We start from the raw sequence: 137,854 nt of genomic DNA, 5'->3' as shown, positions 1-137,854 counted from the left end.
CCATTATTCATTGCTACCTCCAGGTTTTTGACTTATTTCATGGACGTTTCTTGCTCTACAAATAAAGTGTGCTATAATGTCGCACCTAATGCTAAAGTGAAGGTGTTTTCGCTTAGGGTTTTGCAAAAGTGGAGACTGTAATTGGACAGACAACAGTGGGAAATACACATTTTGAACCAAATAACAAATACAGAATGGGGAAATGTCTTTTCAGATAGTTTCATATTCTCAAGAAAAGATTAACAATCACCTGCCAACATTGTAGTCTCTTGTAGACTAAAACAATTCAACCGAATGAAACGAAATAAAACTGCAATGAATCCCGCAATCAGTGATCAGTGTTTTCGGAGTAATTATCTTCAACAAGCATTTCCCGTAGATACCAAAGAATAGGACAGAAATAGATGTCTGATTCAGGTCAACCTCAAAAACAAAGTTGCCAAATAACATTTAACTATGATTATCTGTGGGGAATGTTAGCAAATGAAAAGCTAAATATGAAGAAAATATATTATATACATTAATAATCAAGAAAGAGAGTCAGTGAAAGTGAATATAAGCCTGAAACTTGATTTAGGTAGAAGTGTGTAAGAAAGAGTGACATCTAATGGTGAGACTGCAGAATGCAACAAACGGAAAACTCCTCCGTTCACCCCTTCAGGGAACTATGCATCCTAGAAAGGATGCAAACACGATCCCACTCTCTCTGCCATTTCCTCCTCGTCCTTTGTTAGTTAATGCAAGTGTAGCCATTTTTCTTTGTTTTGCGTGAGTTAGCTTTGGCTTCAAAATGGCTAGGTTTGTCTATTCGGGCTGCTGGAGAAACGTGGCTCAGTAAATTAAAGCCCTTATATATAGGGTGAAAGGCGGGGTCACAATTCATCATAGGGCCACATCTGGAGACAAACAACCGCCCACTCTCACACCTACAGTCAACTTAGAGTATCCGAATCCCCATATTTAGGACTTTGGGAGGAAACTGGGTCTCAGAACCACTACACCAACCGTGTGACCCCTGCTTTTCATGCTTAACCATTAAATGAAGTCAGCTCTCGTACTGTTAATGGATCCTTGTAAGAGAACATGAATGGAGACAAGGCCGACGACCACAACACGTTGTATTCTGTCCGTCCAATAGTGGACACAATGAGCAGAAAAAAGCGAAGGAGATAGCGGATGACATGGGTGTCGAGTTACACCCAGGCTGCTGTGGAGGCTGTGCATCAAGTGTGTGTATGTGTGTCTCCATTTGTCTCTGAGTGTGCTCCACCTCTGACTATGGGTGAGCCACTGCTGGCAGAGGAGGAGGAGGAGGTGGTGGAGGTGGTGAGGGATCCTTCTGATGTGAGTGTGTGTGCTCGACTGAAAATACGTCCTGCACGCACATGAGAGGACGAGCGAGAGGCGGCTTTGGCGTTGCCTTGAACGTCGGCCACACTCTCCTGCAGCAAGGTCGCACGAAGCGCCGATCGATAGAGATTGAATAAGGGAAGCGGATCGAGGTGAACAACATCAACCACAACAACAACAACAACAAATAACGCTGAGGCTGCAGCCGACGTGGACCAGACCAAACACTTTCACTGCGTTTCACTTTCCTCTTTTAGCAACAGTCGAACTCAACAGCCCAGTCGTGTGACTAAGTTAGCAATGCCAGGATAGTGAAACTGTCAGGGACGCCGTAATTTGTTCAGTAAAATAATCCAGATTTGCCCTGGCGTATCGATTATCGCGGCGATAGGTCACCAAATCAATATTTTGTCCTCCTTCTACCGCAAACCGGACGCTAACTTCTAAACCACTGTGACCTGCCAACATTCGCTTGGTACAAACGCACATGAACGTGCGTTAAATTCAGTTTCAATGTGTGAAACACTTCAACGGAAGCCGTGGCTGTGAAACAATAAATCAAAGCCTCTGCCACAGGTAGCAGCCACTTCTCCGCAGGACACCTCGAGGCAATGAGAGCTTTGTCTTTGCACACCGTGACACACAGTATCCAGCAGTGGAGAGTATGTATGTATGTATGAATGAATGAATGAATGAATGAATGGCATCCATGGAAACTCCCGCACACTTTCAATGGGGGAAAATGAAAAATAAAACGCGCGTGATCATGTCAGTTAACGTACGGCCGTTTAACCTTCGAGCAACACGTGAAGGCAGCACCTGCGTGTGTGTGTGCCATTTCATTCATTCACCCATTCATTCATACATTCACTGTTTATACGAGTAGTCATATGTGTCCCAAAGAAGGAATCACAGAGGGATTATTTCATTTAAAGATAACCTTGGTTGAGGTTTGCAGTCCCTTTGTAGTGTTATTCATTCATGTGTTCATACATTCATTCATACGATAAAAAAAAAAAAGTGTGTGTGTGTGTGTGTGGGCTAGTTCATGCTCTCTCCCTGCTCACATCTCTATAATAGGCCGGTAATGATATCGTTTACAGGAGGGGCAGCTGTTCCTCCTGTGACAGCGCTTCTGTTTCACTGTTACACACACACACACACACACACACACACTGAGACTGCAGAGCATCTCCACGTTCTCTGAAATGTTAATTGGGGGGAGAATCCTTGGCTATTGTCTCAAGTGCATTACATCATTCCAGCCTCTCAGTCTGCCTCCCGCCCCCCTTTAACTCTCTCCTCTATAACAGCCGGTCCTTCTCTCCATCCTCCATCCTCCTCCATCATCCATCCTCCAGCTCACAATGTCATACATGTTAAAACCACCACGGACGCATGGATGCATCCAACACAGGAGCTTCCTCCTCCTCCTCCTCCTTCCCCAGCATCACCAGAGTTGAGGATGTGAGGAGAGAAAATCACCTTGAGCCTGCAGGAGCAGGGCAATGTAGGTCACTGCAACAGCGTGTGCATGTATATGTATATATCATTATTTATATATATATATACTCACAATGTATTCCTGTGCTATGAGAGCACCAGGCAACCGCAGTGTCTCCGCAAACTGTGAACGCAACACAATCCCTAGTCTTCTTCTTCTTCTTCTGCCGCTGCTGCTGCTGCTGTTTCTGCTTCTTCAGGGGAACAAACAGGCAGCGACGCCGAGGATCCAGTGGTGAAGGTGCGGCTGCTCCAAGCCGCTGCTGCCGCTGCTTCTGCCGCTGCCACCGCTGCTGCTGCTGCTGCTGATGATGATGATAAAGATGGCATCACCAAAAATGAAAAACAAACTCGCGAACAAAAGAGCGCGGATGGTCTCCACCATCGGACGCGGAGGTGACTGTCAGTGACATCTGATTTCCGGGGGGCAACGCACACTGACACACATGGAGAGACGAGGGAGACGCGCGCGCCGGGCGAGCGACGGAGAGAGGGAGCGCACACACACACACACACTCGCACTCGCTCTCACTCTAACGCACTTACGAACACACACACACACACGCACACATGCACTCACTCACACACCGGTGAGGAAATGACGGCACGTTACACATTCAGCTGTGAGAAGAAGCGGAGCTGGAAAAGACCATTATCTCACTGAGGAGGGGGGAGCGTGAGTCTTAAAGTTACAGCTGTGCAGTTATTTATACTACTACTGCTGATAATACTACTGACACTACTACTACTATTAATACTGCTGCTACTAGTACTGATACTACTATTACTACTATTATCATTATTATTATTATTATTATTATTATTATTATTATTAATACTGCTAGTACTACTACTATTAATACTGCTGCTACTACTACTACTACTACTACTGATACTACTTCTTCTACCATTACTACTACTACTGATACTACTTCTTCTACTATTACTACTACTACTACTACTACTACTACTACTACTGATAGTACTACTATTAATACTGCTACTACTACTACTGCTACTACTATTACTACTACTACTACTACTATTACTACTACTACTACTACTATTACTACAACTACTACTGATAGTACTACTATTAATACTGCTACTACTACTACTGATACTACTACTACTATAACTACTGCTACTACTACTACTGATATTACTACTACTATTACTACTACTACTACTACTGATACTACTACTTCTACTATTACTACTGATACTACTACTACCACCACCACCACTACTACTACTGATACTACTACTACTACTGCTGACACTAATGATACTACTACTACTATACTACTACTGATGCTACTACTACTACTACTTGTACTTTAATTTGTATTTATTTGTACAGTTAACCTAACTATTTACATTTTCAATTGTTTTAATTTACTTTATTCTTTTCTTAATCCTAATCCTATATGTGAACTTGTTTTTTTTAATTTAGTGACATTTTCTCTATGCTCTTTAAAACATTTAAGCCTGTTCATTATAATTATTATTGTTATTTAAATAATCTTTACACATTTTGAACATATTTGTTATGTTATTTATAGTAATATAATAATATATATATCAAGTAGAGTAACTTACAAACTTTTGATACCAAATAATAAGTAAATAATAATTAGTAGTAGTTACAAGTGACGGCACACGTGTGTCACTGTCCGTGGTGCTGAATCCCGCTCCGTGTATTGTGTTGTATGACACGCAGCTCGGCCCTCGCTGCGACCCACAGTCTGGTGTCGTCACTTCGATAATTACATCAGCTCTTTCACCTTCTGTGGGGAAACAATGGACAAACAGCGGAAGATCTATGGACCTGCATCTCCATCCAGAGAAATTAAACGAGTTTCCCTCGGATTCTGGGAAAACATCCATCTGGACTGATTTATCCTGTGGCTGCCAGACTGTCACCGAACCACTGTATTTAATTAACAGACATGATGCACTAGTTTGGTGTTTTCTGCCTCATTCGTCTCTTCCGTAATAGAAACTGAAGCTGCACCTGGGAAAATAAAACACTTTCTGATGCATGGCTCTTCTCTCTTTTTCTTTCCCTGTTGCAGCCTCAGCTCACTTCTCTCCGCTCTTTATCTCTTATCTGATAAATAACACAGAGAGAAAAGTGGTGAAGTAGAAGTTTTCTTAGTGAAGTAAATGCTCCTCTACTCCTCTAAACTAATGTGATTAGCGAAGATGAATGTATTTTTTTTTTTTTGGGGGTCATTTTGATATTACCCAGGGTTTACACACAAGAATAAAACAATAAAGTGGTGTTGTTCGCTCCAACACCCTCAAGCTACGTGGCAACATCAGCATGAACTTCCTTACAAAGGAAAAAAAACAAATAGAAAAACATCAGTCTAAGGGGAAATTATTATTTTTTAGTGCCATCTTCAGGCGGGGAGGGTGAACAAATAAAACTTAATCTGACCTCCAGGTCATAATAGTGATACAGAGAAAGTACAATACCCAAAACATTTTATAAAAAAATTATTTAAATGTGAGGAAAAACTGGTTCTGTGATGATATGGGCGCAAAAAAAAAACAACTAAGATTAATCCAAAGCAAAAATTAACAGACACTGGAATTACAATGGCTCTCTGACCACTTTATTAGGTTCCACAATTAAATCAAGTTAGAAATAAAAATGAATGAATCTAAACAAGAATATACACAAAAAAAAAATGAATCCATCACATATGTCCCTATGTAACACATAAAACGAAGTAAAACACCCCCATACACACAGTAATACAAGCAAAAATGAATTAATCTACAGTGTAATAAATAGATTTAAATAATCATTTAATGAAATTGATTAAATTCTGATTTCCAAAAACAGGTTCAACGATTATATGAGAGCAATAAAAAAAAAAACAAAGATACTGGAAATAAAATGCCTCTGTTTGACACTCACTGACCAACTTATTAGGTACACCGGTTCCACTGCTTGATCACAGAGGCCTTTGTGCAGACCTAATGATGATGGCGCTGAATAAGGCTGTGAAAGATCACTGAGGCGAGATGGAGCAAAACCAGTCAAGGCTTTAAAAGCAGAATTTAAGAATTGTAAAAAAAAAAAAAAAATAGATTGGGAGTCAGTGCAGAGACGCCAGGAGCCGTTCTGCTCTCGCTTGTGAGTTCCGGTCAGCAGACGATGGTGCAGACGACATCAGTCTCCATCAGCAGGTCGCTCAAAGACCGGTGTGATTTTTCTCTTCACCTCTTCTCAGTTTTCTCGATCCATTTTTGTGTCAGTCTGCACTTAAACGCAGCGGCTCCATGTGTTCCCTGTTGCAAACTCGTAGATCTTCATTTATTTCTGCTGTTCTCCCCTCTAAAGGTGCTTCTACCTGTGCTGATGTTGCTAAGAGACCGCTGAGGTTTTCACTGGATCCTCCCACATCGTCTGAAACACCTGCAGTGGCAAACATCTGCTTTGTTTCTTCATGTTGTGGAAACATGCTGCAAATGTCAGTGTTGGGGAGGGATTTCAGCACCTGGAACATTTATTTTCACTGTAATATTATCAATTTTGCCACTAAAAACTACCTCTCTCGTTTCCCCTGGTGATAAGAAAGACATTTTTAAGAATATAGAAAATTCATTTATAAAAGAACATCCATACATACACTGAATAAATCCATATAAAGTTGAAATAATTCCAAACACAAAAACTAATAGACAAAAAAATGACTCATAGACAAAAAATTATATTCCTTAAAAAAATCCCTATACACACAAATGAATACATTTTTTATATATATATATGTAAAAAAGTCTATATAAATGAAAATGATTGAAACAGACAAACAAAAATTAATATACATAAAAATGTGAATGAATCCCTCACAAAAAAAAACACAATATAATATATAATATTAATTATATAAAAAATATGGACATTTTTATACAAAAAAACTCAAGAATTTCAAGAATTTCCAGCCCAGTGTGAAACTTTAAACAGGTCGCAAGACTTTGGGTTTTTTTTTCCACCTAAATCAAAGTTTCGGTACAAGTTGCGGTTTTTAAACAATCACAATTCCTCCCCAGCACTTTGTGAGAAATTAACGGAGCTGAAAATAAATATGAAAAACAACCATGAATACGTCATAATAAAACCCAAACAGTCACTATTTGGACAGCGTTGCCTCACTTCCTCCACCTCGCTCTGTCCTTGAAGCAGATGAACACCGAAGCGGCCGCTGAACCAGTCGAGAGCCCAAACCCCCTGTTGCATCTGGTCTTGATTGGCCGAGAGAAGGGTCCCAGTTGCCAGGCAACCATCCAGCGGTGTAGCTGACACACAGCTGCTAATGAAGCTGGGGTGTTGGGGGAAATACAGAGGGAGAAAGCTACAGGACAGGGGCTGTCCGACCCTTTTTTCTCATGCTTTGCACGTACCGAGGTCCTGTTCCACTCTCTTCATACGCACACACACACTCGTTTACTTCCTCAGTGTGAGAAACATCCTCCCATGGGGGCCAGAGTGAGTCTGAGACATCCCCCCCCACCATCCCTCTCATCGCCCAGTGACTGATATTTACACAGTGGAAGGAGGGAACAGCACGACATTCAGAGTGTTTTTTAAAAAAAAAAAGATTCAGAGGTGTAAAGACACAGATGGCCATCCATCACACAAACGTGACGGCAGCAGAGCGGAGTGTCGATCGCTGGCTGTCTACAGAGTCTGCAGAATCCGTGTCGTGCAAAGGTCTTCATGTTTCCAGACGAATGATTGCCTCGGAAACTGTGTTGCTTAAAAATCCTCTTCAGACCGCAATTGTAAGCAATAAATGAACGCATTGTTACAGAAATAAAAAAAAAATCAAATCACCTGTGGAGCATGAAGAATGTTTTTTGGGAAAAACTACTGCCAGGATGATGAAGAGCTGATCCGAGAACCGGCATTATTCATTTAAACGAGTGTTAAAAGTTAGCGCCACCGAAAAGGACCCGATCCGTGTCTGTCGCACGTTCCTGTGCTCTGGAGGCGGAGCTTCAGAGGTAGGGTCTGAAGAAAAGGGGCTTGGACTTTTCAAACTGTTTTTTTCCAGGATCTCCAACCCCCTCGTTTCTGTAGCGTCTGTTTGGTGCTGGTGCCCGTTTCACCGACATGGACGATACAGAAGCTTAGTCCCACGGGCAGAAGACTTCTGAGAAGCGTCTCCTTATCTGGAGCTTTCCGGTGTCATCATCGTCTTCTTACTGCTGTAGATAAGAGCGCTGACTTACCACACACTGTGTCCAGTAATCTTCACATTTAGGAGCAGGACACTGTGACTGTGAGTGCATTTAAGGAGAAGCAGTTCCAGATTTAATTACAAATGGACAAAATCTACCATTGGATTACCCCGGGGGAGGGCAAGATTCAAATTTGAACTTCAAAAACCCATTTACAATGCGTAATATGACCATTTACAGTTTGGTAAAGACTTTCGCGGCGTCCTTCCCCGTCTTAGTTTTCATTTTTCTGAAGCGAAACCCTTCTAGTGTCTTCCGAGGACAGACGACTGTCCGCGTGAGCCCTCGTCGCCGAGGGTAACCCTGTCGCGTCATGTCTGACAGGTGCTCTTCTCGCTTGGGAAAAAAACACGGCTGTTGGGTCTCTCGATGGATAAGAACCTCCCGTCAAGGTCTCTCAGCTTCCCTCTCCGGACAACAACTGATTGACGTGGTCCCATTAAGGTTTTATGAGGCCAATGTCAAAGGGGGTCTCTTGTACCTTCAGCCGTCACCTGGGTCTGGTGCATCATGGGACAGTTGTGTTGTGAGGAAGAACACAACACAACAGAGACGGCGTGATGAAAAAAGGACTGGAAATATGGATTTTTATGGATTTAAAGAACGCAAGTGCACCACTCAACAACATATATCTCATTAGTCGTCTCGTTTTTGGACGTTTTAGTGCACACGTGTTACATATTGTCTCTTTAAACTGCCAATGATTGCTCATGTCGAAGATAAATCCACAAGTGTCCTTGTCCCGCTGCTTTTCTGAACAATGCACGATTTCCCTCTGAATTGCTTTGTGCTCTCCGTCCTCAAAGGCAATGCGTCTCGGTCCTACTGAGAGGCCAGATATGAATTATAAATAATTCAGGCAGTGGCAAGGGCAGGATACACACGGGGGTCCTGGGAGACCAGCGCTGGACTGGTTATTCTGGCCAGTGCGGCTGAAGGAGCTTCGATGTCTCCCTCTGAGACCTTTCAAAGGTTTCAACACTGAAATAATGATTCTGTGGACACTTCTGAGTGGAAGGTGTTCCTGAAACGGAGGCTGTAATTGGCTGGTGTTGAAGAAGTGGAAGGAGAAGAGGTTTCGTTCTAATTTTTAGTGTTTTATCTTGATGTATTTGTTATTATACTTCCTTTTAACCCGGGTTTTATATAAATGTGTGTATTTACTGACATTGACCGTGTTGTTGCCAGACATGAATAATGTTGATTTGGTTGACATCCAAATCAAGGACTTTTCAAGGACTTTCCTAGACCAAGATTGGAGGGCGACTTGTATGTCCACTCTTTAGGTTTACAAAACCTTTGACATATTTTTTTTTCAAATTCACAAACCTTCAAGGATTTCAAGGACCGGTGGGAACCCTGATTCATATTCAAGACATCAAAAACATGTTTGTGAGGCCAGTATTACCTTGACCTTTGGCTGCCCAAATCGAACCAATTCCAATATCCTTCCATCCATCTTCTGCAATTGGATTTCTAAGTATATCCCATCAAAATCTGATCTTTCTGACCAACTGTTCACATTATATATCGCAAGTGATCAGTCATCAATCTGTGCCCGTTTCTGTTCCCAAATGGTTATGGTTAGCTTTACTTTGTCGCTGTATTGTTGTTATTTGCGTCGTATTGGAGTGACCGAGGCGTTCAGATTGAAACGGATTAGTAAAAAAATGCCTTATCTTCTCCATGAGGGTGGCGGGGGGGTCGCTGGTGCCAATCCCAGCTGACATAGGGTGAAGGCAGAGTACACAACCATCCAATCCTCTCTCTCACCCACGGTCCATTTAGAGCATCCAATTTGCCTCATCTGCAAATTTGAATGTTTTTGGACTGTGGGAAGAAACCGGAGAAAACCCACACACATGGGGAGAAGCTTTACGGGCGGTGGAATGGGAACTGGGCTTGTAACTAGAGGGTCGCCGGTTCAAGCCCCCACCAGGTCGAAAAGGGCCACACTAGGGGTCTCCAACAAGTAGCTCCCAGTCCCTTTCCAAGTAGCTCGCCAAAGGTTAAATTAAAGGTTTTACTGAGTCAAATTCAGAGGTTTCCCGCTGAGCAGAGTGTCAGATGGACGTTTAAATGGCTCTTCAGCGGACACCTCTCTCAACCCTGTGGCCCCAAACCATCCCAATCTTGCCCCTCTTGACCTACAACCGACCTTTAACGGTGGATCCTCCCTTTCGGCGGCGTAAGTTTAATCAACGGTGGCGGGAAGTCTGGCGCTTTGGTTTGTGTGAGGTGAAAATCTGATCGACTCACATTTTATTTGTGTGTTTCATAATATTATTAAAGTGGTCGCGTGCATCGTCTTCATTGTTTCAAAGCTCGGCGCAAAGAGGAACAGATTACAAACATTACGGTCCAGTGACCCGTTGATGTTAAAGTCATTAGTACAGTGGCCCTCAAGCACAGATTGGGGGGAAACACAGCAACAAAACACAAAAAAGTAATCATCTTGCGACCAGAAGGTTGTTTTTCCCCGTTGAAAATATGCAGAAATAACACAAGGTGGGAGCCACAGTCGCTCTTTGACGAGTGTAAAACTGCTTTTTAATGCTTGCCACAGTTGTAGACTCTATCGTTCCATAACCCTCAAATCACAGGTATGTGTCGGCGTTATTCAATCAAATATGACCTCGGCGAACGAATTCAAGTCATTTAGAGGAATAAACACATTCTGAGTCACAAGGGCAGCGCTGCAAATCACTCTTCGATGGTCGGAACACACTGCATTTTACTGTTCGCACCGAGCCTTTAGACTGGATGGGGTTTTATCTACCAAATGTAACCTTCGTGAATGAAATCAAGTCATTTTGAGGATTTTAAAACTGGTTAAACTGAGCGGGTGGGCTTTATTTTGAAGGAGAAATTAATTTTGAGTTAGAAAGTAGAAAGTGCACTCACTATTTTGGCATTATTAGCCGAAGTGAGCCTTTATTAGAATTTCTATCGCTTGAAAATGAAATTTGAGGCAGAAAAACTGATCCTGCAGGTGTTCCAACGCAATGAGTGGTCTTTATTTTGACGAAAGAAACAGCTTTTGAGTTAAAATGGGCATTTTATTGGTTGTATTGAGCCTTTATTAGTATTTCTACAGCTCAAAAATATAATTTGAGGCAGAAAAAACCTTTCAGAGTTAGTTTTATACATCCAGCACAGATATTTCAAAGGGTAGAATGAAATGGATGGGCTATATTTAGACTAATATAACCAGAAGAATGAAACAAGTCACTCTGAGGGTAAAAAAAAAATCAAAAGAAAATGAAAAATGCATGATGTATCACTCCACTTTCCACTAAAAAAGAAGGGTAGACAGGATATCCTGTATTTTCCTTTAGCTTTCCTGGTAAAACTAGTCGTTTAAAACATTCAAATCTATCCGTGAGAGCAGGTTGTGCGTTGTTACCGTCTCCAGCGTCTCCTCGAAACCAAACCTCATCAAATCGCCGTCTGGCCCGCGAGCAAGTGTCTCGAGAGCGCTCGGTGTCCTCGCTGCCCGTGCCAACAATCTGACGGACACCCTGGGTTTAGAACACTGCAGTGGACTCTGTGCCATCAGTCACGTCCCAATCTAAACCCAAGTGTCCCAGACACAGTCACATTCCGGAGTTTCTTCCCATCACAGTCACATGGAACCAAAGGTGCCATTTTTTTACACTTAAACAGAAAAAACATGTGACTGTATGGGTCTTGTCCTCGGGCATGGATTTCTATAGTTACAGGCCACACCCCCGGAAAAACAGGTAGTCTAAACAATTTAACCCCACGGTGAAGACGGGACAGGTGGACAGACAGAGTGTCCATCAACAGCCCGACAGAGATGACCCAGTTAGTGACGGGGGAAATACGGTGTTGGTGACAGCTTGTCAGCTTATGACCGAGTCGGTGTGTGTGTGTTTATCAGACGCCCGCACACCCCGTCACACTCTTCATCAACTCTTATTGACTCCTTATTGTCCCTTGGTGTTTTGGTTGCTTCCTGCTCCTTGTATCCATGGTTACCTGTAACGGTGGAGAACTAAAGCACTTTTCCACGGAGACCGGCGGCGCTGGTGAAAGGACACTCTTTTTCCAGGGCCTCGCGCCAGGTGAAGGATTTTGCATCAAATAAACAAAAATATGTGGCCACCATGGCAACAAAATTCCCCCGGCATGCGACCACAGCGCGGGTATGAGCGTGTTTGGTTCGTTAATGTACAATAATTCTGTTTTTTTTTGTCAATACTGGCAACATTTCCAGCCCTGGAAACCTTGAAATATGACCTAAATCTTATTTTTCTGCAGTACAGATTATAAACTTGAATTCCCCAGTAATTCTAATTCTTTAAATTCAGTATTGCCAACAAAAAGATTGCTCATTTCACGCTTCATTTCTGTACCATTACTGCTGATTTTGTTGTAATGTTCAGTATTATAATTACTAGAAAAAAGTCGTAATTAACTCTCTTCAATCCACCAAATGGCTAAATGCTATTTTTTTGAGTTACTACACAAATGGTTAATATAAATTTAAATTCTTGTCATTATTCAACCTGAAAGTAAAAATCCCGTCCTCCTGCGTTGGTGCAGGCGGATGATGTCACGTTGACGGAGTGTGTTTTTGTTGCCGACTGTGATTTAATCTCTGTTATGAGGTGTTTGGGGCTCTTTATGAACACATTTACTAAACAGTCTCCGCCGCGCGTCTCTTGTCCATAGGACAGGATATTCGACCTCTGTCGCCTCCTGATGTGAACGAGATAAGGAGTTACCGGGGGAACGTGGGCGGAGGAAATGCGACCTACACCGAACCACCGCGGGTTGAAGGATCAAATGTTTGTCCTGTGGCGTCTCCAGGATCCGCACAAAAGACACAACCGCTTCACTTCACATGACAACTGTGTGTTTCAGTTTATACTTATACACAATACAATCCCAATCTGTAGATCAGTTTAAAAAAAAAGACTTCAAAAATCCCTGAAAACATCACGGAAATGTCTAAAAACTCAACTAAAAAATCTTGATTAAAAAATAAGACAGTGCCACCAAGTGGTCTGGAAGGTACTGTGCATGTACGGTCAGTGTGGAATCAAACACAAAGGATCCTGAAAATAGTGATTATTTCATTAACCTTGTGGTTTTGGTCCCTATTCGTCTACTTTCTAATACATGGTCTATGATCTGCTCCAGAAAACAATAAATCACACGTCATATTTCCTTTGCGACGCGTGCAGACATCTCACAGGCCTGTTGAAAATGAACCTCCAATTTAGAAACGATTATCAGAGGAGAGAACGCGTCTCCCATAGCAACTGTGCAACAGGGGGGGGGACGTTGGGAATGTTTAATCATTCAAAAGGATTGTATTTTATTGTGGGCGCATATAATTCCATATGAGCAGACCTTCAGGTGTCAGAGAACCCTTCATTTTCTACTGTTTTGTCTTCCACATGAGCAGGGGGTGGAGTCAATTGTAGCTGATAACGTGAAAGGAATCAGGGACAGGTTGGTTCCTCCCTCTCCAGGGGCCACCCGCTTTTTCGTGTAATCTGCATATTGGATTTGGCAGAGATTATTTCTCTGGTCTTGAGATAAAACTAGTTGGGGTACATTTTCGAGGAGTGGTCGGCAAAAAAAAAGCCCGCCAGCATCAGTGTGTGGCCCGGCAGATGATTTAACAAATGATTTGCGTAACTTCACAAAAGAAGAACAAAATGTGTACTTATAGGGAGATCATGCAAACTGGAGAAAGAAAGAACCGGGATTTCAAGCCAATGACCTTCTTGCATCTTATCAGAAAAAGTTTTGTTTCCTTCTTTTACTTCTTTAAGGTTTTTTTATACAGGCCAAAATGAGTATCTGCTGAATGAGCTTTAACACTCAGTTTACTTCTGCTGTCGTGTCATGTCATGCCCTCCAAATTACACCGTGTAGATTTTCTGTGCTTGAAACACCACCTGAACCTACAGAGGGCGCTGCTGTTCAGCTAAAACAAGAATTTAAAAGTCAAATTAATTTTTATGGAAGCATATTACATTTACTTGAAAAAAAAAACTTCACTTTCTCTGATTTAACATCATTTTCCTAAGAAAACAAATTCCAGCTGTGTTTTGTCCTCAATAAACAAGATAAGTCAAACAAGAGAAGCTTCTATTCAATTAAATGCTTTATTTAGGCGAATGCGCAAAAAGGGCCGTGGGTTTGAAGCGTGTGAGAAAATCCACATTGTTGTACATTTGTCTGGCACGCTTAACGCCCGGGATGTGCGTCTTTGAGAGGTTGATAAAGAAAGAAAAAGAGATTTGGAGCAGGAGAGAGAGATTTCCCTTCCAGGAGCCATTGAGTGAGGAGACGATGATGGATTGTTCTCTAAAACTGAGCTCTTTTGTGTCTTTGCTTATGGGCAGTGGGAGTCTGTATCACCTCAGTGCAGAGAGAGATAGTGAAGGAACTCGCCGCTTTTAAATCACTCGTGTTTGTCTGAAGGCTGGAAAAAAAAACGCGACATCGCTTGCAGCACGATGCTAAGTCTCTTTGCAGCCACAACGCGTGTGTGAAAGTGACATGGGAGTTGAACCCGCGTCGCTCAAACAAAGTACAATAATTTAAACACTTAGCGAACTGCCGTCGGAAACTTCAGCGAAGCTACTTAACGACAACACACCCGAGGTACCAGACTGCTGTTATTTATATTTCCACTAGAATTACATGTTATAGAACATAAACCCAGTCGGGCTCTGAGATCTACTGACTTAGGTCAGATAGTGGAGCCCAGAGTTCAAACTAAACATGGTGAAGCAGCTTTCAGCGGTTATCCTGCTGAAATGATTAATGAATTTAAAGCAAATCATTATTTTACGCTGCAACCTTATTTATCCCCTCCTTTTCTATTTTTCTGTATTTTGTTTTTATTGTTATTTCTAAATTGTTTTATTTTTATTTCTAAATTGTTTTTATTGAATTGTTTTTGTTTTTATTTCTAAATTTTTATTTTTATTTCTAAACTGTTTTATTCAATTGTTTTTGTTTTTATTTCAAAAATGTTTTATACAATTGTTTTATTTTTATTTCTAAATTGTTTATATTTCTAAATTGCTTTTATTCAATTGTTTTCATTTTTTTCTAAATTGTTTTTATTCAATTGTTTTTATTTTTATTTCAAAAATGTTTTATACAATTGTTTTATTTTTATTTCTAAACTGATTTTATTAAATTGTTTTTATGTTGAAAGTGTTTTTTGTTTTATTTTTCCAATTCTTACTGTTTCATGTAAAGCACATTGAGCTGCATTTGCATATGAAATGCCCTATATAAATAAAGCTGCCTTGCCTTGACTAGGGGCACCCATTATAAAAACACGGTTGGTGTAGTGGTTACCACTCTTGCCTTGGAAGCTCAACGGTTTCTGATGGAAAAAACAAGAAGTTTGTACTGTACCGTACCAAACCGAACCATTTCACTCGATCGAAACACGCGATCACAGTGAGTCCGCTCAACATCCAGGTTTACTGTAACAGTGTAATCCATTTCTGAAACTTCTTGTGGACGCTTCTAGGCATTTTAATTGGGGTGTTGCAATTAAAAAAAATAAATAAATTACTGGTGTTTGTGCTCACAAAATACTCTTCAGGCTTCAACAAAAGTACATAAAAAAAAAAAAAGGAACTTAACAGATCCTTCAAGCTGTTTTATGCAGAACAGACTTGCCTGACAAGATTCAGAAGTCAAAGGACAACGCTCGACACGACAACTGAGGATTTGCTCGTCAGGCGCCTCAGCACAGCTCCGGCCATCGCAGTAAAGGAAGGTAAGTGTTAAACAGTACACAGTATTTGACCAACACATGTCATTTCATGAATGTTAGAAAATATACATGTTTTTAAATACACGTCAAACACAGGCAGTAACAAACAAAGGACATTCAAAGATTCAAAGTTATTCCATTATTGACCAGTTTGTGACTTTTATTCCATGCTGTTACAAATCGGGTTTATTTTGAGCATTTCATACAGCGAACGTGGGTTTAACTCATTAGAATCTCGCAATTATATAGAATTACACAAGTTTCCACACGCCTATAGAGCACTATTGTATTTGAACTGAGGGAGCGGTTTTGTGATTCCATATGCAGATGGATTCTTTGTGGTTTTAGGAAAGCAAACATTATTAGAGACAACTGTGAAACATCTCCTGCCCCTCTGCTCATCTCAGCGTGTTAAATACTCTGTCGATATGCTACTGCAGAAATGTCACATATTTCCATCTTCTCGTCTTTGGACCTAAGCAGGTAATTGGTAGGTTGTGGTTCCCTCCGACAGTCGGAGTGTTGGTGTGTTTGCAGAAATGCACCGGACACAGGCGAGGACGGCGAAGGGCGGTGATGGGAAGGAGAAGGTGGAAGAGGAGGCGGTGCAGCTGCGGAGGAAGATCGGCCTGCTGCCGGCCATATCCTTCATCGTCGGGACAGTGGTGGGCAGTGGCATCTTCATCTCACCCAAGGGAGTCCTGATGAACAGCGGGAGTGTGGGTCTGTCTCTGCTGGTGTGGGCGCTGAGTGGAATCATCTCGTTGTTCGGTAAAAGAGTTTGGGGCATAAAGAAGAGAAGAAGCATTTGAACCAAACGTAAACAAAGAAACTTTCCATCTTAATTCCCGACGAATCCTGCTCTTGTGTTTCTTCCAATAGGAGCTTTGTGTTTCGCTGAACTGGGAACCACGTTTACAAAGTCAGGAGGCCAGTACACGTATCTGCTGGAGCTACTGGGGCCGGTGCCTGCCTTCCTACGACTCTGGGCAGATTTCATATTCATCAGGTAAGTTTATAAGAAACATTTTGTTGTGGCTGTAGTTAGAATAAAATAGCCAAACACAACTTCACAAACATTGTGGTCTTCCTGCAGACCAGCTGTGATTGCCTACGGGTCCCTGGCGTTTGGCCGCTACATCGTGGAGCCGTTCTTTGCGCCATGTGCTGCTCCTACGGTGCTCATCAAACTCGTCGGTGTCCTCGGAGTGAGTGAGTGGATTTACGTTCTTTTCCTCTTTGCTACCCACAATGCCACTGTACTGTTCTGTGAGCCCACCTAGTTCAATGTACATACAAATGGACGCCGTGTGAGGAAAGATCAGCTAATCCTAAGACATTACAGTGCCACATACAGGCCTGGCATATCAACTACACTAAGTTCTGGTTGTTTTTTTGAGGGGGGGGGGTCACAGAAATTGGCTCCAGCTGCCCAACAACCCTCATGTGGCGAATAAAGAAGTAGACAATGAATGAATGGACACCATTGTGACTGACAGATGGTATTGTTCAATAGAAATCTGGTTGCAGGTGTCTTTGGTTAATGTCCGAGTGCAACTGATTTGGCGCCGGTCAATACGGAGGCGTCAAAATGGGAGTGAACTCTTCATTTAATTACTTTCAGTGCTTCTTTTCGTCTCTGCAGCATTCGTCATAGCAGTCAACAGCTGGAGTGTGACCTTGACCTCTCGCATCCAGGTCTTCTTGACTGCTGTTAAAATGTTTGCTGTGGTCCTCATCATCGTCCCCGGCTTGATTGCCTTGGGGAAAGGTGAGAGGGTGTTTCCTCTGAAGACACAGGTGGCTTTTGAGCTGTTGGCATATTTACTTTCTCACCGTGTCTCGTTCTTTGCAGGAAAGACGGAAAATTTCCAGAATGACCTCGAAGCCGAGTTGTTGACGTTGACTAAGTTGCCACTCGCGTTCTATAATGGTCTCTATGCCTATGGTGGATGGTAAACACTTCAAACACTGAGGCTTTATTCTTCTGGTCTTCACACAGACCATCTTTTCATACATTCACCCGCCAATGTATTCCACCCACAGTCCAAAGACATGGAGATTGGGGATGAGATTAACTGGACACTTTAATGTGATCATAGGTGCGTCTGAGAGTAAATGGTTGTGTGAATGGCCGGACGGGTTTGAAACAACTCTGAACACAAAACATGTCAAACCTTGAAGGAGATCAGCTATAAATAATGAAGTGACTGGCAAGTGTTAATAATCATACATTCAGTCATTCATTTTCTACCGCTTATCCTGCTGATAGTCGCTGGAGGAGCTTGAGCCAATCCACAATCATTTACACTCATATTCTACATGTCTCCAGTTGACCTATCCACATGCATGGCGGTGCAAAGTTTTTTTTCTTAATTTTCCCCTTCAGGTTTTATCTGAACTGCGTCACAGAGGAGGTCATTAACCCAAACAGGCAAGTTCTCAATTTCAGTACGTCCTTTTATGAAAAGCACTTTTTTTAATTTCTCTGTGTGTTCTGTGTCATTCAGAATCATCCCTCTGGCTATCATTTTCTCCATGGTGACAGTGACAGTTCTTTATGTGCTTATTAATGTGGCGTACTACACCGTGATGACACCTGCTCAACTCTTGATGTCTGACGCAGTGGCTGTGGTTAAGTGTTAACACTGAAAAAACACAAAATGAGGTGGCATTAAAAGGCTAAATTGGAGGAAACTGGTATGTGTTGTGCTGATACTAAAGCACTGATCTGATCCGTTTCACCTACAGACGTTTGCTAACCAATCCATCCAGTCGTTTGCGCCCGTGATTCCGGTTCTTGTGGCCCTGTCGTGCCTCGGGGCGCTCAACGGTGGCACGTTTGGATCACCCAGGTACCTTCAGCTATATAAAGGTTTATTATTGTGCTGGTAATGTGACATCAAACTGACTGTAAATCACTGTGGTGCAGGGTGTTATTTGTGGCAGGCAGGGAAGGCCACTGGCCGGCAATCTTTTCCATGATCCACATCCGTAGACGCACTCCTTTGCCTGCTGTACTGTTTCAGGTGAAGTACTTTCAACCGGCATCAAAGAGAATTTATTGAAGCACACAGGCAAAAAAAGACAGAAACCAAACAGGCTAGTGTTACTGGGTCTTGGTAGGGGGGTCCCATGGTCTCTTGGGTTTTAACCAAATTGTTGAATTTGTTAACTTATGGTGGGTTCCGTTTACATAAGCCAGAAGTCGTAACTCGGAGTGACTCAAATGTACCTTGGGCTTGTTGATACCAGTTGATGGCAACACTCTATATGGTCTAATTAGAATAGATAATATGTGTCTCCAGTTCCCCTTTGCAGTGGTGATGATCTTGAAAGGTGAAATCTACCAGCTTTTGAACTTTGCCTCCTTTTCTCGCTGGTTCTTCATCGCCTTGTCAACGTTGGGAATGCTCATTCATCGCTATCGATTCCCTGACCTCCCAAGACCTTTCAAGGTAAGCTTATCTGAAAAGTTACTGTGCTGAACTACAGACTTTTAAAAAACACTCTCTCCCCGACACTCCAAAAGGTTCCCGTGGTCATCACAGTCACCTTCACGGTGGTTTCTTTCTTCATTGTGGGCATGTCTCTATACTCGGACCTCTTCAACACAGGCTGCAGCTTGGCTCTCACACTCTCCGGACTCCCAGTTTACTATGTGACCATCCACCGCCCCTGCTTGCCCAAAAGATTTACACGCACATTCAGTAAGTCAAGTTTGTTAGAACTAGTGTTAGAGTTTCATGCTTCAGTAAATTGTTTCACATTAGTCACGTGACTGCTTGTTAATAGAAATATCTAAATCGGCCAACTACATGCCTGCAGGACAAAACTTAAATCCTCTCAAACTGGTTTCTTGAATATTCAGTGTACTTAAGGCTTCCTCAGTCACTAGATCCCAATCGACCACATTGGCCATGTGGTGAAACGGAAGATTTGCGTAAGAGACGTGCAACAGATGCTTGATGCATTCATGTAAATATGGACCAGAATCATTGAGTAATGTTTCCACCACATTGTTGAATACCTGCGACGAAGAATTAATGTCGTTCTGAAGGTAAAAGACAGTCCAACCCGGTACGAGCAAGATGTACCTGATATTGATATGAGCAAAAAATATGGCAAGATAAATGCACGAGATGCAAAGAGATGTGTGTTTAGTGTGGGAGACATTGTTTTGTACAGTAGATGAGAACATTGTCGTTATAAGTAAAAACCATCTTTTTCCGAATGATAGCTAGGTGTTTTTTAGCTAGGTTTGAAGAATCGTGCAACATATGATCCAGGCGTCTGGGTTGCCAAGAAACTAGTAGCATCTCACGCTAGAATTAGAACAAAGACCCTGATCGCCTTGGGTTTATACCAGTTTTACCTGGACCTAAGGAAAGAACGCTGTCAAACTTCAAACCACATAATGGACTATTGTTTGAACCCAAAGCTTAAGGCCGACACAGTTCACAGAATGATCAGACTCTTGTCAACATTTCACAGACTACTGCAGCAAGAAGCTCCAGATCCTTCTAGAAGTGGCTCAACAAGAAGTCCAAACATACTGAAGACACCAAAGACACCCGTCAAAACCTTGATGCATTTTTTATGTCCAGTAACCTTGTGTTTGAAGTATAATACGCCTCAACAACTGTCTTGAACCTTTCAGAAGTTCTGCTTTTTGGTGGGTTGTGGCCAAAAGTGGGTTGCGGCCAAAAGTGGGACCAAAAATGAGTGGGTAGCAGAACTGGACTGTTCTTACTCTGCTCTGCATATGGCACTTATCCACAGTATACAGTTGTTAAATAAACATAAGGAGTTTAAAAAATGTGGATTGCAACTTAACCACTGGATTAGTAAACATGATATTCCAGCTCTTGTGACAACACAGATTTAAGTGATTTGGAAGAGTCCTGACACTACTTACTTACTACCTGGGCTTATTCATTTTAAGTTTTTCATAGTGTGTAAAGAAAAAACATTTGCTCAATAACTAAACTGCTCAATAGATTTTCATCACAACACTAGGTGTGAATCTTTCAGAATCTCATAATTTGGTAGAGAGTTCAGGTAGAAATTCTTGTAATCATAATAATCTGTGTCTCTTTAAAATGATAAACCGCACCATGAATTCATCAAAAGGAAACCTGCGATTGTTGTGTAATTATTGATGGTTCAAAATTCTCCAATGTGAGGATTTGGGATTATTCTTTGGCAGAAGAGGACACAAGGGATAGGGCAAGATGGAGGCAAGATGATCTGCTATGGCAACCACTCAAAGGAGAAGCTGAAAGAGGAAGTTCTGATTATGTGACACTAACAATTCACTTTAGAGCTTCTCTCAGTTCTGGGTTGTAGCAGGTTCTGTCACGGCTCTGATCGCAGTTTTCTTTGCTGTCTCAATCCAGTCATGAAGAAAGTCAATGTATTCACAAAGTGAAAGCCTTCACTGTTAAAGAGCTCCTTGGTTTGGTAGGGTGCAAAGAAAGCGTTGTCAGACAGGTTGTGAGGATCCACTTCTTTATAATCATCCCTGTGTACAGATCGCCAAGTCGCCATGGATCTGTCAGATCCCTCAGAACCAGCTCTTTCAGGTCTTCATTTACTCCAAGGAAGAGAATGGATTCATCACAGACTGTAGGAAGCTAGGAGGACGCCATTGTCCTTGTTCGTCTGAAAACTATGGCTGGGGTAGAAGATGAAACAAGAGGGCCTGTTGGTGATGCTCTTTTCTCCAAAAAAATGGCATCCCTCTCTCCTAGAACTTCTCCCTGAAGGTGAGGATGACTTTAGAGGGACAGTTAAAGTGGATTTCCCTCAGAGCCACCATCTTTTTAATTGGAAGGTGGACTGAACTCTATGAAATCAGTTTAAAATGCAAGATAATCTAGCAGTTAACCAAATCTGTTATTATATGTCTGTTTGATTCAAAGTCAAGCAGTAAATTGCACCTCATGGTCAACACAATTTCTATCCTAAATCCTAATAGACCATCAAGTTGGTATTCAGAGTTCAAAGGTCATTAACCCTTGAACCCATTAACTGGTAGTAATACAAGGGCCTTAAAGGGTTTTGAGACAACTAGGGATATCTGGTTTGAGTTATCTGGTTAACATCTAACCGACACTTGGCAGAGGCAAGGTTAGTCAAGGTTACCAAGTCTTACGTTAACATGTTAATGCAATTTCTTTTGAAAGAATTCCACATCTTTAAGTTCAAAGAATTTGTTCGAAATAAGCACATTTATCACAAAAACTACAAGTCAACCATCAAGTTAAGATAAATTATTTTTACTTTTATAAAAAGGGGTAACAAATACAGGCTGAAAAATGTGATGTGTGGCAGGGGGTCCTGGGTTGGATGAGTCTGCTGGGCAGAGTGTCGTTGGTCCAACATCTGAAAATAAAGTTGAAATACTTTGGTATAAAGTAAATGTGGATTAAACAAGTGAGCCAAGAGGTGTCATCCTCACCGAAGCCATCCAGGTCGGGAATTCTCCAGGTCATGGTGTCCAACATGGAGTAATCTGGTGGAAAAAAAGGTTAGAATTTGATAAGTCACCAGAAAAAAAAGGCAAACAAATGATACAAATCTTCAGGTAGCTCACCGGGTCAAGTGTGACAGGTCTTCATCCAGTGAGGGCACCCCAGTCTCTCCCTGCCTTTCCTGTTCTACACTGACAGTTTACCAAACTACCTCCACCACCGACCATAATTCAACAGACCAGAAGATTTGATGAAATCAAACCAATACCTCTCTATTCTCTGCCTCAGTTTGCAAGCCATTTGAGATGACGCTAAGCCCAGTGACTTGGTTGGCTGCCTGAAGAACTGCAAATCTCCCAGTTGCCCAGACAAAGTTCCTTCTTCGATACTGAAGCCTGGCCACAAGTTTCTCTGCTTGAACCCTCATTTTGCCAAGCATGAAATCAAGTCTACATTCCTGTCCTTGGATCTCATCGTCTCTCCCTGCAGCCTTCCAACATCCACTGCTGCTGTCGTCACCTCAGCTAGAGGGAGCTGTATCTTGATTCACTACATTTACATGTGTTGGGTAAGATGTGTCATTAGACTACTGACAAAGCAGACACCTGAAAATGCTCAACCCAAATTAGACCCAATGCTTCACTTTGTCTACAGGTGATTGACAAACATGTCCATACCAATTGATTTGGCCTAAGATCAATGCATATCATGTCGGGCTGAGTCACAAAACCAGATGGATCCTTGTCTGATTTTGGAAACGGCACAGGCATGGTATGCCACTCAGTCAGGATTTGTGGGCAGATTTCCTCACACACAGAGAAGAAGGGGAAGGACGAAACGCCTTACCATCTTAGGAGTCGACTCAATTTACCTTGTTCTCTGTTGTGTGAAGGAGAACCAGCTCATTAAATCCTGACCGATTTACAAATTGAGCAATAAATTTGCTCAAATATTGACACCAAGCAAAAGAGCTTGCGATCTTTTGCATGGTTTCTCGGAGGTTTAGAGGTCAGGTTACTGACCCCAAGAATGTCAAGTTAAATTATTTTTTGGTCTTGTAAACTGATGAAGCATTAGGGTAAATTAGATTAAGCATTTTAAAGTGTCCACTTTGTCAGTAGTCCCGTGGCACATCTTACCTAACACATGACAATGCAGCGAGTCAGGATACAGCTCCCTTTAGCAGAGATGACGACGGCAGCAGTGAGTGTTGGAAGGCAGCAGGGAGAGAAAATGAGATCTAAGGACAGGAAAGTGGCATTGATTACATGCTTAGCAAAATGAGGGTTCAATCAGAGAAACTGTGGCAAGGCTAGAGAATCAGAAAAGGAACTTTACCTGAGCATCTGGGAGATCTGCAGTTTTTCCAGACAGCCAACCAAGACATTGGGATTAAGCATCATCCTCATGACGTCACAAGCTGCCTATACTGGGAAACTCAGCAGCCGTCAATGCCAAACTTTAAATGTGAAAGAAAGACATGGATAAGTTAACTACAGACACTGAAATTGCAAGTCTAGCATCCCCTATGCTATCAAAACACAACAACTCTACTGTGAGCAAACAATAAAGTCCTATCATTTCCACCAGTTGCCAACTTAAATAAGAGGCAAAACACAACTTAAGTTTACAATGTTTACATGATCAAGGTTAACCACAAAGACAACGAACCCAAGAAATAAGTCACCAACTACGAACATAAATTCTTATGATGCAGCTGCTAAATCCTGCCACAAGAGGATACTTTGACAGAATCAACATTAAGCTAAATTGTCTGATCATGACGTGTGAAATTCAGCCCACAGAATAAGGTTTCATTTTAATTAAACATTTTACTTAACATAAAACAAAGTTCTCAAAATTGGCATAATCTTAAATTAAATAATCTGCGTTGTCTCGCCGCCAGGTTTGTTTCCCCCTAAAGAACCTTAACGCGCTCTAATCCTGCAACCTACCTAATGAGGACAATCCCATGTAGGAAATTGTCCAGGATATTCCTGTGTCCCTACAAGATACGAGTAACACATGGTTGAGCAGGGGAAGATTAAAATCCCCTGCTGGGAGGCCTCCCAACATAACGCGCAAAAAGACACTATGAACACGGAAGGTTCATCTTGAGCCTTTAGTGGGAACTAAACTTGGCAGAGCGAGACAAGTCAGCATCAATGTAGAATTACAGTTAATGACATTTCAGTTTAGGTGGTGATGGATAAACTACCAAAGTTGATGGTAGCACATAACATTTTTGCATTAGAAATGAAGCCTGCTTGAATGGATATAAAAAAAAATAAAGATAAAGTATTTCATAACATTACCCATGGGCTGAAGAACACCTAAAACATAATGTGACCACCTAAAAATAAGTTTAGCTTCTTAATCAAATCAAGAACAATAATAGTAGTTATGATTAAAGCAATTACAAGTTGATAAAGTAATAACTCCTCTGGCTGATTGTAATAAAAAAATTATACTATATTTACAGCACTTTGGAACCAAACTTTAGACAAGCTAGGTTTGTTAACAGGCTAAGTCAAAATTATCAGTACAATAGTTGCAAGACCAATGTAAAGCCGTTAAAAATAAGGTACCTGAAATTCCTGAAGAAATCACAGATTGAGATCCTGGCTAAATCCCATAGACCGATACCAAGACAGACCAGATGGAGACAGACAAATAGACCTAGAACAGACAGAGACAGACAAGACAAACAGACAAAGACAGACAAGACATACAGACAGACACCAAGACAAACAGACAAAGACAGACAACAAGACAAACAGACACCAAGACAAACAAAGACAGACAAGACAAACAGACAAAGACAGGAGAAACAAAACAGTAGAAAGACGCTAAGACAGACAGAGACCAGATAGAGCCAGACACCAAGACAGACAGACCGACACCAAGACACATCAGATGGAGACAGACACCAAGACAGGAAAAACAGAGACAGACATGTGCAAATAAAGGCCTTTACACTAAACAGCGATGCAAATCAAATCAATGAATTTGTTTAAAGTCATTGTGTCAGTCATTCTAAATGCTTAGATGCTAAATTACTATAAATTGATTGGACACTTCAAAATGCACATCGCAAAAGGCCTTTATACTTTTACCTATTTTAAAGTTATAATACGATCATTAGTCTACAGGTGCATTTTGCCTAATTGTGGGCACCTTTTGGTCAACTAAAGTCAAATACATTTTCCTAAACTAGGTCTAAGGGTCAGTATAACGTCAGTCATCACACACACACACACTCAATCCAGTCAGCGGGAAAAAGTAGGAAAAAAACTGATCAGAAACGATAGACTGGCACAGAAGCCGAGCAAGAACAGTTTGAAAGGGAGTTATTATTTTTAAGGCAACTAAATCGCAATTTTTAATTTTAAGGGCATGCAGTGATGTTGGATGGTCCCCTCTGTTGGCAGAATCTGAAAAGGAAAAGGTTATTTCACCTACCGTACACCTACCGTGCATGGATGCTGAGGCACCCATGATCCAGTATGTAAAGTGTCTAAACGCGCAAAGTGATGGGGTGGGGGGATGGGGGGGTGGTTGGGTGGGTGTAGTGGAGAAACATAATGCAAATAGGCCATGAGGGCACGGCGGCCGTCATTACCGACTTGCATTATGGGACGTACAATAATACAAATAGGCCATGAGGACCAACGGCGGCCGTCATAACCGACTTGTCTTATGGGACGTATAGTTTTACAGAAGTGTGTAGATAAACTGTGTGTGCAGATCACTAAAATCTATTTTTAGGTTAAAATGTAAGGATGGACACGTGTTTAGGGCTAACTGTTAATTAATGGCCACGTGGGGGGAAAAGGGGAAAAAGGCACAGCTGCCATGTAGTTGCACAGTTATGACATATTTGACAGAAATAGCTAAGCCTCGTGACACTAAGGCCTCCATCTACATGCATCAACGGCACAAAATCCATTTAAACCTGATCTAACATCTGGTCCTCCAACGTCAGGTCATGGGCAAACATCAAGGAAAATAAAAAAAACCCCTGCTCTCCTACTTTAAACGGATGAATGGCACAGTCGGCCAGGACAGACCGGCACGGCGGCCGAGAAAATGCGCGGTAGATTCACGCAGAGAGATTTACGACAATTTCTCTGGGTGAATCCTCTCAAGGAAAGAAAGGGAACGTAGAGCTTGAATGAAGGGGATAGTAGTCCTCAGTAATTATCTGTGGGCAACTGCACTAGCATGTCACTTGCCGACAACCAAGTGCTGAAGACTTTCACAAGATCACACAAACCACACAAATTTTGTTTTTATTCCCCTACTCTGCAAAATAAAAAAAAGGAGGCCGAGAAGGTAGCCTCCCAAAAAAGAAATAATTGGACTTACCACTCGTTGGTAGACCTAAAAAGGAAATGTTAGTGCGGTCCAATACGGCAAACCATATCTCAACGGGCACTGCTGAGCAGAATCCTATTCTCAATCCCATTCAACACCAGGATCAGCATTCATTCAAAGACAAGCTGCTGAAGAGCCTCAAAAACACCTCATTCTTACAAATCACTCAGCAGTACGGCAAAAATATAAACTAGAGAGGACCAGATTAACAAACCACCGTCTCTGTAGCTAACGCTCCATGTACAACCCTGAGCTATTTGATATTGGAAAGGAGGAGAGGTGAAAGAACGTGGCCATGTTGGACGTAAAGATGGTTTCAGTACATTGTAGGAAAGCTGGATAGACACGGGCACGGCGGCCAAGCAAAAGAGTGGGGACACGGCGGCCACCCAGAATTGAAATGCTTGACACCTACTGTTGGAAGATCTTCAAGAAGCTCAACCTGAAAAAGGGAGAAAAAGAACAGTTTTAGAGTCCAGTCTCGAACCCGTCAATGACGAAGTTCCTGCCGTGTCAGGAGTTAAACTAGTTCAGGTGTTCTGGAAAGTGAATTTGAGGAGCAGACAAAATCTATGTATCTTAATGCTTTATATGTGTGTTTGACCGCCATTTTAAAACAGGGTTTTTTGTGCGCTCTCTCACTCCAAAGTCCGTAGAAAAAACTACGACACAAAATTCTTGTGTTGTTTTGTGACGCACGTGCAAATTTTGGTGCATGAAGTCACATGCAAACATACTATGGAATTGGAGTTGTCAATATTTCCAAACACTTTTCGTAAAGCAAAAAAAATACTCAATTTAATCATTCAAAAATATTGTATTTGATTGTTTGAAAAAATACACTTGTTCTTTGCGGGCAAACGAGCTGCTGCTCTACGGCTGCCTCATTAGGTTTGTTATGGAATTAGATTTGTGTCAATATTTTCAAACACTTTACACGAAGCATACAAAACTTTAAGAATCAAAAAATAGTCGATTTAATACTTCAAAAATATTGTATTTGATGGTTTAAAAATACACTTGTTCTTTGCGCTCCCTGGTTTATTCATTGCACCGTGGTTTTTTTGTTTGTGGGCGGGCCTTAGGAAGCTGCCTGCTGATTGGCTGGAGTTTTGCAGCGACAGCTCGATGGACCTGAAGTCTGCACAGGCTTGAAGCAGCCGTTCGTCTGAAACACGTTCCGTCGACATGTGACAAAATAACTGTAAGAATCTAACGTTAGCCAGATTATAAAACGTTAGATCAGGGGTGTCAAACTCATTTTTGTTTAGGGGCCACATCCAGCACAATTTGATCTCAAGGGGGCCAGTAAAAATAGCAAAATAGAATAATAACTTATTAACAAGAACTCCTTTGTTTTACATTTAATGAAGGATAGTTTTACAAAACATGACATTTCTTGAGAAATATAAGTGCAATTTCAACAATATGACTAAATTTACTATTTACACAGCACACTGGATCTATAAAGGGCACAAACATTTAGTCACAGGTATCTGGAGCATTTGACATTACGTTTAGATTAGTGTGAAATTTTAACAAATTCATCCTGTGGGCCGGGATTGGACCCTCTGGCGGGCCAGTTCTGGCCCCCAGGCCGTATGTTTCACACCCCTGCGTTAGATATTTACAATTATTTTGTCAGATGTTGATGGGGAAAACTTGGGGAACGAGTTCCGGACGGACAGCGACTCCAAGCCTGTGATGACTTCAGGTCCATTGAGCTGTCGCTCCAGCCAATCAGCAGGCAGCTTCCTAAGGCCCGCCCACAAACAAAAAAAACACGGTGCAAAGAACAAACCAGGGAGTGCAAACAAATCACTGAGCACATAGAACAAGTGTATTTTTAAACAATGAAATACAATATTTTTATATTAAATCGACTATTTTTTTGCTTCTTAAAAAGTGTTGTATGCTTCCTGAAAATATTGACACCAATCTAATTCCTTAACAAACCTAATGGAGGCAGCCGTAGAGCAGCAGCTCTCGTTTCAGCATTAGCTAAAAATTACAATTTCACAACATGGACTTTGGTGCAAATCTGAATTTGTACGAGAAAAAAAGAGCACATAAGTTCAAATTTTAAAAATGAAAAAAGAAAAGATTAAAATTTAAAACATTTGTGTACATGTTGTCTTGAATATTACACACTGTGTTTATTAATCTGTTCAGTAACTTATGCCAAATTAAAAAAAAAAATTATATTTTAACCCATGTTCAATCTTTGTTTATACATATATACACATACATAGAAATATACATAGACATACATATATACACATATGTATGTATATACATACACATACATATTCTCTGTAAACTGTCTGATGTACATTCTTTTTTAATTTTATAGTCGTAGTGTTAATATCTTTATATATTGTACTTTTTTGGAAATGCAGGTTTTAGATATTTATTCGTCGCTCATTAGCATTTATTTTCAAACTTATAATCCATGCTGCACTTTATCTCTTTGTTCAGCCCCGGACATTGTGACATAGATGATGGTGTGGACTGTGGAGCTGTGACAGTGTGATGCACTGAGACCAGTGCAGTGGTCACCACTGATGCTTATCCTCACTATCGGTTCATGAAGTTACTGATAAATGTGATGAACACGTGAATTAGAGTTGAAGATATAAACATGTTGAATGCATTTATTAAACTAGGGGAGACCAGGGACAGTTCTAACACTTTTTGCAATTTAACAATACATCAAAAACCATTCACACTGGAATAACCAATTTGTTTTATTATGAACTTCAATCTGTCAACTGTTGAAGTAAAACACTGATGTTGTTTTATGAAATATGCAAATTGATTTTTAATAGAGTCCTTCCACTGTAACCGTCCTTGTGTATAGGGACGGTTGTAACATGTGTAAGATATACATAATGAATCAATCAAAATGGAAAACATTTATCAATCATGTGATTGTGACTATTAATTTCATGTTTCCCTTTTTTCTCATACTACATGACAAAAGTGAAGCCGTCACATTATAATGCAAGAAAATGATTATAATAAATTTTATTTGATGGCGCATTTCATGGCACTCAAGGTTGCCTTACATCAAGTAAAAAACAATCAATAAACATTATTATTATTAGTTTTTAAAATACATTCATATATAAAAAAAAATGAAGTATCAAACATGTTTTCATCTCATGTGAGCAAGCTTGACTGATAGTTTGACACTTGTTAGCCATTTCCATTTTAAGCTTACAAAACAGTGATTCTAATAATTCATAGATATTTGATCTTAAAACAGCATCTGAAAAAGTACAGACAGGAAATTAATTTTAATTTAATTAATTAATTTAACTCACTGAGCATGCGCACAGTGAGTGTCATCCTAATTGTTCCTAATAATTTGATCATGTTAGAGTCTGCAGATTTATTTTAATATTGTATGATTACTATATTAACCATAATACTAATTATAATGATAAGTTAGCTTCATTTGTAAGCCACCTATACGAAAAGAGTTAGAAATTTGAACTTTGACATTTAAACCAAAATAGAAAGCATAGCAATGAGACCAAAATCATATTCATAGTTAATATTCAATGGAATTGTTTTTTTTAATCATAATAAAAGTACTTAATGTTGTCATTTTCTTGGACAATATATAAAATCCCTGAGTTCTTTGACAGCAACATTTTGTATTTTACAGCATTTTTGGCGGAAACTAGCCAGTTCATAGTTCACACACTAGAGTTTAGACTTATTTTCCATTACCGTCAGTCACTTTTAGACATATGGAAGCCCTAGTTGTCAATATTGATAATATAATATAAATAAAATAAATATAAGATATCATTTAATTATCATATCAACAAGCTGTGTTAAATATCTATGTTAAATAATTGAGATTAATTATTAATTAATAAAATCAAATCCAGTTAAGCATTCATTTTCAGATACAATTTTTATTTTATTAGTCATGTTTGTATCAATTTCAGTAAGTCCATTATTATTTCTGTTAAAAATTGTAACAGAATTGAATTAATTACTGTTGGCATGTGGCTTAAACTTACATAATATATACAGTATATAACATATATATAATATGGACTGTTTATTTTTAATAGGTTTGCCTCTGGAAAACATTTGATTTTAAATGCTATGTGGGGAAACTCCAATTACATCACAGAAAAAAATAGAGATATATATCGAGTATCGCCATTCAGCTAAAAAATATCGACATGACTTTTAGTCCATATCGCCCAGCCCTAGCATGTTTATTATTTATTATCTTTACTGTCTTTGCTGCTGTGACAATGTAAATCTCCCCACTGCAGGACAAATAAAGGACCACATCTTATTTTCACATTATGCACATTTATTAAAATTCCAAAAGGTTTTGATTGAGGTAGCAAATTGTTTCTAAAAAAAGTGTCACTCACCTTATTTTTTAAACAGTCAGTCATGAAGCATGGACGAGTCCGACCTGGTCTCCGCGAGCAGGAAGCACAAGTTTGTTCCTTTAAGGAAAAAAAGTTATTTAATGACATTAAAATCTGATATCAAGTCTGAATCTGCCTTTAACACAAACAATAATCTCACTCAATACTAATGACAATGCAACAGTGAGTTAATCCAGTTCTAACGTCTTTACACTGGCTCCCAGTCAGGAGATTTTAAAGTTCTGCTACTGGTCTACAAATCACTGAATGGTTTAGGTCCTGAATACATGAACGACATGTTAGAACATAAACCCAGTGGAGCTCTGAGATCTACTGACTCAGGTCAGATAGTGGAGCCCAGAGTTCAAACTAAACATAGTGAAGGAGCTTTTAGTTATGCTGCACACAACTGGAACAAGCAGAACTGAAATCAGCCCCAACTGTGAACATTTTTAAATCCAGGATAAAATCACATCTCTTCTTTCAAAGCACTTTAATTTTAATCTTTCATTTGCACTGTATGTCCTTTTAATGATTTTGAAGCAAATCATTATTTTATGCAGCAAACTCATTACTAATACACTATTTTTCTGTATTTTGTTTTAATTTCTAAATTGTTTTTATTTCCAAATTGTTTTATTCAATTGTTTTTATTTCTTAATTGTTTTTATATCTATATTGGTTTGATTCAATTGTTTTTATTTTTATTTCTAAATTGTTTTTATTCAATTATTTCCCCAATTCTTACTGTTAAAAGTATGTTTCATGCAAAGCACATTGAGTTGCCTTTGTGTATTAAATGCACTATATAAATAAAGCTGCCTTGTCTAATGTAGCACAGCGGCCATTTTAACTTGTTTTTAAAGCTTTTAAACATTAAACCAAAGTTGAGCTGACAATGGGGTGCAGCTTGGCTAACACTGAGCTAAGGCTAATTTGGAGGAAATATTAAAGCTAAAATTAAACAAAAATCAAGCAAACAATGAAGCACATCTTATGAATGATCATCTTTATTTTGGTTACATTCATATAAAAAGTAAACAAAGTCATTTAACACAATTATGCCAATAACCAATAAAGGAATATACTGAAGGCATGAACAGAAAATGCATTTCTTCAGTATAGTTATACCAGACTTTCCTTCACATTGTAAACTGTAATTATTTTACATTTCAAAGTTTCAAGTGTAAATAATCCTCATAAATTACAATTACCCTTTTAGCATGGCTTACACTGAGCTAAGGCTAATTTTGAGCAAATAAAGTCAACTTTAAATCAAAATTGATCTGCCAATGAGACAGACCATGTTACTGAGCTAAGGCTAATTTTGAGCAAATAAAGTCAACTTTAAATCAAAATTGATCTGCCAATGAGACAGACCATGTTACTGAGCTAAGGCTAATTGAGGAAACTGAGGCAGAATTCAGCCAACAGACTCGCAGTTAAGTTGACGACACTGAAGTTAGCCTCCGATTCGGCACTTATGGGGAAAGTTAAGGGGAAATTTACTGAATGTGCAGTGTCACTGTTTGTCCACTGATTATCTGTTTGAAAACATTTTAGACGTTTTGGGTATGACATTAACTTTGCTTGACACCCACAATTGTATTTGTGAAACTTTTATTTTATTTGTGGAAATGCTAAAGGGGAGATTTCACCATTTTGTTTGATACCTAGACCTCATTAGACCAGGTCCTGATCAAAAAACACTGTACCTAGACTTCCCAAATCTGGACTAGATTATCCTACAGACCCTGACGATTGATAAAAACACAGTCTTTGATTTGTGAAACCTTTATTCTATTTGTGAAAATACAAAAAGATCATTTAAACAAAATTGTATGACTTTAGCGAGACTATATTCATACACCTAATGAGACACCCATTGGGGGGCAAGTAGGCAATGGAGAATTTATTACAGAAACAGTTACAAACTTCTGTGTTAACAGTGTACTAAATATTTTGGAGAATAAATCTTTGTTGGGCAGTCTGTATAGACGCGTGTTTCATTTGCTTTCCTCTTTTTCTATTACTTCTATTACTTCAATAAACTTTTTTTTGTAACTTTTACATATGACTTATTACCAAAATAGTCAGAATATGTGTCGACAATGTAATAATAAACAGTGACAACATGGCATTTCAAAGCATTTCATAATTTATATTTAATATGAGTAAATGAACATAATTTGGTGTTAAAAATGTTGACATTCTATTTTAAAGGTACTGGTTTTAATCTGTTGACTAGGCAATATTGATATTTTATATATTCAATATATTATTCTATCTACAATAACCTGATTTATTACATTTGAAGAAAAATTATCTTTTCTTACAGTGACTGCTGCTATTTTAATATCAAATATTTCTGGTTATGCACTGCTGAAAATGCATCCCAGAGCAAACCAGCTCTATTTAAAAAATAATTTCAAAGATAAATTACTTAACATTGGCCATACTCAGTGGGGTATTTAATTTGATGGACTTTTGGATTTGCCTGGCAACATTTTTTTTGAGTGGGAGGGGTTATAGTTGACCTCTAATTACAAAGGTTGTCTAAACTGCTACACTGGAGTGCTACAATCTAATCAGGTAAGTTTTATGTAGCCTAACGTTTTCCTACAACTTAATGACATTATATTTAACATATAACAGCCAGAAATGTGCTCATCTGTTCGATAATCCATGGCAAGAGACTGGGAAAAGTTTGGTAGGCTATAGGATAATCTAGTCCAGATTTGGGAAGTCCAGGTTCAGTGGTTTTTGGTGTAGACCTGTGTCATATATGCTGAAAAAAACAGTGAAATGGGCCTTTATTGCATTTTCACAAATAGAATAAAGATTTCACAAATCAGATTATTTGTATGAATCTTCAGGGTGTGTAGGATAATCTAGTCTATCTAAACAAAGTCTAGGTATAGTGGTTTTTGTCTAGGTATGAAACAAAAACGGTGAAATCTCCCCTTTAGCATATTCACAAATACAATAGTGGGAGTCAAGCAAAGTTAGCGAAATGGGCCGTTGTTGTATTTTCACAAATAGAATAAAGGTTTCACAAATCAGAGACAGGGTCTGTAGGATAATCCAGTCCAGATTTGGGAAGTCTAGGTACAGTGTTTTTTGATCAGGACCTGGTCTAATGAGGTCTAGGTATCAAACAAAATGGTGAAATTTCCCCTTTAGCATTTTCACAAATAAAATAAAAGTTTCACAAATACAATAGTGGGAGTCAAGCAAAGTTAATGTCATACGTCCCAAAACGTCTCAAATGTTTTCACATCAAGAAGTGTCCCAAAAAAAGACAATCAGTGGACAAACAGTGGCACTGCACATTAAATTTCCTTTTAACTTTCCCCTTAATGCTAATTAAGGAGAAGGCCGGATGCCAATTTCAGCGTCGTGTTAAGTTGACAGAAGGTTACTCACCGTTCTGGACGAGTCACCAATCTGGACCAGGTCGAACCAGCCATCTTAAATCTTCTTTCCGTTTTTAAACACAAGCTCCGGCACGCGTCCACCTTTTCGGCGTCTGACGTCACACGCCACGAAAGTTTTTTTTCTTTCTTTCTTTCGTTCTTTCTTTCTTTTTCTAAAACTTTCCTCTTTCAGGGACGCTCTCTGTAGTTAAACAGTGTCCTTTTTTCGCGTTTTCTCGTTTCTGCGGCTCCGCTGTGGCTGAACCGACGTCAGCTGGAGGAGAAGTCAGACGAAGAAGAGGAGGAGCAGGAGGAAGCAGCGGATTTAATATCTCCGTCATCAGGTGATTGAAAACACCTGCGTGGACATGACCAGGTGTGTCAATCAGTCTCCTCTTCTATCTGCTCTGTCCACGCGATAGTCACAATTCCCTCCTTTGCCTCCATGTTTTCGTCTGTGTTTATCAAATGAAGTTATATTTCGATGACTTTGTCATCTTCAGGATAAATAAAGAGGACAAAGACGATTTCTATTTGCTTTTATTTAGATGTCTTATTAATATCCTGGGGGGTATCTTGAAGTTAAAACTTTAAAATAACTCATTTGTAGTTTGTTTGTTTGTTTGTTTGTTTTCATCTTTGACCACTTTAATTTATTGACCACAGTGGACATACTGTTCAATTTAATGTAACAAAAACAAGCAAAAAGCGTCGAAAAAGTTTATTTTTTCAACCAAAATGAAATAAGAACTATTGTATTTAATTTAATTTAATTTAATTTAATTTAATTTAATACATTTCTGTATATGTGTGTATATGTATATGTATACATATACATATATGATCTGAAATAGTTAAAATTTTGTAATACGATGTAATGATATTATAAAAAATATTTTAATGGGGGGAAAAAATAACATAAAAGTGGACAGTTTCCTCATATTCAATCGCCTCATTGTGTCATCTGTAAACACACAGCGCCCTCTACTGGTGCCTTTAAGTCACATCATCTCAATATGGACTCAGACTCTGTGGTGGAGATTCAACAACAGGTGCAGAGAAACTCTGTCCAGTAAAAGTCCCATAAATGATCAAATATTATATTTACAGCAGCCACCAGGGGGCCCCAAATCTGCATGTTCAGCCTCATGTGAGGACAATGAACTGAATTTAATGACTTTAAGGTTACTTAGGATTCATGTACATTAAAGTACTTTTTTTATAATAGTACTTAAGTGTGGTGTAAATATGGAGTCATGGTGGCTCAGTGGTAGGGCGAGTGGTCTCTCAACTGGAAGGTTGTGGGTTCAATTCCTTCTTCTGATTTGATTTGGTAGCAATGACAAAGAAAGATAGTTAGAGGAAATGTAGTGGCGTAGAAGTAAATGTTGCTTGAAGTATACAAAGTATTTGTACTTTGTTACGTTACAACGCTGTTAATAATGTATCAAGTTCGTTTGTTTTAATTGTTTTTGGACTGCTGTGGCAGTGCTTCAAAAAAAAAGATGCCGGTTTATTGTATTTTTTACTATCACGTTCGTCTGTGTCACATGTTACAGCATCCGGCAGAAATGGAAGTGCTGCGTATCCACTCCAACCTTCTGCAACAGACCCGGTACACTGCGTATACCGTTGCGCAACCAGTCACACATTGACTATTAATACAACCATTTAATTTGTATAGTGGAATTTGTCCTTTTTTAGGTTATATTCAAACACTAAAGCCAAACAAACCCATCTCACTTCACGATAAGTTCCGACCTTGAGAGCCCTGCCTGTCTAGTTCTGTACAACTCTGTTGAACTTGGACTGGATCCATCCAAGAACTCGAACGATGTTCCCGAATAACTTGGCAGCTGAGCGAAAGTATCGCGTGACTTTTAGCCCGCCCCCTCTGTGATGTTCACGTGTTTCAGGGAAATGAGAGATTTGTTAAAAAACAGATGGTTTTAAAACAAAATACCATACTCGGAGGGTTGAGTTTATTTTGTCCCTCGCGTGTTGTAGGACATAAATAATGTTAATATCTCAATAGGAATGATCCACTTAACCACGTGCTCTTCGGCAAACCATAAAAGTGAAACTAAGCAAATTGTCCCATTGTTTCTGAACGCACCCAACCTCCCAACTTACTGGGAACGACCGGAAATGTGTTAAGTCTTCGTTGAAGTGCCGAAGAGACGAGTCCATGAGAATTCCTAGTCATTTTCCGTCTATTTTTATTTTTGATTTAGTTTTTGTTGGTCTTCGCAGCAGATTGAAACAAACCTGTGTGCCTGGGCATGTATTACAGTCTTCTCTTGGCTTCGGCGCTGTTGTTTTTTTGCACACCGTCAGGTATGTATATTGAAAATAAATAAAAAAATAAATAAGTAAAAGCTAAACATGTGGATATGAAATGGCGTCAATTCCAGTAAATCCACATATAAAATATGCATAGAGTTTGTAATCAGATTACATGAAATAACATTTGTTAATTTGTGCGTAAAGTAAGACACGTGACCACAATGAGCTCTATTGATTAGTTTTCTCTGATTCCACCGTCAATATTAATAACACTTAGACGCTTGTTGCCAGTAGAGCTGCAACTAATCGATGACAATCGATTAATCTGTTAATTATTTTCACGATTAATCGAGTAATCGTTTGGTTCATAAAATGTCAGAAAACGTTAAAAAAAATGTTGATAAGTGTTCGTCAAACCTGGAAATAATGAGGATCTCAAATGTCTTGTTTTTGGCAAAGTGTGGTGTGATGTTTTTTTTTAAAAAAAGAACCGTCAATTCATAGAAAACACGTAAATACAAACATTATTATAAACACAATTTACTCACTGTGTGAAATGTAAACAAACACACCTTGTTTTTTGTTAACTTGTTATCTTTGTAAACACTAGATTGATCACAGTAAACATCAGATACACTGTTAACCTGTACTACTACAATACTAATAATACACAATTTAAATCCCCTCCTCAAGTGACTGGGTGTACCTAATAAAGTGGCCGCTGTGTAAATATTGCAACTGAGAGGCTCCACTGTGTGTGGTACTTTTCCACCTGTACAGTGGAATATTACCTGTGAGAACATGCAGAGCGAGCGTGTTGAAAGGTGTTTTTGGACTTTCCTGTCAGGTCAGATTCTGCAGTTATTCCTGATCAAATTCCTTTTTTCCCCCTGCCAAAAAATAATTGTCATCCAGAAACTGGTTTTGCAGTAAGTGGGTGGGAAAGTGCACCCCGCTCCTTTCACCCGGTGAAATCCCTGCCATAACTGGTTTAAAATACAACCTGCAATGAAACCAGTCTTGTATCGGAAAGGTGATACTTGAGTAAAAGTGATCATAAAAGTGAACTTTACTGTACTTAAGTATCAAAGGTCATTAAAGGTACTTAAGTTTAGAAGTAAAACTAATGATTGAGCAATGGTAGCTCAGTGGTAGGGTGAGTTGTCTTTCAAGTGGAAAGTTGTGGGTTAAATTCCTGGCTCTGCTTGACTATGTGTCCTTGAGCAAGACGCTGAACCCCATGTTGCATCGTGTGAATGGGTGAAAACTAGAGCGGAAACAATTGCTCGATTACTAAATGATTTATCAACTATTTGACAACTTTTCTGATTGTTTCAGCTTCTGAAATGTGAATATATTCTTAGTTTCTTTGCTCCACATTACAAAGAAATCTTTAAAAGTGAATACTTTTTGGTTTGTGGACAAAACAAGACGTCATCATTTCCAGGTTTGATAAACACTGATTAATGTATTTTTTAACATTTTATGGACCAAGCGATTACTCGATTATAAAAATAACCGTTAATTGCAGCTCTAGTTGAAAGCAGAAGTGTAAATACAGACCTTTACCGACTCTTCTTCTTCTGAGTAGCTCAAGATAGTTAGAGGAAATGTAGTGGAGCAAAAGTTGGGAGAAGTAAAGTACAGATATGTGAACTTTTTTTGAAAAAAGTATTAGTTTGCATTACAACACGAGCAAAACTGACCCTTTTATGGAGGACCAAAAGGGACAAAATTCAATAAATAAATACACCATTAAATCATTCATTAAATGTGTCATTAAATAATGAAATGTGTCATTAAATCATTCATTAAATTTCATTAAATAATGAAATGTGTCATTAAATCATATATATATATACACAGTATATAGCACTGATTAGAAAACAAAGAAATCTCCGATACCGTCGCTGCCAAACTGTATATAATACATCATATGTTAATACACAAACCACATTTTTGAATTGTAAATGACTAATTTCTCGCCTCAAGTGATCTTAAAACTGCGCTCGGGGACTCCGAAAAATATTTATTTCAGGTTTATATTTCTTTTCTCTGCTGCTAGGCTGTGATACATGGCAGCCATGCCATTTCAGACCAAAGCAATGAATCAGACTCGATCAGCGTTAGCCCCGCCCTCTGACTTTGATGGACGAGTTTGACAGATAAAATAAATTAATGATCCACTGCAACATGGTCCATGAAATAATGAAATGTGTCATTAAATAATGAAATGTGTCATTAAATAATGAAATGTCTTTAATTAATTAAATGTATTTAATGACACATTTCATTATTTTCATGACATGAATGATTTAATGTTGTATGTATTTATTGAATTTTGTCCTATTTGGTGCTCCATACCCTTTAGCCACACACACTGCATGTTTCTGTTTACTTTAGCCCTTTAAAGGTGAAATATAATACAGTATCATTGTAAAACCACGTCAGTGTGTTCCTAAAACGCTGTGCTTGCTACGCCTAACATCGTTGTTTGTTTATATGCCATTTCCAGGCATATAAACAAACAACGATGTTAGGCGTAGCAAGTACAGCTGCTGTATACGTCATGTAAATAAAAACAGTCCACTGTTCTCGGACTTGCTGCGCCTGTTCAGCAAGTGGGCTTGCGACATTCATCTGTGGAAGTTGACTAATTTGGTCATGTGTTCAGGGGAAGAACTGTTTTTTGTAATACACATTCACACACAAGGGTTTCCCCCAATTTGTACATCCAGCACATCCATGACATCGCAAATTCAATTTGCAGCATTGGAAAATAGCGCCGATGGCTAAAAATGTTATAAATCACGGGGGTATACGTGGGAATTTTAGTGTGAAAAAGTACACGGGTCGCTAGCCACAGTTGTATGACTTTGTTTTGTTGCTCAAAGCACATTATTGTTAGCCCATGCTATCTAGCTAAGTAAGCAAAGTAGCAAGCGCTAAGGACCGCTAATGTAATGTGATGATTGATGAAGTTGTGCCGCTGTTTCAGCATCGACGAGTGAATAACTAATCCTTTAAATGTTTGTCTATTTTAGGTGAATCCACCGAGAGCGGTTCTCCACAGAACCTTCATGGTCCGGTGAAGATCCGGGTCTTGACCGGTAGTTTCGCAGTTCTACCCTGTGCGTTCAACACCACCAGCAGTCCTGGCTTCCCGACGGCAGTGGAGTGGTCCAAGAAAGACCTGAAGGACGACATCGTCTTTTTGTACCGCGATGGCCGTGAAACGCACGAGCTGAAGAACCCCGCCTTCGAGTACAGGACGAACTTCATCCTGAAGGTGCCGAAATACGGAAACGTCTCCCTGAGGATCTCAGATGTGCGGCTGTCTGATGCTGGGACTTACTTGTGCAAAAAGCTGTGGAAGAGTTCGCTTCGTGACATCACAACGGTGGAACTCGAAGTGGGTATGTCCAGTTTAGTGGATCACTCTGAAGTTCCAAAGGTCTTGCAGCCACACGCATGGTACGTTCGGCTCAGTTTGGTACAGTACAGTACGGTTTGGAATGGTAAAGCCCTGGGTCAGGCTTGCGCTTTGACTGAGAACAGGCTGTGGTGCAAGACATTGAATAACGACATTGACTGTCATTGGTGGAGATAGACCATACTGTACCACTTTACTCTGCTACCCCAAGGGAAGGGTGCCAAAGATTGGAACGGTTGGAGCTGGTTAGTATTTTGCTACTGTTCCTAATGGAAACGCAAAAAAAAAAAGACCCTGAAGGTTTTCCCAACCCTGACATGAACACATGAGTATTGGCAAATGCACAATCCAGTCCAGTGTGTACGGGTTTTAGCCTGATCCATTTAAACCTGCCTTTTGCATTTATATCAAGAACAGGATCGGCTCAAATGAGGCTGCCACTTTGGACCGCATGTTTTTACAGTTGCCCACAGTGGACACAGTTGGTATCTTATGAGTTGTGATGCTAACTGACAACACGCAAGAGTTGAGAAGCTTCAACAATAAACGATGAGAAATCTAACGCACTGTGCCTTTTAACAAACACCTCACCACAATGAAGTGCACAAAGGCTTAAGTCTACAATATCTTAAGAAAGTGGTTGCTGCTTTATCTCACTGTCAGACAGACTTTTCCAACAAAAATTCAACTTTTTACTTTTTAGCACACCACACCAAAGTCTATACAGAAAATCAGTGATTTTAGCTCACAGGGACACAGGAGCTGCTGGTCCACTGCTGCCTCGTGTGGTCAATTTGTGTCAGATGGGTAAATCTGAACAAGACATTTGAAAAGCCCAATTCACAAAATAAGATAGTTGAACTTACTGATGGAGGCAGCAGTGGATCGACAACTCCTGTGTGCTGTGATGTTGAAATCACTGATTTTCTCTATGGACTTTGGTGTGGGAGAGTGAGAGAAGTTTACAAACTTCCGTTTCCTGTTGGAAAAGTCTGTCTAACAGTGAGATAAACACGTGAACATGTTCTTAAGATATTGTAGACTGAAAGTGACGTGGATTTTATCAGTTGAGTGTTTTGTTAAGCGTTTTTTTCTTGTGTGTGTCCTGGCTGTTTTTTAAGGAAGTATCAGAGCCCTCACAGATTGATCAGCTACAGACGAAAATAATTATCAGTTGCATCAGAGACGTAATGGCATTGGCAAACTTCACTCAAATGAATGTGACATGTATCTAGGTGAAAGTGTGTCACTGTTTCAATGGGTTGGGTGTGGTGAACAGCGGTTTAGCGTTTCACTTGTAATAACACCCACATGAATGAATGAAAAGCCTCAGAAAAACACGTGACTCCTCCTTTTGATTTACTCCCTTCCACAGCTGCGGTTTCTGAGCCAAGACTCTCAGTGGTTTCTGGGGGGCGTGCCGGCGTGACTGTGCAGTGTGAGGTGGGCTGCTGGCTGCCCGAACCTGAGATCAGGCTTCTGGATGATCGAGGAAATGAGCTCCCTGCTGAGAACAAGGAAAAAGGAGAAAAAACAGCTGTTGGATGTTACACGGTGAAACGAAGAGTGACCCTCCAAGATGCAACCAGCAGGTTCTTGTTAAGTTAAACATTAAACATATGATGACAGAACTGGTTTGAACGGAAGTGAACCAATGACTTGTTACATTCACGCTGATATGTTTCACTTTTAACTCACCACTGTTTTAGTTTGGACAAACAGGAACTGAGACTTTGCTTTTCAAGTCCTTTGGGTTTTAATGTAGTGTATAAACAAAAATCTCTGGCATTGTATTTTAGTGTGGGCAGTACCAAGAACTGGTTTAATGGCATGGATGACAAAAGCACTGAATTTTATTCTGAAAATCGCAGGGTTAATTTTTAGTTTGGACAAAAAGAAAGGTGGACTTTTACATGGAAAATTGCAGGGGTTTGTTTTAGCGTGGACACACAGGAACAGGTCCTATTATTTAGAAAATTGTGGGGTTACATTTCATATAGACATACAGGAAACAGGTCATTTTATTTTGAAAGGTTTAGGGATCTGTTTTTATTTTAGGAATAGGAACTGAATTTAAAAACTGTGGGGTTATGTCTTTGTTTGGACAACTTTTATTCTGAAAATTGCAGCCATTGTGTTTGCAAGCTAACGAACACAAAAAAAGGGCAAACTTCAGTTTCCTTTCCAATTAGACCTATAGTCTGACACTTATGCTAGCGAATGTTAGCTAATGCTAGCCTGTGTGTGTGGCTGTTCTCCCTTTTTTGGACATTAGAATGTATCTGGAACAAAACATTAATCAAACTTATTATTTGTTCTACAAGACATTTTGCTAAAGAGCAAACTGAGGGTTGACCTGTTGTCTCTGTCCATCACAGTGTCCGCTGCGAAGTTTGGGAATCACAGTTCAACCAGTCCAAGGACACGAAAATCAACTTACCAGGTATGAACGCACCTACGACACAGTTCACACTGAAAACAGGCCTCAGTCGACCTGTTTCTGACGCAATAATCGTCGCAAAACCGCGGTTAATGGTTCAAAGGCCCATCACTCGCATAGTCTAGTGCTGCTAGCTGTCACAGTTTTGCTCGCATGGCACTCCAAAATAGACACCATTGTTTCAGCTAATGCCTGAAACCTTTTCCTATTCATCCTTTGAGTACAGAGTACAGAGACGAATTCCAAATTTGCCAAAACATACCAATTTCTGGAATTCACACCAGTCTCGCAATAGACGTGAGTGTTCAAAGTGCCCAAAAGTGACGTGACCCGAATGACGTGGCATGAAGCTAAAATCAGGTTTGGTGTGACCACAGAATAAAAATTAACTTTCTTTGGAAGGGAATCCAGAGAATTCCCATCCACCAGAGAAACCCTAGAACTGCTTTCTGTTCAATTACCCGAGGTGACATCCTGAATTCGGGAATGTTCAAATGTTCCAATGTTTTTATGTAAATAGCATTTTACTAGTGTAATATTTGTGTCTCATTAATCCAGACAACTGCCTGGCATCCTCCGTTCTGCTGTTGATCATCGGGTGGACTCTTTTTGGCATACTGGCGTGTGCAGTATGTGTCGTGTGCCTCTGGAAGAAATTCTGCAAAAGCGGTAACTCACTGACACAACACACGCAAAGAAAGTTTTCGCATCCTCTTACTACTGTCGAGTATAGGCAAACCGTGACTCTCCTGAGGCTAATGCTAGTGCTCGTTACCTTTTATAGTTACAGATCAACCTTCCTTCCATGCTCTCCTTCCTCCTTCGCAACATTTGTTTTTTTCCCCAACATAACCTCAATTCCCTGTGTTTCACGAGGTCTGGTGTGAGTGAAGTTTTGAATTTGCGACCGTACGCAACCATTTTTTTGTATCTGTAAGTCTGGATCGGTCATCCATCCATTTCCTACAGCTGTATCCTCCACAGGAGGATCGTGGGGGTGCTGACAATATGCAGACAATATTCATTCATCCATTCATTGTCTACCGCAGACATGTGCAAAGTCTGTCCAGTGGGCTAATCCCGGCCCTCAGTGAGATTTTTTACGGCCCGCACCTTCGGTTTTACAATGTATTATTTATGGCCAGGGACGGACTGGGACAGAAAATCGACCCTGCACTGTCATCCCCTTTAGCTTACCTGGTAGAGAGTTGCACTTTGAAACTAGTGTCCCGGGTTTGCAAAGCAGTCGTGACAGAGAGAGTCATACATTCGCCTCCTATCATGTTATTTTACCTGACTCCAGAAAGGGGATCTTCACATTATCAAATCTGGCCCTCTTTGTAAAAAGTTTGGACACCCCTGGCCTACCACTTTGTCCTCCACATGAGGGTTTGTGGGGGCAGTTGGAGAACATTCACATACACATATGGAGAACATGCTAACGCCATACAGAAAGGCCCTCGGATGGACCGGTTTGCAAAGCTGGGTGTTTTTTGCTACAAGTTAACAGTACGAGACAATACAGTTATATCACACAGTATAACAAGATCACACCGACAAATTGTTTGAGTGAGAAACAGTCTTGTGTCTTTGTCTTCACGCAGGAAATGAACGGAAACTTCCGGTGATTCGGCACTCTTCCAGTGAAAGTATTGTCATTGGTAAATCTGAAAAGCAGTCGCTACTGGAGCAAAACCACATTGTTGATCTGCTGACCAAGGAGAACGAGAAGCTCAAGTCAGAGCTTCAGAAGGCCAACAACCGGCTGCAGAGAAGAGACAAACCTCAACGTGGTCTAGCTGACAAACAAAAGGTTGTTTGCCAGCAAGACCAACCAACGGTTAACTCTTCAACACCTTGTGACAAACGTCCAACATTACCCAACCAACCCCCATGCATGCGTTCAAAACCCGCAGTCCAAAGGCAGAATAGCAATCCCGGACCCCCCCGCCCAATCCAAACAACCCGTCGCAACATCAGTAGTCCGGATCTGTACTCGGGTAACACTGCAGCATCGTCCGTTTCTCCTTCAAGAGGCGTCACCGCACAGTCAAAACGACACCGTTCTATGAGCGAAGGTTTCTCCAGTCGTGATTCATACCCCCGAAGGCCCCAGCGCAGACAGTCCTTTGGGACATCAGTCCTGTCCAACAACCCGTACGGTCCACTAGACAAACTGAACGAAGAGTCTGACGGGTGAATGTCTTGAGAGGATAAGCCTGCTGCATCTTCTGATGCTAAACACTTCTGTACATAACATCTACCACCACCAGGGGGTGTTCAGAATATCGGTAAACGTCTCCAGAGCAAGTCTAGAGAAAATTACTTTCTTGAACAAAGTAAAAACCTTTATAAACTTCAGTGTTAGATGTTTTCAAATTTTCAATCTTTTATAAACGAAGCTAAGCACTTGTGTCGTACAAATGTTGGGGGCGGGACTTTAATATCTGGTTAAAAAATATTTTTTATGCATGTATGCACCTTGAGCTAACTCGTAACTGAACTATCCCTTGTAAATGTGGTAAGCACTTCAATGTTTTGTATCTTCATATGTATGATTCAACATTAATTTTCCACACAAGTTATTCATGTATTGCATATTTATAACACATAAATTCAAGGTCAGTCAGTCAGTCATCATCTACCGCTTTACCCTCCACCAGAGGGTCGCGGGGGGTGCTGTGCCAATCTCAGCTACATCGGGCGATAGGTGGGGTACACCCTGGACAGTTCGCCAGTCCATCGCAGGGCCACACACAGATGGAGACAAACAACCATTCACTCTCACACTCACTCCTATGGTCAATTTAGAGTGCCCAATTTACCTAATTCCCACATTGCATGTTTTTGGACTGTGGGAGGAAGCCGGAGAACCCAGAGAGAACCCACGCACACACGGGGAGAACATGCAAACTCCATGCAGAAAGGCCCTAAGTTCAAGGTTATAAAAATTAAATTATTTTGTAAATACTGTCACTTTTCTACACTTCCACAGACATTTTGTACTTTCATTACACAAATAAATAAATGTGTACATAAACAAAGCTCGTGTTTATCAAATTTGTTTTTTAAACACACAAATGATGAGCTCCCCCTGGTGAATCAGTGAAAGCACTGCATGTTTTTGTTCAACAAATGTGTCAAGTTGTTAAATCACTTACAATAAGGTTAAGCGTTTACTAACTGTTAATTAATCCAGGGTGACTTAGGTATTTAACGTTGGTTAACTCCGTAATGACTGTTAACTGTTTACGGGAGGACAAAATAAGTATAATATACTTAATTTTTATAATATTACTTAAAGTATAATCTTAAAGTGTAATGGCATTTACTTTACTTAAGTAAAAAGTATTAAAAGTATTAAAAAAGTGAGAAGTTAGGATTGAGCTATGGTGGGTCAGTGGTAGGGCGAGTTGTCTTTCAACTGGAAGGCTGAGGGTTCCCCAGCATCCTTGGTGATGCTGCAGCGCCCCTCAGTGGTGTGGAGTTTGTTGTTTCTTGAGGACAGAGTTGAGTCCTTTTTTTCTTTGTTGTTAAATGAGTTTGTAGAAAAGGCCCCGAAGTTAATAATATAATGAGTAAAATGTGCACTCAGACTTGTTTGTTTATTGCCGCCACCTGCTGGCAGCACATTGTTATGTCATTAAGTCAGCTCAATTTTGGCTTAGTTATTTGCTCAAAATGAACTTAATGTTGACTTGTTTGTATACATGAAAATATTTACTGTTTTATGAGTGTTTTGTTCTTTATTCATTGATCAGCATTTAGCTTTGGGTGTTTTACTTGACAGAGCTGAATTAGTTTTGGGGGTCCCCCCCTTTGTTGGTAAATGGGTCACTGCCGTGATGTCACCAGCCTGGGGGGTGTGGTTTTGTCAGACGGGAAGTTCAGAGCTGAGCGTGAGTCTGTCCATCAGTTCTCAGGGGCACACAATGCAACTGACACCGTTCTGCCTGACGCTGGGTGAGTTCTCTCCTCATGTCAAAGCCACGCTGTATTATTTTCACATTTTATGATTCAATGCTTGTTAGAATTTTACGGTTTTCTTCCCCTTTTATCTATCGATCTTCCTTTTCTTTCTTTCTTTCTTTCGTCCTTCCTTCCTTTGCTTTTGCTTTCTTTCTTTCTTGGCTTTTCCTTTCTTCCTACTTTTTCCTTAATTTCATCCTTTCCTTCCTTCCTTAAATTCATTCCTCCTTCTTTCTGGTCCCCTTCCTTTCTACTTTTCCCTTAATTTCATCTAATTTCTTATTTTCATCTGCCCTTCCTTCCTTCCATCCTTCCCCACAGCGTGTCTGCGAATCAGCCCGGACACGTCCCAGTTCTATCGCTACTCCTCCGTTTCCCTGAGCTGCGTCCATCACTCCAACACGTCGGGCTGGAAGGTGAAGAGGAATACCTCGGAGGGCGGAGTCACAATGTGCTCCTCCAGCTGGGGCGCAACCTCCTCGGGCTCGACTTGCACCATTGGAAACGTCTACTCACTGGACAGCGGCACCTACTGGTGTGAATCTACAGACGGGCAACAGAGCAATGGCATCCACGTCAACGTCACAGGTAGAGGTCACGACAGATCAACCTGGACTTTTCTCTTTTTTTTTTTACTTGAAGGTTCTTCTTCTTCTTCCCTCTGCAGACGGGTCTGTGATCCTGGAGAGCCCGGCGCTACCGGTGGCCATGGGAGCGACCTTGATTCTGCGCTGCAGAGCTCAGGGGCACCCGCCCAACAGCCTGTTTCATTTCTACAAAGATGGCCGCCTGATCAGCAGCGGCTCCTCGGAGATGACCATCTATAACGTTTCCAAGTCCGATGAGGGACTCTACAAGTGCCGCCTCTCTGGAGGCAACGAGTCACCGTCTAGCTGGCTGAACGTCGACGGTGAGACACAGGATTTACTTTATACTCAAAGTAGTTGTTTACATGAGTTTAACCACTGTGTCTTCAGGTTCACATCAACCAGACACATGGTCTTTAGACCTGCTCTTTCGGATTAGACCTGGCCTTTAATCAAGGACATTGGGTTCGGACGAGGTCTTGGGGTTTCCACCTGGTCTTTGGACCTGTTCTTAGTATTTCAACCTGGTCTTTGACTACTGTATATACTGTACGTTGTGTTTAAGTTGTCTGTCTTAATTTATTTGTCCGTGTGGTCGCCCTGTTTTTTTATCTTCACAGCGTCACATCCTTCTTCAACCTCACAACCATCTGCAGCTTCATGTCCACGTTCTGTCCTTAGACTGATGTGTCACCTGCTGGTGGGAATTCCGTACCTGCTGTCCACCATCTTACTTGCGCTCATATATAGAGACAGGAAGAGAGGTAGCGTGTCGTTCCACTTTGGCAAGCCAATTACCAAGAGTTGTTCAGAGCTACAGCCTGAGAAATGTATTTAAAAACATCATTGAACTTAGAAAATAAAATTTGCTTAAAATATCATCGCACATGCAGATGACACCTTCATGTTTTTAGCTAACTCAGAAAACAAATATATTTAAAAATCATCGCTTCTGCAGATGACACTTTATTGTTTTTAACTAAGTAAGGAAAGCAATTTAGCTAAAAATGTTGTTTCCTATGCAGGCGACACCTTTTTATTTTTAGCTAACTTAGAGAGGAAATTTTGCAAAAAAAATCATCACTTATGCAGAAGACACCTTTTTGTTTTTAGCTGACTGAGAAAACAAATTTAGCTAAGATCTGTATATGATGTATGTGATGATTTAAACCGTATTGTTTTTAGCTAACATAGAAAAGAAACGTAGCTAAAAATCATCGCTTATGCAGAGGACACCTTATTGTTTTTACCTGACTCAGAAAACAAATTTAGCTAAGATCTGTATATGATGTATGTGATGATTAAACCGTATTGTTTTTAGCTAATGTAGAAAACAAAGGTATTATCTGTATAAGTGTTAAGACCAAGAGGTTGAGATTTGAAGAGGCGGTGGCTGCTTTTGTTATTAATCACACTTAAACCACACACAAATGCCAATCTCAGTGAATATTTCCATGTTTTAAATAAAATGTTTCTTCTTTTTTTTGTTTACACAACAGCTCGGACAGTTCCAGACAGAAGAAGCAGCAATGACGTCATCATGGAAATAGTGGCTTAGAAGTTTGTTATTTGTTTGTTTTGTTTTACCTACATAGCTCACTGTGTCTGCGGTTTATTGAAACAACAGCAGGAGGTTCAATAGTTTGTCTCATCGGCAGAGATGAGTTCTGCAATGACCAAGGCGAGAAACGTAAACACATTTTTGAAGCAATTCACTTCAAATTTCTCCCGTCAACATTGTGAAAATTCTGATTCAAACCAGACCGAATGTCTTCACACTGTAATTTCTGACTTTTTTCAGAATTTTGCTGCAGTGGTGGAACGGTCTGTGCAGAGACTATGCGAGCGTTATTTCTCGGAACTGACAAAAACAGAGAGGATGTTAAGCATGAAACCACAAACAGGCTAGCAGACCGACGTATAAAACAAATAAAACACCTGGAGTGGAAACGAGTCAACAGGAAAGTGGTGTTTCGTGTTGGCTTGAAAAAATGCTGCCATTTGCTAAAAAGTTGTTCTTTGTTGTGTGTTGTGGTTTGAAACCCAATAAATAAAAAAGAGTCTGTCGTGTGACTTGATTTCAACACTTTAAAATTGGGTCACGGCAAGACAGAGGCCCCTCAACGGAACATGATGACACAGTTTAAAGATATGACAGGCAATAGTGGACACGTTAAAGTTCGTCAACCTACAAGCCACGAGGCTACAGTTTGTGAAACACTTGCTCAGAGAATCTGTCCAAATTTTTGGACAGATTCTGTGGTTATTATCACTCTGGAGAGTCTCCTGCCAGATCCCTAATCTGTTGTCTTCACATACAAACCAACAAGTCTGGAGAATGTCCAAACTCTGTTGTCCACACATTGTTTTCATATATTGTAGATGCCAGCTTTTTGTATGGTTATTGTTTATTCATAATTAGTCAGCTGCATACTTGGCAGGTTTTTGGTGTTTTAACGGAGAGAGGGTAAATGGGAAGTCCTACATTTTGGTGACCGCTAAGACTACACATTAGATGATACACAGTACCCCAGCCCTTTTGGCCGGATGGGGATTTGAATCGGCGACTCTCCGGTTACAAGCCAAGTTCCCTTTCCACTTGGCCACAGGCTGCCCAAAATGCTTTTGTCAGAAGTGGGATTCGAACCCACGCCTCCAGAGGAGACTGCGACCTGAACGCAGCGCCTTAGACCGCTCGGCCATCCTGACTGTGCATGTTAACTATATGCTAAGACTACGTGCTAGGACGACACACTTAGACTATACACTTAGACTACACACTTAGACTACACGCTTAGACTACATGTTTAGACTACACACTTAGACTATGCGCTTAGACTACACGCTGAGACTAGACAGTAAGACTACACACTTAGACTACACGTTTAGACTACACACTTAGACAACACACTAAGACTACACACCAAGACAACATGCTTAGACTACACACTTAGACTACACGCCTAAACTACACACTGAGACTTCACGCTTAAACTACACACTTAGCCAAAAAAAAATAAATCAATTTAGAACAGCAACTCTTTTTTGTTTTGGTTCATTATTTTTTTAATGATATTATTCATCTTTTTCTTTTAATTTCATAATTGAAACAGAACATTTTAATCTTGAAATGCATTATTCCTGTAGATCAGGACACTTGCATACAAATGTAATACCAGGATGTGGCCACTAGATGTGACTATTTACACATAGAAATGTTCATAGGCACTTATTGAACCTTGTAAGTCTGATTCTATGGTATATGAAAAAAAAAAGATTACAAATCATTGATTTTGACATGTGCCCATTATATATTATAGTAGCAGAATTCAAACACACATGGGACAGAGGTTTAATTCACTGTTTTTCGGCAGAAGTGAGGCTGCATCAACCTTTATTATCATTTTACTTACGTGATTATTACATTATTACATGTCATTTAGCAGACGCTAAATGACGCTCCACCCCCAGTGATTCTCATAGTGACAAGTGACACAAAACAGAGAGGCAAAAATCATAACCAAAAACAAACCTGAAATGCTGCAAAGACACAGAATGAAAAGAAACACAGGGACAATAAACACCATGTGTCCATGAGGAATCATCATTGTACATTTCAACGGTGATGCCGCTGCTGTGTCCTGTTCAGAGGCTCCAGTTTGACAGTAGAGTACTCGGTCGAAGCCGCGTTCCCGTCTGTGGAGAAGACAAAGTGTTGACACGCCTGCGACAACAACAGAGCCGTGAGGTTGACACAAAAGTAGAGACATGTTTGTGGTCTGAGATGCGTCTGGTTTCTGTGTGTCAACAAAGAAGAAAAGAGTCAAGACATAGAGAGACACCACACGACTACACAGAGACACCACACCACTCCAAAGACACATTACATTACTTCAGGGAGACACTACAGTGCTACAGAGAGACATAAAATGACCACAAAGAGACATTAAATCTCTACAAAGAGACACTGCCGTTCTACAGAGGCATTAAATGGACACTGCGTTTCCACAAAGAGCGATTAAGTGACTACAAAGAGACATTAAACAACTACAAAGTTACACTGCAGTTCTACAGAGAGACATTAAATGACTACAAATAGACACTACACTACTACAAAGAGACATTAAATGACTACAAAGAGACATTGCCGTTCTACAGAGACATTAAATCGACACTGCAGTTCTACAAAGAGATATTGAGTAACTACAAATAGACATTAAATGACCACACAGAGACATTATATGACTTTAAATAGACACTACACTACTACGAAGAGATTTAAACGACATAACATGACAACAAATGTTTCTGTGTAAAGAAAATAATCACAAAACCCAAAGTCAGGTCAAACAAAGTAAAGATGCTCAGTCATGTTTCCTCAACGTGGTTATCAAAGACCTGGACTTCCAAAAATACACAGCAGCGTTCTCTGCTGGGTCAAAAGTCGTTTAAATCTAAAACACCTCACATGACTCGGTGACGACTACTACTGATGTCACACTGGGCCAATGAGAGCACAGAAAACTGGGTCAGAGGGTGGGGCTACAGTCACTAGGAGCAACAACAAACAGACAGTGGAGGATTACGTAACATGGCAACGACTGTGTTCACAACTGACAGTAGAATAATAGAAGTAAAACTATGCTTTAAAAATGCTCCATTGAAAAAAAAGAAGCGCCACCTGGGGGTTGTTTGCTTCCTCTGTTGAAATGTTTCAGTTCCAGACTCATAAAATCTGTGCTCATTGACTAAATAAAAAAAGATTACGCTACAAAGAGACCGTAAAACGTGTTTCATGAGGCTAACATAACATTGGTAATGTGTGAGTAGAATCCGCGACCTACGCAATGCGATAACGTGAAATTCACGTCGTTTTCTTCACCTGCTTGGGTTGAAAACTCAACACCTTTACGAGGACGCAAAGTCAGGGCAAGTAGATTAGCAACTGCCGTGTCGCTCAGTATGTTTTTTACCTTTGATCCGCGGCGGTTTATGTCCCTGTGTGATCACGACGTCCGTGTACGAAAGATCGGAGTCACGTTTACCTGCAATACAACATGGAAACATGCAAGTTAGCTGCGGGCGGGCAACAGTGAAGGCCCCCGAATCAAACAGCCATCATCTTGGCTTGTACAAGTTCCGGTTCTAAACAAAAATACACAACATCCGTTCAGCTCCCGCTCATTGGTTATCGCCCCCAATCGCTGTTCAGTCTCATCTGTTAATCCCTCACACGACAGGATAATTTGGCCAGATAATCTGTTCAAATCAGCCTAAAATCAGAAGGCACCCATGATTGTTCAATTGGGACCAAAATCTGGCCAATTATCCTCTAGCGCGTCGCGGGGCGGCACTTTAGAGATTTCTTTGGCAAATGCACGGAAAGTTGAACATTTCTCAACTTCCGCTGCATTCGGCGCCACATTGAGTGTGAGAGAGCAGCGTTTCCGTGCATGTGTTTGTTGTTTATGCTGAGATGACAGGAAGTGATAACAGACTGACCTTTGAGGCATCTGTAGAAGCAGAGCACTGACAGCACCAACCACAGGCAGGCACCCGTCACAGGAAGTAGAATGCGCACGAGGTGTGAGTGAGGCCGCTCTCGATGTTCCACTTCAAAACAGAAAACCGCACAGGATGACCTCAGAGCAAACACAGCTCGCACATGGATTTGTAAACTGAAGGTTTGCATCTACACGTCTTCATCTCACTGTGAGGCAGACCTTTGAACCATGTCTCCAATGTAAAACTCGCTCACCTGTGACGGTCAGCCAGCTGTCAGGTGACTCCTCGTCTCCTATGACGCACCTGTACCGTCCTTCGTGCGACTTGGAGACGTCGCGCATGGTCATGTTTCCCGAGGCGCTGCTCAGCACGAAAAGATCGTCTCTATAGAAGCGGGCGGTGAGGTTGGAGGACGGCGCCGGGCGTTCACATCGCAGAGTCACGTCATCTCCCTCCGCCACAGGATGGACGGGAGCCCTGAGGATCACATCGCCATCTGCAGGACAAGAAAACGTTCACGTCCCAAGGACAGGATTGTGTCTCAAAGTACCACCACATACCATTTCAGTGGTCTCCTTGCAACTTGGCGCTGCCCTCTAGAGGACGTATTGTGTAGCGTCCGTACCAACGAAAAGACACACGGAGGTACGTAGGGCAGTGGCGGAGATAATGTTTGGGACAGACAGACATTAAACGCATTCATGTACCTGCCACGGAGATGTTGATGATGTCACTGCGGACTCCTGCGTCAGACTCACACCAGTAAACGCCGGCGTCTAACTGTAGGACGTGATCAATGAAGCAGCTGGATTTGCCGGTTTCATTCCCGGAACCGCGACACTCTCGAGTCGCGTTTGTGGACGTGTTCATCATCACTCTCCAGTCGGAGGAGTTTCCCAGCTGCCCACAGGTCAAAGTCATGGACTCGTACATGAAGAACTGGGATCTGTTTGGAAGGACCGTGAGTGCGACTGCGAGAAACAGAGACAGAGACCATCAGTCCATAAATACGACGACATGATCGGGCCCTTGTGTCCCCCACGCAAGTCAGGGAGTGCAGCAGTGGCCGACTTCCTGTTGCGTTGAGGCCATGGTTACGGTCGACTTTTTTGTTCATCTTGGTCTATAATATCTTCCCACCAAGTTTCGGGAAATTCTGTGAAATTCTGTTTTCATCTTTATTTCATTTGGGCCCCTGCCATTCCTCGGGCCATAATTCATTCATAGCAGCCATTTTGTTTTGCAGGATTTCATGTTTTTCTTCTCTCTCCAGGGAAATCCAACCTTCGGTTTGACACATTTGTCTTCAAGTTCCCGTGCGAAACTTTATCACCGACAATGGAGATTCAGTAGTGCTGACGGTGGCACGCTAATTTAAAACTAACAAATCATCATGACCAGAATATAAAGCAACTTCACGAGTGTAATAAAACCTCTTCTGCTCAAACTGTCTTAATCAAATCCACAGATTTCGTCCCATCGTACCTCTGTGATATTTAAAGAATACTTCCACTGCTTTATTTCATTGTTACACAGACTTAGACGGACCACTGACGACAACATTTGGACTTAGTGATGGACGCAGCAGTGGATCGACAACTCCTGTGTGCTGCGATGTTAAAATCACTGATTTTCTCTCTGGGCTTTTGGTGTGGGAGAGTTTACAAACTTCGGTTTCGTCTTGTAAAGTCTGACAGTGAGATAAATCTGTGTCATGGACCTCTGAAATCCTGCCCCCTCACTTTTTTTCTCCCGGCTTAAAGTTGAAAAGAAATTCGTCTACACGTTATATTTCACTTTTTCATGATTGTTTTCTGTTTAATTGTCAGAATTTAGAAAATTAATTAAATTAAATTAAATTAAATGCTTTCATTTCCTTTCCCCTGCAGAGCAAACGACAGCCGAACCTGCATCTGTCTCTCATCTCAACACATTCAGTGACTTGAAGCAAACTCGTCACATCTGCATCTCTAACATGACAAAAAACAAACCAAAACAAACTCTGAACACACAGAGATGTAATAATCGATCAGTGATCAATCGACACGAGTCGAGCGTTACTCACCAGCGACGGTGCACAGTGTTGCTGCGTCCATGGCTGCTGACGCTCTCAGCCTTTCAAAATATGTCAATAAACAGGAAGTGATGTGACATGAGATTCTGGTTTCCTTTCACTTCCTTTAGAAAAAAAAAAGTTTGTTTTTCAAAACACTGACAGAAGATGGGGATGAATGGATGATGAATGGGTGGGTGGATGGATGAATGGGTGGGTCGGTCGATGGATGAATGGATTATTGGAAGGTGGGTGGGTCAGTGAATGGATGAATGGATGATGGGTGGTTGGATGGATGGATGGATGATGGGTGGGTCAGTGATGAATGATGGGTGGGTGGATAGAGATGGTGGATGATGGGTGGGTCAGTGGATGAATGGTTAGTGGGTTGGTGGATGGATGAATGAATGGATGGATGGATAATGGGTGGTGGATGAATGGATGAATGGATGGTGGGGATGGATGGATGATGGGTGAGTGGGTGGATGAGTGGGTCAATGGATAGATGAATGATGACGGGTGGATCAATGGATGAATGAATGGATGGTGGCTCAGTGGATAGATGAATGGATGACGGGTGGTTGGATGGATGGATGGATTAATAGATGATGGGTGGTTGGATGGATGGATGAATGGATGATGGGTGGTTGATGGATGATAGGTGGGTCAGTGATGAATGATGGAGGATGGGTGGATAGAGATGGTGGATGAATGGTTTGTGGGTTGGTGGATGGATGAATGAATGGATGGATGGATAATGGGTGGGTGGGTGGATGAATGGATGGTTGGGGGATGATGGGTGAGTGGGTGGATGAGTGGGTCAGTGGATAGATGAATGTATGACAGGTGGATCAGTGGATGAATGAATGGTAGGTCGGTGGGTGGATGGTTATATGGATGAGAGGATGGATGGATTAACCCGTCACATTATCGCAAATCATAATCAAGACCACATTTCTGTGTAACATACACCATATTGCGCAAAAGATACTATTTTATTTATTATATATTATTACTTTATTACAAACATTGAATGACTTTAATTTCTGTCACAACTAACATTCTTCTAAACATGTGAACCACACAAATGAATCACAGCAGAATTGCGTTATTGAAACCACATACACATCAGACACAATCAAGGGCAGGACATTTCTGTAAAAACTTTTTCAGGGACCACAATCAGTCTCATGAGCCTGTGTTTGGGAAACCCCGACGTACTACCAGTGAAACTCAGTAAGTGATGACTTCATCAGGTGTCAGTGAAGCTGCCGTTATTTTGCTCACCGTGCTTTTAATTTGAAAGCAACATAATATATAACAAAAGAGTGATTTGAGTAAAAGTGTTTTTTTAAACACTGACTTATTTATTTAATCTACTTTTATGAATGAGGTCAGTGAATTTGCTGAGTCATTTGAAAGTTTTTTGTTTGTTTGTTTTCAGAAACGAGAAGAAACTTTTGGGTTAAAATTTCTCGCCATAAAATTTTCAAATCTGAGTTTGTCAGATTTTTTCTTTTTTTTTTTATAAAATGCGATGCCCTCAACTTAACTTGTTTTCGCAGAGAAGCAAACAAACTTTACAACTAGAAATAAAAGAAAAAAAATGATTTTGAAAACTTTGATTTTTTTAAATTTAAGCCATTTGAAAGTTTGAAGAGACAAAAACTTAAATTAAGTTTATATATTTCAAAGAAAAACAAAGCTTTACTAAAAATTTAATTTCCCGTTTTTATTTTAAAGTTAAAAAAAAGTATTTCGAGTGTTTGTTTGTTTTTTAAACTTAGGTTATCTTACATTTAAAGGATTGCAGGACGTGATTTTGGGAAACCCCGACGTACCACCAGTGAAACTCAGTAAGTGATGACTTCTTGAAAGCAACATAACATATAACAAAAGAGTGATTTGAGTAAAAGTGTTTTTTTAAACGCTGACTTATTTATTTAATCTACTTTTATGAATGAGGTCAGTGAATTTGCTGAGTCATAAATCATATGACGATGAGTCATAGTTTTATTACCACACGCACATTTGAATCCGTAGTAGGACAGGTTGTTAAAATACCAACCAACGGAATTACATTTTTTTTTTTTTTAATCTGACAGTCAATGTCAAATGTAAAACAGCAAAACATTTTCTGGAATGTTCTGTTTCTCTTTTTTTTTATTAATCTTTGTCTCGCGAATGTTGCGGAACATTTTTTCCACTTTGACTCATGGCCCGAAATAGACGTGATGACGTCAGGGTTTCTATTAAATACATGCGTGTACGTCTGACGTTTAACACTCGACGACATGACGTTCGCAGAAACGTGTCCACGCTTGCCTAACCCTTCAAGATGGACCGTCTTCTTTCTGTATTTTGTCTCTCGGGTCTCCTGGACTTTTCCAGCCGAAGGTAGGTAATACGTAGCTGTTTAAAATGTTTGTTTTCGCTCACCTGAAAGTGACAAATCTAACTTACCCACTGTAATATTTTTTTTTTAAATAGTGTTACTCGTTGTCTTGTTCGCAACGTTGGGATTTGAGCCTGATTTCTTTATTTCACAGAAATTATTTTGAAATGTTAAGTAAGCCGAATCGACCATTACCGATCCATATTTGTTTCTAACCCTGTAATTTACTAAATATTGTGAATATCTGACTTAAATGGCGAAGAGAACACAGAAATGTGAAGATTCTCTACCAGATTCTGTAGTCGTAGACAGGCAGTAGAGCGCTGTTCAGCCACATAGTTGAGATGAATTTATTCTCCTAACTTGAATATTTTGTTAACGTAAGTGTGCCGAATTATTCACGAGCAGTATAAATTTGTTTCGGCACTTTTAGTTTACCGGTAAATATGGTAATTAAATAGTGAAGGAACGCTCGAAAAAACGAAGGTCGGCCATGTTTTGCTGTTTGGACATACACTTTTGAGCCTCTTTTCTTTTTTGACGTGAATAAATAAAAACATCGTAAATTAGCCGAATTGACTGCTAGTAGTTCATATTCATGTTTTATCCCCTATTATTCCGATTACTGACAAATCATATATGTAGTGCCGTTTATAAGAGTAGTGTCGTTTATTGAGCTACTTTTAGACAACATACTTAGCCGAATTTACTGTTAGCAGTCCATATTTATGTTCTGTCATTTAGTGTTCTGATTACTATCAATTATTGTCAGCATTAGTGAATAAAACATAGAAACGTGAACATTCTCATGCAGATTCTGCACATTAACAAGGCTTTGTAACTGGAGCTGATTTAATGAACCCAATAAAAAGTCGCTTATTGTTTGTGATTTCTTTTTTAAGGATAATTCACAAAAAAGAAAAAAAATTCTGACTGTTTACCAGGTCTGTCTCGTGTGATTGGTTCCCCTAAGCCAATCACAGCCGCCCCGGGTGATGACGTAATCCTGCCGTGTCACCTGGAACCTCGGGTCAGCGCGCAGTGGATCACGCTGGAATGGACGAGGACTGACATGAAGCCCGGCTACGTGTACTTTCGTCGAGGCGGGGTAGAGCTCAGGGACACCAAGATCTCATCGTACGCAGACAGGGCGGCGCTGTCCGCAGACGAGCTGAGGCGTGGCAACATGTCGCTGAGCATCAGGAACATAACGTTGGCAGATAAAGGAATGTACCGATGTTTCGTCCCCAGTTTAAAGAGCCATGTCGTCGTACAGCTTATTGTTGGTGAGAAACAAACTTGGACGACGGCAGCGCCGCTGACAACCAGAGATCTCCAGACTCCAGATCCCGGAGTTGTGACGGATGCCAACGGTGAAAAAAACAATAAAAGACTCAAAACATCGCTTTGTTGTTGACGTTTTTGTTTGTCGTGACTTTTTTTTTAAACGACGTGTTTGTCTTTGTTTGTTGCCAGACGTTCGAAGGCGTTCCATCATCTGGATCCTGCCTGTGGTCAGCATCGCATTGCTACTAGTAACGGCGGCCACCGTATTTATCGTCAAACATAAGCGGCGACGACGTGATGACGTGCGGAACAAGCAGACGGACGACGCTGCGTCGGGTCTCATTGTAGCCGAGACGCAAAGCAAACCGTTTGCTGCGTAGACGACGTGGGCGAGGAAACGTCGGTGGCCGTTGTTGGGACGAAAACCAGAGCAGAGGGGGCGTGGCTTCCTTTTGGTGGATAACTGAAAATTGTGGACCATGGAAAAGGATCGTCAATCACATTCTTGCACATTACGATGACGCAGGAATCTAATGCACTGGGCAACAAAGGAAGACATAAAAGACTTCGGGAATAAATTGTGTCGGACAGTATTTAATGACCGACGTTTGATACCTCAACTCTAACGCAAAAAAGTTACGTTAATTGAACCAAAATTACGTGAGACTAAAATTAAGTTTTAGTGTTTTGTGAAGATTTTCGACTGTAAACAAAAGGTGGATGACATGACAACCTCGCCCCCTGGTGGCTGGCTGCACTGTAGGTCATAAGCTCTGCCCCCTCATTGTTAGCAGATGGGACACAAAAAAACAAATACTATACTATAATAATTGTACGAATCTGAAATTATTTCACATTTGAAAGTTTTTTGTTTGTTTTGTTTTCAGAAACGAGAAGAAACTTTTCAAATCTGAGTTTGTCAGATTTTTTCTTTTTTTTTTATAAAATGCGATGCACTCATCTTAACTTGTTTTCGCAGAGAAGCAAACAAACTTTACAACTAGAAATAAAAGAAAAAAAATGATTTTGAAAACTTAGATTTTTTTAAATTTAAGCCATTTGAAAGTTTGAAGAGACAAAAACTTAAATTAAGTTTATATATTTCAAAGAAAAACAAACCTTTACTAAAAATTTAATTTCCCTTTTTTATTTTAAAGAAAAAAAAAAACGAAAAGTCTGAACTTGAAAAAGTATTTCCAGTGTTTGTTTGTTTTTTAAACGCAGGTTATCTTACATTTAAAGGATTGCAGGACGTGACTTGTGACGTGAATTGATTGTTCCAGACCGATTGTCGCGCTTTTTGTTATTTGTGGTGATTTTTCGGAAGTTAACATGTCGGGGTTACACGTGTTTTATATCCTCAAAACTCAACACTGATTGTTTCACATTCTATAAGCTAAACATGAACAGGAATGTATTTTTATATGTCAACAATTCCATATAGAGACGTAGACGTCACTGTTTATACGACATTTAATCTTTATTTATTCTATTTATTAAATTTTTTGGACCTCAGTGAGCTGTCCTTTTTCATATTCTGTTTCTGTTGACGGAAACGGTGAAGGCACTACATGAAGTTACAGAAGTGTTTCTGTGACGTGTTTAAATAAAGCTTGTTTTGAATCAGTCGCTGTTTGTCTTTAATGTGAATCTCCATGATACGTTCAAGTGCCGGTGGACATCAGAGCTCCCGACTCGTCACACAAACCCAATGTGTTCTATACATGTTTTACAATGTGACGACGTCCTGTCGAAACGGGGTACTTCCTGTCTGAAAAAAAATACTTTGTGGCATTTTTGGGTATTCAAATTATAACCCTTTTTAATTTTAGTCGTAATTGTTACAAAATAAATGTTTTTTTGCTTCCATTTTAGTATTAATTCTTAAAGAATAAAATCATTTTTTTAATGATGTAGTTCTAACACAATAAAATGCGTATTTTAATGAAAACGCTACTGAGTGTAGTAATTTCTATAAAATAAGTTTTTCATGTTCGCTTTCATCTTAGTCATAGTTCTTACAAAAAACTTTGTTTTTTTGTTAGCTTTCTTTTTTTAAATCAGTAATTCCATAACTGTCTATAACACTAGTGGTAACAGGAAGTATCCACACTTTTGCACATGCTACAAACAAATTGTGTTTCCGACATGGATTATCTAGTGATGCTCTATTTCATTTGTGCATTAGAAAACAAAAAAACGGAACGGAATCATAAAATTGGATAGCGTGTTTGTATAAAAGTTGATTTCACTGCTCTTGGAAAAGAAATATTGTAAACGGTGGACGAGAAGAGTAAACGGCCACATTTTTCTGCTCGGGGATCAAGACTCGTTTTATGAAGTTTCGGTCCACGATGTGCATTTTTGTGACGTTTAATTATTATTTTTTAGATTTCCCAGCTGCACTTGAACGTTACTGTCAGACCCTATGACGAGCTGTCCGTGGTCCTGAAACACAACCTTCCATTAACAGTGTCCTCACATAATTTTTCTTATTATTATTATTATTATTATTGTGCTTATTGTTCTTCTTATTATTGTTATTATTATTAGTGCTGTTACAGTTATTGTTGATGTTGTGGCCCTCGTCGCCGCGAGGCATCGCAGTCAAATGTCTCGTGCTCTCATCTCGGGGAGGCTCGTGAGTGGGTGGCACTGTGACGTCACCGTAACAAAAACCGTAGGCTGCCAAAGATCGTATCGGTTGACAGGAACCGCCACTGAAAACATTTATTTTTTTATTTTTAATTCATGCGTGGGACATTAAAGTAAATATGTATTAAAAAAACAATAATAATAATAATAACATGACGTCATTTTTAAAAAATGTTTTTTTAAATGAGTATATATTTGTATTATTGGTGTTATGTTGTTGCTGGGTGTGACGCATCTCTGAATAGACGATCTTTGTCTCTCTCTCGCTCTCGCTCTCTCTGTGGGTTTGGTCTGGTTCTGTCTCGACACCAATTCGGAGCAAAAAAATTAACGCACACACATTGACCCGCAGGATTTTACCCGCCAACGAGCCCACGCGACACTTCCACACGTTTCTGGGGTTTTCTTTTTTTTTTCTTTAAAAAAACAAAAACAACAACACAAACAAAAACAGGCCGGTTTTGTTTGTGTGTCTGTTCTTTCCCCTCCGCAGCTGAAGTGAAGTGATGTCCGTCGCGGGTTTGAAGAAGCAGTTTCACAAAGCCACACAGGTGAGTGCGTGTGTGTGTGTGTGTGTGTGTTAGCGTGCGCGCGCATGTGTGCGCGTGTGTTGAATTATACATAACAAACGGATCAATAATGAAAAAAACGGGGCAGCTGTGAAGTAAACACCGTTGACGCAACGACTCCAATTAACGTTAAATTCTCATTTACGTCATGTGACTTACGTATTTTTTCCCCACCCACAAAAAATACGTTTATATTTAAAAAAGAAAAAACCACACACACACAAACGGGTTGTAATGTTATGTAACGTGTGTGTGTGTGTGTGTGTGTGTGTGTGTGTGTGAGATATTGGCTGTTGCTGCACGCAACAGGGAATTCCCTCCATCATCCCTCCTTCTTCCCTTCCTCCATCCCTCATTCCTCAACATCTTTCCTTCCTTGGTCCTTCATCCACTCTGCCCTCTGTCCTTTTCCTACTTTCTTCCTTCTTTCTTCTCCCCTATTCTTTCCTTTCTTATTTCAAACTTATTTTGCCCTTCTTTCCTTTCCTTCCTTCTGTCCTTTCACCTTACTTAGACCATCCCTCCTTGTTGTCATCTTTATCCTTTCTTCCTTCATTTTTCCGACTGTCTTTCTTCCCTCCTACATTCATCCCTCCAACACTCTCTACTTCTTCCTCCACTCCCGTCCTACTTTCATGCTTCCTTCCTTGATCCCTCCTTCTTGTTTTCCTTCTTCTCCTCCTCCACCGAGAGCTCCAACGCTGCCCTTTACAGTCCTTCCTTCCTCTCTCATCTGTTCTTTTCCTCTTCTCTTCATCACCTGTCTCCTCCATCGTCACATGACTGTCCTCACTGGTCATGTGACTCGTCTCAACACTGCTGCTTTTCTTTCATGTGTCATGTGAGGCCTATCAGGAAAAACACATGTTTTTGTTGTTTTTGTTTTGTTTTGTTTGTTTTCTGATGTGGGAAGAAACAAACAAAAGTGTGTGTGGCTGCCATGGTGACATTGTAACCTGAATGGTGTGTGTGGCTGCCTCTCTCCTCCTCTTTCTCCTCCTTGACCTTTGACCCCTCACAAACATTGAATCAAGCTAATTTATCAGACGGTGACTCAGCAAAATGAGACAAAGGAGGTGTAGAGGTGTGTGTGTGTCAGCACTGCGCCCCCTGCAGGCCATCAACAGAACAGAATTCTTTAAAAACGTTTTGAATCAGGTCACAGATGAAGACAAAAAAATAAAAAAATTGGAGAAACAAACACGGCTAAGACGGTTATGTAACTCTGTGTGTGTGTGTGTGTGCGTGTTTGTTTTTGGAAACATGAGAGGACCCAGGCAGATCCCTGTCTCCATGGTAACTGCCTCTTCCTCCTCGTCTGTCGGTCCTTCTCTTCTTTCTTTGCTGCTGTGTTTTTGTGTTGTTGTGATCAAACACACTTAGGAGGCTGAAGCAGCTGGCGAAGCCAGTCACATGACTGATAATATTTTGAATAGATTTTACTCACATGACTGTGGCTGTTGAAATGTTTGTGTTGTTGATACATAAACTACAAGACCACAGTTTAAACTCCAGACTCTATAACATGAATAAAGGAAATGTAACGTTGGAGAGGTCAAAAACGTGCATTGTGACGCCTCTGAGGGCCTTGAACTTTGACCTTTGGCCACCAAAATCTCAATTGATGGTCGTCACTGTGTCTCTCGTTACAGAAAGTCAGTGAGAAGGTTGGAGGAGCAGAAGGAACCAAGTTAGACGATGACTTCAAAGAAATGGAAAAGGTAAAAAATACTGTATCTTCATTTATAGAAGAGTGAAATTATATTCACTGTTAAATTTCTTAGTTATAACGCTGGAAAACACCTAGTAAATGATGTATGAAACCAGCAACACAGTCTTTAAACTAATTAACTAGTTAACCATAATCATAGCGTAGTTAACTTACTTAGCTCATAGCTACTATGACTTAGTTAACTTACTCACCTGATAGCTAATATAGCTTTGTTAACTTAGCTTATAGCTAATATAGCTTAATTTATTAGCTTACTTAAATTATGTAGCTTATTGCTTACTTAGCATAGTAAACTCACTTAGCTTATAATTAATATATCTTAGTTAACGTAATAAGCCTATTAAGTTATGTTGCTTCTTGTGCATATAGCATAGTTAACTTCCTTAACTTATAGTTAATATATCTTAATTAACTTACTCAATTTATCTATTACCAGACTTGCTTAGCTTATTTAGCTGATTTAGTTAAGTAAACAAGGTAATGCATTAACTTTAACGCTAAGCAAAGTAAGAAATTCAAACAACTGTCTATATAGTTTACTTAACAAATAGCATTGTTAGCTCCTCATTTGTATAGCTTACTTAGGTAAAGCTCACTCTATTTTAATAAAGAAAAAAAACGTATAACTACTATTTTTCCCTAATATTTTCTACAAATTAAAAAAAACGTGTTCAAAAGAGCCAGTTAGGCTGGGTGTTCATATCTGGATGACGTCACTCGTCTCACAATGTGTTCTTCTCTGCAGAAGGTGGACATCACCAGCAGGGCGGTGTTGGACATCATGACCAAAACCACAGAATACCTACAACCCAATCCAGGTGAGTCAAACCCAACCAGCCCAAAAAATCACAGCAAACAAACGTCTTATAATTACGTTATAGTTACGTCAGTCTCAGTCACAATCTGACTCGTGCTTCTTTAAAGCGTCCAGAGCCAAGCTGAGTATGAGCAACACCATGTCCAAGATCCGCGGGCAGGAGAAGGGACCTGGTTACCCTCAGGCTGAGTCCGTCCTGGGAGACGCCATGCTGAAGTTTGGACGGGAGTTAGGAGAGGAGTCCACCTTTGGTAAAGTATCTGCATTCATTTAGACATGGTGGTGTTTAGCTCAATGTTGATTATTAAAGTCTATATAAAGGAAAGACAGATTCTCACACCATAAAAAGTGTGCTCAGACACCACAACGGATGATCCTCATATTTGATTTGGCATTGTTTTTTAAATGCCGGATGCCCTTCATTAGGCAAACCCTCCCTTTTATCTGGGCTTGGGACTGGCACCAGGATCATCCCCCCACCCCACTCAAGTGGCTGGGGTCATTTTAGCAATGAGGATTTGGTACCTTGCTCAGGGGTATTCCAGCCCTTCACCTGGCAAGGATTCTAATTGGCAACCCTCCAGTTTCAAGCCAAGTTCCCTTTCTTCTTGGCCATGGGCTTCCCACTTGCTACATACAGAAATAACCATTGAGTAAGTCTGAGTACACCATCTCAGAGTAAATCCTGACCTCTGTTTCCATTTCCTGTTTGTTCCATGTTTGTGTCCTCTACACAACTGTTACCCATTGTCCCTTCCTTCCAGGCCTGGCACTGACTGATGCCTCAGAGGCGATGAAGGAGCTCGGGGAGGTGAAGGATGCTCTGGACATGGAGGTCAAACAGAACTTCATCGACCCGCTCCAGAACCTCCATGACAAAGACCTCAAGGAGATACAGGTAAGAAAAAGACGCAGCACCTCTCATCCGAAACATGTCCGTGGATCACTCATGGTCTTCCACACATTCCTCTCCTGTTTCCTGTCTTCCACTGCAGCACCATCTGAAGAAGATGGAGGGCCGACGTCTGGACTTTGACTACAAGAAGAAGCGTCAGGGAAAAGTCCAGGACGAGGAAATCAAACAGGCGCTGGAGAAGTTTGACGAGAGCAAAGAGATAGCAGAGCAGAGCATGTTCAACCTGCTGGAAAGTGATGTAAGCACAACACCACCTTGTCCTGGCCAGCATGGGTCCAGAATATGGCTACATTATGTATGTATGTGTGTGTGTGTGTGTGTGTGTTGCAGATAGAGCAGGTGAGCCAGCTGGCAGCACTGGTCCAGGCTCAGTTGGAGTACCACAGACGCGCCTCTGAAATCCTCCAGCAGCTCTCCAGCAAGATGGAGGACAGGTGATGATCAATCTGTATGCCGACGATATACATCAATTCGTGTGATCACACCAATTTTTTTATTTATTTTTAAACTGGGTCTTCTTTTGTTGTTAATCAGGATAAAAGAAGTGTCCAGTAAACCCAGGAAGGAGTACACTCCCAAACCCAGAATGACCCTGGAGCTTCTGCCCCCCAGTGAAAGCCACAATGGGGGGATTCACTCCGCCAAGTCTCCCGGGAGGTCACCAGGTACAGGTGGACTCGTCATGTCATGTCATGTCATGTCTTGACATGTCTGTTAACACAGACATATGATAATAGCAAAGTCAATATCAGCTCAACATGGAAGTCATTGATTAAACACAGAAACATACTTTTTTTTTTACCTCAGGATTAAACCCTTTCGCTAAACTCTTTAACTTAACCCAGGAAACCTGGGAACATTAGATATAAATTTCAGGATTAAGCTCAGAAATGTACAATTTCAATTTCAGGATTAAACCTGGGAACATGGATTTTAATTTTAGGATTAAACATAGAAATTTACAATTGTAGCTTCCTGATTAAATCTTGGAGAATTTCAGGATTAAGCCCAGGAAGATACTTTGTTAACTGCAGGACTAAACCAAGGAAATTGATTTTAAATTCCCAGGACCATGATACTATTTTCTTCTTCAGAATTAAACCAATTAACATGGATTATTTTAATTTTAGGATTAAACCCATGAATTGGATTTTTAAAACTTTGGTATTAAACCCAGGAATATTTTTATTAATCTCATGGAGATTGACCTTGTAGACATTTTTCTCTTTACATTAATAAATCTGTGCGTTGTTATGTTAAATATATCCAGTGGAGGTCGTAGTCTTTGAGAGATACAGTTTTTCTTTGCGACCCAAAAACCAAACAATTTTTGTCCCTTCACAGCTCCCATGGACCAGCCCTGCTGCCGAGCCCTGTACGACTTTGAGCCGGAGAACGAGGGCGAGCTGGGCTTCAAAGAGGGTGACGTCATCACCTTGACCAATCAGATCGACGACAACTGGTACGAGGGTATGATCAACGGCCAGTCGGGCTTCTTCCCCATCAACTACGTGGATATTCTGGTGCCCCTCCCACATTAGGCTGAAAACCTCAACCCAACCAATCCCGACGCCTGGAAAACAGCCTGTATTTGCATAAACAACAAACCACGCCCTCCTTCTACTTCTTCTTCTGTGCTTCTGTGCCACGCTGCTTTCACGGAGTGGACTAAAATGAGAGAGGAGGCGGGGCCAGTGTAGGTGGGAGGAGTCGGCGGCAGCGGGGAGGTGATGCTATTTGCAGCTGGAGAGTGAGAGAGAGTGAGACGAGGATGCAGAAAAACAGAGACAGGGAGGAAGACGAGGCGACGGTTGTTTACAGCACATTTGCGTGGCCGCATGGCCACGGAAACCAATGAGGCTTTGTAGACCTTCGGTGTATATGTACGTGCATGTATGTGTGTGTACGTGTGCTTCCTGCTAATGCCTGGAACTTTCCTCTTTACTCACTTTTATTGTCTTGAGTCTTTCTTTATGTCTTTTCTATTTCGACTTGCCTTCTTGTGCTTTTCACAGCCATACTTCTCTCCTTACTCGGCTAGCCTTGCCCCTTTTAGCATGGCTCCAAACTGATCATTGATAGGTGATGCAGAGCTGCAGTTGGTCGTCAGACCCACCACTTTATATTTAGTAAAGGCCTTTATTCGTTATACGCATTTTACTTGCACATTAATCATGTTTTTGAACCCTTGTGACCGAGTAACATCCTTGTCAGCTTAAGTCTGCGATATCTTGAGAATAATGAAACAGAAGTTTGTATATATACAGTATATACTGCTCACTCCCCCACACTAAAGTCCATAGAGAACTTTCGTTTTTAGCTCGCAAGGGACACAGGAGCTGCTGGTCTACTGCTGCCTTGTGTGGTCGGTTTGTGCCACTGAGGTTTTCAAAAACTGAAAACACAAAATAAGTCGTATGGTTTCATTTATGGAGGCAGCAGTGGTTCAACAACTCCCGTGAGCCCTAAACGAAAGAGAGCTTTAGTGGCAACCATATTGTTAAGATATCGTAGACTTAAGATGATGTACATTTTATTTTGTGAGCAAGGCACTGAAATGTGTCAGCAAATTATTAGCAACGTCATGCTGTTCATTTCTTGTCGTCGTTGATGTAAAAAGCCTTTAAATCTCGTTCTCTTTCTCGCACTTCTACAAACAAACTACTGTTGTCTACTCGGCGGCTGTTTGCATGAACCAGCCACTTCAAAAATCGCATCTGATCGCCAGGTCCGGTTTACGGGATCCTCGTTAAATAAAGTCGTAACTGCAATAACACAACCAGCACAGTTGTAAAGAACAGCTGAGAAGCTCCTTTCAGTGTTGACAGAGAAAAAGGTGCTTGGATCTTTTTTTCTGTGTGCGAAGTTCACAGTGTTTTTCGTGTACCGTGTGGGAAAAAAAAGCGATGCTCGTTGATACGTCTTGTTTGTGGCTTTTGCATGCAGGACTGTGTGGAACAGTGGAAACAGCTCTGGAATAATAATAGTATCAAGCATTTTACGAAACACCTCACCGATTGATTCAGTGTAACTACACCAAATATACTCGAAAAACCACCAAAAGGTGTTTAAAGTCAATTTCAGTATTACTGTAGAATCAACAACTTTAGCAGTGTCTCAATTTAGGCTCCACCTCCTTTAGAGGCTGTGAATCAACTGTCCCATTCTGAAGGCTCCTCCCCCTATCATCCACAAGCAACAACTGATCCAACCAAAAAGGCGGCTCTTTGGTCGCAATGGTCGCAAATGATCCTAAGGATGTACCGTAACGTAAAAATTAATCAAGTATGAGTTTTCAGTCGTACATGTGACGTCACGTGTGCTTAGCGATTGTGTGAGAAATTTCCCGGTATACCAGACCACTTCATTGATCACCTGATGGAGGCAGAGCCATATTTGAGACACAGAACCAAGTTGACACATTTGTAGCAAAGTTCTAGAGTTGTAACATCTGGTTTGAATATTACAAATTGAACTGACAGTCCGTCAATAGTGAAAACGGTTCACTCCCTCAGCCTGCGTCATGTATTTACTGGGACTTATACAACGGCTAAAGTAGCGTTGTGTCCATTAGCAGTGTTCACACTCTGACGTTAAAAGCTTTTTTATCAATTAAAGTATTGATCACTGCCATTATAACACTGCCGTCTACAGTCTGAACCATCAGCTTCTTTATAAAATCAAAACAAAACACTGTTTAAACCACAGTGGCAGATATGTATTTTTGAAAAACAGGGACATGTTTTAGTATGAACAAAAAGCAAGTGGGACTTTTATTTTGAACACTTAAACTTTGTCTTTTAGCGTAGACAGAAACTGAGACGAATACAGACTTTTATTTGAAAACGGACGGACACAAAACTGACTTTAGTGTGGACTTAAAGAAACTGAGATGAAAATGGACAGAGCTGACTTTTATTTTTGAAAATGTCATGTTGTGATTTAGTGTGGACGAACCAAAAACTGACTTTAGTGTGGATGGACAGAAACTGGGACGGAAACAGACAGAAACTGACTTATGAAAAGTGATGTGTTTCATTGCAGGGTTTCAGAAGCTGACCTGTATTTTGAAAACTGTGGCATTTTGTTTTAGTGTGGACAGATAGATTCTTTGAAAACAGTGATGGCGACGCCCACATTCTTGTCCTGATTGGTTCTAATCAGTCATGACTCGATGACCAGCAGCGGATAAAAGTGTCGCGAACATTTCCTGTCGGTAACAGTTACACTTCGCTGTCACTCCGACAAACACAAAGCCCGCCTCTTGTTTTTCTGTTACTAAGCAACCAACTACTTCCTGTTTACACCCTTTCCGGTGTGCTAGTGTGAACACACACCTTTTTCACCTTTGAATTGACCGTAGTAATAATTTACCTGTTGAAAGGTAAAATGGACACAAAATGGAGTGTGTGAGTGTGTGTGAGCTGCATGCTTTTGTCCTTTGTCATCCCAATTCTCCTCCAGTGGCTTTATTGTGTGTTTTTATTAGCGTAATACGTACAGTATTTCTCTCCTTCAAATGACAAAGTGCTTTAAGACTTTATGGAACTTTCTTAGAAAATGTTCTTCTTTCTTTTTTTTGCTCATGTCTTTTTCTGTTTGATCTGATCTCCATGGCGACATGTATTCTGACCTCAGTGAGGGATTTTCCAGTGTTCACATCACTTTACGCGGTTCACTGTCAACCATAGGCAGATGTTTATAGGAGAGTGAAGCAATGTGGATGTGTCTAAAAGCTGTATTCTCTTGAATGTCCATCAGGGGGCGACTCTATTGGCTTGTATGTAATTCTGTGAAAACATAGAAGTCCACTTCTCGCAGTATTTGTAAAGTCATTGGATTTGTGAACTGGTTAAGAGTTTTGTCCGTACTTCATTTGTTTCATAAATGTTAGCTTTCAAGAGGATGTTAAATTTATTTCAAAAACTTAACCAATGAAACATACTACTTACATTTCATATAAGAAAAACACATTAATAATGTTAAAAGCCACATTTCGAATTCCACACATGATCCCACATTCTATTCCAATCCAACGTATTATTCTAGCCACAGCACAAATTTGAAACATTCGGTCCCCGATGTCAACACATGTTGAGCTTCGCACTGATGTCCGCATTGGGGTAACCCCCCCGGACCTGCGGCCGCGGTGGGGTTAGACCCGTGGCCGTCCCGTGATGCTGTTTGCCTAGACCACTAGAGAATCGCCCTCTGCCGATGAACCTGGCATCTTCTGATGAGCTACACGTGTGTTTGTGACACATGCAGTTTATTTATTTATTTATATGTCTTTTTATTTATTTATTTATTTATTCCTGTGTCTGACTCATGGGTTAGGCACCAGTGGTGTAATTGACGATTGTCAGTACATTGGTATATGATATTTGGGGACTATATGAGGGGTGGGGTTTGGGGCTAGGGTTGTGTGGTCAATGGCAAAAACTTAGCTGTGATATTAACTAACTGTTGCTCTCCTCGTATATGGATGATGATGATGTAACCTCAGACCACTGTATGTATAACTTCTTGTTGTGAAGATGACCTATGATGTAACAACAATAAAGAATTAGCTCCGTCTCCGACGATGTTCCTCATCGTACAGTAACGGAGTGTTCATTAGCATCCAAGGACAGTTGGAGTGTGGCTATTTTTATATATTTAACATTTCTTCTTACTTTGCTATAGAAAAAGTAGTTAACAGAAAATGCTAACTGTGCTATCTAGCCTATAGCTGGCATTTTCTGATTCACAGCTATCCCCTAGTAGGTGTTAGCTAATTATATTTGGCACTGCATAGCATTGTTTATTTTTCAGCCATCGTGGCTGTCTTATTTAAATGTGACAATAAGACTAGTGTGATACATGGCGATTAAATGACATTGTAAACAAATAGTTATCATGACATAAAGGAAAAGGGGAGAATCGTGACACCTCTAATAAATACAACACTGTAAGTATGTGGCCTTGCCTTGTGTTTTAGCTGCTATTAGCTTAAAGGTGTAGCTACAGTTAGCATCAATTTGACGAAACATCCTTATCCCAGAAACAAAGCCATTCAAATACTTGCCATAGATGTCAGTCCAAATGAGGGAACATGACTCGGGGAAAAAATCTCTACACTATTTATCTCTGTGTTCAGTCGTCTTATGCGAACAATCGAACCAGTATCAATAAAAGCATTGATTTATGGCTTTTCTGTCTCCGTGTAATGCACCTCAAACGCCACCAATTGGCGCTGAAGAGCCTCGTTTCCTTCCTGCTTCCATTTCCCTCCTTTTACACATAAACACGTGATGCTTTCAAGTGCCTCTCAAAAACTCGGACTTTTTCCACTTTTGCACATCAAACAGGAAACATTTTGTACAAACATAACTGAATAGTGACTAACTTGAATACACATGATTATATTTATATTATATTTATATATGGGCAAATCGAGTTCCACAAATGTAGCTGTTAGCAAAAAAAAGGTAATTAAATAATAGATATTATTTTTGAAAAATAAACCACCCAATGGTCAACTGTGTAATTTCCAACAATAGTAGCGATACTTTTATTTGTATCGTGAAAGTATTATCTTTTTAAAACCACAAAATGTTTATTTTTCATTGTGCACGTGGAATATCAAGATTGTGATATTTCTGACGACATTTGAACGCAACAAACGGCGATGACCCACTTCTCTACGACACGAGAACGTCTCAATCCTCGCTCTTGAAGTTTGACAAAACACGACGCACACTTCCCGGAAGTAATATGATTACCCTTCGAAATAAAACCAAATCGAGTTCGGGTTTTTATGTCGATTCTCAACGAGTACCTAATATCGTCTTTTTTAAGACAGCAATCGTTGACTGTGACTGATTCCGTCATAATGTTTCTTTTCCCCCAGAAAAACCACTTAAAATATCAAATTTTGCGGAATAGTATATTCTTATTTCGTATATTGAATTCAACAATGATTGCTTTTAACTCGTCATTTTTACTCGACTTGTAAGTACGACTTACGTTTTTTTCTTTTGGTATCAAAGCCACTTTTACTTTCACATAATGGGTGAATCTTTCAGTGCCTCTGACGGTTCCTCTGTGAGTTTTATTTTGAAACACTGTGTCGGAAGTGTCGCGTTGTCATTATCGCTCCCTTCACACTGGTTCCGCGTGTTGATAGTGAAGACGGGGTCGCGCAGAAACAAGATTTTTCGCAGCTTACTCGAGCCGAACCGTGGCAGAAATCAGAGGAAGATGGACATGAAGAAGAGGGTCTCGCTGGAGCTGAGGCACCGGTCACCGGCGGAGGTGAGGACCTGGGTTTGTGTGGTTGTTTATCGGAGGTGTAAACTTGACCGGCCGCAGGAGGAGGAGGAGGGGTGGTGGCGAGCACATGGCAGGGAGTCTGCCGCTGCCGATAAGAGTCGAACTGTGTGTGTGTTTGCGCATCGCAGGCAAACGGCAATAACTGAATGGACCATGTGACTCAATTTGAACAAGTTGAGTTAAAAATCGTAATTTCAGCGCTGTGAGAATCTTTGTGTCCGATAAGCCACTGCGTGTTTTCACTGTTCGGCAGTTCACTGTTTTTTGCCTTTGTCGTTTTATTCATCATTTATTCGCGTTGATTAGACGTAATTCCTTTTTAAAATTAACACGGGAAACCCGACGTGAAAACATACTGCACATGTGTGACGAGCACCCTTGTGTCCCCGGGCCCCGACTAATCTCTGGAATCTCGTTAAATCGAAGTTATACGACGAATTAATGTGTGGTTTGTGGCGGTATTATAACGATAAACAAACTTGTATTTTACAGTGGCATGTTTAATTGTCAATGGTGGTTTAGTGTGTGTGTGAGAAATAACAGAGTAGTAGGTCCATGGAAGTAAGCAGAAATGGCTCGTTACGACGTCGACATAAACACGTATTACGAGTGGAAAAAAAGCAATTGTTCATTTTGCGTGGCAAACACTGTGTTGGAATTATATTTATGAACCCCACATTTCAGTTTTCGGCTATATGCACAAACACAAATTAATACAATTATATTAAATCGCGAACGTAGTAAATATCAGCGCCTCTCCGGGGATTAGTCGAAGCCCGTGTGCTGAAGGCGCGTAGCCAGTAGTTAGCTTCACGCTAGCTCGCTAAAGAGCCCAAATAAGTTGCTGTGGTGCGTAAAACGTTCTCCTGGTACAGTCCATGTAACCAAGGGAAACAAATTCGGTGTTCACCGGTAGGGTATCGTGTTGTGGGGTCACTTAACGGGGGAGGGAAAGTCCCGGAGAGCTAGCAGGTGGGCTAACCTAGCTGCAGCGTCACGTGTGTCGTTAGTTTACAAACAGTCTCGACTCGACTGGGACCCGTTCGAATATGAAACAGGTCCTTTACAGTAACCCGCCTCCTCTGTGGTGTCCGAATGTTTTGGTTGTCAACATGTGAATATTAATGTCTTCATCGGTCTTGTATAAAGTACCTCGAAGGGACACTTGGGTAAAAGTACAAGTATCTTACCAGAAAATGACTCCGGTAGAAGTTGAAGTCTATTTTTCTTTTCTTTTTTAAATAATGTTAAGTAAACGTCTCAAATGATGACATTTACTGTACATGTATCAAACGTAGTTTTCTGATGTAAAATGTACTTAAGGTTTAGAAGTAAAAGTATTATGTAAGTGAAGCGTTAGGAATGAGCCAACGTAGCTCAGTGGTAGGGCCGATTGTCTTCCAACTGAAGGGTTGTGTGTTCAATTCCTTGCTCTGCTATTCTACATGTGTCCTTGAGCAAGACACTTAACCCCATATGGCAGTGTGTGAATGGGTATGAAAGATGTGTGAATGGGTGAAGACTGTAGTGTAAAGCAGCTCATCAAGACTAGAAAATACAGTGTGTGTGTGTGTATATATATGTATGTATATATGTATGTGTATATATATATATATATACATATATACATATATATATATATATATATATATATATATACTCTATATAAATACAGACCATTACCAACTCTTTGTCTTCTGATTTTATTTGGTTGTAACAAGTAAAAAAGAGATGAAATGTAATAAATAATTATTAATAACAAATAAATAACGAAATAAATACATTGTGTGTTTTTGCTCTCTAGCAGATGCTAAAGTAACTGGGCATTGTTTATTTTTATATAGCACATAACATAGATAGAAATGTAGGTATGATGCTTATTTGCGACATCAGGCATTTAAGGTGTTGCTCTGCTGGACACAATTTTTGTCTATTCTGATATATCGGCAATAAACTGGCACATATTTTTTTGCTTACTTAACTCAAATTTGGGATACATACACCATATTAGCTACATTCTTACCGGAAATATCTAGGAATGTTGGATTGTCAACACTGATGTCCTCTCCTCAGGTCCAGGAGCTGGTCCTGGACAACTGTCGCTCCAGTGAAGGAAAGATTGAGGGCATCACAGAGGAGTTCTCTAACCTAGAGCTGCTGAGTCTCATCAACGTCGGCCTGACCAGCGCCGCAGACCTGCCCAAACTGGACAAACTGAAAAAGGTGAGCTCACAAAGGCGTACGTATGTCTCGCAGGTGACTTCAGTTGATGGGCTGGGGGTTTGTTTGTTTGTTTGTTTGTTTGTTTTTGCATGCTGCTAAACGGAACATGTCCTCTGTTGCGGTCTGTCTGCAGTTGGAGCTCAGCGACAACAGGATATCGGGAGGTCTGGAGGTTCTGGCGGAGCGTCTCGTGAACCTGACGCATCTCAACCTCAGCGGGAACAAGTTCAAAGACATCAGCACCCTGGAGCCCCTGGTGGGTGGAGCCAACCTTTTATATATTCATATTATAACATGAACGTCATGTAAAATATTAAGCTGGGTTTTTTTTGTGGTTCACACGTGAGGAATGCAGCAGGAGAATGTCGGAATCATCCAGAATATGTAAGAGCCGGTGAATGAATCCAGTCCGTTTCCTTCATATGTGAATTACAAACTCCAGGAAATGTCTGGACCCAGTTTTCTGGACATTTTCTGCTGCTCTGAATTCTGAGCACCCTCCTGAAAACATCTGGAGGAAGTGAATGTGTGAACTCGGACGTCTGTGGAAGTCACCACCTAGTGAAATCTTTAGCTAAGTTCTAATTTTCGAGCGTGTTATCGAGTGTCCTGCCTCCTCCAGCTCGACACTTCCTGCTGCGTTCTTCAGACGTTGGACAGAAAACGCCCCGACTCTTCTTGAGTTTGTCTCCGTTTAACGCAGCGTGTGTGTGTGTGTGTGTGTGTCATCTACAGAAAAAGTTGCCGCAGCTGAAGAGTCTCGACCTGTTCAACTGCGAAGTGACCAACTTGGCCGACTACAGGGAGTCCATCTTTAAGCTCCTCCCCCAGCTCACCTACCTGGACGGCTACGACATCGATGACTGCGAGGCGTCCGACTCGGACGGAGAGGTAGATGGTGTGGAGGATGAGGACGAAGAAGGTGAGCACCAAACATCATTTTAACATCACCTCCTTTTTAGTAAATGCAGTTTTGTGGCCGTGTCTTTGGTGCCACCCAGTGGACACGGTGGAATAACGGCTACTTTCAAGTGATGTCCAGAACCTTCAAACCCCAGGCACTGGATGTCATGTGTGAAATTTCAGGCCACTAAATGTACTCATATATGGCGTGTGATTGGCTCCCCCCAGTGGGCACAGGAAGCAACCGCAGCTTCCTTGAGCAATGTTGAGAAGTCCAGAACATTTGGAGCGGTGTTTACGGTGGCCTGTATGGTTCTTTTCACAATCCTGGTCGTTTTTTAATTGTAATTATCGTGACTGAAAAAAGCAATAACAGTTGTGATGCGTTGCATTTCAAAACTGCTGTTTCCTGCTGAACGTAAACAAACAAACGCGTGTTTGTATTTATCTTCCTGTTTTCCAGAGGGCGAATCAGAGGATTTTGAGGAGGAGGAAGATGAAGACGAGGAGGACGTTGTGGCAGAAGAGGATGATGAGGATGATGACAGCGCCGATGACGACGTGAGTCTTTGTTTTTTCACCTGTTGTCGCTCCACCGGTTCAGTCTGTCCCGCAGATGGTTTGACGCGAACTTGTCTCCATAGGACGGCGAGGTGAACGGAGACGTGGACAGTGAGGAAGATGAGGACGAGGAGGAGGAAGACGAGGATGATGATGGTCAGTAGCGACATGTTTTAATTTGTCTAATACATAAGAGCTACACGTTAGTGGGTGTCTTCGGATCCTTTGTGGACTTTGTAATGAAGCTCGGATTTATCAATTATCACAAAAGTAGTCGTTTTTATTACTTCTATATAATATATTTACAATTTTATCAATGTAGGCTCGGTTGTAAAGGGTCTTTAATTTTAGATTTGATCGTCCGATCTTTTCCTCAACAGACGAAGACTCGTCTCCGGCCAAAGGAGAGAAGAGGAAGAGGGATCCCGAGGACGAAGACGACGATGACGAGTGACCCACGGCGCTCCCTGTAAACCCCTCCCGCCCCGATGACCCACCTGCTTCCTTCCCTCCTCCACTCGGCCGACTCCCACGCTACGTCTCATTTCTGGCTCCTCCCACTGCACTTTTGTCCCAAATCGTCGCGGCCTCCGTCAACTTGATAACTGCGCGAAATAGAACGTGACTCGCGTCATATTTGCCCCCGTAAATCTGAAAATAATCTGTGTCTAACCCGTGCCACAAGACCCTTGAATTTGAAGGTATTTACATTGTTGATTAATCTGCTGATTATTCAACTTGATTATTGGTTCATTGATTGTTGCAAACAGCAGCAGACTCGTAAATTTACCGGGTTCTCGATTCGCAATCCGTGACACGAACATGCAACATTTTTATAAATCATCAAGCTGCAGTCATTTATTACGTCGAGCTTCCGAGGACGTGCCATCGCGGGGAAGTGGAGTTTGCGAACGCCAGAGAAATGCATGATGGGAATTTGAATTTCAGCTCTGTGTGCTGTTGACAAGTTTCTCGCAAGTTTTACTTTTGTCATCAAATTTACAGCCTTTCAACATTTTTGTTTTTTTTTGTTTACGATTTCGGAAAGTCGACTGTCGCGTAATTACGCAAAAAAAAAAATCCAACAATAGATTAAAAAAAAAAAAATAGATTTGGGTCGTTTCTGTGCAAACCCTGCCACCCATGTGATGTCATCACTGCGGGACTGAACCAGCAGTGGCGTTTGTTTCATGTCAAGTTTCACTGCAGAAGCCTGACTCCTCCCCCCCTCCCCACGGCCGAGCGTGCTCAGGGCAAAGTCTCTCTCGCTCTTTCTCTCTCTGTCTCTCTCTCTCACTCTCTCTCAGAGCTTTTTAAAAGATATTTTTTCAAAGGACATTTTTGTTTAATTTTGTATCGTTGTCTGGGGACTTTCTCGCTCTCTCTCTCCAGTTATTTCACTCACTGACTAGTTGAATTTGTGTTTTTTTTGTGTTTTTTTTTTTTTTACGATCTGTAAGTTAAACAAAAAACAAACAAAAAGGACTTTGTAAATAAAATCTTAACATTTTGCTCCTGGCCTCTCTTCTCTTGCCTTTTGTCTCCGTCTCAAAGTTCAGTTTACGAACTCTCGAAAAAAAGCACGGATACAAATTGACAGGGGTCGTACTTGTATTTTTTTTTTTGTGCGGTTCTCACCACCCTGTAAATGTGTATTTATTTAAAAACGGATCTTGAAAATATAATCCTGCCCACTCCTGCTTCTCAAAAAACCTGTTCATCCACATTTATTACCTACTGTTGAGTGCATAAAAAATCTCAAATCTGCGATTCATTTAGAAATTGGTTGAGTTGCAATGATTAAGCGATGATTAAATTGTCAACTATTGTGATAAACACTCATTAAGACTCTTGATATTTCAGCTTCTTAAATGTGAATGGGGTTTTTTCGCTCCGTACAACAAAGAAATCGTTAAACCGGAGTAATTTTGCTGTTTCAGGACATTTTATGGACTAAACCACTAATCCGTTAATCAAGAAAGTAATTGACAGATTCACAAATTATGAAAATAATCATTTATAGCCCGATGAATGACAAAACATTTTCGTCACCATGGCAGGATGGATTTTTTTCCAACCGGTTTGTATTTAAGTTAAAAACACTAATGATGTGTGGAGCAGCAATACACGCGTGTAGAAATGTCAGTCTTTAATTGGTCCAGTGTAGAGATTTGGTTCATTGACACAAAACTGCGTGAGATCTGGTTCTGGTGGCGTCAGAAAGTGGCTCTCAGGTTGTTTCTGGTGTTTTTCATCTCCACCTCCAGTTGAGAGATTCTCACCTGTGGAGCAGAAACTTCACGTCACCAAAAATCATTCATCCTTGTTCTGTAACTTTAAGACTTGGCAACGTTGTCCGGTCATCTGTGGAAGTTTATTTTGTCATTTTTATGCACATATTTAAGCAACTGCCAAGATTTTACAATGAAAAAGTACTCTGCCAGAAGGTGGCGCTATGCCTTTGACTCAGGTTTCATGTGCAGATATTTTATGTCCAGGTCTCTTATCTCAAGTTCTGATGTAAGGCAAAATTATAGGGCACCTCCTGTTTCTTGGCGGATGCCAAAATTCCGATGGTTGCCGTGGTCACGCCGTTACGAATCTGCAAGACCTTTTCATCTTTGATGTGTCCAGTACAAATTGGCGCATTTTTTTTATATTGCTACGATTAACGTACTCGAGACGAGTTTGTTCATTTACCATCACCAATATCGCCAAAATTCAAAATCACCGACTTCCTGTTGAGTTGTGGCCATGGTCACAATCGACTTTTTTGTTCGTCTTGGATTTGGTCGAATTTGGTGCACCTTTGTTCCAGCTTGTCCTACTGGGTTTCACATTTGGGGGCGCTACTGAGCCATTTTGCACCACTTGTATGTATTTCCCTAATTTTTTCATTCCATTCCGTTTTCACCAATGTTCAGTATGTGGAGCTCTGCGAGTGCCTGGGCCCTAATTTGATTTTTAGGAATTCAGACATCCCTGAGCTCCATTTAAACACTGTATACTTAAATGTGATGTGATTAGCCAGTCTGAGGGGGTGGAACTTGTGTGTTAGTTGATTAATACTGACTTCTTTCTGGTTCAGTTGTTCCCTCAGGCCTTTGATCTCGTCTTGTTGCCTGTAAAACGCTTGAAGGAGCTGAAACATGCAGAAATTTTAAATGAGATTCTTGGCAGAACAAGTTGAAATGGGACTCTGGGCTTTAGTTGTCATCACTCCTCACACCTCGCTTTCAGACGTAGGTGGAGGTCTCTCTGCAGGTTCACAGCAGTGTGGCGTGCAGCAGTACATCCACAGCGGGATCTGGGTCTCGTCTGGCTGCCACCCCAAAAGATCACTCACGTCTCGGGGGTATTTAGCGTCCTGGTAAGATAGCTGCTCCTCAAGGAACGCCTCAAGAGAAAAGATCATCCGGTTTATGGTACATTCCTGTTGTAGTCAGAATCGGAAATTTTAAATGGAACCCCCCCCCGCCCCCAATTCGGATTTCCAGTTGTTAATTTTAAGTTGCCTTTTATCTGCAGACATGTTGTTATTGACTAGTATTGCTAACATAACATTGCTATTTTTTCCCCCGACTTCTTAACTGGATTGGGTCAACTCGGAGGTGACATCACTCCCAGTTCCGACTTCCGCCGTAAATTGAATGTACTTTTACAAAGCAGCCACTGATTGCTTCAAATAATTTACAATCATTTTTCAGAAATAGTCCAACCAAGGTAGAATTATTTTATCTCTTCAAGCTGAAGACCAGATTAACAGTTCTACCTCTTCTATAAAGTCCAAGCGCGTCCCAGTCAGTGCACCGACACCTGGGCTCCTCTGGAACCTGAGGTTGCTTAGCTGCCTCACCAGCCCCTTCTCAGCAGGGGTTTCTGGGTAAGGATTAGCTACTTGACTCCCTGGATTCAAGGACATCAGCACCGGGCCTGAAAAACACAAAGGATTTTGTGATCCATGCCTGAAGTCAGGTCACCAATCCATCAACCATTTTTGGTTCATAGGCACTAATGAGATACTGACCCCTGTTAATCCCTGACAGCCACTCCTGAGCCGTCATGGCTGCCTGGTTTCCAGCTGTCATCGGATAAAGGTCCTCCTGGAAAATCCCAGACTGTGAGGAGAGACAAGAACAACTTGTCCTTCCGTCTTTATTGTTTTCCTTCTGTGACATGAATAAATAATGCATCTCATGAATGAGGTGCGGTGAATTTCGTCCCCACCTCTTTCCTTGGTACGATCACTGACAGCGGCTCCACCAGGTCTTTGACTGCAATCAGACGATAAAATCGGAAAACCTCACAGGCGCTCACGTCCAGGCCGCGCTTTGGCATCACTCCTGAGTGGAAGTGAGGACAAAGGACATTGCTAGCCACGAACAAACTCCAAAAAACGGAAGTCCATTAAAACAAAGTGCCTCTTTATTTGTAAAGGTCAGTGTTCATCCCACTGTAGTCTTTAGCTAAAATTGCCAGCTTTCAAAACAGCTAGCTATATAACGGTAAGGTAACCTAGCTAATCACATTAGTTCTGACACACTGAACAGCTGCTAGCTATGAGTTGTACAGTTATTCTAGCATTAGTTTTTTCTTAAATATACATTTTACAGTTATCTAAAGCAACTTTTCTGAAGCAAGTATTAACTCATTAGAGGTTTTGTGCCTGAAACTGGTATTTTTCTCGAACAGCTAGCTTGATGTTTTCCTCAAAAGAAATGGTAGTATGCTAAAGTGGTAAATCTAAAAACCTGTGAGGTTGGAATTTTGTATCATCTTACCAAGTCCTTTCTGTGGCAGAACGGATCTGTACTCTGTCAAGAAGCTAATGTAAGGTTTTTCGGCACTCAGCTCATAGTACCGGATGTTGCCGTCGCCCTGCAGCACACAAAGCACCACAGATATTAGTGTTGAGGAGTTTGAAATGATAATCTCGATAGTTATTGGCACAATAGTGGTTTGTAAGATGTCCTTTTAAGGCCTGCACATACTCCGGCAGGGCTGCAAGAAAAGAATAATGTCATTATTTTCTTGCAGCCCTTGTTTGGTGTCCTTCAATCCTTTTGAGGACCTCCAAGGAGTTCTGCACTTGAGCATGAAATGTCCTGGCCAGAACCAACTTTGTTTTTTGTTCCTGTGTGTGTATTTACAGGCCTTGAACAAACGTGAAAATGAAAAGAGTTTTGTTTGTTTAATGACCTTTCCAGCCAAGTAGAGCATGTGTGTGTCTGGGTCGTAGAACGGGAAGAGCACTCCCGCGGAACCGTCCAAATCTTCTTCGTACAGAGGCTCCGATAAGTCGCCCTGCACAGAAATTGAGATTACCTGCTTTCGAAACGACACATTCAATTTGAAGGATGCAACAAATTTGTGTTTCACAGTGAAATGTTTTTTGTTTCCTTTTCTGAGTAGATGTCAGCCACAGGGAAGAAACAAGGTAATTCACAGAGAAAATAACACAATTTTAAATAGGTTACCATCAGGTAGGGATAGGTATCAAGAACAGATCAAAATTGGCACCAGCTTGACGGGTTAGGAGTCAAAAAAGTTATTTCACAGTTTATTGTTAAAGATTTAGAGTAATCTCTATGCTGGAGCACACTGATTTAAATAGAAGACTCTGCCCTCGGGTGGTGGGGTAAGAAGAACATTTCCAGGGATCTCACAACTGAACTCAAAGTTTAGACCTTATTATCACCAAATTAGAGAATAGAGTCAACAACGGTATGGATAAGTATCAGTTTCAACAAAATCCTATGAAGCCGCGGGTAGCTGTTAACCAATCGTCACTTATTCTGTTCAGTGTGTGTCTTACAGGATCCCAGATGACGATCTGCCTGTGGTTCCATGGCGAGCTACCGGTGGACAGAAGCAACTCTCCAATGTATAAGACCTTACTGGCCCTGTGGGTCTTATTGCTGGACACCTGCAGGGAAATTAAATACTGTATGTATTCCACAAAAGATCAGACTAAACCACACAAAACTGTAAACACACCTGTAAAATCTTTCCAGTGCGTGGGTCCAGGACTCGAACCCGCCTGTCTTTGGATGAGACCGCCAACCTGCTTCCGTCGCTGTTGAAGCTGACAGACAGCAGCAGTGTCTCAGGAGGGTAGCGGTGGTAGATTGGCATCAGGACCACCCGCACCGGGCACCTGACCACTGCTCCACCCTGAGACAGGTCCCAAAGGAAGACCTGGGACAGGGAGTCACAAACACAGGACTGTTTTTGAGTCTGAGTTACATAAATTTACTGAAGCACAGATTGAATGAAGGGGTTATAGACAGATTTGCTACTGCAAAGAGTAACAGTCCAAGTAGAAAAAAACCTCTTAATGCAAGAGTCCATTAGGCTCTTTACCTTGTAGTCGTAAGCGGAGCTTAGCAGCAGGTTTTCAGCTGTTGGATGCCACTCAATAAGCCCCACCCTCCTGGAATGACCAATCAGAGTCTTTCTGGCCCTGGTTAAGTTCTGTTGGACGCCACAGATGGGGATGTCCCAGATTTTTACCTGCATTTATACACATACAATAGTTTTAATTGACCTGAACTTGTGAGGACCTTCATTTATATGACATTTACAAATATGACTTGAACCTGAGACCAATCTTTGAAGTGACAGTTGAGGGTATTTTTTTTAAGTCTGGATGTATGAGGTATTGACACGTAGTGTTGAAAATCAGTATTGTCAGCTCTGTGTGTCAGTGCCTCATTCAACCACACTTCACAACTCTGAACTATCCCTTTAAAGATGAGACAAACCCTCAAACGACAGTGCGTACGGTACAGTCCTCCGAGCACGAGGCAATACAGTGATCGTCAAACGGGTTCCACTTAATGTCCAGGACACGCCCACTGTGACCGCACACCCTGGGATGCTGAGGATCCACCCTCCCAGTCTGAGGTGGACAGAGAAAATAAAAAGTGTTCTATAAATTAATATTTGCACATTTAGTCTGTTTTGATGCTAAGTAAAGTTAGCTCTCTATTTTCAAACAACAACAACACATTTATAGTTAGTTTAGGCTAATCAAGCTAGCTGTTAGCCTTGCTATCTTTTAGCAGTGAGCTAGCCAACTGTCGTCATTAATCAAAAGAAAAAAATCCAAAGGTCGAAAAAACAAAACAAACAAAAAAAAAACAACGCACATGATGTATGGGCAGGACTAAAAAGGACCCGCCCACAGCACACTCAGTAACCACGGCGATGAAGCAGGGATTGGCTGAGCAGTGGTGGTTGTCACGGACACTGCGTGTGATCGGGACCCCGTCATAGCTCTGCTCTTTTGTCGCCGCTTTTCCGAAAACCTGACGAAACTTTGAGCATCGGAAAGACGAACGCCAAGACATCTGCATTTAAAAAAAACAGAATACCAGAACAATTTCGAACAGATTAAATTTCCCTGTACATGAAGGTGTCAGAGCCAGATTAACCTGTGATGGTTGTCTGGAAATTCAGCAGCTGCGTCATGTGACCTAATCAATAATTCACCTGTCATGATTGGCTTTCATAATCTTATCAATAATGGATCGTTTTCTTTAATAACACAACGTCTTAATCTTTCACACACAGGTAATCTGATCAATCAATCGTTCAGACGAGTCTTTGTTGTCTTTTAAATATTCATAGGTTTCATACACACTTCCTGTTCTTACAAATTCCTCCTGAACTTTGACCTTTACTGAGGCTGCATGAAAAGATCACTTTACTCCAGAGCAAAAGAAGAAAATAGGATAAACCAGGGTTTAACTCCAGGATTAAACCTTTTACCTTGGATTTTTCTTTTTTATTTAAGGAAGGATTAAACCATCAACATGGGTTTTTCTCCAGGATTTGTGGATTAAACCCAAAAATTTATATTCAACTTCCGGATCAAACTGAAAACATGGATTTTGTTTTTTTATTTAAGGATTAACCCCTCAAAAGGATATTTAGCTTCAGATTAAACCATTTTTTTTTAACTTCAATAAACATCTTTATTTTAAGTATTATTTAAACCTGACAATATGTTGTTGTTTTTTAAATTTAAGGATTAAACCGGACAATTTAATTTTCAACTACAGGATTAAAACGAAAATATGAAATAATATCAAGATTAAACCATCTGTCAACATGGATATCAAATTTAGGGATTAACCCCAAAATTGGATATTCATCTTCAGATTAAATTGAAGACATAGATTTTTAACTTCAATATTAAAAAAGAAAAAAGTTTTTATACTGAAAACATGGGTTATTAACTTCAGGATTAAACCCAATTTATTTAAAATGAGAAGTTGTGTTTCATCTCATTGTTTCTGATCTTTTCTTTTTTTAATCTGTCATTGAAGCCTTTCAAAATAAAAGACAGAGAAGGTTCCAGTCTTACCTCGGGTTCAGGTCTACAGGAGTCGCTGGGTTCACCGTTGACTCTGCACCTACAACTGTTACAGTCATGCTGAGTGTGTGTGTGTGTGTGTACATACTCCTGATCTATGGCATCTACTTTCTGCTTCCAAATTAGCGACGCCGTTTATGCACGACTGCACGCACACAAACAACCCTCTGCATCTGATACTGCTGACACACACACACACACACACAGCTGATATGACATCATTAAAATGTCCACTCTGTGTCACTATGTATTTCAACTTGAATTTTAAACATTAAAAATCAAACAAAATGTATACAGAAGCAGAATTCTCTTAAATTTTATTTAAATAATTAAAATTATGTTTGATGGTCACACCCACAAAGAGATAAAAATCATCTGAGCCGACAGGTTTTCACTTCAGAAAAGATCTTATCAGGGAGAAGACTGGTTTCTGTGGCGTCAAAGGAAAAATCCAATGGAAATTTAAGATACATTTAGGTTTTTTCACAAAGGCTTAAATGTGTTTGTTATCTAACACATCCTGTTGACCATCCTTTTTACACAAGTGAACACTGTCGCTGGGGTTTGAGTCGGCGACCCTCTGTCTACAATCGCAATTCCCTTCCACTTGGCCATGATCAACCCTTGAAACATAGTCGTTAAAAACAGGTGTCTTTCTGTCTTTCTATCAATTATCTTCCATTTGCACGTCTTTTGTCATCTTTGCCTCATCTGTCTTTCTGTCCATCTGTCCGTCCATCATTTGTCTGTCATTCCACCAACACCCAATGTAACGTGGTAGCATCAGCTAATAAAATCAGTAATGTTATGCATGGGAATGTGATCATACGTTTAACCACATCCTCTTTATTTATGTGGAAAATGTAAAGGGGATTGTCCTCTTGTCCTTGTGCCACCGAACCCCGCTAGAGTCTTTGCTTGCAGAGTGGGAACGTATCATAAAAGGCTAAGAGTGGCCGTAAAGTCTAGGGAAAAGTGAGTACAAACACACATTTTTTATTTCTATACAGTATTTTATTGTGAAGGTACAGTATGTTAAAGTCATGTGATCAAAAAGTCATATGTGATTAGTGGAGGAGTTGTTGTGTAACGGTTAGCCTTCTTTTCCTGTGCGACTAATTAGAAGGCAATCCCACCCTCAAGAGTAGTGGGTCACCATAGCGACCCATGGGGCGGAGATAGGCAGTCATCGTGGTCAGTTTGGGGGAGGGGCATCACCCTCCAAACAGTTGGAGATCATGATGCAGAGCTGAGCGAATGACGGACGCTCTTCTGGTCTCTGTGGTGACAGAAAGGAAAACAAATCATCATCATTCAAAACAAAATCTGTCTTTTTTATCTTTTTTCAACTGTTTCCTTCGGTTCTCACCTCATGCCAGCACCGCTGCATGATGTCATAAATGGAGGGTGTGACAATTTTGGGCCTGTACAGGCGGTGTCCCTGGGAGACCAAGGTAACCACCTCGTGATTCTGGTACTGTTCAAATGGCATGCGACCCTCGGTGAAAACCTCCCACATCAACACACCTGGAAACAAAAAGATGTCTGTTTCTGCATCATATTTTCCCTCAACCTTGATGAGGTGTCCACGTTTGCGTGTTCTCACCATAGGACCAGACGTCTGACATGCTGCTGTACTTGCAGAAGTTAAAGACTTCGGGGGGTGACCACTTTACGGGGAACTTAGCGCCGGACGAGCTGGTGTACTGGTTGTCCAACACGTACCTACAGAAAACACGACACATTTCGGCAAATTAAGTTGACGCAAGGCCGGGTTGTGGACGGAGCCTTCTGTGTTCATGTTCTTGCAGGAAGACACAAGGCGGCAGTGTAGCCAATACTTCAAGCGAGACAACCATGACACACAAGTTTTGATGCTTCTACCTCTTTCTTTAGTCATACATCATAACTCCCTCCACCTTTGCCATGTTTGTTGCTCTTGACTCCAAGCTGCCCTCTAGTGGATGTATTGCTTAACGCCCAACGTAAAAGAGAAGTTTGCGGTTTTTCGTTCACCACTTTCTGTACGAAAGCGCAGCGTCTGGAAGCCTACCTGGCCATGCCGAAGTCAGACACCTTCACTACCAGAGTGTCGTTCACCAAACAGTTTCTGGCAGCCTTGGGAGGAGATAGAGGGAAGGAATGAAACATAAAGATGGGAAAGGCCTTAAGGATTAAATCCTTGAACAAAGGTCTTACAAAAGTTTGGCGAAAAAGCTGAAATTATTCTGGGGCTTTGGTGTGAGAGAAAGAGCAGTCTACAAAGCTTTTAATCAAAGAAGAATTCAGAATCAGGTCCATTTACCAGATCTCTATGGATGAACCCATTGACCTCCAGGTGCTCCATTCCCTCACTGACATCCAGACAAATGCTCAGAAGGGACCCCAGGCTGAAGCTGCCCTGCCACTGCCGGAGGAAGTTCAGCAGGCTGCCCTGCTCCATGAACTCAGTGATGATGTAGATTGGTCGCTGCTGGCTGCACACTCCGTACAGCTGCACCAGCTTAGGATGGGACAGTTTCCTGGAGAGAAGGCACAAGTAGGACATGAGGACCTGCAGATATCTTGCAGAAGTCCCTTGGAGTTGGAGTCCCTATAGCCTCAACCAACTGAACAATCCTGAATCCATCTCAGCCTGTTTTCTACCTAAAATGACAGAAACCATCCTAGAAAACGTATTTGATATTGATCAGTACTAGAACCAGCAGATATAGGTGACTGCAGAAAACTAGAAGGATACCCCATGTCAAAGCAGCTCCTAAATGTCTGCAGTAGAGTGAATATTTTATTGCTTCCATCTTTCCGCTCTCCTTACATCATGACCTTGGCCTCCTCGATAAAGTCCTCCTCATACATGGCTCCCTCTCTGATGTTCTTGATCGCCACCTTGTGTTGAGCCCGCCACTTCCCGAGCCTCACCACACCAAACTGCCCACAGCCCAACTCCTTCATGAAGGTCAGCTCGCTGGGGTTGATCTCCCACTTCTCTGTGGGGGAGACAAACGAGGTGATGCCAACCAGCTAAGTTCTCAATGGAGCCTCCGAGCGTGGACTTACCGTAACTGAAGCCAGCGGTGGATGGAGCGGATTTGTCCTGTTTTCCGACAGGATACCGGAGCCTCGCTACTAGACCTTGCACAGACACAAAGACAAAGGATAAAGCTAGGATTATAACTTTGGTATTGAGCTTCATTGAAATTTCTCCAAAACCAACACATGAGGACAATGTGTAGAAGAGTTAGATCAGTTCTGACTGTTATTGATATTCAAGCTTTTGTTACATCTGCAGCTGAAACTTCAGTTTCTATTTTCAAAATTGTCATCTTCTGTAGGCTTCTCCCTTTAATAAACTGCCACAGCGGATCATCTGACTCCATCTTGTCCTCTTCTGTCACACCAGCTGTCCTCATATCCTCCTTCACGACATCCATGAACCTTCCACTTTTCCTTCTGCCCGGGAGATCCATCTTGATCATCCTTTCTCATTTTGTGTGAATGCACCATTAGACTTTCCCTTTTAAATGACATACATTGTGTGTGGTTGCGATGTGTGGTTCACCTGCTGCGTTGTGTTTGTGGTACTCGATCAGTTCGGGGATGGAGCCAAACAGGTGTTTCTCAGCCAGGTAAAACCGAGGTGGCGATCCCTGCATCTTCTTTATATGATAATGTTTTATCGCCGTGCCTCCCTCTCTATAAATACATACGCACAACAAGAGTTATGACGTCTATGATGATACATTGTTTTGTTGTATGTTTTGTTTGCTCTTGAGCTGGACATGAGGTTTCCTCACCCGGCGGCAGACTTGGCGTATAGAGAGACAGTATAGGTCCCTGGAGTGCTGGAGTCTCTGACAATGAAGGCACCTTCTTTGTCCTGAGTGGGGGGCAACAAGGAAGATACAAGAAAACGAAGATACAAGATTTTGAATTACTATTCCTAATGGAAATGTACCATATCGAACTGTTCCACTTGGTAGCACCATAAATTTAGCATCCTGACTTTTCCCCAGAGGTATGAATGAGTCAAGAAGGGAAAGGAAGCTCACCTCCTTCTTCAGCAGCTCCTCTGCCTTGTTCCTGTTAACGTGTTTATTGTACCAACTGCAACAAACATGGAAATAATTCTGTAAAATGTACATGTTCATGACAGCAATTCAACGAGTCAATGAGAGCAAAGGTAAAAGGGCTAAACTCACACAAACTGCACCAGGTTCCCTGATTTCTTCTCTGTCACGTAGTTACTGGGGATGTAGCCTGTCTCACTGTGACACACGCACACACAATGATTGTGTTAGCGTGCTAACATGTTCTGATGTTACATTGAGCATGTTCTCCATCTTAGCATGCTAACATGCTAAGGAACTATCATTTGTTTTTACCACGGATGTTTGATTTTGTCACTTAGCAATTAACAACTGCTGCTTCCAATGAAATCTCGGGGCTGAAAGATGATCCAGCCATTTTTTTGGACTAATATTACAACATGCTAACCTACCGTCCACTGGAAAAACAAATTTCTGTGAGCTTTATCATTTCAGAAAACAATATCAGCATAAAATTTTGCAAATATGACATGAAGACAAGGTACCATACTGTCACAGTTCGAAATGCTTCGGTAACATCGCCAAAAATATCAGTCAAAGTTGATTTAAGAGCATGTGCATCATGCTAAAAAAGTAGAAAGTAGATTCAGTAACTTCCTGTTGTTCAGGCAAACATGCGTCTTCCCGCCTTACGCCGCAGCTACACTCACCCAAACTTGTTCCGTGCCTTGTACCAGTTGACATCGCACTTTTCAAGGATGACGTATTCTCCGCCTCTGACCAGACTCAGGTCGTGCGGCTCAGTGCCGGGGAAGTCGTACAAAGCCACCACCACCTCTTCATCATCGTCACCCTCGTGTTCATCATCAACATTAGCGGGTGGGGGGAGGGGAAGATTAGGTCGTTGCTGTAGGAAGGAAAGCAGGAGGTCACATATAGGATTTGCTGATCTAGTTTTCGTTCTCCCACACCAAAGTCCATGGAGAAAATCTACATTTTTAGATCGTGGTGACCCAGGAGCTGCTGGTCTACTGCTGCCTCGTGTGGTAACTCTGTGTCACATGTGGACTTACTCATGGAGGCAGCAGTGGATCAGCAACTCCTGTGTGCTGTGATGTAAAAGGACTGGTATGGGAGAGTGAGTGGTTTGCAAAGGAAATTGTCCTTAATTTTACGATGGAAAAGTCTGTCTAACGGGCGCTCAGGGAAAAGTGGAACTATCCCTTTAAGTGTAGTGTGTTGCAGTTACCCTTTTGTCCTTGCGTTCAGGCACCGGGGGTAAAGGTTTCCTGGAAACTAGAAAAGAGGAAGAAAAACACGTTTTCAATATTTCAGCAAGACATGGCCTTTGACCTCCTGTTGCTACCCATTTTTAGTGCTGTTTCTTTTATATTATCTTCTATTATATTCTATTATTTTATATCATATTATATTATTGCCACAGCTGCAGCTGTTTGAAAGAAACAGCTCAGCAGTTTGTGTCATTTCCTGTTTTTTTCTTTACACTTGGTGAATCAAGTGTTCCACTGTCTTCACGAGACATGTTCAAAACATAACATAATAATAATAAAAAAAACATGACATACATTAACTCCAACTTATAGTTTCTTACTGTCTCCAAACGGGTTGTACTCCTCACAACCTGGAGCTTGTTTATCAACCTGCCGACAGCAAAGCCACGCCCCCTCCTGCCAGAACTGGGGGTGAAACTTTGTCAAGATCATCTGGTTGTCTTTTATCTCTGCACACACACACACACACAGACACAATGTCAGTGAGCTGGAAATGTTGCCGCGAAATCGTACTTTTCACGTTCACGTTAGCTCACAGCAAGCTGTTTAAACATCATCATCCACTTATGTCCATGTGAGCATGTGCGGACCCTGATGCAGATGTTTGTGTATAGACCAAATGTATTTGACTTCATGGTGCGTACATGTTGTCTGGGGTTCATGTAGATGCTGACTTCGTTTCAGTCAGACTACACATGCTTGCATCTTACTAAGCTCTGGCATTAGCCTCGCGTGAATAACATCAGGAGACAAATGATTCAAGAACCACAGTTACTTACAGTCCATGTACAGTGTATATGCACTTTAAGATTATAATCTGAGGAACAATCCGAGATTCACGTGGGATTATCTAGTAGGAAAAGCTGGATGTCATCTGCATAGGGGTGATACAAAAAGCTGTGCAAGTGCATAGTTGGACCCAGGGTTTTGGCGTGTATTGGAAAGAAAAAGGGCCCCACCGCTGAGTCTTGGGGGCCACCCTGAGATGGTATCAGAACATTAGACCTTACATTTCCCAGTTCAATTTAGAGTTGATTAAGTTAAACAAAATTATTTTCTTATACTGCACTTAAAACGTACAAACAGAGTTTTATGATTTATTCTTAGGCTCTGATTGGAGTCTTCTGTGAAATATCAGACACGAAAGGAAGAATGGAAACAGAGGGGGGCTGTGAGAAAAGTTGTGCTTCATGTGTGAACACGTTGTGGTTAAAAATGATGGTGTGAAAACATCTCTGCAGCGACCAAGTCTGTGTGACCTGACACATATTCACTTACATACTCAACTCTCCTCTTCTATTCTACGCCAGTGAGTAGAACAATAGAGTAAAAACTGACCTTCTTTCAGGCTCTGGACCCACAATCTCCTGCTGTCTTGACTTGGAGCGAAAACATATAGTGTGCTAGTATTGTACACCACCTAGACAAAAATACAGACAGGGGTTAAATGTTAACTGTTGGTGTCAGTGACATCATCTTTTGACTGAATTTTTGCGAACCTTTAGCTATGTTTTGCGATCTTTGGGCTTGACTGCCTTTGGTACTACATTTTGATACAGTGTTTTTTTTTTTTTTTTGGGGGGGGGGGTTCCATTAGGAATAGCATCAAAATGATCAGCCCCAACTCTTCACCCTTCTTTGGGGCACCTAAACTGGCTAAATATCCCATGGAAGTCGAGGCCATTTTAAATAGCACTCTACCACTAAAAAGAAGAAAAAGAAGAAAGAAAAAGTCTGTTCAATGTTATCGTTTGTTGTGAACGCACCACATTGATGTTGCGCTAATGAACTCAGGCACAGCCCACACCCCGCCTACTAATTCAAACTTGAGAATTAACCGCATTTCGTTTACACTCCGACCGCTAGATGGCTACTCTTTGCCTGAAATTGAATACAGCTCAGGCTATTGCGGGATAAAACATATTGAAGGATCAACTGATGAATTCATTGACACTCTCACCTGAAAAGGGTATTTGTTATGGCAGGGGATGATTTCTCCGCCACTCCTGACGATCTCCACACATCTGATGCTGCTCAGCTCAATTGACCCTCTCCTGAACTTCTTCTGTGGAAGGAGATCACACACAGATATTTAGCGGGCCACACGGTTGGTGTAGCGGTTAGCACGCTTGCCTTCGCAGCAACCTTGTTCCGGTCGGAACAAGGGCCTTTCTGCATGGAGCTTGCATGTTCTCCCCATGTATAGATAGGTTTTCTCCGGGTCCTCCAAATTGGACACTTGACCTGTCCAGGGTGTGACCCTGCCTTTCGCCCTATGTAAACTGGGATTGGCACCAGCGATTCCCGCGACCCTCATGTGGAGGATAAAGCGGTAGAAGATTAGGGTGTCCGACATACATCATCTGCAGTTTGTCAGATCAGTTTTTGATCAATTAGATAGTTAGCTTACTTTACTATGCTGTACAGGAAATGGCTATTCTTGGTCTGTCCAAAGGTCAGATATTCTTATTAGCACAAGCACTAGCCAATCAAACAACCCAACAATAGCAGACACCATCGCGTTTGCAACATCAGCCTCTCTCATTCGTAAGTCGGACGATGCTCTGCTAACTTCTGAAAGCCGCCTCCAGAGCCAGGAGTCAGAAAAGTGAAATGTCAGTTGTTAAAACAATACATTGCCTTCATGTGAGCGTTTGGCAAAACTGGCTGATTTGCTTTTTTTGCCTCGACATCTTGCTAGGACCTGTATCAAACAGGCTCGCAGTTTTTATCCTAAGCTAACACGGTTTGTGGTTCTTTCCTCAGTGTTGTAATAATGTAAACAAATGTATGAACTGCATCTCCAATGAAACATTATTATATTACCACAATCCATACAGTCATAAGAATCACCTCTTGTTTTCCATCGTAGTACGCCAACGTGCTCTTCGTGAGGACAAACAGCCGCTCCTTGTAGTTCAGCGGCGACGTCCTCTTCTTCTGCTGGGAACGCTTGATGAGGATCCCCTCCAATAGCAGCTCTTCACTCATGGCTGTGCCTTCAGCCCATTGGTGGTGGTCGTCAGAACACGAGGCGGAGGAGCTGAGCTGTGACGAAACAAACGTGAATTAAAAGAAGAAGATAAACATTCCGCACAGGCTAAGACATGATTAACAACTGAGACCGAGACTGAGATTAATTGTTTTTATATACAATTGATTATCATCTGTATATACAGTCATTCACTGTCTTTATATGCATTAGTCGGACATCAGTATATACGGTCATTAATTGTCATTACATATACTTACTGATTTTATATATGTATATATATATATATATACATATATATATATACATATATATATATATACATATATATACATACCTATATACATGTATAATATATGTACTTAGTGTGGAGTCACTATAGTTGAACAGACAGACTTCTCTTCAGCTCTTGGTCACTATCAAGTCTGACTTGTTAAACAACACACACACACACACGCACACTCTCTCTCTTACACACACACACACTCTCTCTCTCTCACACACACACACACACAGGTGTTTGTTTTACCTTGGCTTCGCTTCATTTTTCCAGTTTTTCACTCGAGATGTTTCTCTGTCATGACGCCGAGAATCAGAGGAGCAGGATTCAGGAAATGAAGAGAGAGGGAGGCGAACACACACACACACACACACACTTCCTTGTCACTGTCTTTAGTGTCGACCACAGTGTGACAATGACAGATGAGGGCAGTGGCCGCAGGAGGGACTTTCTATCTTCATGAGAACACACGCACACACACATATACATATATACACACAAACACAAGTTTTATTTGTATTTATAAACATAGAAACATGAAGGTCTTTATATTTGAATTTATATATTTTACATGTAGTCATGTAGATTGTTTCATTACTAGTTTTAAAGTCCTCTCTCACTCACTCTGTGTGTGTGTGTGTGTGTGTGTGTGTGTGTGTGTGTGTTCTTCAGATGATGGATTTTTTTTGTGGTTTTATTCACGTCATACTTTCACTTCCTGTCTCTGTCTCTAACTTTCTATAAACACTGAACTTTTTTAATGTTCAATGTATTTTTTAAAAAAACAACAACGAAATAATAATAATATTATATAATATTTATATTTTTTGCTTTTATTTTCATTTGCTTCGTAGAGGCCTAAGAAAGGGTTTTTGGTTTATTTTGCCTTTCAAAGTCCCCAGTTTGTTGACTTCCTCCACCCACCTCTCTCTCTCTTCCTCTCTCTCTCTCTCTCTCTCTCTCTCAATCTCTCTCTGAACTGTTTCCAGGTCTTTGTCAGACCTGAAGATTATCATCAGATTATGAAGACGAGAAGAAGATGATTCATTCAAGTAAGTTCAACTCTTTGTGCAAATCCACTTTATTGTAGCAACATATGAACCCTGAATGTAAACTTTAATTAAACACGGTGATAAAATAAAAGCTGTGTATATGTGTGTGTGTGTGTGCGTCGATGTGACACTTATGTGACACTTATGTGACAATTACCTCAGTTTCTGTTTCTTCGCTCACACAAAAGTGGTCATAGGACTGCACCGCGTAATGATCCCCCCTGCCACAAACAACCTGCCTAAGACATGGAGGCCCACTCTTGCCAGTGGGGACGCAAGGAAAAACCTGATTTTAACCACTTAACAAGAGACTCTCCTTATAAAATTAAGCCTTTGATAGCTTAAGGACACTTTTGGGGCACTTTAATTGTGTTATTTTGCCATTAGGCAGGATTTTCTGACTGGAAACTGGAATTTGTAAACCACTCAGTCTCCCACACCAAACCCCATTGAGAAAATCTGTGATTTTAACATCACAGCACGCAGGAGTTGTTAATCCACTGCTGCCACCATCAGTGAGTTTGAATGTGTTATTTTGTCACTTCGGCATTTTACATCCTTTGTTCAGATTTACCTCAGTCACACAAACGGTCCAAACGAGGCAGCAGTGGATCAACAACGCCTGTGTGCGCTGATGTTAAAATCACCAATTTTCTCAATGGGGTTTGGTGTGGGAGAGTGAGAGCTTCACAAACTTCAGTTTGTGAGCTAAAGACGTCATAGACTTAACATAGACTCCTCTTCCTTCAGATCACTCCATCCACTCAGTGTTCTGCTGCTGCTGCTGTACCGTCCAGACCAGGTAGACGATCGATAACCCTGATCTGATCTGACAGAGAAAGTTCATGTGCATCTATTTATTTGTTTGTTTGTTCATTTCAGGGAGATCAGCACCTGCACAGAGGTGGAGAGGAGCTCCCTGTGTTTCCAGAGCAGACGATACCCAGGACGCGCCCGCCGCGTAAGTAGCGCTGCTTTCAAAATAAGAGCGGGTTGATGTTAAGATGAAAATGTCTTTGTACGCAATTGGACAGACCTACAACCAATCAGACCAATGATCTCAATGACGTATGCAGAGCGAGGGCAAATCTTCTTGGAGTAGTAGCAGCCCCCTCGTGATTAGTTCATCTTCTTTTGGGGTGATTCTGGATTCTTGCCAGACGCGAAAGCTGTCGGAAAAACGGTAAACACTCTGTCCCTCCGTCAGGCGGACAGGTCCAGGAGGAAGCTCCCTCCTCCTCCTCCTCCCCCAGAGGACGGCGGTGGCGAGGACTTGCTCACGGTCGTCGCCATGTATGACTTCAAAGCCCAGGAAGACACGGATCTGACGCTCAAACAGGTACGAATGTACGCGTCGGAGCTGCGGACGTCTCACAACAATATGTGGTTGAGTGGGATGATGACGGTGTCGTGTCACGTCCACAGGGGGACGAGTACGTCATCCTACACAAACAGGACCAGCTGTGGTGGAAAGCGCAGGACAAACACGGGTAACACAAAGTTGAACTATAAGGTTGAACCACCGGGGGGCAACAGAGAGCAAAACACAACGACCAATTGAGACGTTTGTACAAGGTTTTGTTTGTTTGCTTAAATCAGGAACAGAGGCTTCATCCCCAGTAACTACGTGACGGAGAAGAACCGAATCGAGGCAAACCCGTGAGTGCGACGTTTACACTGCGTCCAACATCGAAACTGTTTATTTTATTCCAATGACAAAGACGTCAAAAAAGACCACAAATAAACAAGCCGTCGTGTGGTGGTTGCAGGTGGTACTGCAAGAACATCACCCGGACAGAAGCTGAGCAGCTGCTGAGACAAGAGGTATCCGTCCGTCTGTCCACGTGTGTCTGTCTGTCCACATGCCAACTGAGTTTGTTTGTGTTCACTCTCCAGGGCAAAGAAGGAGGGTTTGTGGTGCGAGAGTCGAGTCAGCGGGGAGTTTACACCGTGTCTGTTTACACCAAGATGTTGAGGTGACGACACGAAAACAACACAAGAAGAAGATAAAACAACATTATCACCTCTTAACGTGTGTGTGTGTGTGTGTGTTTGTGTGCGTGCAGTGCCGGCAGTGACGTAAGACATTACCAGATCAAAATCAATGACTCTGGAAAATTCTTCCTGGCCGAAAAACACACGTTCAGCTCCATATCTGACGTCATCCGCTACCACCAACACAACGCAGCAGGTACACAAACACACACACAAACACACACACTTGTACTTTATTTACAACGTTCAGTGACACTAATCGTACTTGCAGGTCTGGTCACCAGGTTGCGTTATGCAGTGGGACCAATGGGAAGGTGTTTACCTGCCACATCGGGATTCAGCTCAGGTGAACGCATGACTTATTGATCAGTAAATTAATAAACAAGGAATGCTTGAATTCATGTGAACACCATGAAGGTAAAGTGTCTTCATATGCAGATGATGTTGTACTTTATAGCTGAGGATATGAACAATTCCCACTGATGTCGTGGAGAAGCACAGATGTGATTCATATCAGTTTCTTCTCTACCCTTCACTCCAGAGAAGTGGGAGATCAACCCGAGTGAGCTGACCTTCATGAAGGAGCTGGGCAGTGGTCAGTTCGGCGTGGTGCGACTGGGAAAGTGGCGGGCTCAGCACAAGGTGGCGATCAAGGCCATCAGAGCGGGAGCCATGTGCGAGGACGACTTCATCGAGGAGGCCAAGGTCATGATGTGAGGATAATGAAGGAGAGGGCGATGGGGTTTTTGTTCACTTTTTTGCTCTACACATCATAAACAAACGACATTCTGTCCAGGAAACTGTGTCACCACAAGCTGGTGCAGCTCTACGGCGTCTGCCTGCAGCAGCGCCCCCTGCTGATCGTGGCCGAGTTCATGGAGAACGGCTGCCTGCTGAACTTCCTGCGGCAGCGGGTCAGGGCCCTGAAGGAGGCGTGGCTTCTGTCCATGTGCCAGGACGTGTGCGAGGGCATGGAGTACCTGGAGGCTCAGAGCTTCATCCACAGAGACCTGGTGAGTGAGGAGCAAGAAACAGCTGATTCATCAATAATCCGTGTCATTGATTGTCCCGGGGGAGCAAAAATTAAGGGTTTATGAGGGGTTTTTTAACCCTTAGAACACAGAGGATTTAGAATTATTTAAGCTATAAGAATATATGTGCAATATAGAGTGTCTGATTTCTGATTTCTGATTTTTAACGCTGTCGTGTTTGTGTGGTCGTCCAGGCGGCCAGGAACTGTCTCGTCAACGAGCACAACGTGGTGAAGGTCAGCGACTTTGGAATGACCAGGTACAACCGCCGCGTCACATTGACTTGAGCACAAACACAAACAACCGTTCACAAATAACAAATTATGTCCAAAGTTATAATCTCTGACTTCATTAAATCCACAGGACGATGTGCAGTTTTTGTCTCTTTTATAGGACAAATTAAAATATATAAACTGTATGAACTGTAGGTAATAAATAAATAAATAATAACGCAGAAAATAATGAAATCATTTCTTAAAAAATATTTGTTTTAAAATGAGTTGTGTGACGCAAACAGAAGAACCCGATTGTGTGTGTGTGTGTGTGTCTCTCAGGTACGTCCTCGACAACCAGTACACGAGTTCCAGTGGAGCCAAGTTCCCCGTGAAGTGGTCTCCTCCCGAAGTTCTGCACTACAACAAGTACAGCAGCAGCTCTGATGTCTGGTCCTACGGTGAGTGTATCCCAGGACCAGGACCAAGACCAGGACCAGGTCCCTCTGGATATCCTGGGTGTTTTAAATGTTGAAGGTTGCCAAAAAACTTTGAATAGCCTGAAATGTGCTGTCTGTAAATGCATCAAAACAACAATCACATACAGAAAATATGGTGCACTGTAAAACAGTAGACGGTAAAAATAGCATCTGACATCAAATTCTTTTGAACTTTTCAAAGTGTTATAAGAACAAAAACACAAAATAAAACTAGCTCAAAACAGACCAGTCTAAACAGGACTGACCAGAACTCGGACTAACTGATATCTTGGGTAACTTTTTTTTCTACAATATTTTATGTTTAGCTGATTTTACCAAAGATGTTTTAAGGATGAAAACTGACAAATTTAACCAGTTTATCACCAAAGCACACCGGACTAAACCAGATTGCGACTGAAAATCACTCACACAGAAATGAATCAAGCATAACATTCAACAACTGGAACAAACGATTCTTGAAAATGACCAATGCTGTTAATTTAGTGTAGCTTTTGTCCTGCGAAATCCTCCGTAAATGAAAATGTATTGTGGCAGCAGACGGGGGCGTGTCTGAAGTTCTAAAGTGGGCGTGTCTGTGTCTGCAGGCGTGGTCATGTGGGAGATCTACTCGGAGGGTCGGACTCCATTTGAGAACCGCTCAAACCTGGAGGTGGTCAACGACATCACCAGAGGGATCCGGCTGCACCGGCCGCACCGAGCCTCGCAGTCGCTGTACACCGTCATGTACCGATGCTGGCACGAGGTATTTGACCGACCACCGCGAGCCTTTTGAGCAACAGTCTTACTCAGCAGTGATTCATCTGGTGACCCATGACCTTCTCTTCCTTTTCTTCTGTGGTTCTACAGAAACCTCATTGTCGGCCGTCGTTCTCCGAGCTGCTGGAGGAAATCAGACAACGTGCAGAGAATCCGGATTAATGCACATATTTTTTTATATTTTAAAATGTTTTGATGTTTGATTTCTCATCGTCCTTATCCTATATGATCCAAACACAAAAAATAAATACATTTTATAACCATAAAATGTTTTGTTATACGCAGAGAAACATTAAAATAAATTACTATACAAAAAAATTACGATATAAATTACTGAACAATGGCAGGATAAAAATTACTAAACAATAAGTTATGATATAAATGACTATACAATAAGTTACAATATAAATTATTAAACAATAGGTTACTATATAAATGACTATGAAATAAGTTACGATATAAATGACTAACAATAAGTTGCGATATAAATTAAGATACAATAAGTTACGATATTAATTACTAAACAATAAGTTAAGATATAAATGACTAAACAACAGGTTAAGATATAAATTAATATACAATAGGTTGCAATAAAAATGACTACAATAAGTTACGATATAAATGACTATACAATAAGTTCAGATATAAATTTCTAAATAAGTTACGATATAAATGACTTTGCAATACGCTGTTATATCAATTATTAAACTTTGAACTGAGATACAAATAACTTATTGACATACAAATTACTTCTATTACAAGTTTATTACATGTACACGTACAAGTTACGATAAAAAAGGACAACAAAATCATTTGTGATATCGATCGAGTGTTATCATGCAGTCACTTTTGAGTTTTGACACGATCAATATTCACTTTTATTGAAAGGTCTTCAAGTTTGACTGTGGTGACAATATAAACATTCAAACAAAACAGGTTTATTAATTCAACACTCTCACTCTCACATGTTTCTTTTGGTTTTGGAATTTAATGTCAGGCTTTTTCTCAGTGTGCAGTCCCCCAAAATAGTCAGCAGGTGGTGGTAGAGACCTTCTCTCAGCATTTCATTATGTTATGTTTTATTTATTAAGTGGTAAATAATTACTGAGGTGACTATGTGGTGGAAAAACACTTACATATATAAATGCTCGGTAAATAGTCATGTTCATTCAAACACAGCAATTCATATTTAATATATTCATATACAGCACATGTTAGTGTAAAGAATTTCTGAAATACTACAGAAAATACTTTCTACAGTGTATATATTAAGTGTGTGGATGAAAGGGTCATGTGACTAAACGGAAACAGTTAACAGGGTAATGATCTGCCATGTGGAGAATGGTGTGTGTGTGCTGTGGTGTTGCTATGACAACGTTTTTTGTGGCACAAGGGAACACACACACACACACACAAACATTACTCTAGTGTTTACATAGATAATGGGAGTTCACTGCGACGATTAAAGAGGAATTTCCCCTGAGGTTAGTGTGTGTGTGAGTGTGTGTGTTTGTTTTGTTGATGTCAGATTGAGGAAATTATAAATATTATAATAATAATTATAAAATAATACATGCATTTCTGATGATTTTCTTGTTGGGTTGTTTAAAAAAATTGTGATATGAAATTAAAGTGAAATAATCCGTTTTTATCGCTCTGAGGGGGGCGGTGGCGGTGATGGAGCGTTACGAGTCCCTTGGTCTGGTCGGCGAGGGCAGTTATGGCACCGTGCTCAAGTGTCGTCACCGAGACTCGGGCCAGCTCGTGGCCATCAAGAAGTTCATGGACTCAGACGACGACAAGACCGTCAAGAAGATCGCGCTGAGGGAGATCAAGCTGCTCAGGGTGCTTGTCAATCAACCGATCAATCAATGTACAAAAAAAGGTGAAACCTGAGTTCAAATGCTAATTTCTCAGATTTTATCTCCATGACTTTAAAGCAACTGCGTCACGGTAACCTGGTCAACCTACTGGAAGTATGGAAGCGCCGCCGCCGCTGGTATCTGGTGTTTGAGTTTGTGGAGCGGACACTGCTGGACGTTTTGGATCAGAGCCCGAGTGGACTAGACCTCAGCACCAGCCGACGGTTCCTTTACCAGATTCTGAGCGCCGCCGCCTTCTGCCACCAGCAGAACGTGAGGAGATGGTCACAAACTGGTCTGGTGGTGTGTTCACACCAGACGTGAAGCTAACGTTCACATCACGAGTTTAAATACAACCCACGACGACTCCGCTGGGCTTAATGCTAAGCTAATTATGGTCATATAAACGTGTGACGTACAGCTTTAACCCAGTAGCCCACATACAGTACACATACTTTATGCCCCACCTACACCGCTGTCCTGTTTAATTATTTTGGAGTGCACGCGTACAACATCGAAAAGTTCAATTAATTTCCTTTCCATCTTCATGGGACTCATGTCGAGTACTCTACAGGAATCCCATCTTCCGGAGCAGCTGTGAACACACCATCAAAATGAGCCAAGCTGATGATATATATGCTTTAGCATGTATAGCATGTAAAGCTAACAGTTTTGAATGGTTCAAAGAGCGCCCAATGGTTTAACACTGTCTCTGACTCCTTCCGTCACAGATAATCCACCGAGACATTAAACCAGAAAATGTCCTAATCTCTCACGGGGGTGTAGTCAAGCTGTGCGATTTTGGCTTTGCGCGCACCTTGGCGTCCCCTGCTGAGGGCGATGTCTACACGGACTACGTAGCTACTCGCTGGTACAGAGCCCCTGAACTGCTGGTGGGAGACATCAAATATGGAAAGTAAGTGTTGAAGTGTGGAATTGCAGATGTTAGCTAAAGGCTGTGTGCTAATGATTTTGTGTGTGTATGTGTGTGTAGACCAGTAGACGTGTGGGCCATAGGTTGTCTGGTGTTGGAGATGCTAACAGGTCAGCCGCTGTTTCCCGGAGATTCTGACCTCGACCAAATCCACCACATTGTCAGGTGCTTTGGTAAGTACATGTTTGATAATTGCTGTGATGTAAAATCACTGTTTTCTTCTATGGAGTTTGGTGAGGGAGTGAGAGAAAGGTTTACCAAGTGACACAAACTCTTCTGTCAAGTTTCTGACAGCGGACTATGCCAGAACCCCATACAACCACACTTCAACTATAGTAACCACAGAGGTCTTCATGTTTCTGTTGTAGGAAACCTGACTGCTCATCACCAAGCGCTGTTCTACAGGAATCCAGTCTTTTCTGGAGTCAAACTACCAGAATGCTGTGGCCAAGTCCAACTGCATCAGCGATTTCCTTCAATCTCACCCGTCACCATGGACTTGGCACAGGTACAATTCAGTTATTTTCTTGACTTCACCCCAATCCTAACCTTTTACGAATGAGGCTTTTTTTTCCGAGCCACTGCCCACTAGATGAACATGGATGCGACAGATGATCTCAGGTTCTGATCTAGTTACTTTCAAAAGACGCCTACAGCACCATCAACTGTTAAATAACTTTGCTTTCTCACTTGCAGAGTTGTCTTCAGGTGGATCCAGAAAGACGAGCTCATTGTTCCGATTTGTTGGAACATCCTCTGTTCACAGAGGACTCCTTCCACATCAGGTATCGCTCTGCGTTAGCTGTCATTGCCCTTATAAAAGTGTAAGATAAGTATGTTAGAGTTTAAAACCTCATACATGTTGGTTTTTATTGATGTAAATTATAAAACTAAATAAATCCCACATAACCCATTGCTAACTGGCTCTTTTTTGGATATTAAATCAACTATTTGGATAGCCTTAAAGATCAAGACACTGAGCTGTTGCATCTGTGTGTGTGTGTGTGTAAACAGGTTTTTGAATGAGCTGAATGCGAAGATTCAAAAGGACCACAGAGAAAACTCAACCCTTCCCAAAATAACCAAAACTCCAAAACACGGAAGGGATAATGCTACTGTGGAGGAGAAGAAAGACAAAAAGGAAGAAGAGAAAGTGGAGAAAAGAAAAACAAAGCAGCCTAAGCCTAAACTTCTTAAAACAGTTCAGAACAGCCCAGAAACGCTGGAGTCCACCAAACAGTCCAAAATATTAGGTGGTAAAGTTGCCGATAATGCAGCAAGAGAAGCAGATGACATAAAAGTTACCACCGGTGCTGGGTCAAGCAAGAAACTGAAGACTTGTAAATCTGTTAAACCTCTCACCTCCAGTTCCTCACACCAAGGCATCAAGACTGTAACTGGTCTGAAAGACAAGAACACATTGACGTCTAAATCCAGGGACGGTCAAGCTGTGAAAGCTGTGATGGGCATCGACAGATCCTCTACATCAAAGCCAAGTCAAGAGGTTGGAAAGAAGTGGAACAACAGGAACTTGTCTAAAAACTCAAACACAGATCATCCAAATGTGAGCTCATGTCTGGAATCAGCTGTCAATCAAAAAGACACTTGTTTAGCACTTCAAACATGTTCGCTGCCAAGCAATGACCGCGTTGAGGTCACTACCTCAAGTACTAACCCCTCTGCCACCAAGCCATGCAAGGTTTCTGCCTTTTCAGAACAACAGATCAATGAATATTTGAAAGTCGTACCCTTGAACCCCAAGCTCTCCATGACTACCTCAACCAATACGTCTTTGTCAATTGGTCCATCAAAGACTTGTATCTCAGTTCTTTTTATACAGACCAGTCCTGCAAACAGTATCATGACACTACACAAAGGAATTTCAAATCCAAACTTGTTCAACACTGGCTCACCACCTAAACCCACCAATGACACAACCGGCGCACCCAACAAACCCTCCGATGCCGTTGCAGAATACCCAGAACCTGCCATTGAGGGGTCACCTGAAACCAAACTGAGCCCAGAGACCACAAAGATCATAAGCCACATATCGGTACCCAGTACTTCTGGAAGAGATCACAAAGAGCATCTTGAATCTTCTGAGCCCTTCAGTGTCCATCAAGAGAATGATAAATTCAGGATCAACCCAGAATCCAGATCCCCCTCAGACCCCACACTGAATGAAATCCTAAAAACAAATTCGCCAGTAGAGACAGCTATTCCTAAAATATGGAAATTCTCTGACAAAGAGAACACAGAGGATTCAACTGTCTCTGTGTCCGTCAGTGCATCAAACAAGTCTCCAGAGAGTCAAATATTTGGAAGTCCAAGCGATAAGAACAAGAGCAATGGAGTTAAATCTGACATGAAACCTACCTCCGCAACAGCAATACAAAAAAAATCATCATCATTTCCTGCAGAGGCTACAGAGAAGAAAAGTGACATGTGTACATCGACTGCCACAGATTCAACTTTACATGGAACCCCAGACCATAAATCATCAAAAAGAATCTTCATCTGCCAGAACATGGACTCTGCAGATGTTAGCAACGTTGACGCCATCATACCCAATTTCACCTCCAATTCACCTCCTGCCCCCTGCTCCACTCCTGTCCTACTCCCCCCTTCCTCGTTCTCTGTCGCCAGTACCAACATCCCAACCATTGATGATCACCGTACCTCAGTACATTTTCCCCCTAGAAACCACGGTCTAAGGTAAAGCGTCTTACCTCACTTACTAACGACTATGTATAAGTTCTTGTGCCGGGATCAGGCGACACAAATTCAGGCCGATTGAGCATGTCTAGCATGGCAGAATTTTTTCTATTTTACGATGTGTTGACCAATAGGTGAACTGAGTGCTCTGACACGATGTAACATACAGACATAAACATGGTGAAGAGGGATGCTGGAGCTGTTAGGTGGAAAAGCGACCACAAAAACATTATTGTTAAGCTTTGGCAACAGTCTTTGACATCACCTCAAAGTTGGCAAGTTCCAGGTTCCGGTTAGAAATGACTGATAACTCCTAGGCCCGCCACCCCAATGACCTATGAACTCTTGCACAATGATTGGCTGTGGTCATCCTTGTAGTGTTGGCAGTCCCCTGAACAAAACATGGCAAGAATCCGTGCCACTGTAATTGATAATGTGACCATCGTGAAAGTGTAGAAAAATATCTTGTATTCTGATCCCGGCATTACAACCACATTCTATCCCGTGTGGGTAGACTCAGGTTCTCTTGGCTTCTGAATCAATTTTAGATCCATGTCGTATTAAGGCCAACGTTGATGTGGAAAAGGATGTTTTCTTGTGTCATTACAGATGTAAAGACAAGAAAAGGCATTACGGTGGGATTTGTAAACGAGTGACGAAACCATCTCAGTCAAACTACGTTACTACAAAGGTATGTGTGTTTTTCTTGTTTCCCATCACAGTCGGAATGTTTACCGATGAATATCCTGTACTCTCAGGTTTCAGATAAGAGTCTGACTGGTGGGCGCTTCTTCCAGTGTGATTGCTGTGACAACGGTAACGGCGAAAGGAAGAAATCGGACGTCCACTTGCCAGATCTAAGCAGCTCTGTGCCTCCACAGTTCAGAGGAAGAGATGGTGGGAACAACAGCACATACACAGGCCTGACTGTAGGAGTTCTGTGTTGCTATGGAGACGCCTTTGATCCCCATGCTTTTCCAGGTAAACGCAAAGACGGCAACGACAAGGATTCGAGGAAAGATAAACAAACAGTTCCTGTTGTTTCTCCAAACACACACACACACTCACCCTAATACACACTAACACAGGTTTACTATTTTTACTCAACACAGACTGACTTCTTCCATTAGTCGTTTTTGTTTATTAGCAGTGCCTAATTCTGCTAAAATGAACCTTTTCCATTTACACATGGTTGTTAGTGTCTTAATGGGATAGTTCTTGGTCTTTGAAGAGTGGCTGCAAATGTGTGATTTTTGTCATTTTGGTGTTGGTGAAATCCTTTTTTCAGATTTACCTCAATGACACAAACTGACCACACGAGGCAGCAGTAGACTAGCAGCTCCCGTGTCCCTGCGATGTAAAATCACTGATTTTCCCTATGGACTTTGGTGTGGGAGAGTGAGTGGTTTACAAAACTTCAGTTTCCTTTTGTAGAAGTCTGGCAAATATGGAGATAAAGCTGTCAACACATTATTAAGATATTGTAGACTTAAACGGACATAAGATTTATCGGTTGAGCATTTTGTTAAGCCGCTAAATTCTGTTTTCCTTGTTTCAAAAAAACTATCCCTTAGCATTGTTGTTTTATATGTAAAAAATAAAGAAACAGGTTATCAAGAAAGTTTTCTTTAATATTTTTATTTCAATAATGCAAATGTTTACTGGGTAGCGGTAAACAAAACAACAACATAAACATAAAAAAGTACAAAAAAAACCCAAAATGTAATAAGATGATGTCATCAAGACTCTTCACTGGAGTCCTCCTCCGAAGACGAACCCACACTTCGTCCACCATGACGCTGCCCTCTTATTGGCCGAGATACAAAGCTGCTAAACCTGGCACCAGTATGCCCTCTGCTGTTGGTCAGGAGGTAGTGCAGGAGGCGGGCTGCACTGTTGGAATGGCTGTTTGTGATTGGTTGTGCTGCCGCTGGCTGAGGCCTGATTGGTGGTGGTTTCTTCAGTGGCGGCTGGACGAGAAATTTAATTTAGATGAAAAAAAATGAAATGTATAAAATCACTGTTAGGACGCTTAAGTAGGGAGACACCTGGTGTCCACTAATGTTAGTCTGATTACCTTTCTGGTGACTGGTGGGGGTGGGGGTGTGGCTGCTTTCATTGTTGTGGTTGTGATAGCGGCAGGGACAGGAGCGGGGTCAGGGGCATGGTCAGGGCTACGGCCGGAGAAAATCCCGCAGATGTCGTCCACCGCGGAACCATCAATCTCTGGAATCTCAAACTCTGGTCCAGTGAAGACGGAGCGAGCTGAGGGAGGACAAACAGACCGGTGTTTATGAAACAAACAAATGTTTCGGCTAACGTCTTTAAACATGGTCCGTTTTTCAGTCCATGTTAAAATAGAGTTTGGAAGATTTTAGATTTTATTGTTTTCATTTTCCAACGGACCAATTTCACCTTTGTCGTCCTCTCGTGCATTACGTTAACATTTGAATTTGAAGGATGTCACATTTAAACCAATAGCTAAGCCACACCCCCTTAGCTTACTCATTCTGTGTTGACATTGTTGAAATTACGTTGCTTTGGCTGCTCGTTCAGTGACGTTTGGTCACATCATTCACAGTATTGGTGCTTTTTTTTTAATTACAATTAACTGATTTAGCTTCTTAGTGTTGGACCTGATGTTTTTTTTAATGGTCGTTTTGCGTAGTTTCTTTTTATGCTAACAAGAGTTAGCTAGAATCAGAACCAGAGCTCCCGGGAGCTAATGTGTGTTAACTAGAAACTAGAGAAGCGTTTTATAAATACAGTCACAATAAGAATACAATAGAGTCTTTACTCACCATGAGTCAGCGCCACAAAGACAAGCAGGGGGACGCACAGTGCTGCGGACATGTCTTCAGACGGAGACGGACAAATGAAGGAGAGAGAGCGATAGAGAGAGTGTAGGGAGGATGGAGGGATTTAAAAAAAAAACTGAAGTGGAGGGAGGAGGAAGAGACGAAGGAAGAGATGGATCCATGTCTAGACTGTGACTTTAAGTCGGAGCAGATCAGTCAGTTTGTGGTTCAGAGTTTCATCAGAGAAAAACCTGATAATCCTCCACCATTCTTTAAACTTTACTCTTTCACACACACACTCCGTCTTTACTCTACTTTTTTACTGTCACGTTTTATCTCTTTAATTTTCATGGATCAGTCAATCGTTTGTATATTTTGCTTTAGGGCAAGTTAACACCGACACAACAGTGTGTGTCACTTGTACCGCACACACACTCCTTCTTTACTGCCTCTACTTTTTCACTGGCACATGTTTAATCTCCTCAATTTTCATGGATCAGTCATTCATTTGCTTATTTTGCTTTAGGGCAAGTTAATACCGACACAACAGTGTGTGTCACCTGTACCACACACACACACACACACTGACTGATAATAGCTGTGGTTGCTATGGAAGCGAGTGTCTGCTTACACACACAAACCTACTGTGCAGTAACACAACTGTAAAAATAAAGAGATTTTATCCACTTAACAAGAGAATCACTAAAAAAGAGGTCAGCTTAAGTCTACAATGTCTTATTATGTTCACCAATTTATTTTACTGTTAGACGGCCTTTTGTAACGGCAACATTAACCCTTTAACACCTAAGCTTCAAAATGTCTGTTTTGACTTTGACTGAATCAGATTTACCTCAGTGGCACAAACTGACCACACGAGGCAGCAGTGGACCAGTAGCACCTGTGTTAGCGAGGTAAAAACACAGATTTTCTCTATGGAGTTTGGTATGGGACAATATCTCATACAACCCCACTTCAAAAACCTGTAGCACTGATAACTGATACTTGAATTGCCCTCTGCTGCATTTATTTTGCATAAAATGTAATTCGATAATGCAAAAAAATTAAAATAAAACACAGATTAAACCAAAAGTTTTATTGTAAAAAATGATCTCTAAAGTGCAAAAATTAGCATAACACGGTGCCACGTGTTGGTGAATAACTTATGTATGAGTATGTTATCTACAAACAAGAAAAATATTTTACAAATAAATGATCAATGTCATCACAGATTCCTTGTTCTTATTTTATCACGTAAATCAGAGTCGAACAGTGTTGCCATGGTGATGGTGATGGAAGGCGAAGGTCTAGGAGAACTTTCTGATGAAGCGCAGTTTGATGTAGGTGATGGACAGGAAGCAGATTGTCATGATGCCCAGAGCCATGTGGTTCTGCCAGAAACCCCACGTAGAGTAGTCCACGCCCTGTGCTGTCATAAACTCCTCCCCCGTGCAACTGTGAACACAGCACAAAGGTTTCTCCAACAATCGCAGAGTTACAGTGTTATAAACTGTAAAGTTTTACGTATGGTTACACAGTGTTATAAACTGTAATGTTTTACCTAAGGTTACACAGTGTTATAAACTGTAATGTTACGTATAAAGTAATTTTATGTAAAGTTACACAGTGTTATAAACTGTAATGTTTTACGTAAGCTTACACAGTGTTATAAACTGTAAAGTTTTACGTAAGGTTACACAGTGTTATAAACTGTAATGTTTTATGTAAGGTTACACAGTGTTATAAACTGTAATGTTTTATGTAAAGTTACACAATGTTATTAACTGTAATGTTACGTATAATGTAATTTTATGTAAAGTTACACAGTGTTATAAACTGTAATGTTTTATGTAAAGTTACACAATGTTATAAACTGTAATGTCACTTATAAAGTCATTTTACGTAAAGTTACACAATGTTATAAACTGTAATGTTACGTATTAAGTAATTTTACGCGAAGTTACACAGTTTTATAAACTGTAATGTTATACAGTGATATTAAACTGGTGCTTCAAATGTTTATCAAAAAGTAAAATGAAGAATTTACCTATTTTCATTTTAATCTTAAAATGTACAACTCTGGTTCGATGATGAATCTGTTCTCTCTTCTATTGCTGCCTTGTAAAAACACTGCTACGTGCTATGAAACAAAGTTATTTACTCAACCTAACAAACTGCAAACACAGTTTCAAACTAACTAACTGCACGTAAAAAAAACTGGGTCGTGCAACAATTCAGGTCCGATTAGCTCACGATGTAAATATGTCGACCGTTAATTATCGCGCTGTTAAGTTTTACATTTCAACAAAGAACCCGAACAGGTTAATGATTAATCACAGCAGGTCACACTCACTGTCAATGCGTCAAAGTGTCCAGCAGGTGGAGACATTAACACGTCAACACTGACTCTGTGGTTCTTATAAAACAATCAAAATCTGTGTGGGAATCTTACGCCAGTCCAGGTGGAACAACGCTGATGTTTAACCCGTGACAGAAGGTCAGACCAGTGAACTCGTTCACCTGCAGAGCCTGAAAAAAAAAACACAAACACACCATCAACACAACACCAGTGTGTGTACTTATATGTGGTGATAAGGCTTTGTGAATGGAAGTCAATGCAGTATCCTTAGAAGAATAGCTGTACAATCTCTGTGTGTGTGTGTGTGTGTGTGTGTGTGTGAGTGTGAGTGTGTATACGTACACTTAGGCCATATCGTGGGATACTTAAGTACTTTAACCAGGCGAGCCAGCTGACGATGGAGGGAAGGTTCACCAACAGACCTGCAAAGATCTTTGTGGAATAACAGACAAATATTATTTTTTTAACGAGGTAAATCTTTAAATCTGAAAAACAATTCTCTTGTAAACATTGATGGATATTCATTAAAAAGTTGAATTGTGGTGTTCCCCAAAGCTCAATCATAGGTTCCCCACTCTTTTACGCTCATTTTCCTTTTTATTTATTTATTTTTTACCTAAAAAAAGGAAGGGACATGTATATACAGCTGTCTAGCAGGACAATAGGAGTGTCCTTTCTTTCTCTCTCTTTGACCAGTCCTGGAATTTCCTGGCCGGAAAATAGATTCCGGTTCAAGAATGGTCCAGTTCTCCCTCAGATCACGACTATACTGTGAAATCGTTGAGAATTAATAGTGGCCCCAACCCCAGCACGGCAACAGAAAGTAATGGGAATTATTAAGTTCACCATCATGAAGACAAAGCTGATGGTCAAGAAGATGTTGGCGATGGCCACCACCGTCTGGTCGGACGAGATGGCGAAAACCATGGAGGTGGCGGTGTAGGCGATGAGCATGACGGTGAACATGAAGAGGAAGAAGGCCTCGACCGTGGGCTTCAGACCTACACACACGCACAATGTAAGAGGACTGTTGGCACCACATAGACTTAACAAAATATGGATGAATGTGGAGGAATAAGCAATAGCAGAGAACAAAAGTCGGGAAATTATTCACCAATCATGTAGTACGACACGCAGCTGAAGACGATTGCAGGTATGGTTCGCAGCGTGATGATGTCCGACAGGATCTTGGACAGGAAGTAGACGGACAGTCTGTAGTAACCGCTGATGTACTCGTGACTGGAGAAAGACAGAGAAGCCATAGCTCGATCAAGAAACAGTGACAGTGAAATGTAACACTAGACTTCCTGACACTGCCCTCATAAACACAAAACAAGCTCAATATTTACCTCATGCAGTTAGCCTAGCTTAGCATAAAGTCTGGAGTCAAAGAAGCTAGCATGCAAAATATGATCAATAAATCTGTTCAGAACTATAGAGAAAACAATGACGGTGAAATGTAACTGTACATCGTGCAGTGAGTCTAGCTTAGCATAGAAGCTAGCATGCAACTGCTTTCCAAAATCCGAACAATGAATTTGATGTACCTGATTGGAACTATGGAGAAAACAATGAAATGTAACACTATATCAGTGAGCTCAGTAGTAATCTCATGAAGTTAGCGATAGCTTAGCATAAAGTCTGGAGTCAAAGAAGCGAGCATACAACTGATTACCAAAATCTGGTACATCAAGGTACATCAATACACCGGACACTACAGTAGCAACCCTTTCAGAATGTTATGTCTATAAAAGTACTATATAGCACATAAATTAACATGTAAAAAAAAAAGTGTGTGTGCGTGCGTGTGTCTCACATGAAGAGCTTCCTCTCAGTGATGAAGAGCTCCGCTGCAGACACCGTACTAAAACACTGGTTGACCGTGATGAAGAAGAGTGCGCCCAACCTGGACACACAGTGACACACAAACATCTCATCTCCACACTGTCACATGACACGGAACCAAAGACAATAACGCGTGATCATAATATGATGACGACATACTGTACGATAATCATAGAATAGAACATAATAGAATTTAGCAGACTATAATAGAATAAAGAAAAATAGAATGGAATAGAATAAAGAAAAACTGAATATAATAGAAGAGAATATAATTAAGTAAAACTGAAGTATAGTATAGTGAGTAAAATAGAATAAAGACTAGAATATAGTCAAGCAAAAATAGAATAAAGTAGATTAGGAAAGAAAAATAGAATACCTGTTCTGCATTCCACTCTGAGTGTCTTCAACGCCAAAGAAAATGGCTCCAACGATCAGAGCGAGGAAAATTGTCACGCAGACCTGGACGCAGTAACAACACTGTCATCAGAGGCTGCAGTTCCCGTGATGGCCACTAGGGCAGCAGCAGTTGCCGTTGTGCTGACATTTACGCGGGTGTTGTTACCTGAGCGATGGACGTCTGAGGGTTTAGCGCCATGTTCTTGAAGGTTCTCTTCATAACCCACTTGAACTGGGTCAGGAAGCCCGTGGTGTACGTGATGGTCCTGGAGCTAGGGTTGGCGCTTGTCTTCTTCCCCTCAATTATCCTCTCTGACAGACAGGGGGCGACAAAGGAACACTTGGTTTTTAGGTTGAATTATGACAGGAAGTAAGATCAAACACTAATCAGCTGTGACACATTTGACAGATGTGTCAGTTCCTCATGTAACCAGATAACTTGACTCACCCAGCTCTGCTCTGGTCTCCTTGTAGTACTGACAGCTCCTGTACTCCTCCACCAGTTTGTCCTCTATCCCTTTTTTGGACTTGGACACCGAGTCTGGATCTGGACAAAGATTAAACACCCAAATTTATCACCAAACACCAAACACCACCTTTAACGATGGACACTTTGTCCTGTGTGGTCGTCATAGTTACGAACCTCTGTCCAAGTCGCTGGTGAGGATGGCGGTCGAGTCTCCGTTGATGACGTCGAGGAAGAAGTCAGCGGGGTTGTTGTGAGGCTCACAGCTGAATCCTGGGAAATGGAGTTTGATTATTATTGGCGCTGTTAATTTATCGCGACATTAGCGTTGTGTTGTGTCACAGTATGTTTGCATTAACGCGAGTTCCCACCGATGTCCTCGAAGTACTGCAGCGCGTTCTGAGCCGGTCCATGGAAAACCTGTCAGCATGAAAGACATCGTTATCGTCTGGTCTCGTCCAAAAACACACACAGAGCGGACAGGAGGTGAGTGAACCTGTTTGCCGGTGACGAGCAGCGTGAGGCTGTCGAACAGACGGAAGATGCCGTAGCGAGGCTGGTGGATGGACAGGATGATGGTGCGTCCGTGAGTCGCCATCCTGGACAGACGGAAACACAAAATTCACAGTTTATGTATTTACACAAGCTGTCTTTCCCACCAAAAGCAAGCCAATTTACCTAATCCCACTTTTGCATGTTTTTGGACTGTGGAAGGAAACCGAAGAACCCTGAGAAAACCCACACACCTAGCGTGAACATTCACTCCATGCAGAAAGGCCCTTGAGTGCTAACTACTACATCAACCGTGTGGAAACCCCTAATTGCTAACTTCTTACAGTACGCAAACATTGTGTTCACAGCTTTGTTCTGCTTCGACAAACATTCATATGCGTCACCTCTTGAGCAGCAGCAGCACAGAGTTTGCCGTGCTGGCGTCGAGGCCCGTGGTCGGTTCGTCCAGGAAGAGGACGGACGGGTCGATGATCAGCTCCATGCCGATGTTTGTCCTCTTACGCTCGCCACCGGAGATCCCGCGAATCAGCTGAGTTCCGACCTACCACACACATACACAGATACACATTATTGTTTATTTATTTATTACATTTTTTATTTGTTTGTTTATTTTCGCCTCCTGCTCCTCACCCTGGAGTCGGCCACCCGGGTCAGTCCCAGCTCCTCGATCAGTTTGTTCACTTTTTGACCTCTCTCTTGTGGAGAGATGCTCGACGGGAGACGCAGCGCCGCCGAGAAGCTGAAGTTTTCTCTGACCGTCAGAGTTCCCATCACCACGTCATCCTGCGGATAAGAAACCGACGACTTTTGTGAGATCCACTGCTGCTGTAACCCCTCCCCCCCCCCGTCCTTGGTCATTTGAAGTTAACAGAATGTTACTTCTGTCTCACGCACCTGCACCACGTATCCCGAAAGACACTTGAAGTTCGGCGGCTGAGGAGCGCCGTCGATCAGGACTTCTCCGGAGAGACCTCGCGGATCCTTCCTGGCTGCCAGGATGTCCAGGAACCTGGATAAAATATGGGGTTAGCAAGATTGGGATTATTCAACATCTTATGCAGACTATCAGACTAAATGATATTTTTGTCTTTCATGACGGTCACCATGTTGGATTATCAATCACAGTGGCACGGATTCTTGTTCTTGTTCTTGTTTGGTGGACTGGCAACAATACGTATGAACCCAACCAATCAAAACCAAGATTGTGAACCCATTCCTGGTTGTCTAACCCTAACAGCAGCAGTATCCCTCTTCTGCCATGTTTATGTCTGCATGTCTGTATGCCACCTGGTGGAACTTTGTGGTGCAACACTCACGATGACTTGCCGCTTCCTGTCGCCCCCATGATGGCGTTGAGCCCAGGCTTCATGATCCCACTGAGGGAGAGAGAGAGAGAGAGAGAGAGAGTCATGTTAGCTTAGCTTGCAGAAGTGCAACGTCTTTTAACCTCTTGACAGAACCATGCTAACTATTATTCCCTCATTCCCTGTCTGTAGTAAGCTAAGCTAACAACTACTTGTCTTGGTTCTATAGTAGTTTATGATATGACTCAGCGGTTACACTTATGTTCATTTTCACATGTTTGAGGAACTGAAAGGATTTATTTTTTTGGTCTAGCTCTAAGACAAAAATTGTCCAACACATCAGATCATGACTCAGCTAGTATCATGCACTTGCAGTGCAACCATGATGCAGCACTTTTCTCCGTAGCCAATCAGTAGGCAACTTCCTAAGGCCCGCCCACAAACAATTCCATAGCCCTAACCAACGAGTAAAACACACACTGTGTTTAATAAACTGAGAGGAGATAAAAAATAAAGCAGCTGCGTCTTCCAAGAACACTGTGTTTGTCCTGATCAAGGACGGACGACACACGCGAGAACAGCATGTGAACAGCAGGGGGCGGGGCAGTCGTCCTGATTGTGTCTTGACGGGCTGGGGAACCTCTGATGCCTCATAATAACAGTGTGACAAAACAACGCAGAAACTCATGCTCATGATTCTAAATTTAAAGAAAAAACAAGATCAGTCAAACAACGTTCTCACAGGAATGGATCAATAAACATTCTATAAAACCTTCAACTTTGACTCGCACTGGTCAATGATTGAAAAAGAACCATAAAATACCGCAGATACCGCCCAGTGTAAACTCAATGCACTGCACTTTTCACAACAATCATGTAACCTCATTCATTCAACAGTATTTATGTATGTGACATTGACATTGAAACAGCTGAAGCACGTGGGATTTCAAAGTTTAGCATTAGTTAGCGATAAAGTCGCGCAGGATATTTTTACAGGTTTATGGTAAAAGACCTGTGACCTGAAGTTGGCACTATTCGGTCAGAGGTTATCAAGCTAACATAACCATAATTGTCCCTGTGTTATAACTGCTTTCATAACTATTCAGCCACAGCAGATTGTTGTCATAGGGACACTAGGGGACACACCTATGACTGACCTTTTTTATACCCAAATTCAACCACTAAAACTAATGTTTCTGTTCACAGTAAATAACTATGATTGAATCAAGTAATCATCAATCATAGTTATTTACTAAATTATGTAATTTATTTACCAAATTAGTAAATAATATGCTTTACTATTTTTTGTGAAAGAGTACATTTGGATAATATATAAATTTTTTTAGCGCTTTAGCACAAAAAATATCATTTTGGTTAAAGTTACACACTGGTGTAGAAAAAATTTTGATAATTACCAATGCTGTTAATTTAGGGCAGCTGTGGCTTTGCGGGACCCTATGTGATACGCAGGTATACGGATTTACGTATAACCACTTCAAAATGATACGCATCAACACGGCTCTTTGCAGTTTGGAGGTTTTATTAGGATACGACTGTACGGGTTGTGATTTTGGCTCACGGCTCATATTTTGCTGTGTTTTCAACATCCTGGCCCTAAAATCTGCGGCCATGTTAGCGGACAATGAGTCAGCAGGTAGCACATTGACGTTAGCGTCGGTTTAAAAGAGTCTGTTTGGAAGATGTGAAATTGTGGGGGCGTGTAAAACAGCATGCGGCATCTTCTGCTTTCTTGTGAAGTGATGAGTCGTGATTTAAACCATGACAAGGCTGAACTTCCCCGTTACATCACCGCCGTCGTCGTCGTCTTCCTCTTCTGCCCGTGACTGCTAGCATGTTAGCACGGCCAATGACTGAGCTTGGTTGAGGTTGTGTTTCCGTGAATTTTACACCCAGATTTTTCTCAGAATGTCACATTTCGGGCTTCCTGTGTGTGTGTGTGTGTGTGTTGTTTGTTGCTTCACGCTGAGACTCATTGTTCAGACTGAAGCCGAGTCTCCTGACAAAGCAAACTTCCTTCCTCCGCCTCCTGGCGTGTGTATGTGTGTGTGTTTGATCCAGTCGGGTCAGGTTGCCTCCTAACGGCACGTACATAAACACACAGGACACAATAACCGCGCACGTGCGGCTTCAGCTCACTGAACACGACTCAGACCCGCAGTCACGTTGCCATTTTATGTATTAAATATTACATTAATTTCGAATTGTATTAATATTTAAACTCGCGACTCACTTGAGGTCGATGAGAATGTCTTTGGTCGTCTTCTTCCTCAGGCATAAACAGCCTCCTCCCTGTGTCACTTTGTAATGTATGTTGTGGAAGCTGACGGTGGCGCCGGTCCGTTTGCCAGAACCTCCAGACTGAGGCACAGTAACGTCAGTTTATAAACATGTTTAAAGTCATAATTCTGTTTGTTTTCGTGTAGTTGGATGAGTTACTGCGATATAATCAGTGCTTTTGGCGCCCCCTGTGGTGGGAACCTTCATGTCTGCGTCTTAATTTTCTCATTAAACAGTTTTTTAACACACTCATTCTCCCACACCAAAGTCCATAGAGAAAATCAGCGATTTAAGCTCACTCTGATGCAGGAGCTGCTGCTCCGCTGCTGCCCCGTGTGGCCAGTTTGTGTCACTGAGGTAAATCCGTGCAAAGGATTTCAAATGCCGAATTCACAAAATGAGACATTTGAACTTACTGATGAAGGCAGCAGTGGATCAACAACTCCCATGTGTTGTGATGTTAAAATCACTGGTTTTCTCAATGGGGTTTGGTGTGGGAGAGTCAGTGTTTATAAATGTCAGTCTCCGGTTGGAAAAGTTTGTCAAACAGCAAAATAATTCAGTGAAACTAATCTGGGAGATGTTGTAGACTTTAATCTGACATAGATTTTAGTTGGTGAGTCTGTTTTTAAGTGGCTAAAATCAATTTATCCTGTTTTCACTGAAAGCGAGCCTCCGTGTCAGAGGCTGGTTCTCAACACAGGGGGCGCTCACAGTGTGTGTGTGTGTGTGTGTGTGTGTGTGTGTGTGTGTGTGAAGGTACCTTTTGTTTGGAATGTCCAGTCTGCCTGGAGTCCATCTGCAGCTGGACGTTGGACATCCTCTACGTCTGAGCGCCGGACACAAACCACTGCAGAGACTTTGTCCGTTTTATTTCTCACTTCTTCTCCAAATACAGTGAAATAGGTTACTCAACTTTTTAACCCTTTTTGTGTCTGATAAGAGTCAAAGAAAAGGAAAGATTAGAAAGTTCATCACTGACCTGTGGAGGACGGAGAGTCCCTGTGGAAAAAAGCAGCTGCCCACAGAGCACTGAGCAGCACAGAGAAAGAGAGAGAGAGAGAGAGTGGTGTGTTCACTGTCTGTGTGTGCATGTGTGTTTGTGTGTGTGATATAACCTCCGTTTTACGACAGAAGCTGATAAGACAAGTGGGGAGAAGTTCAGACGCGGTTCATCTCGCTGACCGCAGAGGGTGAAAGTTGAGTTTAAGCCTTTTCTGCGGCTGAGAGAAATGAAAAAGCTGTGTCACTGCTCCTTTAATGCCCTCGCAGATTGTTATTGCCTCTTTGCAAGAGTCAATAAAGAAACATAAAAGAATTAAAACAATCATCTTCTGTCCAGACCTGTAGAATAAATTCTACCAAGCTCGTTTTTTGTCTTTAAATCGAACATTTTATTCTCTTTAAATGTTTGCTGTTGTTGTTTTTTTCTTGGTCGTTCTCCTGGTGCTCAGGACACACCTGATTCAAATAACTATATAATCAGGCTTTTGCAGTGCTTCATCTTGCTGATGACTATTTGAATCAGGTGTGTGAGTGGGGATTGATAAACCACAACAATAAACATAAAATAAAATAAAAAATTGTCTCCTATTTAATGTTCAACTGTCACATTGAAGAACCACAGGGACATTTAAATTGTCATCAAAATGTATAAGTTAATTTTGGTTAAAAAAAAAGAAAAAAAAAAGAGATCACAACAATTAACATAAATAAATAGGTTTAAAAAAAACATCAAAAAACACCTTAGGACATCCCTTAAATGCAGAAATTGTTAAGTAATTTACAATAATTTCAACAAATTAAATAAGAAAACAAGAAAGATCGCCATTGTAAATGTTTGCATTTTTTTTTTATGAAAACAACTCATTTAAAGACGAATCATCTCAGACAGTAACAACTCATTCACACTTCACGTCAGCCTCATGATTGTTGAATGTGCATCACATTGTCTCCATCTGCTGTTGACAAGTGGTATTACACGTCCTTCCTCTGAATTCAACACAAAGATCATGTATATGTTGACTTTGATCTGTTTTCATATTTATTCACAAACTTGCTTTTAATTGAGTGGTTGAACTGATTATTGATCAGTGTATTAAAAAAAACTGCCTTTAATAACAATAACAACACACCACCTTGTGGTCACATGAAGTCCCGTCTATATTTACCCACCGACACCCGAACGCCTCATCACACCCCCCACCACGTGCAAGGGAGGCGGGACATTCCTGCGACGCACCACAGTTTGCTTGCGGCTCATCAGCTGCACATAAAAATAGATGTTTATATTCAAACAACATTGTTTTTGTAAGCAGTGGAGTCGCCCCCTGGTGGCTAAGTGTGACATATACGTTCTGTTTAAGCTAGTTTAACTGTCGCTAGCTGTTTTTCCCTAAAGAATCGCATTTTTGAAGCACTAAATGTTGCTGAAAATGGTTAATAATTGACACGCAAATTAGAACTTAAGGTTACTTTGTAGTGCAAAATGGCTCAATAGCCCCTTTGTAAAAAGTAGTGCAAAATGGCTCAATGCCATTGTCTACGCCCACCTCCCGCTGGAAAGGAAGTTCCTGCTCACGCTGTAGGCGGCGGCGTAGCTCGGTTGCTTCCCCCACGCTCCGAGCGGTACAACGATAGCGGTGGCGTTGTCCTCAGAGCCGTACTGCAGCGCCTTGAAAGAAAAGAAAAACTAACGTGAGCACGTTTTCTGTCCAATTAGCTTACAGCTACAGGTAACGGCAACGCTAACAGGTCTGTCAACAACCTGCTGAGTGATGACGTCTGCCGCCTCTGTGGCGTCCTGGCACTGGTTGATGACATCACAGACCTCCTGGTCACTCAGCAGGAAGTTGATGCCGTCAGTGGTCAGAGCGAGGAAGGAGTCGTTGGCGTGCCGGACCTGCAGAGACGAGCGCAAGAAACAGAATCCGTTGACGTCACGACCCGCTGTTTGCTCTAGCGCCGGCATCGATGACTCACCATAACCCGCCGTGTGTCGGGCTCGGCGATGACGCCGCTGTTTTTCAGGTGGAAGTCGCCGATGCTGCGCGTCATGGCGAGGCGCCCGTTAACGTTAGCCTGACCCGTACTGTCCCAGGCCACGTAGCCGCCAAACCTGTATATCCTGAGGAAACACACACACACACGAGGTCAGTGACGGCACCAGATGGCGAGGTTGTTGACCTTGTGTGTAAAGGTCACTAAAGTGTTGACGTATGTGTGTGTGAATGTCCATGGTTAAAATTAGCCTGGCTCTACTGTTACATAACACACACACATTCACTGAGTGTCGTCGCCTCCACCTGCTGCCCCACATACTGAGACTGTTAATACACCATGACCACCGTTTGACCTCTGACCCCTGACGTACACACTGTGTGCGTGTGGGTGTGTATACCGTTGTCTCTCGTCCCTCAGGTCAGGTGTGTGGTCTGTGGTGAGTTTCTTGGCTCCTCCCTTCCTGCACAACATGGCCCGACTGTCGCCGACGCTCCCGACCACCAGCTCCACGCCGTCACGTAGCATGGCAACCGTCGCCGTGGTGCCGGCGGTCAGGAAGGAGGCTGAGGAGGAAGGGAGGGAGGAGTATTTTGAGTATATGTTGTTTACAGTACTACAGTGTGTTTACTGTATACTTTGTATACAGCACAATTAGTGCTGTCAAATGATTAAAATATTTAATCGCGATTAATCGCATTAATGTCATAGTTGCAATTAATCGCACATTTTTATCTATTCTAAATGTCCCTTGATTTCTTTATGTCCCATTATTTTTTTTCATTTTAATGCTCTTGTCAACATAACTGACAGCACTAAGCACAAGTTTACTTTGTTTACAGTACACTTTGTTTTCACTATTACAGTCTCACCTGCGTTGAAGTAGCTCAGGTGTGTGTGAAGACTTTTGTCTGCATCTAAAAACGCTTTCTTTAAAACTTTTTCCAGATCGTCTTCTTCCTCCAAAGCATCTCTGGATAAAACCAATAACTGATCAATAACGTCATCAGGGTGTGACCGGGGGTGAAACGTGGCTTAAAAAACACACCTGATAAATTTCTCCATGAAGGTGTAGCAGTAGTCGGCGGCGTGTGGGCCGCCGTGGCCGTCAAACACGGCAAAGTACAGCAGGTTGTCATGGATACGGGCCACGCGGAGACGGTCCTCATTCTGTTTCCTGTGACCCTGAACCGACGCACTGCCCACCCGGGACAGACTGACCTGTGTGGGAGGAGCGGGCAGGGTCATATTAGTCACTTATTTTATTCATTCATTCATTCATTCCTCTCAGTTACCTGTGGAACTGGTTTTCCATATCTCACACTAGAGGGCAGCAGTATTGGCTCCTCGATCCTGTTGTCCCAGATGCCAAACGAGTCCCAGGTCACCAAGCGGTCACTGTCCAGACAGACTGATCCGCTGGCCCGCCGCACACCCATCACCCCTGACGTAGCCCCGCCCACCTGTGGAGCAGAAATTCAGCCTAAGTCTAGGCGAATCATTTCCTGCTAATCTGACAAACTCAATGAACTAATTAAAATGGCGGCGTAATGACAGTAACAGACCTGCTCTAAAGCTTTGGCGGGTTCTGCCGACCGCCGTGCATTGACGAAGGGTCGCGTGGTGCCGATGGAGCAGCTGCGGCGCAGCACGTTCAGTAGCACTGAAGACGACACCATGACTGGCAAAAAAGTGTCAAAAACAACAGTCGGCGTTTTAAACAACAGTCATCTTAAGCAGTCATCATAAACAGTCAGTCATAACTAATAGTCGTAATAAATTGTCATCATAAACAACAGCCGTCATTAAAACAACAGCCTTCATAAACAACAGTCACTATTACAAACAACAGTCGTCATAAACAACAGTTGCTATTACAAACAACAGTCGCTATTATAAACAACAGTAGTCATAAACAGCAGTTGCTATTACAAACAGTCGCTATTATAAACAACAGTAGTCATAAACAGCAGTTGCTATTACAAACAACAGTCGCTATTATAAACAACAGTAGTCATAAACAGCAGTTGCTATTACAAACAACAGTCACTACTATAAACAACAGTTGTCATAAACAACAGGCGCTATTATAAACAACAGTCGTCATACATGACAGTCACTATTATAAACAACAGTCGTCATAAACAACAGTCACTATAATGAACAACAGTCATCATAAACAACAGTTGCTATTACAAACAACAGTCGCTATTATAAACAACAGTCGTTATTATAAACAGTCGTCATAAACAACAGCCGCTATTATAAACAACAGTTGCTATTATAATCAACAGTCGTCAAACAACAGCCGCTATTATAAACAACAGTCGTCATGATCAACAACCGTCATAATCACATGCCATTATCATTAAAGACAATCATAACCAACAGTCGTCATAAAAGACAAAAGGTGTCAGTTACACAACAGTCATCATAAATTGACGTTGTAAACAACAGTTGCCATGACAACTGACATAATCAGCAAACAGTCAACCATTGACAACAGTCATCATTATAAACAACTGCTGTCATCGTAGTCATTTGAAAGAACACCCATAAACTCTTGTCTGACACAACAGTCACCAGTTACTGTTACTGTTGTTAACAACATTCGAAATAAACAACAGTCACCTATGTAAACAACAGTCAGCATAGTAAACAACTGTATGGAGGGGAAACAATGTTTCACTATGTAACAGAAAAGTTGTCAAAATGGCGTCGGAAAAACTCACCTTTTCCTCTGCAATTTTTTTCCCACCTGAACTGTTTCTGTGGCGACTGGTGTCCAAGCTGCGGCAGCTGCTTTGCCCCATGAGACGCCCACTGCCGCTCCATCTGTTATTAACAACACTGGAGGTCGGGGGGGGGTCTCGGCTCCAGGGCGTCCAATCAGAGTCTGAGACGAAATCATAGTGGAGGGGGGTGTGGCTGTTTTTGGCGCCATGCCACTAACTCCCTCTCTGTCTGTTTATTTATACCTCTCTCTACTCTGCCTGTAAATTTTCAGTCACTTGATTGAATGATTGTATCGTGTATCGTTTCCCACGTCCGATTTCCAATGTCCATGGAAGGTCGCATTAGGCAGCTGCTTCACAGCGCCCCCTAGTGACAACACCGTATTTACACTGTGCTCACAGGAGGGACTCAAATTTGGTGGCATCCATAAAAACACTTTGTTGAATGTGTTACCACTGCAACTGTGCACATTCAACTCCGATGTTTGCTGAAAAGTAGGAACATGGTCCCAGCGGACAACAGGTTCAGTTCATTCTTGAAAATTTCAAATTAAAAGTATATGCATTCTGTGAAATGTGAAGAAAGTCTATTTTATGACTAAATTTCAGGCTAAAATGTTTGTGAATATTTGTTAAAAGTGTCATCTAATGTCATTTGTCATATATAATAACAATAAAACTCATTGCAAACTGTTGGAAATGAAATAGAAATAATTATGTCTTTACATGTTTTTTCATCTCGTGAGAAAAGATTTTCTTACTTTGTCACCTGTTTTGTTTGACTCTACTTCCTGTTTTATTTTGTACCCGTCTCATGTTAGCTGATGCTACTTCCTGCTGTGTCTTGTTGGTCTGATCACCGTCACCTGTGTTCCTCCTCCACTGTTCCTCTTTGTTCTCCTGCAAATGTTCCCGCTCGTTCCTCCGTGTCTCACAGAGGATTAACTCTGTCATCGTTCATAAGTTGTCGTAAGTTGTTGATTCTTATTTTTTACTTCTTTGCCTTTGCGTCACTTACTTCATGTGAAACAAACTCTGCTTCACATCAGTAAACTAAGATGTTTGTCTGAACGTTCCTCATGTCTTTCACAACAAAATTGAATCTAAACTAAACATAATAATACAACAACACAAAAATAAGTTGTTTATCAGTGAGATACATTTATTATGTGTATATATATACATATATATATATATATACATACATATATAAGACTTCTGCACAGTACTGTATATATATATACAGTACTGTGCAGAAGTCTTAGGCCACCATTAGATTTATTGTTTTAGCAATGCTATAACAACAATAGAGGATAATTATTTCTATTTCACTTTACTGGAACACATCCAGAAAATATGTATGCAGTTTTTTGTTGTTTACAAAAAAAAAAATCTGAAAAATCCCCCAAAAACAATCCAGATGTCAAGTATTTAGTGTGATCTGCCCTTACACTTGAACAATAACACAGCTCTGTTAATACTGGAGTGGAACCTTAATTATTGTTACTGGTAAATCCTGTGTGCGTCCTACTATTTCATGCACTGTGCTCACAGGAAATATCAGATCCACCTTGAATTTGGTGACATCCCTGAACACACATTGTTGACTGCGTGGCGAATATCATGGCATTTTGCGAAACAGTGTAACCATGGCAACCGTGCAAAACCGTTCTGGTGTTTGTGAAAACAAACTGGTACTTGGTCCTTGGCAGACAACGGATGCACAAATAATCACGAAAATCACAATCTTTAACAGTATCACACCTTCTCTGCTGGTCTGGGTCTCAAGACTGTGCATGGCTGAATTGCTCCACAGCGCCCCCTAGAAATTTTAAATGGTTAATGTCAGGGTAAAGGCTTTGTTTATGTTGTTTAAATGAATGGAAGTCAATGCAGAGTCCTAAGAAGGATAGCTGAGCAGACCTGTGATGAGCATGACTGAATTATTCAACACGACTACCCCACAGGGGAGGAGGAGGGGTGAGGTGGTGGTGGTGGTGGGAGGGGCTATGATGAAGGGGATAAACTAAAAGTCATCTACCCCCTCTGGAATCACAAGTATGCCAAGTGAGTCATCAACATGTACGTACTGCCCCCCACTGGTGCAACAAAGCCAGTGCAGTCATTAGTGACAAATGTGAAAGGACAGTGGAGAAAACAAAGAGGAGGCTCTTGTTTCAGCAGTTGCTCATGTGTTGGTGTGTTCAGTGAAGAAGGAAGTGAATGAAATATTTAGTGTGAGAATAAGTGGGCGCCGCAGTCGTCTCTGCTCCACTTCAACAACTCTCCCTCTGTGGGGTACATGCTCGGGACACGCCTACTTCAGGATGTCCCACATCCAATCATGTCAAGACTATTCCCAAGAAACGAAGGCCAGCTCTCTTATCAACATGTGGCAGCAAACAGATTAAACCTGATTTGATTGCCTCCCCGTGTGAGTGCAGCGTGGTACAATCTTTGGGTCGATTGTCAGACGATGTGAACAAATATGTGTTGAGTGTAAACGTGTGTTTGAGAGGAATCCGAGCTTTCCCTTCTCAGTCCGCCACAGAGTGCGACCTCCTGCAACACCCCAGAATCCCTCCTCCATTCTTCTTCTTCTTCTTCTTCTTACTCTTCTTCATCTTGCATCCTTGGAGGCTGCTGTCAGAGCAGATGGACTTCCTAAGAGTGCTGATGTGTTTCTCTTGCTCGCGGATTTTGGACTCCAGGTGGAACTGTATTGCTGTGCCCAGGGATTCCAGGTCCACCGAGGCACCGTACACCTCCCACGTCATCCCCTGCTCATCCCACAGCACCTTCTGTGGCCTCTCAGCCTCATGTTTTTCCTCCTTCTCCTCTGTTTGCACCTCCCAAATGCTTTCTGTGCTAACGTCTTGGTTCTTTTGTGTCTCCAGAGTGAGGCTGGGGCTTTGTTGGAAGCTGAATGTACGTAGACAGGTGGGCAGGGAGCTAGCTTTGTATGTCACATCTGATGGCAGCACTGATTGGCTGCTCATTTCAATGTCGATCTTGCAGACGTGCTGGAAGGGTGGCTGCCCGGCAGGGATGCAGCTCAGTGATGGAACCATTGAACTACCTGATTGACAGCTTGGTGAGCAAATCAGGGAGGAGGTGGGAGCTTCCCTGTGGAGGGCGGGACTTGTGGAAGCTGAGCGTATGATGACGTCCTCGTTCACCTGGACGCCCACCTCCCTCCGCTCTACTGTCCACAGGTAATGCCTCTCAGTGGGGTCGGTCATTGTACCTGCATCTTTGACATTCATGGCACTTAGTGGAAGAAGAGCATGGAGGGGTGAGGAAGAATTCTCCAGAACATGTTTCTCTCCCCCCTCCCTCTCTTCTCTCTCACTTGCTCCCCACATTGCCCTTAACGACGGGACGTTGCTCACAGCAGTGCTGGCATTTACATCTCCCAGGTGAAATGGTTTACTTGACAAAGTGCTTGATATCCCTCCGGGTTCTTGAGGCAAACCCCCTGCTTTGTCAGTTACACCTGCCCTTCTCATGCCCCCATGGGATGCCATCAAACATCCTACCTTGACAGGAGCATCTGCTTTAACTGGTGTCTTGGTGATGGAGTCAAAGGCAAGACCTGGAGTTAGACCAATGGGATTGTTGTCCACAGCAGCAGATCCAGCATGCTCTGATATTATAGTAGTTCTAGTTTTTGGGCTGGAAGCGGCCACAGGTGTCAACGAGTCTGATATCACACCAGGACCTGGAACAATATCAAATTTATCAAGGTCAAATCATTCATTCACTCACTCATTGTCCACTTTATCCTCTGCATGAGGGTTGTGGGGCTACTGGAGCCAATCCCAGCTGATATATGATGAAAGGCAGGGTACACCCTGGACAGGTCACTAGTCCATTGCAGGGTCAACAACCATTTACTCTCACATTCACACCTTAGGTAATTTAACCTTTGCATGTCTATGGACTGTTGGAGGAAACTGGAGAACCTGGACAAAACCCACAGACAGGGAAAACATGCAAACTCCACACAGAAAGGCCATAGGTTGGACCTGGTCGTGAACTCTAGCCTCATTTTCTCAGGGTGGTTCTTTAAAATCTTTTTTAAAAAAAACAATTGGACCATCCCCGTTAAATCTGTTCTTGACTATTATTCACAGCCCTCAGTTGAATAAACGCCATCTACAAGTGATTTCCTTGAAATACTATTAGCCACAGTACAAAGAAGATAATTACCTGGAACAGAACTAGAACTCCTCTGGACCTTCTTGCTTGATCCAACAAGGTTAGCCCCAAGATTAAGTCCAGGAACAGGACACCTCTTTTCTGAGTCAGGTCTGGTAGAGCGCATAGACTGAACTGTTCCAGGCTCTGATCCAGCTTCAGTATGTGAACTGGGTTTTGAACTGCTGTTATCTTTACACTGAGACACAACAGGTCTTGAGGATGATGGCAACTTATATACCAGGTCCACGTCTATGCTAGAGGCCATCAGAGTAGGTCTTGAAGTTGATTGGGTCAGGCAAGGTTTAGAACTTTGACTGGCTTTAAAGTCTGAACTTAGTTTAGATCCAGAGCCTGAAGTGTTAGTATCCAGGCCATCTCTGAAACCCATTCTTGACTTGGTATTAAGACCAGTTTTGGAAACTGACGCAGGTTTAAAATCTAATCCTTCCTTTGACCCTAAACTGGTTTTGGAAGCAGAACCACTTTTAGAATCTAAACTCTCTCTGGACCTTGATGTGCTTTTGGTGCTGAGAGTGACTCTGGAATCCAGCCTGTCCTTGTTCCCTGTCATGGCTTTAGAACTTGAACTAGATTTGGAACCAATATTGGTTCCAGATCGAACTTTTGAGTTTTCTTCATCCAGATTCTCATCGGACGACGATATCATACTGGTACTGGTCTGAATAGCTTTTCTCTGCTTGGACAGTTTGGGACTTACAAGACCCGGTTGGAGGATCTTGGCACTAAGCGGTGCGGATTCTGTCCTTGAACTTTGAGAACTTGGAGTTCGTAAGTCAATGCCTGACTCAGTATTCATGTTTTCTCGGTCTGGTTTTGGGGAAATTGATGTAATTGTTGGGGTTTGACTGAAATCACCGGAATCCCCTTCCTGATCTTGGATTTTCAAGCTAACAGGAGAGTAAAGGGTTTTGGGTGCTTGTGTCTCAGGGCTAATTTCTCTTCTGCCATCTTCTCTCCGATTTGTTTGCATTTTGAGACTCACTGTAAATTTGTTCGTAGTCTTTGTCGCCATGTCAGTTGTCAATCCTGTTTGTGGTTTGGGACTTGAGAAGTTTGCAGATTCTTCTGTTTTGGGACTTGAGATGTCTGCTGTTCTTAATCTTTCCATTACCCTGGGGCTAGCAACAGTTGAACTTTGCTCCATACTTGATTTTGGACTGGATGTTTTGAGGCTGAGTGTTGACGGGTTTGTAAATTTGAGCCTTTTATCACTCCTGCTTCCTCCTGCCAGTGACACCTCAGGTGTTTTGGAGCGACACAGAGCTTTCGTTTTTCTCTGTGACGAGTCATCTCTCTCCTCTGGTGATGTCACAGTAGTTGTCAGGTTACTTCTTGATCTCCCTTTTTTTGCTCCAGGTTTACCGCCTCCATGCACCTTGGAGTTGTTGGTGACTGCGTGGGGGTTGCTTTGTGAATTTAGACTGAGGTTGAGGTTAAATTTGGGCACCGCCTTTTGGTTGGTGTTCGATTCTGATCGGGTAAAATCCCTCTCCAGCTTAGGAACATTTGAAGAGCTTTGCATGACGACAGCAACTGTCCACGAGAAAACAAGTAAAGGTCACCTGATCAGACAGAAAAAATATTATATCTCACTGTTAGACAGACTTCTCTAACAGGAAACTAAATGTCTGTAAGCCACTCACTCTCCCACATCAAATTCCATAAAGAAAACCTGTGATTTTACATCACATTACACAGGAGTTGTTGATCCACTGCTGCCTCCATCAGTAAGTTCAAATGTGTTATTTTAGATTTTTTATTTCTTGTTCAGATTTACCTCAGTGACACCTGTGCCCCCATGAGCTAAAATCAGTTTGGTGTGGGAAAGTTAGAGAGACTTTTCCAACAGGAAATTGAAATTTGTCTTTAAGAGCAAGATGAAGCAGAAAACATAGTCTTAAGATAATATTGAATCTCAGATTTATTGGATGAGCCTTTAAAGGGGTTAAAATCTTTTTGATGCAACTTAAATATCTTGAACTATTCCCTAACATGAAAAACTGAGAATTTGAAAGCAAATATCTTGAACATAGAAAGTGCAGTAACGTGTTTATGGAAACACCATGTGTCAGGATTAAGTCACTGTAATATCAACACAGATTTTAGCTCATTACATTTAATTGATTCTGTTCGTACCTGTTCAGAGAAAGCGAGGAGATCTTCATCTCTGTTTGACGACGAAGAAAAGCTTCAGCTGATGCGTCTTCTTCTACCAGCAAAGGCATTTATGAATAAATAAATAGAGAAGGGAGGGGGAGTGGATCAGCCAACATCATCATCAAGCTGCTTTCTCTCCACCTCCTCCTCCTCCTTCTTTGTTTCTCATCTTCAACTTGTTTTTCTTGATCTTATTTTGTTCTTCTTCTTTCATTTAAGGGGAATTTACCTATGGCTAAGCCAAGGACAGGCCAATCACAGCAAATATCAACTTATTTTGAAGGGTTGTAAAGTTATAGCTCTGTACCTGGTTGCTCACCTTTTTAATCTTTTTACTGTAACCCATCGGATCTCTAGCGACCCAGTTCTGTTTCCAACAGATCAGCGCTGCATGTCCAGAACGTCCAGTTTTATGGACAAGCTAAACCTTGTTAGTATGTAAACCAGATAGGGGTGAACCATACAGTGGAAGGTTCAACTGCAGTGCAACCACTTGGTGGAAATGTGGCTCATGTTAAAGCAACAATGATTGAGAAAACGTAAATGATCCCAGAAAATTTATTGGACTTTGTTTGGCAAGGACGCTGTTTTGGCCGATGGCGTTAAAAAAGGAAACTGTGCTAGAGGCGTACTACCAGGTACTATCACTCATGGTAAAGCAAAAAGAAATGAGTAGATTCGAGTGGTGCTATAATTGTATTGTGGAAAAGCACCAATTGAGATTGAGATGGCTTTGGACAGGCTATTGATATCATGTAGAATAGTAGTAAGTCTGTCACATTCATTCTTTGGGGGACAGAAAAGAAACAGCTTTGTCTACAAACTAGTGTATTGTTGCTACATTGGTCAAAGAAAGTGCAGTAGCTAGGAGCAGTTAGCCCAGTAATTCCACCAACAAACCAGGCGTTGCATGCAAATGTGTTATTCAAAAGGACAGGAAATTGTGATATTTAGATTTTTTCATTGCATAAAATTTCCCAGTTTTTCGTGTTCTTAGAAATCCTTTTTAATCTAACTGGGAACGGCCTAATGGTGGTTACTATAGGTGACTGTCACTGCCACCTGAGGGTTGTGTGTGTGTGTGTGTGTGTGTGTCCGTGCGTTTGACACTTGCAGGAATCACACCCTGTCCTGTGTTGATTGTTTTCTGTGGTGACAACAGAAACTTGTCCACAGATCTCACACTCAGTGACGCCACTGATGGGTTTGACGCCTCAACTCTCATCCCGGTCCCAGCCAATCAGGTGCCGTGGCAGTGATGCCACCTGACAACAACAGATGACTGGGTATTGTCCTTTAGTACTTACACCAGCAACCGCAGCGTCCTCCACCGTCTTTTGGCCTCTTTCTGCTGAGCCGTGCTCATTAGAGAAGACACACACTTATATTTATATTCATACACAAAACTCATTCAAACACAGCAGACCGAGGAGAAGCTGCCATCACTGGGACACGCAGCATGTGGGAGGAGAACTTTGATACTGAGCAGTAAGTCACCTCTCCATCACTCCGGAACTATCTATGGAGGCTTGATGCTCTGTAAACCTACAACAAACTCCATAGGAAAAAATAGCAACTTAAGCTCACGGGGACACAGGACATGCTGGTCTACTGCTGCCTCATTTGGTAAATTAGCTTTACTGACATAAATCCAAAACAACTATTTAAAATACCGAAGTCACGTAATAACACATTTGAACTTAGCAATAGAGGCAGCAATGGATCAACCACTCCTGTGTTGCACTGATGTAAAATTATTGGTTTTCTCTATGGAGTTTGGTGAAGGGAGAAAGAACGACTTACAAAGCAACTCAAACTCCACTTTCCTGTTGTAAAATGTCTACTATTTAAAAGCAGCTAGTTGGCTAGTTAGCTTTACTAGCAGACACAACCCTTTTAGATTCATCTTTGCTGCTTTTTGGTCGCTAGGTAAGCTAGTTGGTAAGCTAAAACAAAGTTTTATTTTGTTTTGAAAATCATTTTGTTGCATATTTAGCTGCTTTGCTAATGACAAACAATGATCGTCATGTTCTTGCCAAAGTGGACAGTCTGTGTAGGTGGTATACAGTGTGCGTGTGTTTCTCTGTGTCTACATGTCGACCAGTGAGGTTGGCCAGAAGCTGGACTACTCGCCAGTGTCCTGGCGAGAATATTTTGACCAGATGGAGGACGTGAGCGTGGGGCCGGCCGACAGCAGGGACGTCTACAGGATCTATAAAGCTGGGAGTGAAGGTCCTCTTCTGGTTCTGCTGCATGGAGGAGGACACTCGGCCCTGTCCTGGGCCGTCTTCACTGTGGGTATCTGTGTTTAGCCGTTTGATTGACTGATCAGCATTGGCCATAACTATATCCTGAAGCATGTCCTGGTGTTTTATCTGTGTTGCAGACGGCCATCACCAGCAGAGTGACCTGCAGGGTACTGGCCATGGACCTCAGGGGTCACGGTGAGCCAATGAAAAAGGAAAGTGATTGGTAATTTGTTGTAGTGCTTATTGATCCTGATGCTTATCGATATATTTTATTAATACAACAGTCTATAAATGGGTGCTGAGGACATCTAAAGACAAAGAAAAGTAGTGGTGAGCTGTGACAGGGCACGATATTCTGTTTAAACCAATGAAAGGGACAGTACCAAGGGACATTGCAGTTCCATTAGCAGCAGCGGGCGTGTTGTGATTGGAAGTGCTCTGTGGGGTTGCTAGTGTTGCAGCATTTCCAGCTTGTCTTCAATGATGGGTATCAAGAAAACAATGTCAGGTGTAACTGCCTTCTGTCAGAACCTTTGTTATCGTTTGCTAGCATTTCCTAATTTCTAAATATTCTTAAGTTTTCCCAGAGACTTACTGATACCTGGAGGAACTAAAACTAACTTAAACCCGGTTCACATTACCCATTCCCACCAAATACTGGAAATATTTCCAGGTTTGAGACAATTGGCAAGGTTTTAACGTGAGCTTGTTGTTCATTAAGGTGCAACCGAAGTCCACCAATCAGATGACTTCTCAACTCAAACTATGTCCAGGTAACTCAAGCTCGTCTCACATTGTTCTGTTACCACTCTACCAACACTTGCTTTAACAGCGGCCATTACTTCTTGTCCTGCCCCCTCCAGCGATATAGCCAACGTGATTCGAGCCTGCTATGGTGCGGCTCCTCCGCCCATCGTCTTGATTGGTCATGGCGTCGGAGGGGCGATTGCCGTGCACACATCCAGTAGCATGCTGTTACCAACCATGGTGGGACTGGTGGCCATAGATGTCGTGGAAGGTGAGGAAGTGTGAACTTGAGCTGAACTCCACTGGGCATGCATTGTTTTAATTTGCTCGGCAAACGTTGAGGAACTCAACATTGTCCAAATGGATCTATTGCGCAGGATAGTGCTACACGTAACCAGCGACTGAACAACAGCGAACTTCACGTCATGGTTACTTTACCAACAAAAGCAACCCTTGCTATCAAGTCTCTCACCTCTAGCAACAGAAGTCAAACCATCAAGTGTTAAAACAAGTCAATGTACCATTTGAGAATAAAGAGCTGTTGGTTTTGAATTACGTGTTCTTATTTGTCTCTTGTTGCTCCTGCAGGCAGTGCGATGGAGGCGCATCACAGCATACAGAACTTCCTCAAGGGAAGACCCAAGTCCTTCAAATCCATGGACCACGCTATAGAGTGGAGGTGAGATTTTAAAGACTCTAGTCATGTCCTCAGAGGATGAGTAAATTCATACTACTGGTCTGTTTACAGGCTGTCTTTCACTGAGAGCAAGCCTCAGCATTTCAGGCGGATTCTCAGTGCAGGGGGGTGCTCAGGACACAGACAACCCTAACTTTGAGTCTTATACAAACATGAGCTATGTTTTTTTTAAGAGCCTGACACACTGCAGTGTCTCTACCTTTTGTTTTGTTTCAGTGTCAAGAGTGGACAAATTAGGAACCTGGAATCGGCCAGAGTCTCGGTGGTTGGTCAGATCATAAGGTAATCTCGCAACATGTTGTACTTGGTATTCTACTTTCCCTTTTTACACGATTAATACAGAGTGCTGCCACCTGCTGATCTGGACAATGATAGCATTTCTATATCTGCAGATTGTGTGAACTAAAGGAAAGTCAGCTCAAGTCGAGTGTACGATCAAATTGTTTTGGCCCGCAACTGAAAAAGAACTAAACTAAACCCAACACAGCGGTTAGTCTTTATTGCTGTTAGAATGGTAAATCCCATGAATGAGGTCCTGGTTTAATGTAAAGAAGAGCCTGGATTATAGACTCACAAGCAGACTAAACCATCCTGACCCTCTGTGAATATTTCCTCTCTGGTAGATGTGAGGTGGAGGAGACCGACACTCTGGAACAGGCCAGCCCAGTCACCGATGTGGTCGTTGAGCACAATGAAGAGTTCTACGATCAAAGCTATGTAGACGACAAAGAAGACGCTGCCTCAGAGGTCAGGGACTAAAACATCTAGACAGCAACTTTAGTAGAAGATAAATCAGTTTTTTTGACATCTGTTTCCAAGAGAGTTTAACCAGTCAGTACCTCATAAAACCATACTTAAAGAAAACCTAAACCACCTTTTTTAAACCTTTCTGGTTTGCTATATCTCACATGTTTACGTACATACGTTGTGTTTCGTCAGAGTGTGTATAAGTGGCGTATCGACCTGTCAAAGTCAGAGAAGTACTGGGATGGCTGGTTTAGAGGAACCTCCAACCTCTTCCTGGCCTGTAACCTGCCTAAACTCCTGTTACTGGCAGGTGCGTAACCTACGACCTCTGAACTTTTTGTGACCATTTTTGTTTTTGTTTGTTTCTTCTTTTCTTTTTTTTATCAAATATTTGACTTTTTCTTCAGGAATCGACCGACTGGACAGAGATCTGACAATCGGCCAGATGCAAGGTAAGATGCTGTTTTTAGTTTTAATTCCTTGTAACAACGTGTGACTTCTGATGCAAGTGGAATGCTAGCCTTCTGTTCAGCTAACATGTTATTGTTTGGATTAAATGTGAACATGTAAGCTAGCTAGCCAATATTACCTACTTCCTGACCGCCTGTTAGCCATGTAGCTGCTAAGTAGCAAGCCAAATATTTGTATTGGAGCGCCCTCTGAAGTTGTAATTCCAAGTTGTCATCTAATTCAAAATCCTCATGCCCTTAGTTTAGAATTCAGTCAGTGCATCAGAGGTGTAGTTGTTTTGTTTTTTTTAGATTAGCTTGTTTGTCAGTTAATTTTGCTATGATGCTAATATCAACCCACCATAAATCCAGCTTCTGGGGAAATTGGAACATACACAATTATGGACAGTGCATGTCAGAGGGGCTTATGGGAAATGTAGTCCTGGAGACACAAAAGGCCACATGTAGAGAAAATGGGATACGGGGGAATAGCTGACATTCAGTTCACACTGGGTTTCTACAGGGACTCTCAGAGAGGAGGTGGAAGATATCACACACGCACACACACACACACACGCCTGGAGGCAGCAGCTCCTCTCCAAAGACAGCTGCTTCTGTCAGTCAACAGCTCCTCTGGAAGTGACAGCAGGTGTGTGTGTGTGTGTGTGTTTGTCTTGCTATTTGTGTCTAGGTAAATTCATGATGCAGGTGCTGCCCCCCTGTGGTCATGCAGTGCAAGAGGACAGACCAGAGAGAGTAAGTCAACACTCTTCTGTCAAGTACAGTGACTCTCACAGTGTATGGTGGACCATAAAGGTACAGCAAACCAATTATTACGGTTTTAAATTTGGGCCTCCACGTTATTAAAGGGCTGGGTACTGACGCTGATTCAAGTTCCCGTCTTTATCTCACTGTTAAACAGACTTTTTTAAAGAGGATAATATGACATACGAACTGTTCACTCTCCCACACCAAACTCCATAGACAAAATCAGTGATTTTAACATCACAGCACAAAAGGACTTGTTGATCCACTGCTGCCTCCATCAGTAAGTTCAAATGTCAGCAGTAGACCAGCAGCTCCTGTGTCCCCACAGGCTAAAATGACTGATTTTCTCTATGGAATTTGGTGGCAGGAGAATGAGTGGTTCACAAAGTGGCACAAATCTTAGTTTTCTTCAGGGAAAGTCTGTCTGACAGAGAAAAAGTGTTGAACATAATCTTGAAATGTAATGAGATGAGATGTAAAAGCTACTATAGATAGCAGTATTATGTATAGTTTATCATTTAAATAAAAAATTAATTATGAGGTTCCAGTTTCCACGTTTTCTCTCTCTCTTTCTTGCTGTGTGTGTGTAGGTGGCTGAGGCTGTGGCTGCCTTCCTGCTGAGACACAAGTTTGCTGAGGCCATTAAGGAAACCAGGAGGTGAAAACAACTGTCTCACTGTGTTTCGTTTAGCTGCAGAGAATTAATTCAAATGTATGCATGTACCTGAAACACTTGTCAACATTCTCCTGTCTCCGCAGCCCAGATTCTCTCACACAATGAGGTCTGCTGGTGAGTTCAGTTCATTGACATTCTTACTGGTCGACAATGGTAAACCAAAACATCTCTGAGAAAAGAAGAGTATTTATGGTTTTTTTTGCACACTCGGGTCATAAAAACATTAAAAAAAAAACACTTTAGTACACATGCTAGACCTGTATGTGGCGCTGTAGCATGTGCACACATGAAAACGCGACAGTGGTGTTTTGAGATTGGGTTCCCTGGGTTTACATCTCATTTCTGTGTCAATAAAACACAGATTTGAGAGCTTTACCGTTCCAAACCGCACCGTACTGTACCAAACCCAACTGAAACATGATGGAAACACGGCCAAAATATTTCATAAATTCCTTTAACACGTGCAAAGACGCTTAAAAACTGTGTGAAATCTTTTGAACTCTTTCCTCTTTCACAGGTTGGTGAAATGTGGAGCTTCTTCCTGCTGCTTTGAAAACACATGACTGCTTCCTCCATTTTCACTGGGAATTTCCAGCTGTTCTCACTGCTAATATACACTCCGTGTCATTTATCTTCCCCTTTAAAAACCTGCCGTGTTGCTTCTCTGCGGCCACAAACGCAGCAACACCACATTCAACATTTTACCGTACGAAACGCAACAAACACTTTTGCAACGCACTCATCAGGCTAGCTACAGCTGCCTGATGAGCTAGCCTTGCACCGCTAACGCACAGTGTTCGCTGTATCCCATTGAACGCTAACTAGCATATTTAGCATCGTAGCAATAACTGTCTTTTCTACTCACCCGGAATCTTTTGAAAGGTGTTTAATTCAAGATGAACATATTCAACATTCACAAGAATTTCAAAATAAATGGGGGGCGGGGGGAGTAAAGACTGTATTTGGTTTTATACGAACAGTTAGCGCAAATTTCATGTGGATTTTGTTGTAAAATGCACAAAAATGGTTTTACCACTTACACCTCATCTCCACATATACTTTACACACTTTGTGCAACAGGAAGTTAGCATTAAAAATAAGCTAACTATCTTTTAGCATTAAAAAAACTAAATAGCTAAGAGGCTTTTAAATTCAGCTGAATTAAAAAAACGAAGTTCCAAAATATCATCTACAATGTGTCAATGTGGTTAAAATTTTTGCTCTGCCTTTGTAAAACAACACTCGCCTTGTTTTTTCTCCATTAGACTTACAATTCCAATTCAAGAAAATCAATCGCTTTTGATTTTACTGCAGCCGTTTCCCACTTTCTCATCCTCAACTCCGAGAATTAATTATGCTAAAAAAACAAACTATCAGCTAGCTAGGTAGCGAATGTAAAACTGACTTAAGTTTGATTTGATATTTGAATGGTTGAAACAACATATGACAAAATACATTTTACACGTGTATTAGCAGTGAAACCATATATAAATGTATATGTTTATATACATAAAAACTGAGTAATATTTGATGTAATACAGGATTGATTTTGAGGAAAATCAGTGAGGGCCACCATTTTTATTTTGTGACCAATGAAAGTGAGAAAGTGACCTGCCTGTTAGCTCAAGTCAAAGTTGCTAATGTTAGCTCACAAAGTGTAAACTTTAGTGTTAAAGTGCTTGTGCTACCATGAATAGATGATAATGTCTTGTCTGTTGTTTACGTATTGTGCATAGCATATTAGCATTAGCAACATTACAAAAATGTGACTGTTGCACATAAAGTTTACTGTGATTTTATCTTTTGTTCGTGTCTTTGATTTATTGTTTGAATTTAATTTTGGCGCGTTAAACGTTGGTGAAAACGGACGAAAATTGGCACGCAAATAACAATGTTTTAAAATAAAGGGATAAAAAGGGGTGCAACAAATTTCACGAAACTTGGTGGAAAAAAGGCGAACAAAAAATCCTGGGACCATGTCCTCAACTCAACAGGGAGTCAGACATTTTGAATTTGGCCATTTGCACGTTTTGTAAATGAACAAACTTGTCTGAGCACGTTTATCGTGCTAACATAAAAAAAAGTGTCAATTTGTACTAGACGTAAAGACGAAAAGGTCTTGCAGATTTAAAAGGACATGGTTTTGGCAACTATCGTAATTTTGCCGAATTTTGGCCATTTGCCACAAAACATGAAGTGGCCTATTATTTGCCCTATATTTCACATTATGTGGGACAGCAAGTACAAATAGTAGCTTATATAAATTGGTTGAAATGTCCCCGGTTTCAACTTATTTTGCAACATCTTTAAATTGTTTTTAATTCCATTCAATATAAAAAACTATTTAAAAAAAAAAAAAAAAAGGAGCCAACTAAGAACACAGTAACTTCTATCATCTGCTCCCAGAGACGACACGTCAACAAAATAAACTGCCGGAAACTTTTATTTGAATTCTGTCCTGAATCAGAACACGTGCAAAAAACTGAAACACAAACAACATGGCATCACACCGCCTTGTATTTACACATGTGTACATGGGTGCGTGTGTTTGTGTGCACAGGACGGTCGCACAAACAGACACTCCGTAGACAAACGCACAAAATAAAACCTACGTCACGCCTCGTCGTCATGGCAGTCGGAGGGCGCCGCCATGGTGACAAAATACCAACTCTAAACTCTCTCCGTCTCCCTGGAAGGGTCTGAAAGTTTAGTCTTTTGTTACGTTTTTTTTTCCCTTTTTTAAAAACTCTACAAAACATTTACGGTCCTTTTTTTTCGTAGGTTCACAAAATCTTATTTTTAACTGAGAAATCTACAAAAAAAAAAAAACAACAACAAAAAAACAAGCTAAAGGGATAAACTAAATAGGGGGAAGCATAAGAAAAGACAAATTAATTCAAAAGCAGAGACAAGACTTGGAGAACCTTCCAGAGAAACTGTGTTAAAGTGCATAAAACCAATCAAAACACAGCATTAAGGGGAAACGACCAATAAAGCGAGAGAACGGGTGGACAGGGAATTATCAGACGTCATTACTGGCAGTGACACTGGGGTCGCCGAGGTCGTTCTCAGCGTCTGGTTAAAGTACAATGTCAAGTCAAGCTTTATTCAAAACGGTTTCCTAAGAACTCGTGAGATAGAAAGTCATGGTTGTACTTCTGTGTCGT

The 137,854-nt window shown here is 41.4% G+C and overlaps 16 protein-coding genes, 2 long non-coding RNA genes and 1 other non-coding gene across 26 annotated transcripts in view; 8 read left to right on the top strand and 11 right to left on the bottom strand.

Annotated features, from left to right (window-relative positions):
* The window catches only part of LOC122766580 (liprin-alpha-2-like), a 138,521-nt gene extending 135,368 nt beyond the window's left edge, over positions 1–3,153 (bottom strand). For all 3 annotated transcript variants that reach the window (XM_044021560.1, XM_044021561.1, XM_044021562.1), the window contains exon 1: positions 2,927–3,153. The gene's annotated coding sequence lies outside the window, so the exon portion shown is untranslated. The remainder of the gene's footprint in view (positions 1–2,926) is intronic.
* Positions 3,154–16,400: 13,247 nt separating this feature from the next.
* On the top strand, positions 16,401–21,005 carry LOC122766934 (cystine/glutamate transporter-like). Its single transcript, XM_044022198.1, has 12 exons — positions 16,401–16,666; positions 16,778–16,904; positions 16,992–17,107; positions 17,541–17,666; positions 17,751–17,850; positions 18,285–18,329; positions 18,406–18,529; positions 18,647–18,750; positions 18,828–18,924; positions 19,204–19,353; positions 19,428–19,605; positions 20,390–21,005. Exons 1-12 carry the CDS (start codon positions 16,435–16,437, stop codon positions 20,452–20,454), a joined length of 1,464 nt encoding a protein of 487 aa, XP_043878133.1. The 5' UTR covers positions 16,401–16,434; the 3' UTR covers positions 20,455–21,005.
* Positions 21,006–22,160: 1,155 nt separating this feature from the next.
* Positions 22,161–22,786, bottom strand: LOC122767247. The gene is made up of 3 exons (XR_006360189.1): positions 22,494–22,786; positions 22,359–22,412; positions 22,161–22,282 (listed from the first exon to the last, which is right to left on the bottom strand). It is a non-coding gene; the product is annotated as an uncharacterized LOC122767247 (long non-coding RNA).
* Positions 22,787–26,682: 3,896 nt separating this feature from the next.
* On the bottom strand, positions 26,683–34,600 carry LOC122767108. Its single transcript, XR_006360167.1, has 3 exons — positions 34,581–34,600; positions 31,155–31,232; positions 26,683–27,190 (listed from the first exon to the last, which is right to left on the bottom strand). It is a non-coding gene; the product is annotated as an uncharacterized LOC122767108 (long non-coding RNA).
* Positions 34,601–36,715: 2,115 nt separating this feature from the next.
* LOC122766024 lies at positions 36,716–49,239 on the top strand. Its single transcript, XM_044020603.1, is given in 11 exon segments — positions 36,716–36,907; positions 39,901–40,272; positions 41,665–41,881; positions 42,668–42,732; positions 43,288–43,398; positions 44,310–44,953; positions 46,491–46,692; positions 47,020–47,286; positions 47,366–47,608; positions 47,906–48,049; positions 48,785–49,239. Coding segments are annotated over 11 exon segments (2,379 nt in total). The 5' UTR covers positions 36,716–36,852; the 3' UTR covers positions 48,844–49,239.
* Positions 49,240–49,911: 672 nt separating this feature from the next.
* trnal-cag lies at positions 49,912–49,994 on the bottom strand. Its single transcript has one exon. It is a non-coding gene; the product is annotated as a tRNA-Leu (tRNA).
* Positions 49,995–50,572: 578 nt separating this feature from the next.
* LOC122767207 (Fc receptor-like protein 5) lies at positions 50,573–54,921 on the bottom strand. The gene is made up of 6 exons (XM_044022615.1): positions 54,856–54,921; positions 53,498–53,761; positions 53,044–53,286; positions 52,788–52,898; positions 52,259–52,330; positions 50,573–50,981 (listed from the first exon to the last, which is right to left on the bottom strand). Exons 1-6 carry the CDS (start codon positions 54,884–54,886, stop codon positions 50,902–50,904), a joined length of 801 nt encoding a protein of 266 aa, XP_043878550.1. The 5' UTR covers positions 54,887–54,921; the 3' UTR covers positions 50,573–50,901.
* Positions 54,922–57,137: 2,216 nt separating this feature from the next.
* LOC122767213 (myelin-oligodendrocyte glycoprotein-like) lies at positions 57,138–59,372 on the top strand. Its single transcript, XM_044022624.1, has 3 exons — positions 57,138–57,240; positions 58,183–58,611; positions 58,715–59,372. The coding sequence occupies exons 1-3, from the start codon at positions 57,138–57,140 to the stop codon at positions 58,903–58,905; spliced, it is 723 nt and encodes a 240-aa protein (XP_043878559.1). The 3' UTR covers positions 58,906–59,372.
* A 2,083-nt stretch (positions 59,373–61,455) lies between these two features.
* LOC122767206 (endophilin-A1-like) lies at positions 61,456–67,593 on the top strand. The gene is made up of 9 exons (XM_044022614.1): positions 61,456–61,731; positions 63,402–63,470; positions 64,227–64,299; positions 64,406–64,549; positions 65,063–65,196; positions 65,294–65,452; positions 65,545–65,648; positions 65,749–65,879; positions 66,559–67,593. The coding sequence occupies exons 1-9, from the start codon at positions 61,687–61,689 to the stop codon at positions 66,753–66,755; spliced, it is 1,056 nt and encodes a 351-aa protein (XP_043878549.1). The 5' UTR covers positions 61,456–61,686; the 3' UTR covers positions 66,756–67,593.
* A 4,740-nt stretch (positions 67,594–72,333) lies between these two features.
* LOC122767208 (acidic leucine-rich nuclear phosphoprotein 32 family member B-like) lies at positions 72,334–78,057 on the top strand. Of its 2 annotated transcripts, none has more exons than XM_044022616.1 (7): positions 72,334–72,510; positions 74,602–74,751; positions 74,885–75,007; positions 75,487–75,673; positions 76,118–76,215; positions 76,299–76,371; positions 76,596–78,057. In XM_044022616.1, the coding sequence occupies exons 1-7, from the start codon at positions 72,457–72,459 to the stop codon at positions 76,667–76,669; spliced, it is 759 nt and encodes a 252-aa protein (XP_043878551.1). In that variant the 5' UTR covers positions 72,334–72,456; the 3' UTR covers positions 76,670–78,057. The 2 variants fall into 2 exon arrangements, with proteins under 2 accessions (XP_043878551.1, XP_043878552.1); XM_044022617.1 differs by lacking the exon at positions 72,334–72,510 and adding an exon at positions 72,641–72,701.
* A 292-nt stretch (positions 78,058–78,349) lies between these two features.
* Positions 78,350–84,671, bottom strand: coro2ab (coronin 2Ab). Its single transcript, XM_044022606.1, has 14 exons — positions 84,587–84,671; positions 83,367–83,567; positions 83,000–83,116; positions 82,579–82,728; positions 82,213–82,413; positions 82,031–82,141; positions 81,415–81,519; positions 80,997–81,093; positions 80,443–80,558; positions 80,243–80,333; positions 79,988–80,148; positions 79,445–79,612; positions 79,289–79,357; positions 78,350–78,497 (listed from the first exon to the last, which is right to left on the bottom strand). The coding sequence occupies exons 2-14, from the start codon at positions 83,565–83,567 to the stop codon at positions 78,432–78,434; spliced, it is 1,653 nt and encodes a 550-aa protein (XP_043878541.1). The 5' UTR covers positions 84,587–84,671; the 3' UTR covers positions 78,350–78,431.
* A 916-nt stretch (positions 84,672–85,587) lies between these two features.
* tec (tec protein tyrosine kinase) lies at positions 85,588–93,598 on the bottom strand. Its single transcript, XM_044022605.1, has 18 exons — positions 93,455–93,598; positions 92,787–92,981; positions 91,894–91,998; positions 91,272–91,353; positions 90,254–90,382; positions 89,891–89,937; positions 89,352–89,548; positions 88,795–88,860; positions 88,645–88,699; positions 88,390–88,472; positions 88,155–88,288; positions 87,653–87,727; positions 87,411–87,582; positions 86,901–87,117; positions 86,649–86,713; positions 86,202–86,320; positions 85,965–86,122; positions 85,588–85,874 (listed from the first exon to the last, which is right to left on the bottom strand). The coding sequence occupies exons 2-18, from the start codon at positions 92,922–92,924 to the stop codon at positions 85,791–85,793; spliced, it is 1,926 nt and encodes a 641-aa protein (XP_043878540.1). The 5' UTR covers positions 92,925–92,981; positions 93,455–93,598; the 3' UTR covers positions 85,588–85,790.
* Positions 93,599–94,168: 570 nt separating this feature from the next.
* On the top strand, positions 94,169–99,054 carry txk (TXK tyrosine kinase). Of its 2 annotated transcripts, XM_044022608.1 has the most exons (16): positions 94,169–94,257; positions 95,008–95,059; positions 95,140–95,218; positions 95,465–95,596; positions 95,683–95,747; positions 95,857–95,916; positions 96,027–96,081; positions 96,154–96,233; positions 96,324–96,448; positions 96,524–96,598; positions 96,794–96,965; positions 97,049–97,265; positions 97,478–97,542; positions 97,838–97,956; positions 98,580–98,737; positions 98,842–99,053. In XM_044022608.1, exons 1-16 carry the CDS (start codon positions 94,245–94,247, stop codon positions 98,911–98,913), a joined length of 1,539 nt encoding a protein of 512 aa, XP_043878543.1. In that variant the 5' UTR covers positions 94,169–94,244; the 3' UTR covers positions 98,914–99,053. The 2 variants fall into 2 exon arrangements, with proteins under 2 accessions (XP_043878543.1, XP_043878542.1); XM_044022607.1 differs by having other exon boundaries at positions 96,027–96,233; positions 98,842–99,054.
* Positions 99,055–99,288: 234 nt separating this feature from the next.
* On the top strand, positions 99,289–105,575 carry LOC122767194 (serine/threonine-protein kinase unc-51-like). Of its 2 annotated transcripts, XM_044022592.1 has the most exons (11): positions 99,289–100,235; positions 100,413–100,596; positions 100,692–100,886; positions 101,345–101,529; positions 101,608–101,720; positions 101,916–102,055; positions 102,244–102,332; positions 102,562–104,262; positions 104,872–104,953; positions 105,021–105,243; positions 105,551–105,575. In XM_044022592.1, the coding sequence occupies exons 2-11, from the start codon at positions 100,429–100,431 to the stop codon at positions 105,562–105,564; spliced, it is 2,910 nt and encodes a 969-aa protein (XP_043878527.1). In that variant the 5' UTR covers positions 99,289–100,235; positions 100,413–100,428; the 3' UTR covers positions 105,565–105,575. The 2 variants fall into 2 exon arrangements, with proteins under 2 accessions (XP_043878527.1, XP_043878526.1); XM_044022591.1 differs by lacking the exon at positions 105,551–105,575 and having other exon boundaries at positions 105,021–105,542.
* A 343-nt stretch (positions 105,576–105,918) lies between these two features.
* On the bottom strand, positions 105,919–107,515 carry LOC122767212 (actin cytoskeleton-regulatory complex protein pan1-like). Its single transcript, XM_044022623.1, has 3 exons — positions 107,064–107,515; positions 106,340–106,527; positions 105,919–106,232 (listed from the first exon to the last, which is right to left on the bottom strand). The coding sequence occupies exons 1-3, from the start codon at positions 107,113–107,115 to the stop codon at positions 106,002–106,004; spliced, it is 471 nt and encodes a 156-aa protein (XP_043878558.1). The 5' UTR covers positions 107,116–107,515; the 3' UTR covers positions 105,919–106,001.
* A 623-nt stretch (positions 107,516–108,138) lies between these two features.
* LOC122767198 (broad substrate specificity ATP-binding cassette transporter ABCG2-like) lies at positions 108,139–117,293 on the bottom strand. Of its 2 annotated transcripts, none has more exons than XM_044022603.1 (19): positions 117,221–117,293; positions 117,002–117,121; positions 116,192–116,319; positions 113,953–114,012; positions 113,531–113,645; positions 113,267–113,419; positions 113,020–113,177; positions 112,620–112,722; positions 112,495–112,543; positions 112,301–112,396; positions 112,106–112,204; positions 111,824–111,969; positions 111,638–111,720; positions 111,233–111,322; positions 110,531–110,655; positions 110,263–110,417; positions 109,759–109,848; positions 109,510–109,586; positions 108,139–108,512 (listed from the first exon to the last, which is right to left on the bottom strand). In XM_044022603.1, the coding sequence occupies exons 2-19, from the start codon at positions 117,056–117,058 to the stop codon at positions 108,365–108,367; spliced, it is 1,932 nt and encodes a 643-aa protein (XP_043878538.1). In that variant the 5' UTR covers positions 117,059–117,121; positions 117,221–117,293; the 3' UTR covers positions 108,139–108,364. The 2 variants fall into 2 exon arrangements, with proteins under 2 accessions (XP_043878538.1, XP_043878539.1); XM_044022604.1 differs by having other exon boundaries at positions 117,002–117,088.
* A 1,451-nt stretch (positions 117,294–118,744) lies between these two features.
* ppm1ka (protein phosphatase, Mg2+/Mn2+ dependent 1Ka) lies at positions 118,745–122,088 on the bottom strand. Its single transcript, XM_044022611.1, has 9 exons — positions 121,971–122,088; positions 120,804–120,919; positions 120,534–120,701; positions 120,287–120,459; positions 120,111–120,211; positions 119,639–119,804; positions 119,221–119,365; positions 119,006–119,140; positions 118,745–118,912 (listed from the first exon to the last, which is right to left on the bottom strand). The coding sequence occupies exons 1-9, from the start codon at positions 122,071–122,073 to the stop codon at positions 118,781–118,783; spliced, it is 1,239 nt and encodes a 412-aa protein (XP_043878546.1). The 5' UTR covers positions 122,074–122,088; the 3' UTR covers positions 118,745–118,780.
* Positions 122,089–122,884: 796 nt separating this feature from the next.
* LOC122767205 (protein phosphatase methylesterase 1-like) lies at positions 122,885–136,486 on the top strand. 2 transcript variants are annotated; one of them, XM_044022612.1, is made up of 15 exons: positions 122,885–122,942; positions 129,531–129,842; positions 130,459–130,648; positions 130,741–130,798; positions 131,325–131,376; positions 131,467–131,621; positions 131,939–132,029; positions 132,264–132,329; positions 132,671–132,794; positions 132,987–133,104; positions 133,202–133,246; positions 133,935–133,999; positions 134,602–134,669; positions 134,776–134,801; positions 135,205–136,486. In XM_044022612.1, exons 2-15 carry the CDS (start codon positions 129,814–129,816, stop codon positions 135,210–135,212), a joined length of 1,095 nt encoding a protein of 364 aa, XP_043878547.1. In that variant the 5' UTR covers positions 122,885–122,942; positions 129,531–129,813; the 3' UTR covers positions 135,213–136,486. The 2 variants fall into 2 exon arrangements, with proteins under 2 accessions (XP_043878547.1, XP_043878548.1); XM_044022613.1 differs by lacking the exon at positions 122,885–122,942 and having other exon boundaries at positions 128,546–129,842; positions 134,771–134,801.
* gprin3a (GPRIN family member 3a) lies at positions 123,466–128,412 on the bottom strand. Its single transcript, XM_044022593.1, has 3 exons — positions 128,334–128,412; positions 126,186–127,730; positions 123,466–125,694 (listed from the first exon to the last, which is right to left on the bottom strand). The coding sequence occupies exons 2-3, from the start codon at positions 127,717–127,719 to the stop codon at positions 124,511–124,513; spliced, it is 2,718 nt and encodes a 905-aa protein (XP_043878528.1). The 5' UTR covers positions 127,720–127,730; positions 128,334–128,412; the 3' UTR covers positions 123,466–124,510.
* Positions 136,487–137,854: the final 1,368 nt, after the last annotated feature.

The sequence above is a fragment of the Solea senegalensis genome, linkage group LG3, assembly GCF_019176455.1.
Source record: "Solea senegalensis isolate Sse05_10M linkage group LG3, IFAPA_SoseM_1, whole genome shotgun sequence".
Classification (NCBI taxonomy): domain Eukaryota; kingdom Metazoa; phylum Chordata; class Actinopteri; order Pleuronectiformes; family Soleidae; genus Solea; species Solea senegalensis.
This window is presented reverse-complemented; position numbering and strand designations above follow the sequence as displayed.

Bases quoted from the DNA above. Each gene is read 5' to 3' on its own strand.
- coro2ab (XM_044022606.1), bottom strand. From the start codon at position 83,567: ATGTCTTGGCGTTCGTCTTTCCGATGCTCAAAGTTTCGTCAGGTTTTC. The intron at 80,334-80,442 runs GTGGGGACGAAA...CTCTCCTCACAG, and splicing joins TGATCGTACCAAGGAAAGAG to TCTGGGATTTTCCAGGAGGA. The intron at 80,149-80,242 runs GTCAGTATCTCA...TGTGTTTTTCAG, and splicing joins GCTGTCAGGGATTAACAGGG to GCCCGGTGCTGATGTCCTTG.
- LOC122767208 (XM_044022616.1), top strand. From the start codon at position 72,457: ATGGACATGAAGAAGAGGGTCTCGCTGGAGCTGAGGCACCGGTCACCG. The intron at 75,008-75,486 runs GTGGGTGGAGCC...TGTCATCTACAG, and splicing joins TCAGCACCCTGGAGCCCCTG to AAAAAGTTGCCGCAGCTGAA. The intron at 76,216-76,298 runs GTGAGTCTTTGT...TTGTCTCCATAG, and splicing joins ATGACAGCGCCGATGACGAC to GACGGCGAGGTGAACGGAGA.
- LOC122767206 (XM_044022614.1), top strand. From the start codon at position 61,687: ATGTCCGTCGCGGGTTTGAAGAAGCAGTTTCACAAAGCCACACAG. The intron at 61,732-63,401 runs GTGAGTGCGTGT...CTCTCGTTACAG, and splicing joins AGTTTCACAAAGCCACACAG to AAAGTCAGTGAGAAGGTTGG. The intron at 65,453-65,544 runs GTAAGCACAACA...TGTGTGTTGCAG, and splicing joins TCAACCTGCTGGAAAGTGAT to ATAGAGCAGGTGAGCCAGCT.
- txk (XM_044022607.1), top strand. The intron at 96,449-96,523 runs GTACACAAACAC...TCGTACTTGCAG, and splicing joins CCACCAACACAACGCAGCAG to GTCTGGTCACCAGGTTGCGT. The intron at 97,543-97,837 runs GTACAACCGCCG...TGTGTCTCTCAG, and splicing joins AGCGACTTTGGAATGACCAG to GTACGTCCTCGACAACCAGT.
- gprin3a (XM_044022593.1), bottom strand. From the start codon at position 127,719: ATGCAAAGCTCTTCAAATGTTCCTAAGCTGGAGAGGGATTTTACCCGA. The intron at 125,695-126,185 runs GTAATTATCTTC...ATATTGTTCCAG, and splicing joins GAGTTCTAGTTCTGTTCCAG to GTCCTGGTGTGATATCAGAC.
- tec (XM_044022605.1), bottom strand. From the start codon at position 92,924: ATGAGTGAAGAGCTGCTATTGGAGGGGATCCTCATCAAGCGTTCCCAG. The intron at 89,549-89,890 runs GTAACTGCAACA...TCCTTCCTACAG, and splicing joins CTGAACGCAAGGACAAAAGG to CAACGACCTAATCTTCCCCT. The intron at 86,321-86,648 runs GTAGGCTTCCAG...TGTTTTCTGTAG, and splicing joins TCTGACTTCGGCATGGCCAG to GTACGTGTTGGACAACCAGT.
- LOC122767205 (XM_044022612.1), top strand. From the start codon at position 129,814: ATGTGGGAGGAGAACTTTGATACTGAGCA. The intron at 129,843-130,458 runs GTAAGTCACCTC...CATGTCGACCAG, and splicing joins GAGAACTTTGATACTGAGCA to TGAGGTTGGCCAGAAGCTGG. The intron at 134,670-134,775 runs GTGAAAACAACT...TCCGCAGCCCAG, and splicing joins GCCATTAAGGAAACCAGGAG to ATTCTCTCACACAATGAGGT.
- LOC122767198 (XM_044022603.1), bottom strand. From the start codon at position 117,058: ATGTCCAACGTCCAGCTGCAGATGGACTCCAGGCAGACTGGACATTCC. The intron at 113,178-113,266 runs GTGAGGAGCAGG...TGTGTGTGGTAG, and splicing joins CCCGGGTGGCCGACTCCAGG to GTCGGAACTCAGCTGATTCG. The intron at 108,513-109,509 runs GTAAGATTCCCA...CTGTGTTCACAG, and splicing joins GTTGTTCCACCTGGACTGGC to TTGCACGGGGGAGGAGTTTA.
- LOC122766934 (XM_044022198.1), top strand. From the start codon at position 16,435: ATGCACCGGACACAGGCGAGGACGGCGAAGGGCGGTGATGGGAAGGAG. The intron at 18,530-18,646 runs GTTAAGTGTTAA...TTTCACCTACAG, and splicing joins TGTCTGACGCAGTGGCTGTG to ACGTTTGCTAACCAATCCAT. The intron at 19,606-20,389 runs GTAAGTCAAGTT...AACATTTCACAG, and splicing joins AAGATTTACACGCACATTCA to ACTACTGCAGCAAGAAGCTC.
- LOC122767213 (XM_044022624.1), top strand. From the start codon at position 57,138: ATGACGTTCGCAGAAACGTGTCCACGCTTGCCTAACCCTTCAAGATGG. The intron at 57,241-58,182 runs GTAGGTAATACG...ACTGTTTACCAG, and splicing joins CTGGACTTTTCCAGCCGAAG to GTCTGTCTCGTGTGATTGGT. The intron at 58,612-58,714 runs GTGAAAAAAACA...GTTTGTTGCCAG, and splicing joins AGTTGTGACGGATGCCAACG to ACGTTCGAAGGCGTTCCATC.
- LOC122767194 (XM_044022591.1), top strand. From the start codon at position 100,429: ATGGAGCGTTACGAGTCCCTTGGTCTGGTCGGCGAGGGCAGTTATGGC. The intron at 101,530-101,607 runs GTAAGTGTTGAA...ATGTGTGTGTAG, and splicing joins GGAGACATCAAATATGGAAA to ACCAGTAGACGTGTGGGCCA. The intron at 102,333-102,561 runs GTATCGCTCTGC...GTGTGTAAACAG, and splicing joins GAGGACTCCTTCCACATCAG to GTTTTTGAATGAGCTGAATG.
- LOC122767212 (XM_044022623.1), bottom strand. From the start codon at position 107,115: ATGTCCGCAGCACTGTGCGTCCCCCTGCTTGTCTTTGTGGCGCTGACT. The intron at 106,528-107,063 runs GTGAGTAAAGAC...GTCCTCCCTCAG, and splicing joins CTTTGTGGCGCTGACTCATG to CTCGCTCCGTCTTCACTGGA. The intron at 106,233-106,339 runs GTAATCAGACTA...TTTCTCGTCCAG, and splicing joins CCCCACCAGTCACCAGAAAG to CCGCCACTGAAGAAACCACC.
- ppm1ka (XM_044022611.1), bottom strand. From the start codon at position 122,073: ATGGAGCGGCAGTGGGCGTCTCATGGGGCAAAGCAGCTGCCGCAGCTT. The intron at 120,702-120,803 runs GTCTGTTACTGT...TCTGCTCCACAG, and splicing joins CCGCCAAAGCTTTAGAGCAG to GTGGGCGGGGCTACGTCAGG. The intron at 120,460-120,533 runs GTAACTGAGAGG...CCTCCCACACAG, and splicing joins ATGGAAAACCAGTTCCACAG to GTCAGTCTGTCCCGGGTGGG.
- LOC122767207 (XM_044022615.1), bottom strand. From the start codon at position 54,886: ATGGACGCAGCAACACTGTGCACCGTCGCTG. The intron at 53,762-54,855 runs GTGAGTAACGCT...TGTTTCTCGCAG, and splicing joins AACACTGTGCACCGTCGCTG to TCGCACTCACGGTCCTTCCA. The intron at 53,287-53,497 runs GTACATGAATGC...CTTGTCCTGCAG, and splicing joins CATCAACATCTCCGTGGCAG to ATGGCGATGTGATCCTCAGG.